Source organism: Netta rufina (genome assembly GCF_964035555.1).
Source record: "Netta rufina genome assembly, chromosome: 26".
NCBI lineage: Eukaryota > Metazoa > Chordata > Aves > Anseriformes > Anatidae > Netta > Netta rufina.
The window spans coordinates 6,085,997-6,222,868 of NC_140150.1; the positions used below are offsets into that span (position 1 = coordinate 6,085,997).

The 136,872-nt window shown below is 56.0% G+C and overlaps 6 protein-coding genes across 8 annotated transcripts in view; 5 read left to right on the top strand and 1 right to left on the bottom strand.

The window, feature by feature from the left end:
* Positions 1-6,574: 6,574 nt before the first annotated feature.
* On the top strand, positions 6,575-14,690 carry CSF1 (colony stimulating factor 1). Its single transcript, XM_084301848.1, has 9 exons — positions 6,575-6,650; positions 7,888-8,019; positions 9,759-9,821; positions 10,163-10,342; positions 10,568-10,745; positions 11,687-12,495; positions 12,793-12,848; positions 12,999-13,051; positions 13,345-14,690. The coding sequence occupies exons 1-8, from the start codon at positions 6,630-6,632 to the stop codon at positions 13,048-13,050; spliced, it is 1,491 nt and encodes a 496-aa protein (XP_084157974.1). The 5' UTR covers positions 6,575-6,629; the 3' UTR covers position 13,051; positions 13,345-14,690.
* A 3,153-nt stretch (positions 14,691-17,843) lies between these two features.
* On the top strand, positions 17,844-42,031 carry AHCYL1 (adenosylhomocysteinase like 1). The gene is made up of 17 exons (XM_084301847.1): positions 17,844-18,055; positions 30,813-30,924; positions 31,565-31,708; positions 32,554-32,654; positions 32,916-33,018; positions 33,264-33,358; positions 34,215-34,321; positions 34,404-34,520; positions 34,714-34,777; positions 36,169-36,257; positions 36,851-36,921; positions 37,301-37,395; positions 37,472-37,570; positions 38,138-38,206; positions 39,437-39,515; positions 39,946-40,066; positions 40,190-42,031. Exons 1-17 carry the CDS (start codon positions 17,948-17,950, stop codon positions 40,194-40,196), a joined length of 1,581 nt encoding a protein of 526 aa, XP_084157973.1. The 5' UTR covers positions 17,844-17,947; the 3' UTR covers positions 40,197-42,031.
* A 649-nt stretch (positions 42,032-42,680) lies between these two features.
* STRIP1 (striatin interacting protein 1) lies at positions 42,681-53,546 on the top strand. Of its 2 annotated transcripts, none has more exons than XM_084301793.1 (21): positions 42,681-42,768; positions 43,967-44,036; positions 44,328-44,402; positions 44,935-45,069; positions 45,458-45,578; positions 46,571-46,639; positions 46,864-46,970; positions 47,421-47,548; positions 48,013-48,195; positions 48,351-48,568; positions 49,165-49,230; positions 49,445-49,508; positions 49,963-50,034; positions 50,313-50,387; positions 50,600-50,697; positions 50,964-51,090; positions 51,185-51,285; positions 51,446-51,512; positions 51,812-51,916; positions 52,220-52,424; positions 52,732-53,546. In XM_084301793.1, exons 1-21 carry the CDS (start codon positions 42,718-42,720, stop codon positions 52,977-52,979), a joined length of 2,385 nt encoding a protein of 794 aa, XP_084157919.1. In that variant the 5' UTR covers positions 42,681-42,717; the 3' UTR covers positions 52,980-53,546. The 2 variants fall into 2 exon arrangements, with proteins under 2 accessions (XP_084157919.1, XP_084157918.1); XM_084301792.1 differs by lacking the exon at positions 42,681-42,768 and adding an exon at positions 42,803-42,934.
* A 2,480-nt stretch (positions 53,547-56,026) lies between these two features.
* Positions 56,027-61,813, bottom strand: ALX3 (ALX homeobox 3; the record flags this gene model as incomplete). Its single annotated transcript, XM_084301919.1, has 4 exons — positions 56,027-56,344; positions 57,104-57,166; positions 58,439-58,749; positions 61,576-61,813. 4 exons carry the CDS (start codon positions 61,811-61,813, stop codon positions 56,027-56,029), a joined length of 930 nt encoding a protein of 309 aa, XP_084158045.1.
* A 33,968-nt stretch (positions 61,814-95,781) lies between these two features.
* On the top strand, positions 95,782-106,641 carry SLC6A17 (solute carrier family 6 member 17; the record flags this gene model as incomplete). Its single annotated transcript, XM_084301735.1, has 11 exons — positions 95,782-96,067; positions 99,319-99,476; positions 99,743-99,869; positions 100,570-100,751; positions 101,845-101,955; positions 103,016-103,257; positions 103,992-104,184; positions 104,560-104,752; positions 104,947-105,106; positions 105,716-105,878; positions 106,273-106,641. 11 exons carry the CDS (start codon positions 95,782-95,784, stop codon positions 106,639-106,641), a joined length of 2,184 nt encoding a protein of 727 aa, XP_084157861.1.
* Positions 106,642-113,916: 7,275 nt separating this feature from the next.
* The window catches only part of KCNC4 (potassium voltage-gated channel subfamily C member 4), a gene marked incomplete at both ends in the record, with an annotated part of 24,860 nt that continues 1,904 nt past the window's right edge, over positions 113,917-136,872 (top strand). Inside the window, 5 exons of one of the 2 annotated variants that reach the window (XM_084302092.1) lie at positions 113,917-114,084; positions 116,034-116,780; positions 123,347-124,283; positions 125,786-125,971; positions 131,567-131,703. In XM_084302092.1, the coding sequence (XP_084158218.1) occupies positions 113,917-114,084; positions 116,034-116,780; positions 123,347-124,283; positions 125,786-125,971; positions 131,567-131,703 (2,175 nt within the window). Of the gene's footprint in view, positions 114,085-116,033; positions 116,781-123,346; positions 124,284-125,785; positions 125,972-131,566; positions 131,704-136,872 lie in introns of those variants that run through there. The other variant, XM_084302093.1, reaches the window with a different exon arrangement.

Here is a 136,872-nt window from a genome sequence, read left to right on the forward strand (position 1 = left end):
CCCACCGTGTCCCCCCTCGTGACACGGGGCATGGGCTGCCTAGTAGTGGGGCCTTGGAACTGGTGTTGCTTGTGAGGCATTTGGTTTCCCAGAGCCCAAAAGATGATTTTAATAAAAGCAAGTGGATTCCAGACCATTTCCAAGCAGAGAGTTTGGCTGGAGAATAAGGCTGGAAAGCTTTATGCAACACCCCCAACTCCCTTTCACGCAGTTGTAGTGGGTCCAAATCTCCCCTTTTCAGCCCAAAGCGACCCGTTTGACTCAGCCAGTGCTGGGGCTCAGGGCTGCGAGCCCAGCTGGGCTCGCAGCACTCGTGTGCCACAGGGGCACATGAAAGCGGGGTGGCCCCCTCGATGCCACATGGTCCCTCTGAGCATCCCAGCCAGCAAGTGCACATCAAGACCAGCTCAGAACATGTCCCTGTGGTGGAGGAGGGCTGGATCCAGGCATCGAACCACACTCTCCTGCAGCCAAGGCTCATTAGGGCCAAACCACTGGCAGGCTGCATTGGCACCCTGGTCCCCAGGTAGGGCTGGGGCTCTGGGGGCTGTCCTGGAGCCGTGCGCTGGAGGGAGGAGGCAGCTTTACTGCGAAACTGTTGAAATCACTGCTTCTAATGAAAAACAGCCTCACAGTGGCCAAACAGCTGATCCGCGGCCGGCAGGCTAAGTAATGCCTCGCATTCCTGGCAGGAGCCACTTCCTCCTGGAGGCGCGGGCTCTTTCCCTGGCGAGCAAGGCCCTTGGCATTCCCCTAGGCATGGGGCAGCCTCCAGACATTGAGGACAGCACCGGGCTGTAAAATTATGGCTTTCTGTGCCATGAAGGGGGTCAATTTGGTAGTTGAGCTGTCTGTCTGTCCATTTGCCTTTCCATCCAGATGGCCCCATCGATGTTTGTCTCCTTCTGCCTCCATCCACAATGAGGAAGATGATGGCGTTTGAGTCCCGCTGCACTCTGAAACCTCCAGCACAGACCACAGCACCCTGGGGACAGGTCATTGTCCCCCGGAGCATGACTTTGCCTGGCAGAGGAGGGAGATGCCGGAGATGTCCTTGCTTTGGGGGCCACCCCAGATGCCAAAGATGGATGTGCGCAGGGGAAGGGGCTCAGCATCTCCCGGGGATGGATCCTGCACAGGGCAGAGCTCCTGGCCCCAGAGCAGGAGGGAGGTGGGTGTGGAGCAGGCTGGGGCCGTGACTCAGCCCTTGCATGGCTCTCGCACACAGCCTGTCCCGTCCCTCTCCTCCCTCATCCCCAGCACAGCCCCGGCGGCACCTGGGGAGCCAGGGCCATGGCGGGGGCGCAGGCGGGGACGGGGCCTGTGTGTGATCAGGGCCAGTGGCTGATGTAAACAGCTCTGGCTGCAGATAAACAACCAGCCCTGCTGGGGAGGACAAGCAGCTCCTCTGTTCGCGCCCGGGGTGGCCGGGCCCAATCCAGACCCTCCCCGCACTGCCCAGGCAGCATCTCCATGGCAGAGAGTGGGGCTGGTGGAGCAGAGCACCCCTCCTGCCCCGTGTGTGGGGCTGGCACGGGGGTGCCATCCTGACAGCCTGGGGACTGTCCCCTGTGGGGTGCAGGCACCCCGCTCGAGGGTGGTGGTGGGGATTCGGCCATCTGGGTGCACACAAAGCACAGCAATTGTGTTGTCCAGCAGAGCAGCCTGAATGCAGCAGCCAGAGCTGTGTCAAAGCTCCTGCCTGGCCCTTGCGGCATCCGGGAGCCCCTGACCCCCCCGGTCTGGGTGCCGACGGTTCTCCCCCCCATGGCGCCAATGCTGGGCTTCCCTGGAGTGCTCCCAAGCCCTTTGCCCATCCATCCCCCGCTCCTGGCACGGAGATGCACTGTGTCCCGTCCCTCCCCATCTGTGCCCAGCTGCTCCCAGCACAGCCCCCGGACCCCCCCGTGGGGTGGCACCCGCCTGGCTCCAGCCGGGCTGACCGGAGGGTGCTGGGGCTGCGCCCACGCCGCACCGCAGGCAGCGGGTGGTGCCAAGCCAGCAGTGTGCAGGGCTGCGCAGGAGGTGGAGGGAGCTGGGGGCTGCCCACCCCCCCAGCACCCCAGCACCTCAGCTCTGGCTGTAGCCCTGGGCACTCATGGGTGCAGCCCCCGTGTTGCTGCATGGACCTGCATGGGGTGCAGAGCCTCCTGCTGCCACGCTGTAACCGCTGCAGCCATGGGGCTGCTGGTGGCAGCTCCTGCCCCCTCCCCCTTCCCCCCAAATCTTGATGGGTGCTGGGGCCACAGCCGAGAAGGCTTTTGCCGTGGGCTTGGCTGCATTCCTCAGCCTTGAGAGTGCCGGTGGAGGGAGGAGCGGGGCTGGAGCCTGGCGTGACTCAGCCACGGCGTGCTGGGGATGCGCTGGGGACACTTTGGGGCCATCACTTGTCTTCTGTCCCCCCTAGCCACATGGCACACACCACTGGTGTGGGGAAATGTTCCTGGATGAAAGGGATGGGATTTATCCTGCTGGCTCCTGCCCAGGGACCCCCCAACATGCTGGGGGGAGGGGGGAAGGAAATCCCCTGAGAGTCACCGTGGTTGCAAGCGGCCGGACCTTGGGTTACGATAACTATAAACAGGACTTTCTTTGCAGATGCAGCCTGACCCTGCGGTTCCCAGCCTGTCCCGCCAGCAGCCACCAAATCCCCAAAGCCCTGCACTACTGTCCTGCAGCACTGCCCTCCCATGGGGACCCCAGCACCCACCCAGGAAGGGGTGTAGGGCCCCGTGCACAGGGGGTGCACAAAGGTGTTTGGTGGGTCCTTCTGAGGAGCAGGGGGCAGAGGGTGCAGGAGGGAAGAAGGGATTTTGTGGCGCTGATTGCTGTGGGGTGATGGCTTCAGCCTTGTCCCGTCATCTTCTCGTGACACCCTCAGTCTCCAGCACTGCTGGCCACATTCCTCCGGCTCCTCAAGGACTGGTGCGGGGCATTCCCACGGGGATTTCCAGCCTGGCATGCACCTCCCTGCCCACCCCGGTCCCACAGCAACACTGGCACAGGGGCAAAGCAGAGCCTGAGAGAGAGCCTGAGCCCATGGGTGAATCAGCAGGAAAGGAACAGATGAGGAGCTCGCAGCACTTCCTTGCTGGAAATAACTTTCTCTGTAGTGTGGTGAGTGGGCAGATGTGACTTCAGCAGATTTCCAGATAAGCCGATGGAGACGTGGGCTGAGCCTGAGTGCATGTCCCATGTAGGGAGCTGGAATGGCTTTGGATGTGCTGCAGGGTTCACCCCAAGAACCTCTTGGTGTTTGCCATCCCTAAAAAGCCTGCCAGAGGGAGGCACTGGGCTGTGCTGTGCTTCTGCTCCCATCGGGGTTGGGAAGAGGGGGAATATCTGACCACACTGCACCCCTCCAGCTCCCCGCGTGGCTCGGGTTGTGCTGAGGTTTCCTGGGTGCTCCAGCCTTGGGTGCAGAGGAGGAGACGTGGCTGCAGATGGGATCTTGCTGGTGCCTGGCCCTTTGGAGCCGGGAGCATCCTGCATCCTGCCCCTTGCCTTGGGGCTGGCTGGGGCTGGGGGCCGGCAGACATGGACCACCAGCCCCCGCCAGAGCCGCAGGGACCACAGCCACCATCGGCAGCCCAGAGCTGAGCAGAGCCCAGGACAATGCCCTCAGCCCCACTGCTTCATCCTGCCTTTCTCCCCCAGGTAACAGCCCCTGGCTTGGGGATGGCTGTGGCGGAGATGCTGACAGCAGCCACCAGGCAATACCAGGGTGGTGATGGGGCCACTGGTCCCAGTTTGCAACTGGGAAGGGGCCCTTGCTCTGTTCCCCCCTTCCACAGATTTGGCATCACTAAGGAGATGCTGCTGCTGGTCACCCCTAAGCTCCTGCTGCCGTTTCTATTTCTGCCCCATGACTCAGGGATTTCGGCAGGTTTGGGAGGGGAGGAGGCATGACAGCACTTCCCTGCCAAAATAAAAGAGGCGTCTGCTTCCTCTGCTTCCCGCGCGCAGGGGGTGGATTATTAACCCGAGCGTGGCGCCGTCCGTCCAAACCCCATGTTCACCAGCGATACGACAACACTGTCCCATGACTCTGGGCTGTGACAATTATCCGGTCACTTAAAGAGGAGGCAGGGGGAGAGTGTGCAAGAGAGAAGGAGCAGCGCAGCCCTCATCGGGCGCACAAGGGCTCCAAGCATGTGCACGGGGTCCCCGTGAGTCACCCCCAGGCCGGCGTCACCCGGCCACGTCCCTTGGGTGCCCACCTCGGCTTCCTCCCACTGCCAGGCGTCGCTAAGCCTCTGACAGCTCATGGTGGAAAATGAGAACAATCTCAGCAGCGGGGGGAGGAGGGTGCTCAGGAGTGCGGCTGGCTTTTAACCCCAGCATCCTTCCTCTCCTGTCCCCACCATCCTCAGCATCGATGTTTATCTGAGCGCGGATCCTAAAGGGCACTCATGGGTGAGAAGAGAGCTTGCCTATGTGGCACCCCTGAGTGCAGATGTGATGCCCTCTGGGGGCTGTCACTGCTGTCCCCATCTCTGGATGGCTCCCAGGTCTGCCCTGACCCCAAATCCCCATCGCTCCTCATCAGTTCCCCAGCCCTGTCCCCCCTCTCTCTGGGGTTATCTCAGCTCCAAGAAAAACCCTCAGCAGCTTCTGAAACCCCGCTCACGTTTCCGGCCTCGAGGAGCTGATATTGCTGCTTCCTCGAAGCTCGGATGTGGTGGCTGTCACCGACACGTGGCCCCTTGTCACTGCACCGTTGTCACCGCTGCAGCCCAGGGCTACTGCTTACATCTAGTTGTGTTTGCAGAGTATTTTGCTTTCTGCTTCCCTGTTGGTGTGACGAACACTTTGCAAGCAAACATTTTGCCTCTTGACAACTAATTGTTTCCAGTTGCGTGCAAAACAAACAGGCAAAGAGCAGGAAAACCCCAAAAGCAGAGAGTGGGGCTTTCTGCATGCTGAGTGCCTAACACTGGTGGCTTTTGTGTCCCTGGCGGTGGCATGTCCCCAGATCTGTCCACAGATGGATCTCTGTGCACAGGAGTGCATGAACAGGTCCGTGCACTCGCGGATCCCTTCATGCACACCCTCACAAGTGGAGCTGTTCATGCACACGTGGAGCCATCCATGCACATCTGTGCACGCAGATCTGTCCTCGCATGCCCGTGCGAATGCATCCGTTCATGCATACATGGATCTGCGTGACGATGCACGCAGACCCATTCCCACACCTCCAAGCCCACTAGCTGCCTGGCACCAGCAATAGGAAAAGCAGCTGGGGGGAGCCGGAATCAGCCGAATGCCCTGGGGTCTCTCATCGTCCTCCTGTCCCGCGATGCCTCTGTTCCTGCCCTGCTCACACCTGCTGGCACTCACTGCCCTGAGCAGCATCCAGGGCACCCAGGAGCCCTGCAACCTGCACCCTGCCAGGTGCAGCGGGGGGCACCCTGTCCGAAACCCTCTGCAACCCTCTGCATGGCAGAAGTTTCTCACAAGGGCTTTTCTCCTGCAGGATTTCCTGCAGGAAAACTTCTGGCATGGATAAAAAGCAAGGCGCAAAGTCACATGTGCTGCACTGGCGTGTGTGTTTGTGTATGAGCACGTTTCTGTATCCCAGGCAGGGACTGTGTTTATATACCCCGTGTGTGCAACGGGTACGTACAGGTGTGCACACAGCTGCATGGCTACGCAGTTGTGCGTGCATGTGCATGTAGGAGTTCACGCAATTGTACACGACAAGAGTGTTTGTTCGGGCATGCACATGTGTACGCCTGTGCCTGCATGGGTGTCCATGCAGGACTGTGTCCGTGTGCAGGTGTGGGGGCTGTGCATGCATGTGAGGTGCTGTGTGTGTGTTGTATGTGCATGTGTGTGTCTGCACAGGGCTGTGCATGCGTGCTTGTGTGTGTGTGCACGTGTGTACGTATCCAGGGGTGTGCCTGTCTGCATGTGTGTATGCATACCAACACATCCCAGGGGTGTGCATGCACACGTGTGTGTTCCAAGGGGTGTGCATGTGCATACAGGTGTGTACATGCCTCAGATCCGTGCCTGGATGTGCGTGCACGCACTTCTGCACATTCCAAGTGCTGTGCGTGCACAGACACTCGTGCACATGCCAGGGCCGTGCCTGGACGCGTGTGCACGTGCGCATGTTCCGAGGGGTGTGCATTGCGTGCACACGGGCGTGCAAGCTCCAGGGCTGTGCACGCAGCTGCCTGTGTGTGTCCAAGTGTGCGCGTGCCCGGGGCGTGCCCGCGCATACGAGCGGGTGTCCAACGCCCCCCCCCCCCCATCTCCCTCCCCATTCCAAGGCCTGGACGCGCGCAAGTGTGTGCGCGTGCATGTGCCTGCGTGCGCGAGCCGCACGGGGCAGATGGGGGGGGAGATGGGCAGGGGGAGATGGGCAGGGGGATATCAAGGGGGTGGGGGGGGGATGGCGGGGCCGCCCCGCGCCCCCCGGCCCGAGCCGAGCGGGGCCGAGCGGAGCCGAGCGGGGCCGCGCCGCGCCGGGGGCTGGCCGCCCGCCAGCCCTTTCTCATAAACCACATGCTGCCGCGGCCCTATAAAGGGCAGCGCGGCGGCGGCGGCGGCTCAGCCCGGCCCCGTTCGCCGCCTCGCCCGCACCGCCCGGCCCGCGGCACCCCGGCCCCACGGCAGCCCCCATGCCCCGCCTCGGAGCCAAGGTACCCTCGCGCCCCCCCCCCCCCCGCTCCCTCCCACCCCTTAAGCTCCTCGCCGGGCTCCGGGAGACCCCCTCCCCTCTTTGCCGCCCCCCCTCCCTCCTTCTCGCTCCCCCCCCCCTCCCAGCTCCGGTCCCGTTGCCACCTGTGCGGATCCCCCCCCCGGCACGGGGCTCCTCGCGGGTGCCCCCCGCCCGCCCCGCCGTATTCCGGCCCCCGTGTCCCCGCCCGGGGCTCGCAGAGGGGACGTGGCGAGGGCCCCCCCTTGGAGACCCCCGGATCCGGCCACGTCCCCGGCGCCGGGAGGCTCCGGCCCCGTCCCTGCCCCCTGTGTCCGATTGCTTTCGCTTCCAGCCCCGTCCCGGTTCTCGCTCCCAGCCCGTCCCCGGCGGGGTGTGGCTCCATCCCCGTCCCCGGGAGGCTCGGACCCCGGCTCGGTCCCTGGCTCCGTCCCGGTCCCGGCGCGGGGTGGCTCCGTCCCAGCGCCGGTCCCGGTCCCCAGCCCCGTCCCGGCGGGGCGAGGCTCCAGCCAGCCGTGGCCGTGGCCCGCCGGTGCCCCGGGCAGCATCCGCAGTTTCACAAGCCGGGAGGATTTCTGGGCTGGCTCCCAGGGAAATTCCCCCCGGCCGCCACCCGGGCACCCTCTCGGTGCTGGGATGAGGGACACGCGTGTCCCCCCCGGGGGGGCTCTGCCCAGTCCCTGTCGCAGGGGAGTCAGCCCCGGGGGAGCCCCGCTGCCCACCAGGGTGCTCGGGCCTCCCCGCGGCTTGCAGGGAGCTGGGGGGGGAGGTTGGGGTGATGCCAGAGCCGACGCGTGGAAATAGCCCTGCGGGTGCAGACGGTGGAGGCTGGGGAGTCTGGAGGGTGGGAGAGGATTTTTGGGGGTGGGTGGCTCAGTACCCCTGCCCGCAGCTGGGGCGGAGGCATGAGAGCCACGCTGGGGAGAGGGGACGGGGCTGGATGGAGGGGGGGAGCTTGTGCCTCGGCCATTCAGCCCCTGTGCCTGCTGGCGACTGGGAAATTCCCCTCTGACCTGGTGCCTGAAAATAACAGGATGGCATGGGCACGGGTGGGAGGACGGGGGTGTCTGTCTGTGTGTGTCTGTGTGTGTCTGTGTGTGTCTGTGTGTGTCTGTGTGTGTCGTCCACTGCAAAGGTGGCTCCTCTGGGGGAGGAGGCAGGGAAGGGCGGGGGGCTCATTGGTCCAGCACTGCTCTGAGCCGTTTCTCTGCTGTGCTCAGGTGTGCCTGCTCCGCTGCACCCTGTTGTCGTCCCTCCTCCTCCTACTCATCTGCAGCATCCATGAGACAGAGCAGAACAGCTACTGCCAGCAGATCATCACGGAGAAGCACCTGGCTGAGCTAGAGGAGCTGGTGAGTGCCCTCCTGGGCCCTGCTGCAGGACAGAGGCTTGCTTGGGGCCGGGTGGGTGCCAATCAGCCCCCGCGAGCTCTTTGGCAGCTCCACGAGCAAAGTGACAGCACCCAGGAGCCAAGCATCAGTGGGCACCCGACATGAGTGGGAGCTGGGAGTGATGCACCGTCATGCCTTGAGTGAGCGTGGCTGCAGAAAAGTGCCAGTGGGAGAAACAGCTGGGAACGTGAGCTGGACGGGGGCAACGGGCACCAGCATCTGCCACAGAGAGCACGAGGCAGGGGACAGTGGGGAAGTGGCAGAGAGGACTGGGACTGTGGTGTTTTCCGGGCTGCAACGGCTGCGCAGGGGTTAAGCCAAGGAATCTGGCTGCATTCCTGAGTCCAGCTGCTTGCCTGGAAGCTGGGCTGGCAATGGGGCTGTGGGTGGGTGGCAGGCAGTGAGGGGGGCCGCTGGCCAGGCGATGGAGCCAGCCAGGCTGGTGCGATGGGTGCCTTTGCTCTGCGTGGCACATGGGCAGTGCCGGGTGCTCGCACTCTCCCCGGGGGAGACGAATCCTGGCCCCATCCCTGCTGCCGGGGCCGCATCCTGTGCTGGCCCTTGGCTCACCTCTTGAGTGGGAATTACGTGGTTGCCCGCGGATGCTCAGGGGAGGCACGGGAATCAGGGGCACGCAGGGATTTGTACGGATGCGTTTGTCGCAGATTAAATTCTGCCGTTGCGGCACTGCTGGCCTCGCAGCTAACAGGGAGCAAGAGGCAGCAGCGGTGCCACTGAATCCTGCACCGAGCTCAGCCACCACTTCTTAGCATGTAACCGCTATGTCCGGGCTCACTTTACCTCTTCCTCTTTAAGCACCAAGCTGCGGTGCCAGGAGCTGGCAGATGTTGTATTTGCAAGCTTGGCTTCCTCTGCCCAAGCTCTTCCTGCAGCCCTGTGCCCCCAGGAAGCCTTTGCTTTGCAGCCCACCGGGATCAAAAACGGGCGCGTGGCGGGGGGAGAAAGGGGATGGTGCAGGTTTGAATGAAAGCCATGGTTTCCCTGCTGGAATCGCAATCCTCTCCTCCTCTGGCCGTGCAAAGGCGTTTGCAGAGCCGGCCCTCGCTGCAGCCCCGTGGGATAATGGAGCAATTGTTTCCAGTACGGCACAGCTCTTCTGGCAGCCCGCACCCTCCCAGCCTGGGATGCGGGCCCGGAGGCGGGCTGCACGCCCTGGAGGAGGGCTTGCCTTTGGGGCGGTTGTTTGGGGGATTTTCCTCCTTTTGCATTGGGAAATGTTCATGGCACGGGGCTCTGCTCAGGTCTGGGCAGCAGCACTGCCTGCAGGATTCCAGTGTTGTGCAGAGCTGGGGATTTGTGATCTCGGTGTCATGGTCACATCCTGGCGTGCTGTGAAGTGCCCCGGTGCAGGAGGTGGCAGATGCTCTTTTGCAGCTTGGCTGCAGCACGAGCTGGGCTGGGAGGGGGGTGGGGAGGAGGAGAATGATGGATGGAGAGGGAACGGTGGGGGAGGCAGGACGTCCCTGGTACGGGGCCATCCTGGCGGGAGGAGAGATCTGGCCTTGACCTTAGGGGAGTGTCTGGAGGAGAAGAAGGGTGTGGGATCAGTGTGGGGGGGAGCAGAGCCCCCAGCACTGTGGGTCCGGGGGGTTTGTGCACACTCAGGTGGCAGGGCTGGGTCGTGCCCCCTCCTGCTGCACTGCGTGGCTGTGGGCTGACACCCCGCTCTGTCCTTGCAGGCGGACACCCAGATGCAGCATCCGGGCAGGGTCTCCTTCAAGTTCATCAATAAGATGCAGCTGGTGAGTGGCTCCTCGCCAGGTACTGGGAGATGGAAGGGGACAGGGACTGGGGCTGGCTCCCTGGGTGCTTTGGGGTGTCCATATTGGGGTGCACCCCTTTTGCCCACAGACCCCACGTCCCCTCAATCGTCCCCCTTTGCAGGAGGCAGGACAGGCCCCTTGTGGGGAACTTCATAGCCCTTCTGGTCAGGCTGTGAAGTATCAGCTCAGGCAGACTGTGGGAGCACAGGAAGGCATTTTGTGTCTCCGTGCCTCAGTTTCCCCAGGGGGGGTGGGACGATGGTGCTCCCTGTACCCATGCAGTAACCAGTCTCTCCTCCTGGGGGTCCGTGCCCTCCCAGAGTGACTCCGTCTGCTATGTGAAAGCTGCCTTTCCTCTGCTGGGCAAGATCCTAAACAGAACGGTGTTCAAGGAGAACTCTTCCAATGCCAAGAAGATGCAGATGGTGCGCAGGATGTATGACAGCATTGATGAGAACGTGGACCCCTGCATCAGGGAGGAGGATGACAAGGAGCGCATGGTATGGGGTCCTCTGCCCTTCCTGGTGGCTGCCAGACCCACAGGGGTATGGGGCTGAGTGCTTGCCTGTGGGGTGGGTGCATCCTGGAAGTGGAGCAGAGCTGGGTGGCTGTGGGGAGCCCCTAAGTGGGTCAGACCCAGCCACGGGTGCAGCACCATACCCACAGTGGGGACACCGGGCAGGATTGGGGCAAATGCTGAGTGCTGAGCCCAGCTCTTCCTCCAGCTCTCAGAGATGTGCTTCGAGGAGTTCACCACGTCCCCCTACGAGATGCTGGCACTGGTGAAGCAGTTCTTCCAGGACATCAACCTGCTGCTGCAGAGCAAGGAGACCTTCGAGAAGGACTGCAGCCAGGTGTACCGCAGCATGTGCGTGGGGCCCAGGCAGCCCAGCTCCTCGCCAGGTAAGGCACCGGGGCTCTGCCTCTGCCTGCCAAACCCAGCGCGGGCTCGCCTGCATGGGACAGCTTGAGAGCCGCGCGTGCACCTTCTGTGCACACGTGCGTGCAGCTCGTGTCTGTGGGTCTGTCTGCGTTGCTCGGCTGGTGGCCGTCCCCGTGATGTTGGTGAGCTCTGTGTCTGCGTTTGGGGAAGGGGCCAACCACCCTCTGGGGGTGGGAAAAGCTTCAGAGGGGGGGCCGCATCCTGCTGGGATGGGAAATGCAGCTGGAAACAAGGCCAGAGAGAGGCACTGAGGAGTGTCAGGAGGCAGCTCCATCGGCTCGGCTTGAGGTATCAGGCTTGGCTTCATCTCCAAAGACTGAGCATCTGGGTTGGCAAAAGAGCCAGCATGCTGCATGACCTCAGCTGAGCCCCGTTGCTGCCCTGTGCCTCAGTTTCCCCTGGGAATAGTCCTGTGGAGTAAATGCCTCCAGGCTGGGTGAGGCTCAGCCACCATGCCAAGTGTTGCCCGCTGGGGTGGAAGAGCCCCTGCTGCCGTCTGTGCTTGTGCGAGCACCCACGCTGTTGTCTGCATGCCTGTGGAGGAGATGTCTCACTGTCGTCTGTGCTGGGCTGTGCCTTGCCACCGCACCGTGGGGACCGTGGGGACGTTGAACCTGGCCAGCTCCTGTCAGCGATGCTGTGCTGTGGATAACCCGCTGCTGTCTGCTCAGGGGACCCAGTGATGGGGCTTGCTTCATCCTGCCTGGTTCCTGTCACCTCTGTCTTGCTGCCATGTCTGGCCCTGCCTGCTTCCTGCCTCCCCTTCGCTCTCCTTCCTGGGGCTGTTTGGTTCGCATGGGAACACAGGGGGCTGGGGGAGCTTCCCCTGCCTCAGATCTGCTGTCTGCCCTTCTTGGAGGCTAGTGACCCCACGGCCGTCTCTTCTCTCTGCTTCTTTCAGGTGTGGGGACAGATCCTGACTGCAATTGCCTGTCCCCTGCCCTCCCTTCTGCCACCCAGCCCTCCCTATCTTCTGCCACCCATGCCAGCAGAGAAATGGCACCCGCTAGTGCCCGGGTCCCTTTCAGCTTCCTCCATGGCACCCTCGCTGAGTTAGGCAGCAGTGCCCTGTCTCAGTCCCCCAGTAGCTTGGAGGGCAGCTCAGGGACCGATGAGTTCCCAGGAATCGAGCTCAGTGACACGGAATCAGCAGTGTCCCCCAGGATGCAGCAGACGGCTGGAGCCGGTGGCACCGCCGAAGCCCTCCTGGATCCGGCCACCACCGCTGACCCGGCAGCTGAGGACATCTCCATCCCCTCCCAAGGGATGGCGGAGGAGGGCACCGGAGCCTCTGTCCTTCCAGATCAGCCCTCCTCGCCCCAGAGGATGAGCACCAAGATGCCAGCAGCGTCCCCCAGCACTGTCTCTGTGGGCCACCGCGGGGCCAGGATCCGTCCCACGGAGACACCTGAGCCGGTCACGCAGCTCCGCTTCTCCAGAATGGCCCCGTCGGCGCGGGGCCGGGCACCGGGCAGCCTTGGGGACAGCGCGAGGGCGCGGGGCTGGGGGCTGAGTCGGCTGCGGGATCCCGAGGACGGCGGGGCCGGACCCAGCTTTGACTCGAGCTTTGTTCTGAGCGCAGAGCAACATAGGAAGGAGCCGAAAGCCAGGGAGAGCCACCGGGAGCTCCTGATATACATCATGGTGGCCAGCGTTGTGGCTGTCTTGCTGGCCATGGGCGGGCTGCTCTTCTACAAGTATAAATCCAAGGTAAGCCCATCCCTGGCTGTGAGCATCCTCATCCATCCCTGCCTCCCTTTCCCCACTCATCTCTTGGATTTCCAGTGGGGTGCTGCATGGGTTGACATGGGGACCGTGTGAACCCCCTTCCTGTCAGTGCCCCCCGTTATGGGGCAGGGAGATGCGGAGCAGGGTGGAGGGGTGTTACTGGGGAGATTTCTACCCCCTTCTCCTGGTTTTGTTCTACTGAGTGTAGGGGGTGGGAGCCTCCCCCATGGGAAGCCCCATTCCCAGGGCTCACCCCCCGTTCCCTCTCCCTCCGTGCAGGTCCTGGAGAGGCCACTGGAAGAGGGGGGCTGTGACCCTGAGGAGCCAGAGCGAAGGTGGGTGCAGGGTCACCCAGTGCCATCACAGCTCTTGGTAGAGGGCTCCAGGGAGCCCCCCCCACACACACACCCTGGCTGTGGCCCCCGCCCTGGGGACCCTGGCTGGGGCCATCCTGCCCTAATCCCCTCCTGGGCTTTTCTTTGCAGGGCACTACAGGGAGCGAGGGGGTGCCCGGAGGTGGAGATGCAGGAGCTGTGAGGTGAGTGGGGGGGGGCCAGAGGCAGGGGCTGGACCCCTCCCTGTCCCTGCAGGCGCTGACTTTGTTTTTTATTCAGCTGCTGACAGTGCTGAGCAGGGTGGGGACACACGGATGAGCAGGGCTGTGCCCTGATGCTGCTGGTGTGCAGTTTTGTAGCCTATTAATTCATTATTAGGATTTATATACATTTAAATAATATATTAAAAATGCATTTGTTATTTTTTTTCCATTTTAAAAAACATATTACTCCCCTCCTTAGCATCATGTCCCACTGACACTTCTGCTCTCCCCAGGGCCCCAGGTGGGATGTGAAGCTGCTCGGGGGACGGACGGGGATGCTCCCCGCTGTGCGAAGAAGGGCCGGTGCGTGCTGGCCCTGCTGCAGCCTCCCCCCGGCAGCGATGATGCTCACACCCCCCCCCCTCCCTAGCCCCATGGCAGAAGACTGCAAAACCACGGGCAAAGACGGAAGGGTGGGGGGGACGCACCCCGTGCGGAACCCCGGCACCTGGGAGCACATGGCTGGAAGGCGCTGGAGCATCACCAAGGGGCTCTGCGGGGCCGGCGGCAGAGGCAGGGCTGCAGTGCAAGGAGCGTGGCGCTGGCTGCGGGACAGGGACAGTGTCGGATTTGGGCTGCACTGCCTGAAGCTCGGAGAGGAATAGCTCCCCGGATCCAGCCAGGATTCGCCGCTGCCCATTGCTCCTCTCCTACCCCGGCACAGCAGGAGCTGGATGGCACCCCGTGCACCCCTCCTGCACCCCAGCTGCCGAGGAGCCATGGCCGGGACCCCCCCACCCCTCTGCCTCCCTGTGCCTGCACAGACTGCATGCCCTGAACTGCAAGGGGAGAACCCTCACACTGTGAATATTTAATGCCCCCAGGCAGGGGGTTGACGCTTGGTGCCATCCCCGTCCTGCTGCCGCTGTGGCACGTCCTACGCACCTGAGCTGGCCTTGGGAGCTGCCTGGCACCGCTTTGTGCATTAGGGTTTTATTTTAATGTGGTGGATGAATGCCTTTATCCGACAGAAGATTTTTTTGTTTTTGTTTTTTTGGGGGGGGCAGGGGGAAGAGGGCTCCTGCCTCCCTGCAAGGTTATTGCCGCGAGCTGGCCTCGCTCCAGACTGGATTTTTGCAACTGTGCTTTGGAGCAGGGGAAGGCAGCGGTGCAGGGGCTGCTTTTGCATGGGTGGGAGCTGGAGCGTCCCCCCTGGCACTGCCTTGGGGCGCACCGGCAGCACCTTGGGGTGCACCTGCACAAGCTGCCCTTGCCCCTGGGCTTCATCCTGCCCCCCTGCAGCGTTCCCCAGGCCCCGCATTGAGCGTGGCCGTGCTGCTCTTTGGATTTGAAGCATTATTTTTATACAGTGGAAGAAAATTGGAACAAACCACACTTTTTAAAGCATTACGATTAATTTTTCTATGTGTATTTATGACGGCCAAAAGGAGATGTTTCCTGGGGTGAGAGACCAGCATAAGTCAGGAGAGAAGCCCCGCAGCAGGGTGCCCAGGCTGGGTGCCCGCTGGTGTAAGCCTCCAACTTGGCAACACTTTGCACGGAGGGGGAGGCGGGGGGGGAGACAGCCTGTGGTCAGACCGGGATGGGCTCGTTTTGCCTCTTTTTTTTCTTTTTTTTTTTTATACAGTGAAATATTTTATACAAAGTCATTTAAAGAAGTCTATTTAAAGAAAAGAATAGAAAATGGCTTGTATATTTAATATTATTAATAAACACAGATGTGTAGCACTTTGCAATGGTGGGAACTGATTGGGGGGGGAGGCGGGGAGTAGGGGGATGCATCTTGGGATGGGGGTGTCCTGGCCTGGATGTCTGTGCTGATGCGGGGCACGTTCTGTGGGGTGTGGAAGGGGGACCCTGGCTCCCAGAGCAGAAGGGATGTGGGGATGGGGACAGCGATGGCTCCATGCTCATTGCAGCTGTGTATCTGTGACTTCTGCCTGTGCTGGGGGGGGGGGCATTTCAGCTGCTCTGCCTGGCCCCCTGCCCCTTGGCAGCAAGCTGGGGGCTGTCCCGCTCCCTTCCCCTGCAGGAAAGCCAGGGGAGGTGGTTTCCCGGCCCTGGGGTGCTCCAGCTGGCCCAGCACTGACCTGGGACTGGTCTAAGGAGTGAGGCTCAGATCTGCAGGGAGCCCCCTCGGGGGGGGGCTGGGGGCTGCAGGGCAAGGTCTGGCTGTGACCAAGGCATGGGGCCGGTGCTGGGGTCAGGGTATGCGCTGCCCCTGCCCTTTTCCTGTTGATGCGTGCTGGAGTTCACGGTCACGGCAGGAGGGCGGCAAGATGGATCCGGCCTTCCTGCTGCCTGGGGCATTCCACCCGCATCCCTGTGCTGCGAGTGAGGGTGCAGGGCTGGACCACCACCCCCCCCAACCCCAAAATGCATGGGAAGGAGCTGAAGCAGCTGCTAAAAGCAAACACACTTGAGGCTGCTTCCTGCGAGCACTTTGCTTGGCGAGGCAGTGCACCGCAAGCTATTTCCTTCTCCCCCCTCCAGCTGCCCGAGCCCCTGTCCTGCTGCTGCTGCACACAGACGGTTCCCCGGGGGCACACGGGGGGTTGAGGAGGGGGCTTTGCCACTGCCTGCAGCCCCATGATGGGCCTGAGTGGGGTCTGCGGCTCAGGCAGTGCGGGACTGAGCCCCTATCGCTTGCCCCTATCGCTTGCCCCTATCGCTCTCTGGGGACACGAGGCGGGGGGGGGGGCAGGATGGGGCCAGGGAGCCCTTTGTGGGCTTTGGGGCCTTGTTTGCTGACAAACAGGATTCCTCGAGGAGAGCTGACTCAGCCCTGCCCTTCCTCTCCCCAGCAGCAGCCGGGGGTTTCCCAGGTCCACATCCCCTTCCCAAGGAAGTGGGACCTATATATATCCCGCCGATCCAGGCCACAGTCATTATGGTCTCAGTGGGGGGGTGTTTAAGGTCAGAGGCTGCCTGGGCGGTGGGGAGGGGGTGGGCAGGGTGCCCGGGCTGGGAGGGCTGGGGGCAGCCAGCCCCTGCCCTGCAGGCAGCTCCAGGTGGAAGCCGGCAGCAGAGGAGAGAGTGTTAACTCTGGAGCTGAATGATGGCAGGGATGCGGCCACGCAGCAGAGCTCGGCAATGTGGTGCTGTCAGAGCAAAGATCCTGGCTGCTGGGGTGGGGGGTGAACCCCTCCCAGATTTACACCTCACCTGTACTCACCCTGACACCCCCAAACTGGCAAAAGCACAGAGAGGAGATCTGGGGGAGCAAAACCTGCTTTCAGTGCCCACTTTTGGGAACCATATAGGTAGGGGGGGAGTGGTGGAGCCATTCCCATCACTCCATGCACGTACAGGAGGGTGGAAAATAATCCTCGGGGGCTTGAAGAAGGCGGTGGGTGCCTGAGACCCTCCAAAATCTGTTTTTATTTTGTATGCCTTAAAAGCAGATGATCTGCCTCAGCAGTGTTAAAATGGGGTGGTTTGGGGGGAAAGACGCTTGGGCAGCACGTGGCTCGGCCTGGGGGCACCCTCCCTGCAGCTTGGGGGGCTCGTGACCCCATGCTAAGGGGCTCTGGGCAGCCTTGCCGCAGACTGCTGAGGGGGCAGCGCCGACCCGGGCAGCGCCGCGGGGCCGTGGTTCCCCCCATGGCCCTCAGGCGGCACGAGCCAGCCCCGGCCACCCCTGCGTCCACCCCTGTGTGATGCTCGCCGCCTCCGTCGAGAACCAGCCCGGGGCCGTTTTGTGGCCAGACAGAGTGATTTTGGTTAAAAACGTTATCTGCAGGCCCCAGCGGGTTGTTAACCAAAATGCTGATGTTGGCCCACTCTGCGTGTTGCGGGAAGGCCAACGCCGCGCCCCGGCGGGGTCAGGCCTGGAGAGGCTGTGGCTGGCGCCCGCGAGTGCAGCCGGGCCGGATCCTGGGGCCTGGGGTGCCCACAGCCCGCGGCCCCCCAGGGCAGCTGGGGACAGGCAACTGCCGCAGGGCCGGGCCCCGCGCCTGCACCCTTGGAGATCCCAGCACGGCACAGGATGCGGCCCCCCGGCACCGCCACTGAGCGGGGGGCCATGGAGCAGCGGGGGCTGGCCCTGACTGGGGCACGGGGTCCGGACCCCCTGGGCCGGGCACCCCCAGGCCCTGCTGGCCGGGGCAGGGGGTACGGGGCTGCTGCTGCTGGGCCTGCCGGGCCGGCCTGCCCCTGTGGCTTTTTCTGGTGGTTTATTTATGTACTTAAGCTATTTCCCCCTCTTGTGATTTACTTCTTTTATTTTATTTTTTTATTTTTTTAATTTTTTTTATTTTTTTAAAATTTGTGTTATTTCTATTATTATTTGTGTTACTTCTATTATTTCTATTTCTATTATTTCTATTTCTGTATTTATCTTTTTATTATTTATTATTTTTATTATTTCACTTCTTTTTATTCTTTTTATCGTAATTTCATTATTATTGTTGATGTTTTTGTTGTATTTTTTCTTTCTCTTTTTGTTGTATCTTATTGTATTTTTGTTATTTTCGCTGTTCCTTTCCTGTACTCTCACCGTTACCGTCACAGTCTCCGTGCGTTACTCTCGCTGTCCCCGTTCCTGTCCCGCCGTCCCGTCCCGCCCCCCCCAGGCTCCCCCCGCCCCCCGCCCTTTCTCTTCGTGCCGCGGTTCGCTCTCCCTCCGCTCCCCGCCGCCGCCGCCAGGGGGCGCTCCCGCGCCGCTCCCGCTCCCGCTCCTCGCCGCGCGCGGCCTCGCGTGCCCGGCGGGTGCGCGCTGACGTCAGCGCGCGCCGACGTCACGGCGTGGCAGCCCCCGGTGCCGAGCGCGGCGCCCGCAGTCCCCGCCGCAGCGCCGGCACCGGAGCCTCCGCCGCGGGATCGCGCCCCGCGCCCCGCCCCCCGCCCCCGTGCCCGGCCCCGCCCCGCCGCAGGATGTCGGTACCGGAGCCCGCCGGCGGCGAGGAGGCGAAGCAGGCCAAGGAGGCGGAGGACGCCGAGAAGTTCTCCTTCATGGCCACCGTCACCAAGGCGCCCAAGAAGGTACCGGCACCGGCACCGCGGGGCGCAGCCCGGGGGGGGGCTCCCGGCACGGCCACCGGGGGCTGCCGGGGGGCCTCGGGGCCGCGCCGCCGGCGGCCCGGTGCTGGCCGCGAGGTGCTCGGCGCCGCGCGGGGCCGCGCAGCCGGGGCACGAGGTCCCCGCGGGGCTGAGGGCCGGAGGCGGCCCCGGAGGCGCCCGGTCCCCGCGGCACGGCCCTGCGGGGGGGTCGCGGCCGCTGCTGCGGCGGAGGCAGCGCTGCCTGCCCGGGCTGGGGCCGGGACCGGCAGCTGGAGGCTGCCCCGTGCCCGGCGCGCTGTATCCGGGCTGAGGACGGAGCCCGGAGGAAGGAGCAGAGGAACGTGGAGCTGGGATCTGCCTCCTGCAGGGGGGGCCCAGCACGGCTCGAGCTCAGGGGTTGTTTTTTCCTTTTTGTTGCTGTTGTCTTCCATGAGGCTGGGAAGTTACCAGCGTGCGGCTGTGGCCAGCTGAGCTGGGAGGAAGAGCAGTCTGTGAATCCTGAAGCATCCTGCAGGGCCAAAAGACGCGCAGGAAAAAGAAATGCCCCGTGTGCCTAGGGGGGAACCATCCCAGCATCCTGAGAGACGAGGTTTGCTTGTTCCTGGGGGGTGTGGGGCAGTTTTATTTCCTTGAATTTGCTGCTGTACACGCAGGCTCCTTGCACGGTGTGAAGAGCACCCGTCCGGCTCTGCAGTTGCTGCGGCCTCTCCCAGCTGGGTGCTGATATGAAAGGCGCCCTGAGCAACACGAGGCAGTGGAGGCTGATAACATCAGCAGGCAGCGAGATCTTGGGGATCGTGCGATGCAGCTGAGGTCAAGGAACAGAATGCTTCGGGCCACTGTTCTCCTTGCCTGGCTAGTTCCTGCAAATAGAGCTCGGTAATGGCGAAGGCGTTGGCAGAAGGATAAAAGGACGGGACGGGAGAATTGCCCTCCTGAGATAAGGCACTGACTGCCTCCAGCTCAAGGCGTTTTCAGATGCCTTCAGAGCAGGATCGCAATTAAACCATTACAATGCCTTCCAGTTTTAATGCAAGTCAAAGCTGCTTATTGCAGTTCTCAGTGTGGCCTGCGAAAAAGAGGGCTGAGAGGTGATTCACCTGCGTAAAGGTGGGGGATGTCGTGCGTGGCCTCCAGGTTTTTGGGCTCCTTGAGCTTGGGGCTGCAGCTCGCATCAGATGCTTGGAGGTGGGGGGGGAGGGTGGGACTATGGCCAAGCCGAGCACAGGCTCGGTCTCCTCTGCATGACCTGCTGCTGAAGGGATTTTCAAAGAGGGGCTTTGGCTTGTTCTGGTGTTTGGGCAGTGCCAGTGTGCAGCGGGAGGGCTGGTGTGAGCCTGCCCACGTTGCTGTCCCCAGCTTGAGGCCCCTCTTGGCCTGAGGGGAGGATCTCGGGTGCAGCTGGAGCTGCATTGGCCCCATAGATGCTGTGCAGTCTGCGTCTCCCTTGCCTTTGGTAACGCTGCCCTGGGCACTGGCACGAGCCCGAGCAGCGCAGCACACCCAGAGGATTGCTGACGTATTTTTTCCCCTCTTGTCATTGAGTTGTTTAAGGTGAAAAAATGAAACAGCAGGAGGTAAGAGATTAAAAGATTAAATATGATCAACTCTGGATTTAAGTTGGAGCCGCAGCAGTAGAGGTGAACAGAGCTGTAGCCTTTATGCAGAAATGCGTCTGGTTTTCCTCCAAGATCTGGGGTTGCCTGGCTCCACTGAAACTCCTTTTTTGCTACTGTTTATGGGAAATTGGTCTGTCAGCAAGATACCACCAGCTTTGGTCAGAGTGAGGCGGTTCCTTGGTGGGGAGTGGTTTAAAGGCAGAGGTGAGTGATGTTCAGCCTTGTACTTTTTTCAATGTGTGCCTTGATGTTGCAGGGGGATTCTGGGGACACTGAGGCTTGTGTCTTGCCCAGGTTAAGTGAAAACGGGCATGGGGGTGAAGGAGAGCTGAAGGGTAGGGTGTGCTCTTCCAAAGCTCCGTGTGTGCCTGGGCATCTGCTCTTCTCCACCCTGGGGACCCACAGGTGCCCTTGGCAGCGGTTTCTTTTCCAGTCTGCATCAGCTGCTCGGCAGAGCCTTATACTCCTGGCCGTGCTGCGCTGTGGGTGCCCTTGAGCCTGGGGGACGTGGCGCTGTCCTTGGGGACTGGTGGCAGAGCAGGGGATGGCTCTGTAAGCCCTGTCCCTGTTCGTGTCTTCACCTGATCCGTGCCGTGTCCTTGTTGCGCGGGCTCGGGTGCCCACACAGGCTGCGTGCCCTTTGCGTGCCTCCCTCCTGTGCAGCCCGCTCCTTCACAGGCGGGTGCTGGCGGACAGACAGACAGACGCTGTCCCTCTCTGCAGACAGGTCTGCTTATTCATGCAGCTGGAGCGTGAAATGGGCTGCGGCCTCGGACTTGCCCTCGGGGAGGTGAGAGCCGCACGGCAGCCCTGCACCCCGAGCAGCCGGCGAGCCCGTTGCTGGCCCGCTGGGGTCGGTGTGGTGTCCCTGCGGATGCTGGTGCCGGAGGAGTCCTGCGGAGGCTGCGCGGCAGGGGATGCTAACGCACAGCGCCGCAGCTTTGCAGTGGTGCTGAGCCGGAGCCGCGCGGGGGTGGCAGGCGGTGGGAGCAGGGGACGGAGCTGCCGGTGCCTGCAGTCCCCTGGCAGGGCCGACGGCTGTCCCCCGAGCATCCTCTCTGCTGTGGCTTTTTGAGGTCGCCTGCGGGGCTGCTCTCCTGCTGTTGAGTTCTGCCTGACCTTGCTGCAGTTTGCTGCTTTCTGCGCAGCCCCTTCCCAAGGCTGGGTTTTCTGCCGGTCCTGACTTGTCTCTGGTCCCTGTTGTCCTGCCGGGGCCAGGTGCTCACAAATTCGCCTTCCCCCTCGGTGTGCAGGGGGGATAGGGCTGCCCTTGTGTGTATTGACACTGCTCCTGGAGTCACTTGTTTTTCCTCTTTAATTTCATCCCTTAGACTGACTGCTTGTAAATCTTTGTCTGCCTTTGTGAGCTTGTCCATGGCTCTGGCCACCACCTCCTTTGCTGGCTGTTTAACCAGACGTGGTGTGCTTGATTGTGTTTGCTTCCTTGCCCAAACCATCTTTTGGTTTCTCATCACCTTCTCCCAGCAGGTTTTCCTTCCCATCTAGATGACAAGGCTGGGATGCTGCTGGAGGGCTGCTGCTCTGCAGAGACCCCTGCGGTGGATCTGGCCTTTTTCAGGGTGTAGGGAGGCAGTGAACACGCTGGGTTAGAGGGCTTGGGGCTGATCTGGCTGGATCCCTGGCGAGTGCAAGCCACGTGGGTGTTAGGAACTGAGGTGATTTACTTGGCGGTTGTTCAGGGCTGGCAGCAGGCAGGTCACCGGTGGTGCTTTATTAAATGACAGAATCTTTAATTATTTCTGATAGAAGTTGCTCTTTACATGTATGTCCTTTTCATCGCCCTGACTTTTTGGAGAGTCTCAGTGATGTATGTAAAGGAGGCCTCTGCTTGTGACCCAGCACTTCTGCAGGGTCAGAAAGTGCTTAATTAATTAATATTGAACTGAAGAGCAGGAAGAAGGGAGAATTCCTGGGCTCTGACACAAACCATCTTCAAAGTGATGTGTCAGGGTGAAGCACCTGAAGCATCTCAAAAAGTGTCTGTGATTCTGTGAAAACAGACAAGTTTTGCTCATCTGTTCTCCCCCTCCTTCAGCACATGAGGTGGGTTGTTTCCGCGCTGCTGGAGGTGGAAAAGGAGGTGCATGTCCCTTCGCAGCACCATCCAAAAGCAGCTCCTGTCCATTGATGGTGCAGGTGTCGGGGCAGTGTGCCTGAATGGCACTGAGTCTCCTGGCCCCTCTGGGAGCCTCCTTCCCTTCCCTCTGGACCCTGGGAAGCCTGCTGGCGGCAGGAGGGTGCTGCTTTCCTTTGGCCTCACCCCAAATGTGCAGTTGCCTTGTGGAAGGACTTGCCTGCGCCGGTACTTTCTTTGGGACCTCATCCTTTTTTGCTGCGCAGATGCCGGAGCCTGCTCTCGTGCTCCCTGCTGGGCCTGGGGTCTTGCTCTGGAAAGCAGCTCCTTGAGGCCAGCCTGGAGGTGCCCTTGCAGATAAGCAGCCGGCTCAGCACAGGGCTGTGAGCTGAGGACCCTGCCCAGATTGTTCCTCCCAGGAGCCAGCACGTTCCTTGTCCCAGGTGTTTGAGCAGTGCTTAGTCAAAGAGATTTGCTCGTATCTGGCCGGGCCTTTTATCATCAGCAGTTTCCTGCGGGCAGTGCTGCTGTTTGCAGAGGGCTTTGCTGCGCTTCCTGCTCAGCCCTTGGACTGGGGCTGCTTATCTGGGGGCTCTGACCCGCGTCCACCCAGCAGGTCGTGGTGACGGTGGAGGCGGCTGGCCCTGAGCCCCTGCCGCTCCCGTGGGGCGCAGACCGCAGAGGACCTTGCACCAGGGCTACAGCAGCACGCGGCCTCCCCTTCCCAATGAGCGTGGGGACAGTGGCTGGGGGCTGCTGGGGGGGGCTCTTGGAGTCCCGCGGAGCGAGGTGGTTGAGGACCGGGGCGGGAGGTGGGAGCTGGAGCCGTTCGTGCCTTTGGGAGGCCACCCTGGTTGCCCTGTCGCGTTGGGCTGCTTGAACTCTGAATTTTAATTACACTCGGGGATCAATACGGTGGCCTTGGTAACGAGCTTATTGCTGCTGCAGAATCTGTTTACTTCAGGTTGGTGACAGCCAAAGAACTTTGGTGGCCGAGGACATGATGTTCCCGCAAGTCAATCAGGGCGCGTTGTAATGCGGGTGAGGCTCCCCAGCCCTCGGCAGAGGGGACGGCTGCTCCTTGGCTGCTCCTTGGCTGCTCCTGGAGCCCGCTGGCAGGGCCCGCGGGTGCTGCTCAGCTTTGCGGGCTGGGCTTTGGGTGGATGCTGGTTTACGAGCGGGGTGCGGGCGCAGGGAACGGCTCCTTGCAGCCTCTGCAGGGAGAGGGAAGGTAGGCGGCGTGGAAAGGAGTCTCCTCGGGGCTTTGCCTCGCTGAAACTTCCTGATGGCCTGCGGTGTGAGGATCAACCTGTGCCTGCTGTTTTCTCTCTTCTCCTTCACCTCCCTGCAGGGAGCCCTGAATATTACAGTTTTGCACCATGGGGAGAGGCTTGTGTGGAACCTGGGCAACTTCTGGAGTGAAAACATCTGGCTTGGAGCTGTCTGTCTCCTGCAGGCAGTGCAGCCTGTGTCTCCGTACGTTTCAGTTCCTTCTACAAATACTCTCTGCACTTGCTGTCCCCTCAAGGAGAGCCAGTTCACTTCTTAGCCCTCCTGCAGCCTTTAACTTAATGGAATGAATCCTGTTTGCAGGAGGCTGTTGTCTCTGCCCTGGCATGGTGGGTTGGTGTCCGGGAGGGTGACGTGCGTCCGTCCTGGTAGCGAGCCCTGAGCAGCAAACTGCCTGTGCTGAAGCCTGGTGTTCCTCTCCTGCCTTGCAGCCCCTCCAACCAGATGCAGCAAAACACAGGACTTCTCTAAGGCTGAAAGAGTCCGTGTGAGTGAGAGGCAGCTGTAGGTGACGCATCCATGGAAATACCATTGCGAGGGGCCGGTGGGCAGTTGGCCAGGGCAGGGAACACGAGGAAATGGAAGAGCTTGTTGTTACATTTCCATCTGCATGGCTATTTCCCGACTTGCTGAGATGTGCTGCAAACGGGCCGCGTCTGTTTTGATGCTGATCCTGCCAGGCATTTTTCTCTAGAGCCAAGGCACAGGGATGGAACACCTTTTAAGTGTGGCTGGAGTCAAGGTGGGGTGGTGTTTGCCATATTCATCTCTTGAAAGAGCACAAAAGGTCTTGAAATACTGGGACTCTGCAGGCCAGTTCTGGGGAAGAAATGGGGGCAGATGGGACACTCACTGTGCAGGGAACCAGGGCTGAACAGGCTGGTTTGCTCCCCAAGCACACGTGATGATGCCTTAGGGTTAGGGAGAGGTTTGGGGTTTTCTTGTGTTTGGCTGCTGGCTGTGGCTAACCCTCGCTCTGGCCTGTGCAGTGGGGCTGGACTCAGAGCGCTTCCTCATGTTCCCGTGGTCTTGTCCAGCTGTGACTGTAGACGAGTTTGATTTAATTCAAAAATCAGAGTTAATTACTGTTACACAAACAAGTTTCTGTGGCCTTCAAGCTCTAAAGTGGCCAGACACCCCCTTGGGGCTGGTAGTCCTCCATCTGCCTGCCAGCCCCTGTGGATGACTTAACCCAGCAGGGGGTCTCCAGTTAATACCAGTGACCTTACTGCCTGTACCTGTGGTTTGCCACAGGGGCACAGCTGGGGCGTTGCTGCAGATGTGCTGCTAGGCGGTAAGGCTGTGATGTCTTTACACCCCACAGCCAGCTCTGAGCGAGAAGCCCGTTGAAGACTTCTCCCAGGGTGTGCTTTCCCTGTTTCCAAGCCTTATCTGTCCTCTGCATCCCTTGCTATCTCTGCTGTGTGAGCTAATTAGCTGACCCAGCAAGCAGAGCTGATTGCTTTTTGCACTGTGGAAGGTGATGCTTTCCTGCCCGGGTAGCCACAGCCCCACGCTGCACCATGCTGGTTTTCTAGGGTTAACCTCTGAAACACCATGGGCGTTCACTGCCCTTAAAGATTGTGGGTATCTGACCTGTGCTATCCCTCCGCGTTACAGCGGGAGCGATCCTTTGCCTCGATTCCTGGAGTCCAAGGACCAGGTGCCTTATCTGCTGGGGGAGAGCTCCTGGCTCCTGCTGGAGGGAGCACACCTTTGACCTCAAGGCGTTTATAAGGCAGCAATTACTCCCAGTTACTCTTTAACAGTTGGACACTTAAAATTGCATTTACTTTATTTAATCCTGTGTTCTGTTTATTTTTCCCTTAACTAGCAGTCACAGTGATTCCTGTGATGGCTGAAATCTTGTGGCGGTTTCCAGCCTATTAACCTTTGGAATGGACCCATTTTGTTCCCGGTGTTTCTTTTCTACTGAGCGCTGGGTCTCGTGTGAAAGTTCTTAATTTTCCTCTTGTACTCATGGAAACTTTTTTTTTTCTTCCCAGTGCTTTACCCAGCCATCCCTCATCTGCCAGTGAAGGATGGAGGCTGGTATTAGGGCTTGGCTGGTTTACTTTGCCAGGACCTCAGTGCCCTTTATTTCCTTGTCGGGAACGGTGTGAAGGTTTCCAGACAGAGGCCTGGCTGCGGTTCCTGCTCAGGGAGTTGGCTCTGCCTTGCCAGTAGAAAAACCTGCCCCGTGAGCCCTCCTGGAGCCAAAGGCACAGATTGGAGTGGCACTGAACGTGGCGATGATCCCACTTGGGTCTGCAAAGTCGAGTGGCACCCTTGGGTGGTGAATCTGCCCAGCAGCTCTTGGTGTCAGTGCATTGAAGCCCTTTGAGATGCCCTCTAAGGTTTGAGCTGGGGAGCTGTCATGTCCCCGAGGAGTTGCAGGTGAAGTCCTCTGGTTGTGGAGGCCGTGCCTGGAGCTGAAGCAGGTCCTGCTCATGGACATCATGCCTGTAGCCCGTGCTGTGCCCCTGCTTGCTCTCCCTTGGTGCTCTTCCAGGTGTGGGGAGGTTCGGAAGATGCTGATGTTGATGCTGGGCTGTTCTCTCCTGTGTCCCTGGCTGGCTGTGTGTGGGCAGCAGGCGATGATGGCTGAAGCCCTGGGCACTGCTAACGCACCTGCTGTCTGGGTCTGCCCTGCCTCCTGCTCTGGCTGGGTGCCTCTTGCTGCCAAACTGATCGGAGCTGGCAGTCGGGTTGTGCCATGAGCTTGGCCACAGCCTCCTGTGAACTCGTGCTGTCCCTTGTCTGCTAGCCTTGCGCTGGCTCGCTTGGCCAGAGCTGGGAGGAGGTGAAATGGGCTGCTGGTACGAATCGTGGAGCCAGATGCACCTCTGAAGCCCTTCTGAAAGCCTCCACTTGCTGGAGGTTTGGGGCAAGGGATGGTGAGAGGTTGAGGTGGAAGCTGCTTGCTGGCTCTGACGTCCCCATCCAAGTGCCTGATTTTTTCCTCTTTCCATCAGTCCTTGCAGGATGCTGCAGACTAGAAATGCCCCCTGGGGCTGGATAACCCTTACAGGGTAGGAACCTGAAAACACCTGTAGCTGCCTTAACGGTTTCTACCACAAAACCATGTGTGTCCCGTTGGGTCCTGAGCAGGATCCGTGTCCCCTGCGTGCGGGGGGCTGCGGCCAGCCCACAGTGGGTCCATGCCCCTCGTCTAGATGCTACTGCCCTTTGGGAGGCCACAGGAACGGGGCTGGGCTAACCCAGCCTGCAAGTAGGGCAGAGTGGGTCTGAGGACAGCGGCAGCGCTGCCTGCTCGGGGCTGCTGCCAGCGATTGTGGCAGGAGGCTGCGGGTCACTTCGGGGAGGGCTGTTTGCTCCCCATTAGGACATTTTGGTCCTCTCCAGACCCTGTGGTTGCAGGAGCGGAGCCCAGAAGAGTGCCGTCCCCTCTCTGGGGAGGTGGCCCAGGCAAACCTGCTGCTCTGCTCTTCTTATTGACCTAGAAAAGAAGAAAAGCCTCAAGCTGTTTTTTTTTTTTTTCCCTCCTCTCCCTGTTGGCTGCTGTGTAGCTGAAGAGACATCAGCCCCTGGGGTGCTTTTTCCCTTTCTTCCTGCTGCATTGACTGAACGTGATGACTTGCTTCTGAAAATAAGTGAATTTAAACAATTGCTGTTTAGAAATGTCCAAGCTCACCAGCACGGCAGGACTCGGCTCTGCATGAGAAAACAGTCGTGGCTTCCCTGGGGGAAACCGTGCTGGGGGAATGGACTTTCTGCAGACAACGAACCCTCAGCAGTAGCCTGGGTGTTTGAAGCTTCCCATCTCCAAGCCTTCAGAACTCAAAAAGCTGCTGATAAAGTCTGTGTGCCTTAGCAGTAGCTGAGTGTAAGTGGTTTTAGGTGGTTTGCTGCTTTCTCATCATGTTTGGAGCTCAGAGCCTGTTCTTGTCCCCATTGTGTTCCTGCAGGGCAGAAGTGCCTGCAAGGGCACCTTCCTGTCCCAGTGTGGCTGCACCATCGCTCACCTTGTCTGTAAGGAGAGGGGGAAAAAAGGGGTAAACCCGGTGGCTCCCTTCCCTGGGGTATGGGGGGAGCCTGGCGCCGCTCCCCAGCACGTGTCTGTTCCCTGTGGAGCCCGTGCCTGGGAGAACCAGGTCAGCGCCTGGCCTGGAGCTGGTTGATGCCTTTTCAAACCCACGTTCTCCTTCCACCGCCCAAGGCTGTGCAAGGCACAACCAAGCCGGAGGGGTCCCTGCCCCTGAAAACAAGTGGCCGCTGTTGGAAGTCGTCGGTCGGCGTGGGGATGGGTGCGGATGTGCCAGGTTTTGCAAGGGGAGAAAATGTACTTCAGCCTTGGCGGGGGTGACTGAGAGCTGGCAGCATTCAGCACTGCTGGGCTCAGATTTGGCCAGCTGGTGTCGGATCCTACAGGGCTTCTCCCTGAAACCCTGCTGTACCAAGCGAGGAGCTTGGTGCAGGGCTTGGTGCCCATTGGGACCCCGTTCCTGTCTCCTGCTGCCCAGCCCGAGTGGGGAAGCGATGCTGACCTGCTGTGGAAAACACACGGGCTCTGTTCTGGGGCGTACTGTGCAGAGAAATCAGTGCTCTGTTGCTTTGTCTCCTTGGTCGTGAATTGCTGGGCCGAAAAATATTTTCCTTGCTCTCAACCATTGTGCTCCACCCGGCTGGAAAAGCCGCTTCCAGCAGGACGGAGGCTGGGACGCGGTTTGTGAGCGTGCCCCCTGCAGCCAGGCATGGAGCCCCTCGCTCCTGCTCCCCTCCTGCCCCTGCCAGCCCGGCGTTGTGCGGCTGCCTCCGCAGCCCCCGGCCATTCGTTCAAACTCCTGGGACATCCACGGGATTACGAGATTTTCTCCTTTGCTTTAATGCAGCTAGAGAGTCTGGCACGTGGAAGGTAACGCGCTTCGCCTGGCCACAGTGCCTGCTGTCCCCCCTCATCTGCCTCTCGGCAGGTTGCCGAGGCTGCGTTAATTTGCTGGGTTTGGAGGAGGTCTGAGGTGCAAATGGTGCCTTAGATTTGGGAGCTGCTTGCGATGTTTGGTGATAATTTTAGACAGGGCAGATTTTGTTAAGCTGCAGAGTTGAGATGAGCCCTGGTAAAGCCACGGCAGGGATTACTGTGGTTAATTCGGCGCTTGGTTTCCTTAGCAGTGATTTTTATTCTTCCCTGGATTCTGACTGGTTCCAGAACTGCGTGCTTCCCCCAGAGTGGGGCTGTGCCCTGGAGCTGGCTCAGCGTCCGCGGCCAGTCCCTAAGGAGGGACCAGAGTCTGGAGGGGACGGCGGGACGCGGTGACAGGTAGATCTCGCCTGTCGTGGCAGCACGGGCAGAGCACTTCCATGTCCAGCCCCACCTCCTTCCCATCATGGCCCAAATGTGCTTTCCTCCAAGAAGCCATCCAGGCCACACAGATGCTGTGCCCCGGCCTGGGGGTCCGATGTCGTGGATGCTGTAGGCAGGGACAGATGTGTGTCTGTGACCTGGGCTGCAGCAGTGAAGCCTGGGTTATCTGTTGGTTTGTTTCTTTTACCTCCTAGGTTCACACCTTTCCTGGAAATGTTTTTCTGAGATGGAGAAAATTCCTCAGCTAACACTTTAAGCTGTTTTAATGCCAGCAGCTGTTTTATGGGACATGTTTACACCCTCTGGCTTGATGAGCTGCCAGAGGAAGAGTTGGGGAGGACAGGGTGGAAATCTTGCTGTGCTGATGTTGCTGCTCTGTTTTCGCCCTGGAAATGCCCACCAGCAATTTGCCGATGCAGAGTTGACGCAGGCCTTTCTCCGGCTCTCTGGTGGAAGATTGACCCAAGCGACAGACGTTGGAACAGAGTCCAGCAATGCCATTCCTTGGTTGGGGACCTGCACAACAGCTCCAGCCCCGAGGACACTGCTGCTACCTGCCTGACGCCACTTGCTGGAAGCGTTCCTGTACCTCTTATCTCCTGGCATCCTGCAGCTAGGATGCCCTCAGGTTCCTCCCTCTGTGCTGAGCAGCCTAAAAGGATTGCAAAAACAAACCTGCAAATTCCATTTAGCATTCTTTTTCCTTCCACTAATGCAAATTCATGCAATTTGTGTCTGAATCACACGGCGTCTGCTGGGAAGGCTGGTCTGGGCAGCAGATGCCAGGCTGTTATGTACCCAGTGCAGAGTTGCTGGCTGAAAACCTTTTAGCAGCAGCACCCACAGAAATGCCTGGGATGCTTGCCTGGGAGCGCTGAGGGACTTGGCCTGCGGAAAGGGTGTCTTCAGCCTGTCTTTGGAGGAGATGCTGGGTTTGTGTCCTTCACCCGCGTATCCTTCTGCTAGCTTGGACTGTGCAGTGGGCTTCGCGTCCCTGCTTCCCCTCCTGAGCAGAATACCAATGCTGCTTTTGGCTCCTCAGCTGCCTTTCTCCAGAAGCTGTCTCCATTTTACAGCCCAAATAGCCGTAACAGCACAGCAGCCGCCCCGTCTCAGGCTCTGCAGATTCTTCCTTTCTGGGACAGATGGTCTCAACTAAATGGCTTCATTCTTCTCCCCATGAAGACTGTTTGCCGCATCAAAGCTTTTGGGGAGCTTTTGGGGTTATTGTGACATGGAAAACCCCTCCTTGAGGCCACTGTGGCTTGTCTCTTTCCATCATCTTGATCTCTTCAGGACTCTTCTCGAGGTCTCCTGGGTCCGTAGGGATGCTTTGTTAATCCCACTCCCTGTGATGATGTTTCATCCCTGTTAAGTGGCAAAATTAAATCCTGCAGCAACATGATCAGAGGGAAGAGACCATGCTGGGGGTCTTGGTCAGCAGGGTGGGGGTCTCCTGCCTGGCAGCATGCCTGGGGGGTGGGCATCAGCCTCTATTCCTAATTCCCTTTAATCTCTGCTGTCTTTCTCTTGCAGAAGCAGCAATAGGGCTTTTGCTGCCTGATCAGACGGCATGTCAGCAGCAGCAGAGCAGTTTGGGGCTGTTTTTCCACTGCTTTGATGAGCCAGCTGTAGGTGCTGGAGCCTCGAGTTGCCTCTGGCTGAGCTAGGAAGGAAGGGTGGCTGATTTAGGACTTCTTTTACAATGGAAACATCTGTAACACACAGGAGATTGAAAGTCAATGCAATGTCAACTGCTTTTTGTTGAAATGTTCTCTCGTTAGGTTTTCCCCCTGCTTTTAGTGTTGCTTTTGGAAGAATGTGCCATGTTTTTAACCTGCGGGATGCCCTGCTCCTGAGAAGGAGCCCAGAAGCACCAGGGATCTACTTTTCTAACAGGACCACCCCAGCTTTCTTGCCGCTGCTGCATTTTCAGGCAGGACCAGGTGGACCTGATTCGGGCAGGGGCTGCTGGAGCCTGGGCTCCTCTGAGCTGCGTGGGGACCTCTGCCTGCCCAGTGCATGTCTGGAGGGTTGCACAGTACTTGTGTTGTGTGGGCAGTCAGACCTTTCCTGGAGGAGTGTTGTGAGTCAGAGAAGGGCTGAAGGGGATGTTTCCAGGCCTGCTGAGTGCCTTTTGTTTTGTTTTTTTTTTCGTTAACTTCAGGTGTTAGGCGTCAAATTGGCTTTAACCTTCCGGTGGCAGAGCTGACTGGGCTGAGGAGGTTCAATTTTGGGCATCTGTTCATAGCCACAGATCTGTTCCTTGATCCATTTGGTACTGCTCATTTCTGTGTCTAGAGCAGTCAGGGTGGACTGAAGGGAGCCCTGGGCTCATATAGCCTGGATGATGGCATGCCATGAGGAGCACCTGCTGACTTAGAACTTCTCTTCCTTTGCCTATCTCAGCAAATCCAGTTTGCAGATGACATGCAGGAGTTCAGCAAGTTCCCGACCAAGACTGGCCGCCGGTCCCTGTCCCGTTCCATCTCACAGTCTTCCACAGACAGCTACAGCTCTGGTAGGTTCTGGGCTCCTCGTGCCTGCGCAGCTGTCTCCTAGGTCTGGTGTCAGGGCCACATGCTGCTTGTACCAGGTGTTGGGATGCTCCATGCTGCTGGGTGGTACTCAGATGTGGAGGCTTTCTCAGGCTTTCTGAAGTTCAGACATTGATTTTTTTTTTTTCTTCCTTTCCTTTTCTCTTGGTCTTTCTCTAGCAAAAGCTTTTTTTTTTTTTTTTTTTTTTTTTCCTTCCCTACGTGTTGAGCGCTGGGTTTTGTAGAAATCTAGAAATCCAGCCTGCAGAAGATGTTGGGGAAGGGATTATACTATTTGATTGCCTCCTCTCTGGCTATGTGGACTTCATCCATATTCCACAAAGCTGGGTTTTAACTTACCTGCCTTTGAGAGGTTTGTATTTTGGTAAACCAGCCTTATTCACTCTCATAGTTAAACTTCAGTGCATCACTTAGCTCTGGGTTATTTTAGAGAATGAGAGTGCAAAATCCCTATGGGCATTGGCTTTCCTTGTGAAACTTGTAGTTAGAGCCATTGGCATGTGTGTGCATGAAAGCCGGAAAGCAAAACAGAACAGAAACCTGCCCAAAGGGTGGGTTGGAAAAGGGTCCCTGGGGTGACGTGCGCTCCTCTGTTGGCTTTAGCTGCCTCCTACACAGACAGCTCTGATGATGAGGTGTCCCCCCGTGAGAAGCAGCAAACCAACTCCAAAGGCAGCAGCAATTTCTGTGTGAAGAACATCAAGCAGGCAGAGTTTGGACGCCGGGAGATTGAGATCGCCGAGCAGGGTAAGGGAGTGTGGGATGTGAGGGGTTTGTGGGGCTTGTGGCCGGGTCCTATGCCCACTGGGGGCAGGAACTGAGACGAGGTGATTCCCAAAATTCTCATTATGGCCTTGGATAGCTTGATTGCACTGTCTCCCACCCCCACCCCCAAATCAGCAGATGATGTGGAGAAGAGCTAGACGCAGTAGCAAGCATTAACAACGTGTTGCATCCATCTTCTAATGACAGCGAGGGCTCTTGTAGGGTTTAATGTCCTAGTGGCTCTGGATGGGAAACCTCAGTGGGCAAGGATCTTGCAACGCCTTCAGAGACACTAAAACTGACTGCCCCAACCCCCTCCCTTGGGGCTTGCGGGAAGCCGAGTTACCATTTCCCGCAGGGCTGATTGGGTAACTTTGCTTTCAGGCTCCTTTTAGACACATGCTACAAAGCCAGAGAAGGGGAAGACAATACAGGCACATTTAGAGCAGCTCTTTTGAGATGTGGCAGCACTGTTTATGTCTTTATGTGCTTTTCCTCGGTGTAATTCTGCTGCAAGGCTGGTGACTCCGTAGCTGGGGCATATTGGTTACCTGCCATGGGCAGTGCCTGCTCTTTGTTATGTGGCTGGGAGGATGCTGTGTCCTGAATGGCTCTGTCAAATGATGGGTGATGATTGTGTCTTGATCCCAGTTTGGACAGAGCAGTTAGACCGGGGATGGGGAGTTTTCTCACTGGCTGTATGACAACTACAGGAAGAACTGTGGGGATGGATGTGTCCTGTGAGACCACTGAGAGGGGAGCAGGTCTGGCAGAAAGGAAGTCCTCCAGAGTAAGCCATCATTAAAACCCCTCTTTTCCTTTTGCAGATATGTCTGCTCTGATTTCACTCAGGAAGCGAGCTCAAGGGGAGAAGCCTTTGGCTGGAGCTAAAATTGTAGGCTGTACACACATTACAGCACAGACTGCGGTGAGTGGCTGCTTGTTGGGGGCAACTGGGGTGGGAGAGACGAGCTTTTCCCTGGAGAGGAAAGTCTCTGAAGTCTCCTAGCCTTGAGGAATTGGTGGAGGCACCTTCACTTTTCTGGTAACCTCTCAGAGAGGTTCTGCTGCCTACATTTTCCCAGGGCGATGTTTGCTGAAGCCGGTCCTTGGTCAGTTCCTGGCTGCCCATAGCACAAGGCTGTGCTCGGGCTGTGCTGGTGCTGTGGCTCACCCCGCTGTCTCGCAGGTGCTGATCGAGACCCTGTGTGCGCTGGGAGCGCAGTGCCGCTGGTCTGCCTGTAACATCTATTCCACCCAGAACGAGGTGGCGGCCGCCTTGGCAGAAGCAGGTGAGTACAGCTGAGCCTGGGTGAGCGGAGTCCCTTCCAGTCCCTCTCCTGGCTCTGTGGCCTTGTTCTAGGAAAGGGTTGGACCAAATATCTTTTAGGGAGGGATAAGCAGGTCTGCTGTTGGTGTGGGCTGGGATTTGATCCCTGCGTGGCCCTCCTGTCTGTGGCTTTCCCAAGCTGGCCAAGCAGAAGAGAGCTCTGCCAAACTCAGCGGGTGCCAAGGATACTCCTCTTTCTCCTTCTAGGTGTTGCTGTGTTTGCCTGGAAAGGGGAGTCAGAGGATGACTTCTGGTGGTGCATTGACCGCTGTGTTAACGTAGAAGGCTGGCAGGCCAACATGGTAATGAGCCTTCTTCCAGCCCTTCCTCTGTGGAGCGGTCACTGGGGACTCCTCACCCTTCCCTTCCTGGGGCTGTTCCTAGGAGTGTGCTGGGGCTGCCTTGGCACCTGCTGGTGTTGCAAATGCCTTCGAGACCCTGCTAAAGCAAGCGTCCTGCAGAACGGCAGCTGGAGCTGGGCTGGGGGCCACCGTGAGGGTTACGGGAGCTGTGGAGGCAGTGTCCAGAGTTGTATAGCCCAATGGCGTGGGAGCATCTCCTGCCACAGCTGCCAATGAGCTGAGAAATCACAGGACCTCTTTCCCCGAAGGGGCAGCCCCATGGGAGCTGCCCCAGCTGCTGCTGTCTTGACACAGATCCCATCTGCAGGGGTCTTTGAGGGAGACCTTTCCCTTGCTGAGAGCCAGTGATGCCACTTGCTGCCTTGGCTTGGGGTCTGTGATGACTAGTCATGCGAGAGCATGTGGGACAGGGCTGTGACAGCTCCTGTAGCCTTTCCTCTTGGCTGTTTGCTTTTGGAGCACGAATGTTGTATCTTCCTTCTAATCTCAGACTGTTTAGTTAGTGCTGTCTGTGGTCGTGTTTCCAGGCTGCAGAACAATAGCAGGGGCAGAGGCAGAAAACCCTGCTAGGGTTCATCAGCTCCACACAGTGGGTAAGAAATCCTCCCTTCCAGAGGAGACCCTGAATCACTGGCATCTAGGAGAACCTGGTAGTCCTGGTCCCCAGTCTTCAAACAGCCCGTCCCCAGGCCCAAATAGCCTTCCATCAGTGCCTGGAGATCCTTTCCATCTCTATCCCCATCCTGTCCCAGTGGAAAGACTGACTGCCCCATGCTCTTACTTGCCTGTTCTGTAGATTCTGGATGATGGTGGGGACCTGACCCATTGGGTTTATAAGAAGTACCCCAACATATTCAAGAAGATTCGAGGGATCGTGGAGGAGAGTGTGACTGGTGTGCACAGGTAGGAGGTTTGGGAAGGCTGATCTGAAGATCTCTTATCCAATTGCTGCTTTCTGCTCTGACCTGGCTCTGTCCTCTTCCAGGCTGTACCAGCTCTCCAAGGCTGGGAAGCTCTGTGTCCCAGCCATGAACGTGAATGACTCTGTCACCAAACAGAAATTTGACAACCTGTATTGCTGCCGGGAATCCATCCTGGATGGGTGAGTCCATCTCTTTTCCCCATCCCCACTTCAGCTCTTAATGGTGGATTTGGCTCTGGTTGCTCTTGAGTGGAGACTGCGCTCTTTGCTGCTTCGCCCTCACTGTGTGTTTGCAGGATTTGGTTTTGGGGCTCCTTGCTGTCAGCGGTGTGCGCCTGACTAATCCCAACACAGGTCTCTCTCTGTCCCCCAGCCTGAAGAGGACCACAGATGTGATGTTTGGAGGGAAGCAAGTGGTGGTTTGTGGCTATGGGGAGGTGAGTTTCATAAGCTGTGAGTCAGCCTCCTGCCCAGCTATCCTTCCCCCAGGCTGTCTCCTGCTCCTTCCCTGCTCAAAGGCCACTCACCTTTGCTTGATATAGGAGATCAGATCGGGTGAGCCATTATGGGGGAAATCATGCTAGAGCCTACTGGGAGGCTGGAGAACAAGCATCAGATTTCCCAGCTTGCCTGTAGATTAGCTGGGCTGTAAATATGACGGCTGCTGGGAGCGCTGGCCTGAATTATAACTACCCATGGGTGCACCCATCTGCTATCCCTGGACCAAGTTCAGCATCCAGCCTGGCTGTCACTCTGCCTGTGACAGAGGAGGTGGAGGGGCGGGCTGCATCTTGCTGGTCGATAACGTTCTGGCAGGGGGGAATCATACCGCAAACTTGTAAATGATTCTGCCCTGGCAGAGCACGGAGCCAGGAGCTGACACCTTCCCTCCATCTGTGCGCTGTCTGTGTGGGTGTTTATCTTCCTGCGCTGCAAAGGCCTGGCAGTAGCTGCAAATGCTCTTCCCGACAGGAACATGCTTACTAATTTATTTAGACACCAGTGGAACCCAGCTCTGCTTGACCAAGAGGTTGCACTGGCTCTTGCCCAGGCCCTCTGTGGTGCTGTGTGCTTCTCTAGCTGTGTTTTGTGCTGGGAGTTGTCATCTCTGGGGCCTGTCCTGAGTTTTACTGGATTTCTGCACATCAAGGGAGCCTTTCCACCCTCAACGGTTTTCCCTTTGGATGTGGGTTGGAGTCCCAGTTTGTCCTTCCTGGCTATTTTCAGTAAGTGAGGTTGGAGCTGGGTGATAAGTGAGGGTGTCTCTGGAGACGTTCCTTACAGCACTGAGCTGGCCCAAAAACAGGGCTGAGCATGGCCATGCGGAGACTAGCCAGCTGTTCGTGTGGGTAAGTGGCATGGAGACCAGGGTTTTGCTGGGATGTCCTGTGTAATTCTGTAGTGGACAGAGAGGGCTAGAGTTGGAGATGCTTTAAAAGGAGCTCTGCTCTCCCACATGCTGATGTGGGAAGCATGGGAAGGAGGATTTGTCCCCCCCATCAGTGCAGAACAGCTCTGAATGTCAAAGCCCTTTGGTTTAGGGGCAACTGCGGGAAGTACACACTAATCCATGCTCTGCTGACTGGGAGTGTGGTGGTTTTAGAAGCTCCTGGTGGCTGTGCTGGGGGACAGGTGTCCACGAACAGGGAGCTGGGCACATGGTACCCAGCAAATGGGGCTTCTGCCTTGCTGAGCTGCTCCTGGCATTAAGCAGAAGGGCAGCTGTAGTGTTGCCCAGCCTGGGATGTACTCTGGCTGTTTTGGGGAAGGGATTTCTGCACTCAGTGTGTCCTGCATTTGGCTTCATGCTGGTGCTTTGCCTCTGCAGGTCGGCAAGGGATGCTGTGCTGCTCTGAAAGCCCTGGGAGCGATCGTCTACGTCACGGAGATTGACCCCATCTGTGCTCTCCAAGCCTGGTGAGATGTTAAACGTAGCTTGTGAGCACCTCTTCCTTCTGCTCTCTGGCCTCCTTTAAAGTCTGACAGAGGCTAAACAGAGACAGGAGAATCTGTGGCTAATCTCGGAGAGTGTACATCTTTTTGGGGTGTGATGGGGAAGTACTGGGGTGTTTTCAGGACTGGTTCAGTGGTGGGATATCAGCTGCTAGGTACCTGCCTAGCTGGCTTGGGAAGACTGCTTAAGGGTTCCTGCAGGGCTGACTGAGTGTTTCATACATCCTCCAGCTCTTACAGCATTTGTGAGAGCAGGTTTCATGCCGGATCCTTTGCACAGCCCTTCCTCTTGCATCTGGCATCTCTGGGGGTGTGGAAAGGTAGCCTGGCTGCTGTCGTGAGTGATTCAGAGCTGCTCCATCAGTGTCTGGACACCTAACTGGGCAACCTGCTGTAGGGAACCTGTTTTGGCAGGGGGATTGGACCCGATGATCTCGTGAGGTCCCTTCCAACCCCTACAATTCTGTGTGTGATAGCACTAAGACCCCTTCTGGCCTAAGGCAGAGGGGGACCAGGCTTCTCCTCCTCATCGTGGTTCCAATCTCTTTTTTTGCCAGCATGGATGGGTTTCGTGTGGTGAAGCTGAGTGAAGTAATCCGTCAGGTCGACGTTGTCATCACCTGCACAGGTAGGGATGGAGAAGGTCCTGGGTGACCCTTGAAGCAGGCTGAGAAGGAACAGTTGTTCCCAAGCCGGTGTCTCAAGGGCCCTGGGGCTGTTTGGGGTGGAGGACAGTTTGTTGCCACATGTTGCTGATTCTACACCAGCAATAGCTACTCTGTGGGGAGAGTTTTTTCTCTTAACCCCCAGTTTGCTGTTTGATTGTGCTCTTCCCCAGCCCCTGGGATGAGGATATGTTTTTCTGTGGCCAGCCGGGAGGGTGCTTGTCCTGGTTGATGTCCAGTTGATGTTGTCTCAAGCTGGGCTTCTCAGACCCAAGTGCAGGGAAGGAGAAATTTGAGAGTTTATATTGCCCTTGCCTTGGGTTCATCTGTGCCCTGCCGCAGGAAACAAGAATGTTGTGACCAGAGAACACCTGGATCGGATGAAAAACAGCTGCATTGTGTGCAACATGGGCCACTCCAACACGGAAATCGATGTGGTGAGTGTGCCTACTGGCTGTGTCCGCCCTGTGGTCCTCCCACAGTGACTCCAGCCTCTTCCTCCTGCCCCTGCAGACCAGCCTGCGGACCCCTGAGCTGACCTGGGAGCGGGTGCGCTCACAAGTGGACCACGTCATCTGGCCGGATGGGAAGCGGGTGGTGCTGCTGGCCGAGGTGCGCTGAGAGCTGTGCTGCCACATTGCTTTGGGCATCTGCAGTGATTTCCAGGCGGGTCAGAGTTTGAAACAGTCTTAACCAGATAGAAAGGTGCTGGGATCCTTGGAACTTAGGAGGAGGTTCAGAGCGCAGGAAAGGGTTACTTGATTTTATTTTTTTTCTTGAGGTAAGGGAAGTATTGTGTACCACATGCAGCCATAGAGTATCTGGTTTATTCTTTTGAGCCAGGAGCCATTTCTGAGAGCCAAACACCGTCTGCATCTGGCTTTGACAAGGTTTCCCACGCAGCAAACTGGCTGGGTGTCTCCTCTTGCCTCTCAAGCTCTCCTGGCACTAGGAGGGGCTCCGTTTTTAGGGACTGCAAAATCTCCCTGCACCAAATCTGAGGGGTAGGGTGGAAACTAAGACAGAGTCTGGGCAGCCTGGTCATGTGCATGGCCCTTGAATTATTGCCCTGTGGTTGTCCCCTGGCCCAGGGAGAGGGTAGAGGTGAATCATATCTCAGGTGATTCAATTTGCCTTGGAGGCAAGTTCAGCTCTCGGCACCCTTCTGCTGTCTCCTAGGGCCGTCTTCTCAACTTGAGCTGCTCCACGGTTCCCACCTTTGTCCTCTCCATCACAGCCACCACTCAGGTCTGTACACTGTGGGGCTGAGGGGTGTGAGCGGTGGCGTGTGCCCTGAGGGTCTTGTAAGAGCCTTGGGGTGGGGGCGGTTTGGAAGAAGCTGGGAACCCGCAGTGCTTGGGGTTGTGCTGGCGCCACAGATGTGGTAGGCACCACCTCTTGGCTGGAATGTGGCTAATGATGGCGTGAACTTACTGCTTTGGTTACAGCTGGGAGATAACTTTTAAATGAGTCAGGCTTTGTTCTGGCAAAGTTCCTGTTGTACCATAAGCAACTGGAGAGCTCCCTGAGCACAGGTTTAAGCTTACTTCTAAGCAAGGCTTTGTTTTGTCTTTGGAGTTCTGCTTTCTGTATGACAACAACAAAAACACATAACTGGAGTGACTCTTGGAGATCTGGGAGTCAGTGGTTAAATGCTTTTGAGCATCATCACCGTCTCAGCTGGGCGGACATGGCTTGTATCCTGCAGTTTGCCCTGACTCCACCTTTCCAAAGAAAACGATGATTGAATTTGGCTCTGCTCTGTGATCTGTGCTCAGCGCTGGCCACATGAGCAGCATGGTGCCGCAGGCAGCCGAGGACAGCACAGCCTTTATTCTGCAAGTGGTGGGAGGAAATTGTGGGGCTGCAAACACAAGGGGGGGGACCAACATCTGGGCAAAAATCACCGCTGTGATCAAGGGGATCATGCTAATTGTGGGGAATCTTCTTTTCCTCACACTTGTCTGTGTAAAGTGGTGGGGACAGGGGCTTTGTTTTGGACCTCATTCTCAGCTGCATGAACTGACCCTCAGGAAGATACAGTTTTATTTCTGTCAAAGGAGAGGCTGTGGTTTTTGGAGCAATGCTGCCAGCTTAAAATGAGCAATTCCTTTATTTTCAAGTGATGCAGCAGCCTTACGGTTTAAGGGAGTTATAGCTGCTCCCCTTTCCTTCATCCTTGTGTTCTGGATTTCCCTTGGGCATTAAGCCCTGTGCTGCACACAGGCTGGGTGGCACCTCATCTCTGACCTTTCTGGTCCTCCCCTGGTGGTGGTGGGATCCTGGAACCTGGACAGGGATTCACCTTTGGGTAGAAGTACCTCCTTCAGGGCATTTTGGAAATGGTCACTCCCCTCTCTCAGGCTTCCAAACCTGATCTCGACTGCTGGGAGCTTTGTGCTGGTTGCAGGTGTTCAGTGCTGCCTGGCTGGTGGCTGTCCCTGACTGTCCCCGGTCTGTCCCCTGTGATCTCTGCAGGCTCTGGCTCTGATTGAGCTTTACAATGCTCCCGAGGGCCGCTACAAGCAGGACGTGTACCTGCTGCCGAAGAAGATGGGTGAGTGAAGAAACTGCTTGCTGTGTCCAGAGCTGCTTTATGCACTGACTTGTCCCCTGACTGATGGGGGGCAGCAGTTTTGGATATAAGGAGAAATTCAGATCTGGGTGGGACAAATCTTCCAGCTAGAGGATGAGTTCAGGGAAGCAGCAGCAATCTTGAAACACTTGCACCTTGTCCTCTTTATTTTCTTTAATGCTCTGTGGTGTGTCAGGTGTCCCTCATCCTGAAGCCTTCCTGCTTGGAGGCTTTCATGTGCCTTTTGGTGCACATCCTGCCCTCCTCGGCACCAGGGCTTGGGCTCAGCTCTGCCACTGGGTTGCCTGATGGTGAATTAGCGGTACTAAATGGCAAGGACAGCCCAACTAGACCACTGTGTGTTCCCCTGCCCTGCTGTGGTGTGATGAGTTCACTTCCCTCTCCTTCCCAGACGAGTACGTTGCCAGCTTGCACCTGCCTTCGTTTGATGCCCACCTGACGGAACTGACGGATGATCAGGCAAAATACCTGGGACTCAACAAAAACGGGCCTTTCAAACCCAACTACTACAGGTCAGTGCTGGCTGGATGTTGCTGGGGACATCGCTTTCCACTGGGAGCTCTGTGACCCCTCTGCAGATGGGAGCTGTGTCCCCAGGTGCTCATGGCCTCACTGTCACCTCCCTTCTCTTCTAGATACTGATGGACCATACCTATGAAGGACCAGACCACACAAGGCAACATGAGAGATTATTTTTAAAAATCATTTTTTTGACCTACTTTTTTTTTTTTTAAACCAACAAAGAAACCTGTTTTTACTTTTATCAGTGTGATTTTAAGGTCACCTTTTTTTTTTTTTTTTTTTTTTTCCTCTTGAGTTTTCACCCTTTTATGTGATCACATCTCTGTCTGATCTTGGCAGACAACCTGGGATTTGCTTCCTGCTTTGATGTGGCTGAAGCCGCTGGTGGCTCCCAGCCCTGGTTCCCTTTCCTGTTGTGTAAAGGGCAATTAATTCCTGCAGTGGTGGTTGTTTTTTTTTTTGTTTTTTTTTTTTTTTGACCTTTCCAGCCCATGTTAGTCTTGTCCAGGATATCTGCAGATATGGAGATGCTGTTCTACATTATCTTACATTTTCTTTCTTTGTGTGGATTATCTGCAACTTCTAAATTGCCTTAAAGAGCCCAGTTTTAGCTGCTAGATCTATGCTCCTAGCTCTGCTTGGGAGCAGAGTGGCGCCTGCTGGCCACCTCGTGAATAGGTGACTGTCCCCACCCGGCCAGGGTCCGTGTGCGGAGGTGGCTGCTGGCCTGGGTTTGGCTGGCTGGGTACGGGGAGTTCACTGTTCCAGGGTGCTAATCTGAATTTGGATGGGGGTCACTCACCCAGCATTATCCTCATCTCTCCTAGTGTGTTTTTTTGTTTGTTTGTTTTTGTTTTTTAGCCAAACTGCACCTTAATTGAGTTTAAAACTTTTTTTCCCCCTCTTTCTCCTTTTTGATTCTTAAAAAGATGTATTAAAGAGGGGAAAAGCACTGGGGGTGCATCTGGCTGCAGAGTTTGGGTACTTGCTGCATCAGAGCGGCCCCATCTCCCAGCAAGAAGTGAGGGTGGTTTTTAATGGTGTCTGGGTTTTTCAGGGGGGCATTTCACTTTTGTTTCAAATGGATGCAGAGATGAACCTTCCCCCTGTCCCAGCCTGGGCTCCCCTTTGCTGCCCCATCCCTCGAGCTGGGCTTTCTCAGCTGCCTCCCCTGCCCTCTTATAGTGTTTCAGCTGCTCTCATTGCCTTGTTCTTTCCTTTCCTATCCTTGCTGGTGACAAATACTTCTCTTTTCCATCTCTTGCAGCTAGCCCCAGGACAGGGAAAAGTCCTTGCAACCCAGTGAGGTTTCTCTTAGCTTTTATTCCCCCCCCCCCAATGCCTCTTTCTTCACCTGGCGAAGGCCAGAGCACAGCGGAAAGGACCCTAGCCCTGGGTTCTCTTGTTCCCTTGCTGCCTGTGCAGCCTGCGTCGCCTGGTACACGGATGTGAGATGCTGTGGTACCCACGAGAGGGCTGCTCTTGCTGCCCTGTCCCCAGGGACAGGGGATGCTGTTTTAGCGCTGGGTTGTGGGCGCTGCTGATAGCGGAGGGTGTAATGCTCCTTTTCTCTTGGTGGGGACTGGAGGATGATGCAACCCTGAACGGTGTGGCTTTGATCACCCTCTTGTCCCCACCTTCTCCTTTGATTATCCCTCTGCTGAGCTGCACTTGCCCAGCAGCTACGTGGGGAGCCCTCTGCTCTCCCTCAAACTCCGCAGGGGCCTGGGGCTTGGGTCTCTGGGGGCCTGGGCTGGGCCCCCTGCCCTGGGAGCACAGCGTCCCCCTCTGTGCCACCCCTGTCGGGCGTCAAACCCGGGAGTAGGGCCTCCAGCTCTGTATAAGCCATGTTGTGCGGGGCAGCCGGGGTGGTGGTGGCAGCGTCGGGCTGGGAGAGAGAGGTTTATTTTGTATATGAATGATTTTTAATGAATGCAATATTAATCCTTGCAGTTGAGCAATAAATCATTAAAGTCTAATTAAACTATTAGGAAAAAGAAAGTACTCCTCCTGTGGGCTGTTTGTTTGAAGACCACTCGCATGCACCCCCTGGGGGTTGCATCTGAGCCCCGTGTGTGGTGGGGGCTCTGCCTGGCACCAGCTCGGGGCCGCGCCCAGCCCCCGGGGAGCTCCTCCAGCGCCCTAGCATTTGGGGTCTGAGCCTCCCTGACCCCACTGAGGGGGACTCTGATCTTCTCTGAGCCCCTCTTGGCCCTCTGAGAGGCTGAGAGTTCTATGGGGCCTCTCTGCTGGCAGCTCGTCCCCCTCTAATTGGGATCTAAGCCCCCCCAGTCCCCTCGGTTTGAAGGTTCGCTGCTTCAAGGCCCCTCATTTTGGGGTCCGTCCCCAGCACCGCCCCTTCTTGCCACTCCCAACATGGCGGCTCGAAGCCGTCGAACCGCGGGCGGAAGTGCCGCTCACAGCATGGCTGCGGGCCGCGCCGGGGCTCCGGGGGCTGTGCCACACCTAACATGGCGGCTCGGGGGCGGAGCTCGGTGCCGGCCGGGTACCGCGCCGGACGTGGCCGCTGGGGGCGGGCGACTCCGAGCGGTGACGCGGCCGCCGCGGCGGGGCGGCGGGACGGGCGGGCGGAGCCATGGCGCAGCCGCCCGAGCGGCCGGAGCCCGGCGCCACTCCCAACATGGCGGCGGCGCTGCCCCGGCTCTCCCTGCCGCTCCCGCGAGAAGGGGGGGTGAGTCCTCGCGAGAGCTCGGCGCGCGCGGCGGAGGGCGGCCGACATGGAGCCGGGCGGCGGCGGCGGCGCGGGGCCGCTCCCGGGCAACAACAAGGCCCGCGGCGGGGCGGCGCCGGCCGGGAAGGGCCGCGACCTGGGCCGCCCGCCGCGCAAGGACTCCGAGGTCAGCGCCGCCGCCGCCGGGCCCGGCTCTGCGGGGGGCGGGCGGAGGCCTTCCCGGGAGGGGCGGGGCCCGGCCGGTGCCGGTCCCGGTGCTCCCGGTGCGGCGCCCGGTCCGGTTCCGTCTCCACTCTCCCCCGGCCTGGGCCCCGCCGCTTGGTTCTGGTGCCGCCCCTCCCGGCCCCGCGGCGGGCACGGCTCGGCTCGGTTCAGCCCCGCGGGGCCGGGCCCGGCCCCGCCAGCCCTTGTCCGTTTGCTCTGGGCTCGCAGCGCCCCGGTGCCGGCACCCCGCGGGCGCTCGGTGCGGGCCCGGTCCGGGCGAGAGGTGACGGAGCCCTGCGAGGGGTCCCCGGGCTGTGAGGGGCCTCCGGGCCGGGGCCGAGGCCGGGGCGCTGCCTCGTCCCCCGGCCCTCCCGGTGTGTCCCCAGAGCGTCCCGGCCCCGAGGGCTCCGGAGCTGCCCTGGCGGGGGCAGGGGAAGCACCCCCAGGAGCGGGAGCCCCGCGGCTGGGCAGGGTTCACTGGGGCTCGGCTCCGATGGGCCGCTCGGAGCAGACTTCAGTCCCCGGAGGCCTCCCGCGGGTGTTTTCCCAGCCCCACCAAAGAAGCTCGGGTTGTTTCTTCACATCTGTTGACATCTGTCTGTCGCTGGGGGAATCGTCGAAGTTTTCTTAAATCTGTGCAAAAAGGGTGAACAGCTCAGTCTCGTCTAACCCACGCCTTTCCCAAGGTTGAGCACGCCCTGCCTCCTGCTTTGTGTTTGGGTGTTTTGGGGCTCCTGGACTGTTCTGGAGGTGGTGCAGTGGCGGGGGCTGCCTAGCAGTGAAGCGCAGCCCAGCTCAATGCGGCAGCAGGGCTGGGGAGAGCTCTGCTGGGGGTTGCCTTGGTAACGTTTATGCAGCTGCGGGTAAATTTGTTATTTCTTAAACAGAAGATATAGTCCTGGATCTGCAGGAGGATGAGGTGAATCGTGATTGTCTTGGGGATGTTGATTTTACTGAAAAATGCTGTAATTGAACTGATTTTTTCTACTTTTAGGGCTACTCTGAGTCCCCAGACCTGGAGTTTGAATATGCAGATACTGATAAATGGGCAGCAGAGCTCTCTGGTAAGGGACTCATCCTGATGAATCAATTAATCAGCCATGATTTTCTTTCCTGGTAGTGGTTAAAGGAATTCTGTCGACTCCAACGTTTTTGTTATTGTCTTTGAATACCTCACTGGCATTAAAAGGGATGTGATATCATGTAATGATTTTTTTTTTTTTTTTTTTGCCATACACTGGGTTTATTTTTTGCATTTCCCTCATTGTAAATAGCAATTAACTTGTCAGGGTTGGAGCTTTCTCTGATGGCTTGGTGCAGGTTGTGAAGATTTTCTCCCTGTGTTCTTTTGACAGAGCTGTACAGCTACACGGAAGGGCCAGAGTTCCTGCTCAACCGCAAGTGCTTTGAGGAGGACTTCAGGATCCATGGTAAGACCTTTCCCTTGGAGCGCTCGCCCTGCTGGGAGTGGGATGGGGATCTTGTGGAAGAGATGCAGGGGTTGCTGCACTAATGCTGTGTCAGAGAGCTTGAGCAGGCAGTGGCAGTCTTCATGTGTTTTGTATTGCAGACCTCATTAGCACGTGTGGGCTGGCCCTGGTGCACAGCTCACTGTGTCCAGCATGATCAGCATTTGCTGGTGTTAATGACCAAGGAGATTTGTCGGTGCCAGGACAGCTGTGCTGGAACATACTGGCAGCAGCAAGAGCATCCAGCTCATTTTCCATCAGTTGCTAGTGGCAGTGTAGATGGATGGGATTCATCCATCCATGTGACGGGAGACAGGAGACAGTCCCTCTGCCCTGGTCACGCATGCGTGGCCATTATTCCCAGTGATGTCTAGTTTGCTGGCCAGCCCTGTTTTCCTTCAAGCTGAATCCTTTTGAGCTCTTCCTGCGATGTTTGTGCCCAGTGCAGACAGAGGTGCTGCATGCCCTCAGCCTGTCTGCTTTGGCTTTCCAGTGCGGGACAAGAAGTGGACGGAACTGGACAAGAACCAGCATCGCACCCATGCCATGCGGCTGCTCGACGGGCTGGAGGTCACTGCACGGGAGAAGCGGCTGAGGGTTGCCCGAGCAATCCTTTACGTTGCCCAAGGTACATCCTGACACTGGGCTGGCGGCCTTTACCCTGTTCCTAAATCTGGGTAAAGGGTTGGAAGCTATTGATTTAAAATATTTTGAAGAGTTTATTTTTCATTGCATCTTTGATTCTACTTGGGATGCCTTGAACAAAGCTAATTCTTGAGGGAACTAGACAGTTTGTAGGAACTTTGTCCAAAACTTAGAAGTATTCTATGTGCTATGCTTGCTCTGCCTGATTTGGACTCTTGTTACCCACAAGAGAGCAGTTCTGTCCCTCTGCATCTGACTTTTGGCATTAAATTTAAGAAAGTGTTTGTCGTTCCCTCTGCAAAGCGTTCTGGCTGCATGGAAGGGCCTTGGGGTCCCTGCAGAGGTGGGATTCAGTGAGGGTGTCATTGCAGGCACGTTTGGGGAGTGCGGCTCTGAGGCTGAGGTGCAGGCGTGGATGAGGTATAACATCTTCCTGTTGCTGGAAGTGGGGACGTTCAATGCTCTGGTAGAGCTGCTGAACATGGAGATTGAGTGAGTACTGTGGGCAGACACTTAAGAAGTGGCTCTGGAGCTCTTCCCTGGGTGTTTTTTTTCACAGAATCACAGAATGTTAGGGATTGGAAGGGAAAGATCATCTAGTCCAATCCCCCTTCCAGAGCACAAACACCTAGATCAGGTCACACAGGAACGTGTCCAGGTGGGTTTTGAATGTCTCCCGAGAAGGAGACTCCACAACCCCCCTGGGCAGCCTGTTCTGGTGTTCTGTCACCTTCACTGTGAAAAAGTTTTGTCTCATATTTAAGCGGAACCTCCTGTGTTCCAGCTTGCACCCGCTGCCCCTTGTCCTATCATTAGATGTCACCGAGAAGAGCCTGGCTCCATCCTCCTGACACTCACCCTTTCCATATTTATAAACATTAATGAGGTCACCCCTCAGGCTCCTCTTCTCCAAGCCAAAGATACCCAACTCCCCCAGCCTTTCCTTGTGAGGGAGATGCTCCACTTCCTTAATCATCCTTGTGGCTCTGCGCTGGACTCTAAAGCAGTTCCCTGTTCTTGAACCGAGGGGCCCAGATGCAGTATTCCAGATGCAGTCTCACCAAGGCACAGTAGAGGGGGAGGAGAACCTCTTTTTGACCTACTAACCACACTCCTTCTGATACACCCCAGGATGCCATTGGCCTTCTTGGCCACAAGGGCACAGTGCTGGCTCATGGTCATTGTGTGTTGTCCCAGCCCCATTCCTGGTCTATCCCTAATGTGATTCCTGCAGCCTCTGGAGTGATACGCATTGTTTTGGGTCATGTCATGTAGAATTAAATGGGATCAATGCAGAAATTCACCAAGAGCTGTGTTGTCTGGCAGTGAATGAAACAGCTGTGTTCCTCCTTTCTTGTTGATGGGGGGGGGGCTTGTTGCAGCAATACCTATTCCAGGGTTCCAGGGTTTGGCTCTGGTGTGTGGGTTGCTCGTGGCAGAATTAAAATGTCCCCAAACTCACCGAGGATGTTTTCCCTCCGCAGTAACAGCGCAGCTTGTAGCAGTGCTGTGAGGAAGCCTGCAATCTCCCTGGCTGACAGTACGGACCTGAGGTATGGAGCAGGGTTTGGAGGAGAGGCGGACAAGAGTTTCTGGCTTGCTTTGCTTTGCTTTTTTTCCTCTGCGCCTGAGCCCAAACTCCTTGGTGTGGAGTGGTTGAATGGAAGGCAAGCTGTGGTTGTGGCAAATGAAGCCTTCCCCCAGAGCACTGGCTGCTGGCAGCCTCCTTAACCCGCCTCAACCTCTGGTGATTAGCCCAATCTTCTGCTCTTTGCAGGGTACTGCTGAACATCATGTACCTGATCGTGGAGACAGTCCGGCAGGAGGCTGAGGGGGACAAGACCGAGTGGAAGAGCATGCGACAGACCTTCCGAGCAGAGCTAGGTGAGGACTCCACACTTGTTGGGGAGGATGGGATGGGGGTTCCTGGGGCTGAAGAGCAAGAGGGCAAGATCGGGTTTGGCTCCAGGCCCCAGGTAGCAGGGCTCTGAGTTGGTTTCTGCTAGGCTGAACCTTGCTGGATGGGGTGAAGGAGGGGAGCAGAGGAGGCCAGCCAGCCAGCCTTTTTTGCAACCTGTGCGCGCACTCCCTGGGGAATGAAATTGAATATTTGGGCTGTCATTTCCTCTAAAAACAGCGTTAAGAAATTATGGAGGGTGCAAGGCCATGGAAAAGCAAAGAGGAGCTGCCTGGGGTGAAATGAGGACCTCGGAGATGGGGGTGAGAGCCTGTCAGAGCCACGGGAGGTGCAGGGGCCAGTGTTGCCAGTGTGCAGGAGGATGGGTGAGCACAGGGTGTGAGGAGGGCCTGGCTATCGCTGCTCTCTGGTTCCAGGAGCCCCTCTGTACAACAACGAGCCCTTCTCTGTAATGCTCTTCGGGATGGTGACTAAATTCTGCAGTGGCCACGCTCCGCACTTCCCCATGAAGAAGGTGCTGCTCTTGCTCTGGAAGACTGTGCTGGTAAGGGAAAGGACACTGGGCGTGCCAGTGTGCATCTTGCAGTTTTATGTTTACCAGAGGAAGGAAGTTCTGCCCTCAGAGCTGTCTGTAATTGCTCCATCCTTTCCTTTCTGGCATTTAGCCAAGTAGATGTGTGCCCGATTAAAAACCTCTCAGGTTTCGCCCCATAAGGGAGCATTGGATGTTGGTCTCTGGAGTTGGATTTCAAGGATGGACCCAATTAAGGCCCTTAGCCAGGGTTCCAAGTAAAGAAAAAGGTCCAGATACCTCAGCTGCAGCTGCACGAACACCCTCCCATCCCTGCTGTATTTCACAATGACAAAAGCAGTGTGGAGACGGACAGATCTTGTTTTAGACTATGGGGAAGGATTTGGGACTCCCAGAGAGCAGATTTGGGAGGGTGGGTGGAGAAGCCCCCAGTGCAATGTACCCCTCTGTTCATGTTGCCATGGTCTCCTTTGCAGTGCACCCTAGGGGGCTTTGAGGAGCTCCAGAGTATGAAAGCAGAGAAGCGAGAGGTCCTGGGCCTCCCACCGCTCCCAGAGGACAGCATTAAAGTCATCCGCAATATGAGAGCTGCCTCCCCACCAGCGTCAGCCTCCGATCTTATTGAGCAGCAGCAGAAGCGAGGCCGGCGGGAGCACAAGGTGAGTCCAGAACTGGGGCCAGCGGTGTTAATCAGGAGAAAGCTGGGGTCAGGACACTGATCTTGGAGCAGTTTGTGCCCTGGGTATTTCCCTGCCTGACAGTAAGCAGTAGGACAGAACCCACCTTCCTGCTCTTTTTTTTTTTTTTTCTCCAGGCCCTGATTAAACAGGATAACCTCGATGCCTTCAATGAGCGGGACCCTTACAAAGCTGATGACTCTCGTGAGGAAGAGGAGGAGAATGATGATGACAACAGCCTGGAGGGAGAGACCTTTCCCCTTGAACGTGATGAGGTGATGCCTCCGCCCACCCAGCATCCCCCAAGTGACCGCATTGCCTGCCCCAAGGGGCTGCCCTGGGCCCCCAAGGTCCGGTGAGTCTGGGGGGCTGATCCTGGGCTGGGCTGCAGGGAAAGCTGGAGCTGCTCAAGTAAAATAGAGGCTGTTACATTTTGTGACTTCAGCAGGGGTGTGTGGAAGATGTTGGAGATGGGGAGGTCAATCAGGCGGTCACTTCAGTGGCTATCGGTCAGTGGGATGACACCCACTGTTCCCTTTATTTGGCCACGAGGCCAAATATTTATTCCTGATGTCCCATGCTTGGGGGCTGTGGTGTATCACAGAATGGTTAAGAATGGAAGGGACTTCTGGAGGTCGTCTGGTCAAACCCATCTGCTCAAGCAGGGTTACGTAGATGAGGTTGCTCAGGACCATGCCCAGGTGGCTTTTGAAGATCTTCAAGGAGGAGACTCCACAACCTCTCTGGACGAGCTGTACCGGTGTTGTCACCTGTGCAGTACAGAAGTACTTCCTGATGTTTAGATGGAACCTCTTGTTCCAGTTTGTGTCCATTGCCTCTTGTCCTGGCACTGGGCACCACTGAGAAGAACCTGGCTCTGTGTCCCCAGCTGCAAGGGGGATTTAGGCTGATGGGAAGATGCGACTCTTCTTCTTGTCCCTTTTGCTGCAGAGAGAAGGACATCGAGATGTTCCTGGAGTCCAGCCGCAGCAAGTTCATCGGCTACACTCTGGGCAGGTAGGTTCCTGCAGAGCCATCCTGGGGAACTGTTGGTGTGGGGGTGCTGTGGCAGAGGCTGCTAGTGTGGGGGCTGCTGCTACCCTCCAACTGGCAAGCTCAGGGCTTCTCTGCTGCCAGCTCCTCTGGGTGGTGGTCCCTGACCTGCCCATGGGGTGGGTGGCTCATGATTGCTCCTGTCTGCAACCAGCCCAGCTTTTTCCCTTCTCTCCAGTGACACCAACACAGTGGTGGGGTTACCCAGGCCCATCCATGAAAGCATCCGAACCCTGAAGCAGGTGAGTACGTTGATGGATTCCTCCAGTTCTTGCCTTTGTGTGGGTCCCCCTCCCCCTGCACTGATCACAGGTCGGGGCCAGTGCTGTGTTTTCCTGACCTCTCCCCACCTTGCTCAGTCCTGTGAGATGAGAGACCTCAAGTTTTCATCTCTTCCCTGGTTTCCCAGGCTGGCCAAGCCTCTTTCCTCACTGGCTTCATCCTTTTCTTACTGGGGTTGTCCCAGAGGTGAGACCAGCAGCCACCGTCCCCCTGCCTCCCTTCCCATCAGTGTTGGGTCGCCAGTAGGATAGGAGTAACAAAGGTTCCTGGAGGGACTAAAAAAGATGAGAGGACAGAGCGGGAAATGCAGTAATGCTGGGGCAGTGTCAGGATGTGCTGCAGAGCAGGCAGGGAGTGATGACATTGGTGGGGGACTCTGGCCCTCGGTGTGAACCCTCTTCTTTCTGTCTGCAGCACAAGTACACGTCAATCGCAGAGGTGCAAGTGCACATGGAGGATGAGTACCTGCGCTCCCCGCTCTCTGGGGTGAGTGTGGGGTGGGGATGGGATGAGGCTCCAGAGTTGGAGCTGTGGGCATGTGGTTCTGCCTGGTCTTTCAGCAGTCGGGAGGGCTGGGTTTGCTCTGCAGGTCGTTAGGGAAGGAGGAGCAATTTCTCCAGGGACAGAGAGTGGGGTATGCGAGGGGACTTGGGCAGGAGCCGGGGGTATCCTACCCTCAGGGTCAGAACACCCAGGGCTGAAACAGACCCTTTGCACTGGTGGCTGCTCCTGGTGTGAGGTTTTCTGATCTCTCCTGGCACCAGGGGGAAGAAGAAGTAGAGCAAGTTCCTGCAGAGATCCTGTACCAGGGCCTCCTGCCGAGTCTGCCGCAGTACATGGTGAGCACTGTGGGTCTCCTCGGCTCTGCTCCATCCTCCTGGAGCCGATCTGGGAGCCTCTCGCCTCTGCTGTTCTGTCCTTTTCTAGTCATGTCCCCACGTTTTCTTCCCTCTGAACATATGTGTCACTGTCCCTCTGTTGTCTGGTGGGGAAGGGTGGCTTGTGGCTGGTTTCCCCCACCCCCTTTTCCATCTCTCTCTTTTCTCCCCAGATTGCTCTCCTGAAGATCCTCCTTGCTGCAGCTCCGACATCCAAAGCTAAGACAGACTCTATCAACATCCTGGCAGATGTCTTACCAGAGGAGATGCCGTGAGTGACCGTGGAGGGCAAGTGGAGGTGCTCAGTTGTAATGGGGAGGGAAGGAAGAAGGGTTTGGAGCCGGGCAGGATCGTGGGGGCTGTGACTGTGCTGAGGCTTCCTGGGCAATCTGACCGTTGAGTGGTGTAGCAGAACCTGACTGCATTCCCTGCTTGATAGCCCAGGGAATGGCAAGACTGCACACAGACACTTCTGGGGCAGCCTCTGGGGCTGGTAGGGTGCAGGCACTGCCCCAAGGATTCCTCTGTGTGCCCCAGGACCACAGTGCTGCAGAGCATGAAGTTGGGAGTGGATGTCAATCGGCACAAGGAGATCATCGTCAAAGCCATTTCTGCTGTCTTGCTCCTTCTGCTCAAGCACTTCAAACTGAATCACATCTACCAGGTGAGCTGGGCCAGGGTCTGGCCACCAAGCTTCTGGGATGGGCAGCACCCAGGATGGGTCTGCATTCACCTGCCAACTTGGCCTTTCTCCGTAGTTTGAGTACATGGCCCAGCATCTGGTCTTTGCCAACTGTATCCCACTCATCCTGAAGTTTTTCAACCAGAACATCATGTCCTACATCACTGCCAAGAACAGGTAGTGGAGGAGGGTATGGGAAAGGGGGTTCTGCTTGCTTTCTCCCTCTCTGGCCAGGGCTTGGGTGCAGGCAGGCCCAGTTGTGGGACTGCATTGCCCCACAGCCCTGCATGGGGTATGATCCATGGGAGCAGCGTGACACCCTCCCTCCTTTCTGCAGCATTTCTGTCCTGGACTACCCATACTGTGTGGTGCACGAGCTGCCGGAGCTGACAGCGGAGAGTCTGGTACGCTGCTCCCTTCTCTTCGGGCTCCCAGTGACCTGCAGTGCTTTCCAGAGGGGTTTGTGGGCGCAGGGAGACAGCAGCGCTCCAGCACCCAGACCTGGCACCCTCAACACTTCTGTGCTCTGCCTCTGGCACTGCTGAGGGTTCTGTGGGTACCCTTGGGCTGGCAGGCATCTCCTGGCTGCTTGCTGTGCCGTGCCTCTTTGGGCAATGGTCCTGGGGCCAGCACAGCCTCTCCGTTTCATATCTGCATCCCTGCTTCCATTTCATGCTTTACTTCTGTCTCTGCTTTCCTGCAGGAGGCAGGAGACAACAACCAGTTTTGCTGGAGGAACCTTTTCTCCTGCATAAACCTCCTGCGCATCCTGAATAAGCTGACCAAGTGGAAGCACTCCCGCACTATGGTGAGGGCTGGGGACCCCTCGGGCTCAGCCCAGGCAGGCTAAATTGGGTGAGAGGATGGTGGGTACCTTGGGGTGCCCCTCAGGCTACACCCCAGAACTTGCTGGAGAGTGGGAGAGCAATGGGGGTGCCTGCAGAGTGATGGGAGGTGGGTGGGGAGTGGGAGGCTTCTGGGGAGGGTGCGTGCATGCTGCACGGAAGGTTTGTGTGTGTGCCTGGGCTGGAGGAGGGGGCTGGCACCTGTACAGCAGGGGGCACCCGGGTGTCCCCAGCTGTGCCACCACCTGGCCCTGGCTGTTCCTCAGATGCTGGTGGTGTTCAAGTCTGCGCCCATCCTGAAGCGGGCACTGAAGGTGAAGCAAGCCATGATGCAGCTCTACGTGCTGAAGTTGCTTAAGGTGCAGACCAAGTACCTGGGTCGGCAGTGGAGGAAGAGCAACATGAAGACCATGTCAGCTATCTACCAGAAAGTGCGGCACCGTCTCAATGACGACTGGGCTTATGGCAACGGTATGTCTGCTGCAGCTGCCACAGTGTCCTGTTACCCTCAGTCCTTCCACTCCATGCAGAGATGTGTTTGTGCCAGAGCTGACCCTTTGCTTAGGGCTTTTGCAGCCCCTAGGTCTGGGAGGATTTGGGGTGATGGCATTGTGGGGAAGGAGCTGGCAGTGGCCAGCAGTGTTGGAAATGTTGGTGGCTGCCTGCTCTGTGCCTATGCATTCTGCTCTTTGTAAGAATTTGAAAAATCTCATCCTGGGGGATGTTGGTTGCCTGAAGTGCCCCGGCTCTCCTCTGACACTCTCTTCCCTCTGCCCAGACCTGGATGCCCGGCCCTGGGATTTCCAGGCAGAGGAGTGTGCCCTGCGTGCCAGCATTGAGCGCTTCAACTCACGCCGCTATGACCGGGCGCACAGCAACCCTGACTTCCTGCCTGTGGACAACTGCCTGCAGAGCGTGCTGGGCCAGCGCGTGGAGCTGCCTGAGGATTTCCAGGTCAACTACGACCTGTGGCTGGAGAGAGAGGTCTTCTCCCGGCCCATCTCCTGGGAGGAGCTGCTGCAGTGATGGCCTCGCAGCGAGGATAGTGGGGAAGCAGGAGGTGTCTGGGGACAGGCTGGAGGCTGGGGGGTGAAGCCGCAGGTGTGTGGCTTTAGCAGGGTCTGTGGGTGCCTGGCCCCCTGCGGCAGGGCTGGGAGGGATCCGGGATGCCATCGTGCCCCTCTGCCTTCTCCCAGGCTTTGTCATCCTCAATCCTGTGCTGGGGGTGAAGGCTTTGAAAAGAGGCCACAGTTCCCTGGGTGTCTCCTGTTAGATGGAGGACACTGTGCCCCTGCTCCAGCCTTTCAGATGTGGTACTGCCATCGCCCTGCCACCTCATCGCCCTCTCACCAGCCAGGGCCGAGGAGGGAGAGCAGTTAGTGGAGCAAATCGAGGGGAGGTGATGCTGTGGGACACAGGGCTACTGTGGCAGGAAAACCATAGCTGTGTCCCCCCACCAGACCCTGCTGGGGGACACAGCAAGGGGGCCAGGGGCGCTGGGAACATGGTGACAGGGCCGAGGGGCTGGGGTGGGCTGGAGGCTGCAGTCTTCCCTTGCCCCGCTGGGTGGGGTGGATGAGCTGTACATATATATATATAATCGCGATACCTCTGAGCTGAGTGTGTCTAATCTCTGTCTGCGTCCTCATCCTTTGGCCCCAGGGGAACAGCCATGGGTGAAGACAGTGGTGGGGCTGAGCTGGTGCACAGGTTCGTGGTCTTGTGTTTCCCATCCTTGTCCCCACGTGGTCCTCAGGTCACACACTTAAGGCGGTCCAGATCTGTTGGCCTAGGGGGTGATCATCCCCCTGTCCTCTGCTCTGGTGAGGCTGCACCTCGAGTGCTGTGTTCAGCTTTGGGCCCCTCACTACAAGAAGCACATCAAGGCCCTGGAGCGTGTCCAGAGCGGGGCTACGAGGCTGGTGAAGGGCCTGGGACACAAGTCCTGTGAGGAGTGGCTGAGGGCACTGGGGGTGTTTGGGCTGGAGGAGGCTCAGGGCAGAGCTCATTGCTCTCTGCAGCCCCCTGAGAGCTGTGGGGAGCTGGGGGTCGGCCTCTGCTCGCAGATAACCAGGGACAGGAGCAGAGGGAACGGCCTGGAGTTGTGCCAGGGGAGGTTGAGGTGGGCAATGAGGAGCCATTTCTGCTCAGACAGAGTGGGCAGGCGTTGGGACGGGTTGCCCAGGGAGGTGGGGGAGTCCCCGTCCCTGGGGGGGCTCCAGGAGAGGTTGGGGCTGGTGCTTGGGGACATGGTTCAGTGGGTGCTGGTAGTGGGGGGACAGTTGGACCAGGTGATCTTGGAGGTATTTTCCAACCTTAACGATTCTGTGATTCAGTGGAGGAGCTGGAGACCAAAACCATCCCTAGAGCCTGGTCACAACAGAGCTCCCCTTTGTGCCTTGCCATGCCTCAGTTTCCCTGACCAAGGGGTAGCAGCAGCTGTGGGTAGCTTGGGTTGGTGAATCCCAAAAGATTCACCCCTGATTTCAGCGAGAGGCAAGACAGGGGCAGAGGCTGAACCCATGGTGCTCCTGCTGGGTGTCCTGTGGCACAAACCATCCCCAGTGCTGCACCCTGCCCTTGTTCCCTGCTGAGCGGTATGGATGGGGGGGGTGATGTGATGTGTTTGTTTGCAAAGCTGAACTGCTGAGGGCTGCTTCCCTCCTGCTGGGGTGCGGGCAGCCCCCGGCACCCACCTTGTGCCTGCTCCGCTCCCGGGGCAGGAGCCAACGCCCGAGCAGCCGAGGTGTGAGCGAGCTGTGTCTCCATCATGCCTCTCCGAAATGTTCCCCAGCTGTGCGGGTGATCACAGACCGTGGCTTTTACAGCATGGCCCCAGCCATAAATAACTTATTAAAAGTGTGTTTTATTGTTTATAAATGAGTAACAAAATCCCTGCAGATGGCAGGGGCTGCAGGAAGTGGGGGTGCAGTATGGGGCCCCTGGGGGTTGTCCACCTGCCGTGGCCATGGTGCTCCTGGGGTACTGAGAGTGTTGGAGGGTTTTGCATGGAAACCTTGGGTTATTTTTTGCCCCAGATTGGGCTGGTCAGTGAGGCTGGGCCCTTCCTGAGCGCCTCCACTTTCCTTCCCCAGCACGGGCATGCAGCAGAACTGGCAGCAAAGGGGGAGGGCTATTTTGGATATTATTATTTATTTTTTTTTGCACAAGGGGGTATAACAGCATCTTTTAAAGATGGGGTCAGCAGGAGCAAGAAGAGACCTGTTCTTGGCTTGATTTGGGCAATTTGGCCATGGTGATGGGGTCTTTACTGTCTGGAAAGTAAGCTTGGATGCACTGCCTTGAAGAGGTGTTTGGGGGTGCTTTGCAGTTTGCTCCAGGACCCCCCCGTCACAGAGCAAATGAAGCACATCAGCTGCATGGGGAAATTCAGTCGTGTCCCCCCCCTCCCGATGCCTGAGACCACTCCAAAAATTGGACACCCCCCCCACCCGAAGTGACCATTTCTTCCCAGGACAGCTGCAGCTGGGGCACCCAGACTGGGAGGGAGGGAGGGGAGGGAGGAAGGGGGGAGCTCTGCGCTGGTTTAGGGGCCACGTGTCCAAGCTGTGGAAGAGAGCACCTCAGTTCCCCAGGAAGAAGGGAATGGTGCCCCAAAACCACCCAGCTCCCACTGCCATGCGGGTCTCCCATCCCTGTCCCCATGGTCACCTTCCCTGGGGGCTGCAGCCTCAGAGTATTCTCAGGGTTTTCTGGAGCTGATTTCCAGGGTCCCAGCACCAGCCCCCGTGGCAGAGGCAGTGACAGCTGGGTCCCCACCAGCCACTTGCTGCTTCTCTGTGTCTGCGGGGAGGGGGCAGAGAGGTGCCAGGGTGGGCTGTGTTTCGGGGGTACCCTTTTGCTGCCCCCCGACAGCACGATGGAGAGGGCTGGGCTGGGGGAAGCTGGCAGTGATCGGGGTGAATGGGAGACAAGGGTGACCCCGCTGCCCCGCTCCCACCCCCCAGTGCCGAGCGGTGCTGTGTGCCTCGGGAGGGAGGAAGCAGGCAGGGAGGACGTGTCCCGGGGCTGTGGGGGGCTCAGGCGAGTGGTCCATGTCCCGTTGGGGTGGGTTACGTGGTCCAGCCCAGCAGGCTGCCCGGCTCCTTGGCTTTCATCCGCAGCGTCACCAGGGCGGGCGATTTGTAGTCGTTCTCTGGAGGGGGCTCGAAGGGGTGGCCACTGAGGGTCGGGGGGAGGCCGTGCAGGGAATAGAGACTGTTGATGCCGGGGGGGTGGCTGGGAGAGGTGGGGATGCCCATGAAGCTGGCCATGTTGCTGTGAGCGTGGGGGTACGGAGACACGCACGGGGATGGGATGCTCTCGGGGGCCACGAGGCAAGGCCCTGTTGGGCTCCCAGGGCCAGAGCTCGGCCACAGGTTGCTCTGCAGCTGAAAAAAGGAACAGGAATCCCGAAGTGAAGCGGGGGAGAGGCTGGGTATGCACAGATGAGGGTCGGGACCACATCGCCCCCCCAGCTCTTGAATCCCCCTTGCCCCCAGCGAGCGAGCAATGCAAGGGCTGCCGTTGCTTTACTTTAATTGCTTGGGGGAGCTAATCCTGACAGAAATCCGTGCAGAACGCTGCCCTGCAGGGTGTGCAGTTTGTAGTGCTGCTGACCCCCCTGTCACCTCCCCAGCCCTGTTCCCTTGTGGTGCTGTAGCCCCTACACCAAGCAGGGCAGTCACGGGAGAGTATGGAGGATGTGTACAAAGCTGCTTTTTAAACTATTTTTATGCTTTTCAGTGTTTGAAAATAAGGCAGTTTTGCAGAAAAGGGAGGGATGAAATGCTGATGGATTTATAGGACGATGAGGAAGAGGAGGGAGACCCTGGGTGACCATGCACCATCAGGGGATGCTGACGGGAATGATGGATCACCAGCCCTGCAAAAGGGGTTTCCTTGCATGGGGGGGAACCCAACACCTTCCCGGAGGGGTACGTTCCCAGGGGAGATGGCAGGGCCATGAAGCAGCCTCTTCCTGCCCTAGCAGAACGTGATGCTGCATCTTCGCTGTTCTCCCGTGGGGGCCAGGTGCCTTGCAAGGGGAGTGGACACAACCACACAGCTCGTGGCAGAGGCAAAAGCTGGGCAATGTGGGTTACCGATGGGGGTAGTGGGGTGCTGTGGGCAGCTATAGGGTTTCTCACCTCCTGGATTTTCCCATAGCGTTCCCGTTTCCGCCACTTGGCCCGTCGGTTCTGGAACCAGACCTGGGGGGCAGAGGAGGGGCTGAGGTGTGGAAACCTCTGCCTGTCCCGGCAGGAAGAGTAGCCTGTGGTGCCCCCCCATCGTCCCCTTCCCCTGCCAAGGCTGCTGATTCTCTCCATGGTGGGGAATGGAGAAAATTCCCTCATGTGCAGCTCTGGACAGCCTCCAGCTCCCCAGACGTTTTCTCTAGCAAAAGAACAGAAATGGCGCATCTCTCTTGGAAAAGAAGCAGTCCTGCTCCACGTGTGGTGATTTTCTCTGCCTTGTGATTCTGGGCTTCATTTACCCCAGGTTTTGCTGCAGGAGGCTCTTCAGGACAAGACACCCCACCCCACACCCCCTCTGTGCTGCTGGGAGTGTACAGGTACAGCAACATGTCCCGGAGAGCAGGACGTGGTGCTGGGATTCCTGCCACACAGCTCTCAATGCTACTGTTAATTTCAGCCAAATCCACCCCAAATCAGGGCTTGCAGCTCTCTCAGAGGCCATGGCAGGCACGGCAAGGCTGGGTATGTGCTGGCTTGGGGTGTGTGTCCCCTGCCCCTGCCTTGTCCACAGCCCCTGCCCCATGCTGGGGGCAGTACCCAGAGCTCGGTGGCTCGGGGCAGTCAGTGCTCAGCCTCATGCCATGTGCCCCCAGCCTCGTGCCCTGCTCTGTTCCCCCCACCCTGCCTGCACTGCTCTCTACACCAGGCCCCCCCTCCAAGTCTCCTCCGCCAGCACGGAGCATCACACCGTGTGGAAACGCCTCTGGAAAAGCCTGCTGGCCTGCTGCTAGTATGGTGCCGGCAGAGCTGGGGCACGGAGGGAGGGCCTCACCCTACCCCACAACACAAAACTGGGGTCCTGGGATGGGATCCCCAGCCCCATCCAGGCTGCACCCTGGGGACTTGGGCTGGGTGTGGGGATGCTCCATCACTGCTCATCTGGGGTTGGGATGGGAGGGAGGCTAGGGGGGTGTTTGGTGGGGCACAGGGTACAAGGAGGCTGGGGGGTGCTGGCAGCAGCCTCCCAAAATTTAACTTCTGCTGTCCCTTGGAGGGGACAAAGGAAGAGGTGAAGTGAGGCAGCTGGCACTTGGCACCACTGTGGTGGTGGGTGCAGCGAGCACCAGGGCTGGGATTTCCTCCCTGGGGCTTGGCGCAATCCTCCAGGAAGCAACAGCTTCTCACTCAGCATCACCTCCACAAGCTCTGCTGCGCAGGAGAGGAAAGTGTCCTCCAGCCCTGCCTGGCACAACCCCTTAGCAAGATGCCGAGAGCCCCGAGCCATACCTGCACCCTGGCCTCGGTCAGGTCCGTCCGCAGCGCCAGCTGCTCACGAGAGTAGACGTCGGGGTAGTGCGTCTTCTGGAAAACCTTCTCCAGCTCCTCCAGCTGGAAAGTGCTGAAGGTTGTCCTGTTCCTCCGCTTCTTGCTCTTGCTTCTGCCCAGCGGCAGGGACTCGGGCAGCGGGGGAGCTGGGTGCTCCCGCAGGCTGCCCAGGGGTGCTGCCAGCATGCAGCCCAGCTGTCCCGGGGCTTTGCTGGGGGCTCGGCAGGCTGCGGGCACCACCTGGTACTCGCCTTTGCATCCCTTCTCACCACCTGGGAGGGGAGAGCCACAAGGCGGGTTGGTTAACGCAAGGAGTCCCCTGTCCCTGCGGGGAGAGGATGAAAACTGCATTTTGGGTGCATTCCCCATTACCCCATGAGATGTGTGGGTGCAGCTCCAGGGGAAAGGGGCTCCGTCTGGGTCAAAGTCATGGCAGGGAGCGTGGAGGGCAAAGCCCTTGCTCTGGGGGAGCGGGGAGCTGGCTCCCCGAGGGTGCCGGGGAAAAGCTTGGTGGGTGCTCGGCACCACAGGACCCGCACTTGGGGCGCCTCTCAGGAGCTGCTCTGATGGGTACAGGGTGTGTGGTGGGGCAGAGGCAGGCGAGTGAGGGTTCACCTTCCTGGCCGAGCTTTGCTCAGCTCTCCCTGCTCCCTTCCTGCACAGGCTGCTGCCTCCTCCCGGGGCAGAGCCATTGGAGCTACAGAGCCTGGGCCACATCCAGAGTCCTATGGCTCAACTCAGTTCAAGGGGGGACAGGCACAGTGCACCCCAAAAAGCCTCTGCCTGCTGCTGGTACTACATTTCCTTCAGCCGTAACTCTCAGGAAACAATTCAAAAAGGAGTAAAAAACAAACAAACAAAAAAAAACACCCTCTGCTCCTTTCCCCTCCCTCCTGCACGACAGGAGCCAGAGCAGTAAGTTGGGGTTCCCCCCCTCCCCGCATTGCTGCTTGGCCTGTGGGGAGTCTCACAGAATGGACTCCAGGAGCTAAACCCCTGCCAGTGTTTCAGAGGCACCACGATTGCCTTTGTCCCCCAAGGGAGGGGTGCTTGTCCCCATGGAGGGACATGAAGAGCTCAGAGAGTCTGAGCGGCTCTGGCCAGGATCTGGTGCTGTGGGGTCCCCTGAGGAGCAGAACCGGTGAAGGGGACCTGGTCCCCCAGCAGTTGCAGGGGATACACAAGGGCTTTACCCAGACAGGAGATGAACTGAAATCCATTCTTTTGCCCCCACCCAACTACCACTTCCAGGGACTTGGGCTGGCAGCAGGTAGAGGCCAGAAGCCCTCCTGGTGGGCTCAGCCCTGGAGATGGGCAGGATGCGGCCCACCGCTGGGTGCTGGGCACAGCGCAGCGCCTGGGGCCGGCGAGGGGGAAATCGCCTCCTTGGGGACAGATCCTCCTTCCTGGCCCGTTACCGTCACATCTCAGCGGAGTGGGGTCCCTGCACACCCTCGTGAGGCTCTGTGCTCCCCCGCAACCAGCCCCCGGAGCGGCCTTTTCTGGACTTTCCTTTTTGATTTTTGGTTGTTTCATAATTAAGGCAATTTGGGGGTTACTGCACACAGACAAGAGTCGAGGTGCATCTGCTTTGAATTAACGGGAAAATGTTATCTTGGGGCGGGGTTTTGGGGGGGGCGACTGCTCCCCTTCCCTCTCGGTACCGACCTGTGTCCATGCCCCGGCGGCGGGTAACGGTGAAGGGATGAGGCCGAGCTGCCGCTTCCTCCCGGCTTTGTCTTTCAAAGGGCTCGGCCGGGCTGAGCCCGGACTAGAGCTGGGCCAGGAGGTTTAGTGATAAAAAATAAGCCCCACCAAGGAGCAGAGCGAAGGTGAAAAAAAAAAAAGAAAAAAAAAAAGCAACTGAAAATCAGGAAAAACAAAGTAAAAAAATCCGCTGCACAAACCAGTCTGATAAATGCGTCGGGTCTGGGGTTTTTCCCCTTTCCAAAGGCACCGCATTTCCAAGCATCCAGCGGGTTCCAGCATTGGAGACAAATAAATAAATGGCCAAAAAGGAGAAGGCAGGAAGGGAGCAGGATACAGGCGTGTAGCTAAATAAACAGAGTCGCAGGGGGACAAAGAGGATGGGAAAAAGGGAAGATACAGATACCCCCCAAACCAACACCCCCTGACCAATTTTGCGGCGCTGGGGAAGCCAGCAGCTGGGGAACAGCTGCACGATTATTGGGTGAACCGGGAGGGGAAAGGAGCACTCAGAGGGATCATTAGTGAAGGGACGGGGCACGGGAAGGGCTCCCGGGAACTGGGGGAGAGAACGCGGCTGCCGGCACCCGGAGCAGGTAAGCGCGGCCCCAGTATGGCCCGGCCCGAGGGGTGGCAGTGGGGGTTCCCCGTGCCCCATGGCTTTCTCTACCTGTTGTGCCGAGCCCCACCTGGTTCCCATTACACTGCGGTGCTGCCTTTTTTTTCTTTTTTCCTTTTTTTCCTTTTTTTTGGGGGTTCTATTAAAGCGAACGGGGACATAAAAGGCCCGCGGGACGGGATGAACCGGAGCCCTCGGTGGTCTCCGACGGCCTCGTCCGGGAGGGAAAGAGCGAGGAGAGGAGCGGGCCCGGGGCGCTGCCCGGCCGGCGGAGATCGGGAAACGACGAGGAGCGCCCCGGGGGAAGCGCCGCGTCCTGCCCGAGCCTGGCGGCGGCCCCGAGCCGGGACCCCCCGGGACCCCGCCGCTCCCGGCCCAGGAGCTGCCGTCGGGCGCCGGGCGCTGCCGGTGAGGCCCGGCCCGGGCGGCGGCCGGACGCATCCCCCCCGAGGGACGGGGCCGCTTTTCCATCCCCGGAGCTTGAACTCACCCCGCTCCCGGCCCCGCCGCTCTGGCCGGGATCCCCGCTCCCCTCGGGCTTGCCGGGGTCGAGGCCGCCCGACCGTGGCGATCTGTGCTCTAACAGGGCCATGTCGCGACAGCGGGAGCGTGTCGGCGATAAGGGGGCCCGGAGGCACTGAGGCCAGCCCGCCCGGCGCATCCCCGGGGCCGACGGCAGAATCGGGCTCCGTGCAGGGGCAGAAAGGAGGAAAGAAAAGGGCTGGGGGAGTACCGGCCCCGGCTCCCACCTCCACCCCGCAGCTCCCGGTACCTGCAGCCCCGGCCGGGTAGAAGGGCTTCCCACTGATGGCCACGGCGAGGGGCCCCGGGCTGGTGGCACCCAGGTACCGGGGCTCTGCCTTGTCCGGCGGGCAGTGGGGGCTGAGCGGCGGCGGGTGCCGGGGGGGTCCTGGCAGCCCGGCCACGAAGGGGCCGGGGGTCCGCGGTGGCCCCGGGGGGGGCCCGGCCCGGCGGCCGGTGGGGAAGGCCGGGCAGCCCCTCGCCTCCATGCTGCAGGTTGGAGGGGCCGGGGCGGCCGCGGGGAGCGGATTTTGTGCGGGGCTGGGGGGGGGGGGGTTGGGGCTGGAAGGGAGGGCTCGCCCAGCACCCCCAGCACACTCACACCCACCCACCCCAGCCCACTGCACCGCTTGGGTCACGTGCGCCCTCCCACCCGCTCCGTTAACCCTCTAATCCCGGTGCCCCCCAAGCCCGGGACGCCCCGATCCCCCTTCCATGGCTGTGGGCACAAACCCACTCCGTGCCCGGGCAGGGGCTGCGGGGGTCTGCTCCTCCCTGCTTGCTGCTCCCCGGGGTCTTCGGGCTACAGGAAGCGCCCAGGGCCCTTCCTTGATTCAAAGCCTCAACCCCAGCCCCTGGGAGCAGCTCAAAGTCCCAGGCAGGGGGATAAACCTCTGCCCTCAGTCTTTCAGACACCCATTGGGTTTTTTCCCCTTTGCAGGCCGCGTGAGGCTGTCTGCGGCCTTTCCCTCCTTGGGGCTGTGGCTGAGGCCTGGGCAGGCTGGGTCAGGGAAGATGCTGACCCCGAGGCACGGCACCGGGGCAGGCAGGGCTCTGCTGAGGCCAGACCCACGGCTCCATGTCCTCTGCGTCTGTGTCTGCCCTCGGAGCAGCCCCGCAGGGCTGAGTGCCGCCGTGCCCCCAGCTCAGTTTCGCAGAGCTCCCAGCTCCCTTCTCTGCTGCGGGGATGGCAAGGCGAGGGGCCAGGGTTTGCCTGGGTTCGCTCCTCTTCCATCCTCTCTTTCCTCCCTTTCTGCTCCTCTGCATCCATCTGCATCAGAGCCAGTTCAGCTGCATCCTGGCGCCCCAGAGTTTGGATTTGGGGGCTGGGGGCAGGTTTTATACAGCTTTGGGGGTGGTTAAGTGCAAAGTGATCGGGTCAGGTTTGGCGATTCAAAGGCTGGGTGTTACAGCAGGGAAGATCAATGTCAAAGAGAGGGAAGATTAGGTAACAGATGCAGAGAAACGCACGGATAGCAAAGCTGCAGGATGATGTTTTCCATTTGCTGTTTTCCCATATGCATGGCACACAGCACAGCTTTCTGCTAATCCTGGGACATTGCTCTGTGCTAGGATCTCAAAAACAAACAAATAAACAAACAAAAAATAATCTGTGGGTATCGGGATGAACTGCTTTGGAGTAGCGAAAATAGGTGGAGAAGAACCAGGTGGGTCACAGACATGATAAACAGCCAAACAACAGCACAACACTGACAAATAATGTTGTACATCGTGCTATTGCTTTTATTGGTGGTGCTGAGGCAGTATAGGTGTGCTTTGTTAGCCTGTGGCACAAATCTGAAATCAAAAGGCAATCTTGCTTTGAAGATTATGATAAAAACATAATGTAATCCCCATGTCTCATCCGCAGCTGCAGGATTGATGCGATGGTGTCAGGTTGTCGCAAAGCCCCGTGTTATCGCAGGAACACCAGGTCCGCAGTGTGTGCTGTAAATCACGGCTGGGTATTCCAGCCCCCAGGGAGGGAAGCTGAAAAACAAGGAAAGCAGTTGTGGGGCTGCGATGCAGGGCTCTAGTTTGTTCTGGTGGTGTTCCCTCCTTACCCTCCCCCCCCCCCAAATGCCTGTGACGGCTCTGTCCACATCCTGCTCTGCACACAGTGCTGCCCAACACTTTCCCTTCGCAGCAGCTGGAGCTGCCGCGAGTTTCCCCGTTAGACTGTCCTCAGCTTGCTGCATGTTGTAAATTATTGCTAAATAGGGACTTTAAGTCCTCTGGCATGTGACAAGTCATTAAGTGTTATTAAACATAGCATAACTCCTGTAAAGGCTTATTAGTTTCAAAGAACCTCTCCCAGTTTTACTGCTGGCATTTAGAGACTTTTAATAGCAGAGGGATGAGTCTATCCATGTGTGCTGCTGGTGTGGAGTGGGGGCAGCAGGGACAGGCTTCTGCCTGGGGATGTTCTGTCCTTCTGGGCTGGATCCATGGCAGGGGCCCTCCTGGGCAGGTGGAAGGCTCCTGGGAGGTGCTTGGTCTAAAGCTAGCAGGGATTTGGAGGATCTGGGTGCTGAAGGCAGTGGTAGGGGGAGAGGTTTGTGAGCTCTTTTGGGTATTTGTTGTGCAGATGGCAGTCTGTGGAGGTACTGGTGGATTTTGTCTCATCAACCCAGCCAGTAGGGCTGACCCAGGACTCCTGGGGTCTCCTGGGTCCACCACCACCCCTCTGTCCTGGGCTTTCTTGTCTGTGGAGCCAGACTGCGGTGCCTCATCCTCCTGGTTTGGGGCACAGATGGGGTGGGTGCTTTGAGATCAGGGGAAAGGCTGCAGGGGAGGGCAATGTAGTGGTCTGCTTGTGGCCCTCCTTGTGGCCTGGGGCTCTGCACTGTGCACGGGTGTTGGGACAGGACTGAGCAGGAGAGGGAGGTCACCATGGGGCTCATGGGGTTCATTTGTCACAAACCAGAGTATTTGTGGAAGAAGGATGACTGTGACCCTTCAGGAAGAAACTGTTCACACTGTCCTAGCATCCAAATGACACCTCTGCAAGGAGACATGCCACTGGTTCTGCTCTTGGATGGAAAAGTCCTTTTGTGTCCCAGTTTTATCTATTTACACATGTGCTACCAAATGAACCATGGCAAAAGATCTGCAAAGTGCAGCAGGAGGACTCCAGTGGGATGCTTGGAGTGAAAACATTTTTTGTTTTCGGTTTCTCTCTTGCTGGCTCAGAAGAGGATTTTTTCCCTCTTTGCATCCCATTGGCTTTCCCAACCATCTTAAGCCATCTCAGAGAGCTGCCTTGCCTCCCTGGAGATCACAAGATGTCACTGAAATGCTCGGCAGGAGTCCGGGAGGGTTTGCATAGCTCTGTGGTTTGTAAGAATATCCCTGCACAGCCAAGACTTTGTAAAGCTACCAAGAGCCTTGGAAAAGCTTGCACGGCATGGAGCAATCCCTACTGCGCAGGACCAGGAATGTGTTCTCTCCCTCTCACCCTTCCTGCCTCCTGCAGGATTTGGGGTCCCTGCCTCAAAACAAATGCTGGGATGTGACAAGGTGCTGGGCTGCACCAGCCTCATGTCCAACCTCCACCGGGGCATACCCAGTGCCCAAATCACCCCAGACTTCCAGGGTTCAGCAGATGGAGGTCACAGGAGGCAAGGGCCAGCCTGAGCCTCTTGGCAGCCCTCAGCCAGAGCCAATTCCACTTTCTGCCCCTCTCTGCAGTGCTGAGAGCAAGCAAAGGGCAAGCAGAGCATCAGGCAGTGCTGAGGGGGGGGGGGAGCAGCAGCCTCACTTTGACCAATGGGCTTTGTCTCAGGATTATTTTTTTTTTAATTTTTTTTTTCCTGAGAAATCTGCAGTTTGGGAAGAAAGCACTTCCTGGGAGCCTGCTGAGAAACAGCCATGACTTCATCTGCAAAGCACAGGGGAGCTCAGCTCAGTGTGTCTCTGCGCGTCGGCTTCAGGGCTAGGGCAGGGCTGGGTGCAGGGGTGACTGCCCTCCTGATGCCACTGGGGCACCAAAGCCCAGCCTGTGGCATCCCCGGCTGTGCTGGGCAATTGCAGACTGAGCCTGGAGCAGGGCTTGGAGGCTGTTGCTCAGCTCTGATTCACCTCTCCATGTCTGCTGTGTGCGGACAAAAGGAGGTGGGATGTGCCACAGGCCTCTGCCTGTTGTGGCAAGGACGTGTTGTGGGGAATCCCAAGAGGTTATTCCCCCAACCAAGGAAGACGTGAGACTTGGCCATACTGGCTGCCTGCATCCCTAGTCAGGGCTCCTCCAGATGCTGCGCCCCAGGGCAGGAACCTTCTCCTGGTCCCCAGCGGGGATTCACCCTGGCTGGGCTCAGTCTGGTCTGGTGCGGGGCTGGGGCACATCCCTGCCTCTCACCCTCTGGGACACGGGGAGTGACCTCAGCCCAGGGGGAGCAGCTGGGCATGTACGTTTGCCCCGAGAACTGTGACAGAGTGCGGCCAGGCAGGGCTCTGCTCTGTTCAGGGCTCATTGCGCTCCTCCCCATCCTTTCTGTTGGGTTGTATGGCAAAGGGCTTTGCCTCTGTTCGGGTGGTTGTTTCATTATGGATCTCATTTTGCTTTGTTTGGGTCAGCAGTAGCATGGGGCAGGGGCATTTTCCATATTCCCAGGCAGCCTGATGCCAGCCTTGAGCAGCAAAGGAAGCCGTTTCTTTGCTCACATTTTTTCCTAAAGCTGCAGCAGTACCATGGGTTCAACCCTCAGCCTTTGCCTGTCTGCATGTCCCTCTTTTCCTCACAAATACGCCAGAAAATCCCCCAATTTCTGTTGCCTGATTCACTGAAGAGCTTTGTCTCCAGCCAAAGTTCGATCTTGCTCAGGAATGTGTGTGGTGATGGCAGGAAAATGACTTTATTAATTCACCTGGGGAAATCTTCCTTGCTGCTTGCGATCCTGGTTTGCGTTAGGCTGAGTGGGAGACAGAGCCCCTCGGCCTGACCCTGCCGGAAATCCATCGGTTCCACCAAGCCGGAGCCAGATTTGCTGCTTAATGAGGCTGGCGAAGTAGAAAATGGTCCTGTTCCCAGGTCTCACAAAGGAAAAGCACAGACACAAACGTATCCCCGCATGTAGTAACAATGCACAAAGGCAACGGCAGCCTCCGTGCCACACACGCACTTTACACAAATACCTATATACACATGCGTATTTATAGCCATCCAGATATATGCACAGATCATTCAGTTGCATGAAAATATGTATTACAGACATGCACACAGCACAGGGCATTTCTATATCAGTGTGTGTTACCAACACATGGACAGCAAAATCGTGCAAGCATGCATCTAGATTGCGGAGACACAGATGAGCGTGTGGCAGTTGCACCCGCACAACAGCAGAAATATCTACATTTGTACAAACATATTGTGATCATATTTCCTATATAATCCAGCCCTGCTTGGCTGGATTACAGCTCTGTTGAAATAGCTAAGGAGTGATATCTGTGTGCTGCAATAGCACATGTATGCCCTCAGCACTGGCAATGGGGCGAACTTTTCAGGCAAATTGTGGCTTTGTTGAGAGTACAGCTCTGGGCAAGTTTTTCAGCATCGTTACCGAAATCTCTAAATTATTGTGTAGTCCGGCAGCGGCTTGAGTTCTTACTCCAGAGCAACATTCAGTGTCAAAGCGTGCCTTAAATTAATGATAGCAATAACAATCAAGGCAACAAAACCCATGAAAATGAACGGCATGGCTGTGAATGGGATTAAGGATTAAACGCGGCTCGAAAGCCAAGCTGAACTGCTTTTGTTTTCGTTTGCATTTCACGGAGATAGACTGAGGGGAAGAAAAAAGCAGCGGCTTGACTCAGAGCAGTGTAAAATCTAGCCATTTTCTGTAGTTGCCAAATAAAAACAAAACAAAACAAAAAACAAAAACAAACAAAAAATCAGAAGTGTTTACAAAGTGCTTCGGTGATGCTGTGGCCTTTAGAGGAGCTGCAGGAGTGAATCAGTTTAATTCCCCGGGCTCAGTGTGGCCGGGCTGCTTTAAACGTGCACAGGATCTGGCTCTGTCTTTGCAAGCGAGAACCCGGGGTGGATTCACGCCGGCTGGTTGGGTTTCCCTGGCTGCTGAGTTAGCCGGGCAGTTGACTGGTGTCTGTAAACTCGGTTTTATGCCGGAGCAGAGCCTCTCTCCGCAGGGACACCGTCCCCTCCGTCCGCCCCCGGCCGAGCGGCTGCAGTCCCGGGCTGGCAGCGCCGTGCCGGCTGCTCCGTGCTGTAAGAAGAGATTTGTACTTTGTGCACCAGACACGCGGGAGATTTCCAGGTTGCCTCGGACAGTGCTTGGGGGTGCCAAGTTCAGGCTTGATTTTTCTCAAAGCTGCTCCGTAAAAATACATATAAAATTAATAAATAAATAAATAAATAAATATAAAAAAAATTAAATTAAATTAAAAAGCAAAATGAAGCCTGGAAGTGGCGGCAGCCAGGGTTTAGGGGAGATGCTGGGCTCGACATGCTCTGGTTGGGTTTGGGGCATTAATCCTGTTGAAAGTCATGGAAATAGTACTCTCAATTCCTAAATTCTGACAGCATTTGCAAAATCAGGAATGCATCTAGGGATTAAATGGAATTTATTCCAGATTGACTCTGCTGGGAAGTGGCCAGACTGTGGCAGGATTCAAGAATACTGATTTTTACTTCTAATTTTAGCATATTACTGTTATACAACATAAGTTAGAAATAATAACACTAAACAAGCAGTATCACTTAGAGTTAATAAATATGTAACTGGGAGCTGGATCCGGCCCTGATCTAATGCAGCAGTTGGTTAAATGGGTCTAAATCAGAGTAACTCCATGTCAGGGCTCTTGCAGATTTCAGCTGCCTGTTTGGCTACATGTCCCTCCGGGGGTTTATTCCCCTTTGTGGAGAGCTGGGCTCACCCGATTGCAGTTATTTTGCATTTATAAAGGGTGACTGTAGGCAGAATTGAGCCCTTACCTGGAAAGTCACCCTAAAAATAGTGCAAATGAAAAAAAAAAAAAAAAAAAAAAAGGAAAAAAAGGAAAAAGGAAAAAGGGAGATGGTGTTGGGGAGAGATTTTTTTTTTTTTTTTGCACTGTCTGTGCAGTGAGAAAGGGCTGAACTGACTCTGATGCCAGGACAGACCAGGAATAAACCTGAGCCCTTCCAGAAATCAGCTTTGTAGGAGCAAATGCACTTGGCTTGAACTTCTCCTGCATGCTCGGTGTTCGGGGAGCAGCTCCCAAACTGCACCATGAAGCACCCCCTGATCTACACCCAGAGCCAGATTCACGCCGTGCCGGGATGCTCCCCCCTTGGTGGCTCTGTCAAGCTCTCTGGGGAGAACCCCAACCCCCCCAGGGTTTCGCCAGCCATTCATGGAGCTTGGCCGGACAAAGCTCTTCTCCTCCCCATGGGACTGATGGATTTATTCGTCTCATCCCCTAATGAGCCACTTCCAGAGCCCAGTAAATTATACGCACCAGGACGGATGAAACCTTGCTCCATAAATCAGATCTGAGGCTGACAAGTGCTCCCTGCATCATTATCCTGGTGAGTGGCGTTTCGGAGATCCCAGGTATCGCCGCCTGCCTTGCAAATCCCAATAAATCTGGGAGTAATCACTCCCGACAGAGAGCCAGAAAAGCACCGGAAAACATTTTCTTTCCTTAAAAAGTAAGTGGAAAATTTATTGCAGGGAAAGGAAAAGCCCACAACAAACAGGGATGCGAGGAACCCTTGGGGGCCAGGTTGGCATTGCCTTGTGGTTACTAAGGCAGATCTGGAGCAGCCCCTAGAAATAAGGGGAGAATTTTTGGGGGGGAGAAAACAAAAGGAAAAATCCAGCTATGTGTCTCCAACCATGTCCCGAAAGGACAAGAAAATCTAAGCAGAGCCAATGTGCCGCAGTCTGCTGCCTTCTGGTTTGTGTTTAGCCTTTGGAAAAAATACCCCCTTGCAAACCTCCCCCTTCCTTAAGGGGAAGATTTATTTTATGAACTGGCCGACACCTGAAAGCAATCGTTTTTTGGTGTGTGTGGGGGGGTGGAGAGAGGGGGGAGCGGGAGGGAGCCATCCCCGGGGGCTCAGCGGGGAGCCTGGGCAGAGCCGTATTTTCTCGCCGCTGTCGCTCCCACTTAGGTGTGAGCCCCGCTGCCGGCTGGGATCTGCTGGGACAGACAGACGGACGCGGTGTGGAGTGAGCGGCTGCACGGCGCGTGGTGCTGCATGCACACAGGAGCCTCTGTCTCTCAGCATCTCAAGCTGCAGTTCAGCAGGGGGTGCAGAGGTTCCCCTTTCAGACAGGGAAACTGAGGCACGGGGCACCAGCATGGGTCATTTGCTGTATTAAGGGTAGAAGACACCCCACCATCCCTCCATCTGGTGTCTTCCTGATGGGTTGGTGGTGCTGGGCTGCGCTTACAGCCCGAGGAAGCTGGGGACTGAGGCTGGCCTTGAGGAGCCTTGCAGAGTCCCATCTTCATGCAGATGCAGCGGGGGTGATGATGCTGGGGTCTCTTCTTCCCCTCCTCGTCCTGTGCTTTCTGTTTGCACGCTCTGCAAAGGGTGAGTGCTTTTCCAGCAGGCACGTCGGCAGGCATTTAATGCTTCTGTCATCCAATTGTGCATGTCAGGACTTCAAGAGAGTGGGATGGTGGTGAGCCCTGTACCTGTCAGGGTAAATGAAAGGTGACAACACCAAGTGAACACCAGATGGGCTGTCAAGGCTTCGTGCTTCCCACCCCTGTTGCACTGCCTGCCTGCCCTGGCTCCCAGTCCCAAGCCACTGCCTGATTTAAGGTGAGCGAGGACCCACTTGGGTGGGAACGGGAAGGAGCTGGGAGACAGCTGGGAGCAGGCAAAGGGGAAATCCTAGTGCCCCATGGCTCAGAGTTGGGTTGGGTTGGGTTGTCTCCAAGCTGCTACAGGCTGGGATGGCTGGAGAGAGGAGGATGAGATCTGAGAATGAGGCAGAATTGGGTAAGACCTGAGCCCTGGAGGGGTCCAGCACCCAAACCACATCCATGTCAATGATGGGAACCAAACCAAACCAATCCAAACCAAACTCAACCCAATTCAGTAGTGCTGGGAGGGATATGGGGCAGGTTCATGGAGCTGAGTGGCTACCACCACCACCAGTGGGGCCAACCCCATGGTTGTGTTGCTCCAATCCACTTTGAGAAATGGTACCTGAACCATCACACCCCAGTGCCCTTAATTCTCCTGTGGAAGGGACAATGGGGGCATGCTGGGGTGGTGGGGAGGGTTGCCTTCCCCTCTGTTGCTTTGTCTGTAGGACTGGGGATAGGGCATAGTTCCTGTCTCCTGGGTTTCTTCCCACCTTCTGTCATCGGTGCCTCATCTCCGGACCCCCAGTGCCTCGGTGCTCTGTCCTCGGCATGACCTCTCCTACCCGACCCAGACAGCAAAAGGTTTCCTTCTCGCTCGGCCAACTCTGATAAGGGGAACCAGAAACAGCTTTGACCTTTCAACTGCAAATCTCCCTGAGAGGAGCTGCAAGCTGTTCCATGCCTCAAACGTCCCTTGATAGGAAACAAAACCACACCATTGAACTTTTAATCAGTTTCACCCCCCAGAATTCTCAGGCACCCAAGGAAAGCTCAGCTGGATATCACTGGGAGGTTGTGTCCCTGCTGAGGAACCAGGCCAGCATGTACAACTCATATGAGCAGTGTCCTGGGTTAACCACTTGTTTGGCATATTGGGCTTGTGCTCCCTCCTTCCTTCCCTGTGACTTCCAGTTCAGCCTTGAGATTTCAGCAGATGCACGATGCAAATCTCCTTCCTTGCTCATTCTCTTAGCCCAAAGCTGCATGGGCCAGCTCGCAGCCTGTAACAGAGGTGTGTGTTGCTCTCCAGGCTGTTGCAGCTATAGGAAGGTGATGGCTGGAGGTGTTGGAGCTCATTAATTGCTCTAAGAAAGCTAATTGGCATCAACACAACAGCGGGAGATGTGGCGGCGCTGAGGCCAGCAGAGCTGCTTCATTTCCATGCCTTGAGCTTCTCTTTCTCCTTGTGTTGGGTGTTTATCAAGAACAGCACCCATGCATGAAACAGGGGGCTGCCTGGGTGATGGAGTCTGAGCGTCCCGCAGAATCAGGCCCTAAACACCAGCAGGCACCCTGTATTTCCCCTGATATTAAACCTACATTTTCCCTGCTGTTGTTTAACCGCATTAATGGGATCTGAACTGGTTCAAAGCCTTTGGAGCAGCAGGGGGGGAAGCTCAGAGCAATAAGCGGAGGCGACCCCTGCCAAATTGGAGTAAAAGATGTCTTCCTCCGATTCCTGAAAAAACCCACAGCATTTTCACATTAAAACTCCGAGCCCAGAGTAGTTGGGGAGGAAGAAACCATGAGGATCAGCCCTTAGCTCTTTACCTGAGGGAGCATGGATAATGGTCCAGCAGCTGATCCTGTGAGTTAGTGGAAAGGATGCTCTGGGAGGTATCACCAGGGCTGGGGTTTGGAGAACCAGGGTCCCAGGATGTACAGTCTGTGGGAAAGTCCTCAGTTCCAGGTAATCCGAGGAAAAGTTAATGTTTTAGGGGACTGGGTCATAGTAAAAATTATGATGGGATCTGATTACTACATTCCTTGTTCAGTGATAAAATGAGATCAGCAGAATAAGGCTGTGTTTGGGGAAATGCATTGATTTATTGTTGGCTTTTTTGACGTTGCTTCTTCTCAGTCATAGAATCATAGAATCATAGAATATGCTGGGGTCTTGGGGACAATGTTTGTAGGGGCGGAGGGTCTCAGAGCACCATGGGGCTCATGCACCCTACACTTTGCTGCTCAGGTGACCACCTTCTTTGAGTCTAAAGCTGCCCACTGGTGTAATGCGGGGCCCAGCACACCCCTTGCTGCTCTCAGGCTGATGGAGTTACCCTGTCAGCAGGATCCAGGCTGCACCAGCAGGTCCCCTTGGCTCCCCTCCTTCCTTCCCTTCTCCCGAGGGCATGTGTGACCCAGGAACACCTGTGACCTGGGGGCTGGTGCTGCCCTGTCCCCAGGACAGGCTTTAATGGGTCCCACCTGGCTCCCAGGCGCAGTGTGCTGGGCTCTCTCCTCCAATGAACTGAATTCAATAACTTCACCCAGGGCAGGGGCTCAGTGTGGCTTCCCTCAGCATTAACCCTGCTTCCTCTGCACATGGAGGAGTCACGGCTATTAGCTGGGACTGCCAGCACCAAAGGGGATGCAGAATGTCCCTCTCTGTGCCTCTGCCCTGGAAAATGCAGCCTTATACCCCAGGGAGCTGAGCTGAGGCTGCCTCATCCTCACCACCCAACCCAAACCATGCATGGGGACCTGGTGATCCCACCAGAGGATAAAATTGCACAGGGAGGTTAATTTGCAGCAGGGAACAATGACATTGCTGCACCTTTCTTTGCTATCCAGCTTTCTGTAGTGCTGCTTGATTTGCTCCCATCCTCTCTACATCACTGCCAATCCTGACAAGAGCAGGGCACCAAGAGAGGAGTCTCAGGGGGTTTAGCAGCATCTGCCCCATCCCCTGCCCTGTGAAGCATCCCACAGTCCCTGGCACAGAGGCAGTGCTGGTAAGCTGTGTGCAGGAACACTTTTCCTCAGAGGGGGGCATGGAGCTTCTTGACCCCCCCTGTCCTGGCTTGCAGTAATCTCATTAACTCATTTAATTCAAACGGGGCAGCCTGCGGCAGTGTGTGACACACTAACCCTGTTGAGGCCGTGATGTCTTGTGGGCTGAAATCCTTCCTTTCATTGATTCCAGCAGGGACATCCCTGAGCTCTTGCCTGCGCGTGGAGGATTAATTCCCCCCTGCCCATTAATGTGAACATTTCTGGGTGAGAGCGCGGCAGACTTTTACTCACCACCCAAGGCAGTGATTTATTCTCGGAAGGAGCAGAGTTGGATCTAGCTCCAAAGTGTGTGTGTGGGGGGGCAAATAGCAGCAGAAATACCCTCCCTGGATGGGAATGGGGCAGAAAGAGCATTTGCTATGGGAAGAAAAATGCAGCTAGTCTGCAGGACATTGTCCATTCCATAGGTGCAGGAGCAACATGAAATCCATCACCCCACATCCCACCACCCCTTTGTTTGGACATCTCTGCTCGACAGACCTGGTGTTCCCCCCTTGCCTGTGGTGAGCATGGGGCAGCTCTGCGGGACATGCTGAGCAGCCACCTGTGGGATGATGCCTTTTTCCAGGAGACCAGCTGAATCACACCCACTGCTGGCTCCAGCTTCTGCCAGCCATGCAGGAATGTGCAGGAGCACCTGGAGGCAGAGCCTGTGTTTGTTGTTTCAATAAATACGGAGCAGACAGGCCTGGTGTGGGGGAAGTTCCTCTACTCTTCCTCCTCCTCCTCTTCCTCCTCCAAGAGGATCAATCCCTTCTGAGTGGCTGTCAGTCACTGTCATCCACTGTCCTGAGTCAGGGTGACTGACAGCAGGTGGAGGAGGTTGGCTCTTGTTAACTTGCTTCTGTCTGCTCTTTTCTTGGTGTAGGGTAAGGGTTGAGGGCTGAGTGCTGCTCCCGGGGTAACAGTGCATGGGGCTAGGCTCCCTGCAAACACCTCTGCTTCCTTCTTGTTGTAGAAGAGGATGAGGAGGGGTCTGTGCCATGCTGGCTGCAGCAGGCTGTTGACTCTCTCTGTGTCCAATCCCTAGATTGTCCCAGGTCTCATGTACCTGCCCCATTTAATGTACCCTTCCCAGCACCTGCATGGTGATGTAAGAAAACAGGAGGTGAGTGCTGTGCCCTCCCCAAATGAACAATTCCCAGGATAAATCCTAACTACCCCACTTGGGTGCACCCCGATGTGTTCTATCCAGCCCATAGGGTTGGTGCCCCAAAGGGGCCTGGGCTCTGTGCCTGTCCCAGCAGCAGCAGGGACAATGGATGACTTTGGTCTGAAGGCTTCAGCCTCCAAATGTTTTGTGGACTCCCATGGCCTCCCATCAGCACCAATTTCCTGCAGGCCCCCATGATAAGAGGCTGATCCTCAGTCATGGAAATTCGATGCCCTAGTGTCAGGGAATGAAATCCTGAGGGACTGTGGAAACACAGCTGAGAATGAGCAGATCTTGCTGCTTCCCCTCGTCCCCTCTGCGAAAGAAACGAGTGGCTGGAGGATGTGTATGGTCTTAGTGCCGCTCCCCAGCACTGAGGCTGGAGTGCGTTGCCCTGATTTCTGCTGGTGGAGCCATTCTCAGTGTGGTTAAAAGCTGCTGGACACGAAAGCATCCAGGAAATAACTGGCTATTCATTGTAGTTTAACTTAATCCTTTTTTTAGGCTTTGCTGTGGTCCCTTTACCTCGCCTCTGAAGACCCAGGGACTCATGGGTCCCACTTGCTCCCTGGTGAGATTTGAGACAAGAATTGCAGACAAAGGCTGTGTTTTTCCTGTCCCTCTTCACCTCCCATCATCCCATCTGGGGTCTGGCCTGATCATGTTTGAAAGGAGGGAGCAAGCCCTAAAATCTCTTCCCTAAACTGCCCACATTGGGTGGGTGGTCAGTGCTGTGGGTTTTTCCAGATGAAGATGCTGGCTGGATACTGGATTTATGGGCTCGGAGACAATGTCTCACAGCCCGGCATCTTGGTGCTTTCTGCACAGAGTGAACCAGAGGAGCTGAGCAACTCTGGCTTATTTGCTCCCATCCTTCATCAGCCCTGTGCTGGAGCCCAGGTTATGCCCATTCCCTGACTTCACCTCCATCCCCATATCCCAGTGCTGCAGCGTCCTGTGCCTGCACTGTGACAGCTCTCTGCTCTGCCAAGTCCTTGGTCCTCCAGCTGGTCTTGAATTTGAGGAGAATTTCTCCCCTTTCAGCTACTCCTGTGCATTTTAACCATGTTTTTCAGTCTCCAGCTGCACCTCCCAGACCTGACCACAGCAGAAAGAAACCATCTTCAGGTTTTGCTGCTTCTTTCCCAAGCAGGTATTGATTCAGCTCTGTGCCTGCCCCATCACAGCTGCTGGTCCTGGAGAGTGGAAGGAAGGTGTGAGGCTTAGGCAGGAAAAACAGCTCTGAAAGTCTGGCTGGCATGGTCTGATGTGGATTGAGCCTCCTGTGTGATGCATTGTTAAACCAGAGCTGTTACATGCCCAGAAATTACACTGATTTAATGGAACTGGTTTCTAGATTGGTTTGTACCGTGTGCCAGACACGATTGAAATAAACTGATTTCCTTAAGGGGTTCCACGCCTGGGAGGTCAGCTGGGAGCGCTGGTGTCGGCTGCTCTGCTGCTGCTGGGTGTTTGCCTGTGCTGCATGGTCCTTTTGTACCCCAGAGGGGTGTGGGCGCAGGACGGGGGGCAGCAGCACCAGGCAGCTTTTCTTGCCTGCCCGACTTAGAGTTCGTGCAACGTGGGGCCCCATCCCCACTGCGAGGGGACAGCTGGGGTCTGCACGAGGACCCGGTAGGCTATTTGTGGGACCGAGTGGGGAATTTGGGACCTGCATCCTCTTCATGCCTGGGCTCAGAAACGTGGGCAGTGCACGTGAGCGCAGAGCCGAGACTGTTTCAGGAGCAATCCCAGCTCAGCAGCCAAAATCCTCCTTTTCCCACCCAAATAAAGCCTCAGCCAGGAAAGGGGCCGTTTCCAGGGCAACGCAGATGCCTGGCTGCTTCGCTTTGCCGCGATCCGCGCCCCCCACCCCCGCCGTCTCCCCCCTCCGCTGCGGCAGCGGGCCCCGGGCTCGGCTCCGGGCTCGGCTCCGGGCTCGGCTCCGGGCGGAGATGCGGCACCGCCACCTAGCGACAGGGGGCCGGGAGCTGCGGGGCCACCCCCTGCCCTGCGGGAGCTGGGGCTTTTGTCCCCGCTGGAGGGGAGGCTGCTTTCTCTTTGCTGCAAGAACGGAGGTTTCCCTCCTGCCCCCAAGCCGCAGTACCGGCTCCGGAGGGCACCTGGCTGTGTAAAGTTGGAGAAACTGGAGGGGAAATGCTTTCTCCAGTCCTGCCCGTCCGGAGGGCGAGTGCGTGGTGCTGTGGCTTTATGGATCTATGGGTCAGGGTGTTAAAACCCTGCCTTTTCCAAAGGAGCTGGCGGGGACGAGCTGTCTGTGCACCCCAATTCCCACCAGGGGTTTGGACATGCCACAGCCTCCTGAAGTGTCTCTCCACCTTCCCTCATCAGCACAGGGAAAGTATTTAGTGCCTTTAATGTAATTAACACATTGCAATCCCAAACTGCTAGCAGCTGCCCAGCCCTGTAATTCATCCTTCCACCCAGCCATTAATACCTCCCTCTGGGCAATCATAAAGCAGCCCTGACCTGGCAGAAAAATGCTGCGAAACCAAGCCCTGTGCCTAGGGAAAAGGAAGAAATGGGGCAGCAGACCTGTATACGTTAAAATAATTAACGCACTATGATGCCAAACCACTGGTAGCTGCCTAGCTCTGTAATTCATCCTTCCACCCAGCTGTCAAAGTTAAGAGACCATCTTTTGGTGCACACGTGTGTGCAAACGTGCATGTGCTGCCTGCATCCCCCTGTGCCAAGGGAAGCTTGTTCTGTGGCACTGGGGTTGTCAGTGGTTCCTTGCTGCTGTGCTGTCCCTGTCCCCCCTTTTTGGAGGTGATTTCCCTTCCAGCATCATCTCACTGGATGTGTCTCGCTCCTCAGTTTTGCTACCCTGAGTTATGGCAGTCGCAGCATGATTATACGCCTCTGTTCTGTAATTACCTTTGCTCACAGTAATTGTGTAATTGGAAGAGGCAATTACCTGGTGAAATGAGATAGGAAGAGGGGCTGACTTGGTGTCCCAGCATTTGTGGGATGGTGTCCTGGCCACATCCTGCTCACACTCTTTCTAGTCACCCTGTAACGCTCAATCCTGACCTGTGGGGTTTGTTCCAGTAGCAGCGGCTCCCCCCTGACCGTGGCCTCTCCCTCCAGTTGCCTCCTTACCGGCTTTCCTGTAGCATTACCTATTGTGGGGTCACAGAGCATCCTGCCCTGGCTCCCCGCTGCCTGTCCTCCTGTGATGGTGTCCCCAGCCTTGGGCAGACCCTGCTCACCACAGTCCATGCAAATAAACATCCCCTGGGCTGCTGCGGGACAGATGGCAAAGTACTTGGGGGATGGACGGGGCAGGGAGGGGAGTGCCAGGATTTGCTCCAAGATTAAAGCTCTGACTTCTTTCAGCGGCTGTTTTTCCTCGTTATTGCTCTAAGCTGATTGTGTTAAGCCACTTGGTAAGTGATCACTTTTGATGTATCTTCCCACTTTTCTCAAATCCCCTCTGCTGCCCTCAACCTATTGCCTCTGCCCACGCCCCCAGGACCACCTGGGGCTTTTGGCTTTGGTGGTTTTACCCTGTGGTGCTTGAGCTCAGAGCCCAAGCACCCACACAGAGGCTGGAGAGAGTCAGCCCAGGCCAGCACACAGTGCTGCAGCTTGCTCTAGTCTTGGGGCTAAATATGAAGCTCACCCAAGGAGGGAAATGAAAGCCCAGGTGTGGTGTGTTTCCTCTGCAGCAGTGCTGAGCCTGGGTGCAAAACCTCCGGCGAGGGGTGTGTGGCTCTGAGTGCCTCGGCAAGCAGCCACCACTGCAGCCTGGGGTGCTTTGGGTTGTTCAAGACAAGATGGGTGCAATTTTGGGGGTGAAAGACTTGGTGGCACTCACTGGGGTGCGTGCTGATCCCCTGGGTACCACCCTGGTCCCTGCTGCCCAGCATGCCCCTCTGAGGAGTGGGGCTGCCTTCATGGCAAACTCTTTTCCCTCTGAACTCCTAAACGCCAGCAGTTTTGTAGGATAAAGGTAAGCCTTGCTATGAGACAACAAAGGGCAGTCAGCACTCCCAGCGTGGAGGCACTGGGACAATTGTCTTCCCCATGGGATCCTGCTGCAAAAGCCCACAGTGCCTGGAGCTGCAGCTGGAGCACCCGGGTCCCTGCGGCACCAGCAGCTGGCGATTGAAGGCACACATCAGGCTCATCTGGTCTGCATTAGAGGTGTGCATCGTGCAGGCACTGGCGAAAGATTTGGGTCCCTCAGGGAGCCTGGGGACCTGCGAGGACAGCCCTGAGGGAGGTGATGCCTGGCCTCCTAAATCACTGCTGGCCACAAAGCCAATGGGAGCGCAAATGCTGCACCATGTGAGTAGATTCCTGTGGTGTGGCCAATGGGCAGCTTGCTTTTTGCATATGTGATGAAGGAATAATTAACAGCTGGGTTTTCCCTCCCATGCTGATCCCCCAAATGAGGGATAAAACGGCTGTGCAGAATACAATGGCTTGTTGTTATCCTTTTGTTATGGTAGGGCCAAGACAAAGACCTTGTGGGTCCCTTATGAGGGTGGGGTCCCCCCCAGAGGCACCCAGGGTGGGCTGCAGCATGGCAGGGGTTGGTGGCCTTAGCCACCAGCATAATACTGGCCCCATGATGGGGGGCTCTGTTCTAGTGAGACAAATCCCATAGGGAGGAGGACAGGGGCTGCCCAAATTGTGGCTGGAGAGTTTTGTGTGTGCTCTTGCTGGCTGATGTGGGAGCTGTGGGAACCCCCAGGGCCAGGGTGAGGGGCTGAGGTGGGGACAGGCAGGAAGGCAGCTCTGGAGAGGGTGAGGGGAGCATTGGGAGGTGCAAATGCTTTCAAAGAAGCTGCTTGAGGAGGTGGGGAGCAATTATAGCACAGAACAGAACTTGGCAGCCCCAGGTGTGTGTCCCCTGTCCAGGCTTGTGTGCTTGAATTGAGGCATCATTAACAAGCCCCCAAGGTTTTTTTTTAATACCCCAAGGGACTACTTGGGGTATTAAAGCGACTACTGCCTCGTGGTGTAAAGCATCCCAGCTTCTCCAAGCAGATTTTCCTTCCCCTGGACAGCTCCAGGCTGGCTTTGAGCCTCAGGAATCAGTTGCAGAAGGTCTCTGACCCCTGTGGGTGCTTCGGTAGAGGAGCACTGGCTGGCCCTGTCCTAGGCACAGATGCCACCTCCATCTGTCTGTCCCAGGCTGGGTCCCATCCTGTCCCATCCCACGTGTCCCCTGAGGGCTGGGCTGGTGCTGGGGACAGGCTCCCATGTGGCAGCTCCCACAGCAAAGCTGAGGCAAGCAGAGCTGAAACGAGCCCAAGGAATTGGAAGTGCCCGCAGCAGATGGTTGGTGCAGTCTGTCTCCCTGCCGCCGCCTCCTCATTCTTCCCTTTCCCCAGCCTCTCCCCCAGCTCGTCTTATTCTTGTTTTTGCTGACTTCCTCCCAATGACTTTCCAGACCTTCCTCAAGGTGGGACCCCACCATCCCCTGCACACCAGCCCCTATTTCCAGCCCAAAGGGAGGCTCAGTGTGCAAAGCCGAAGGCTCATCCGCTGAGCTTGGGTGCTTGGAAGAGGAAAGTCCTCATCTTCATGGGGAAATTAAGGCGTGATAGGGTCTGGGACCTTCTGGATTCCCCTTGACAGAGCTGGGCACAGAGCCCTGGTGTCTGGGGACACCCTGGCCCCAGGGTGTTGCCAGTTGCCCCCTTTCCCAGCTGCAGAGAGTCTGTGCCATTAGCTCCAGCTTTGAGCATCTTGAAGGGGCTGTAAATTCTAGGTAATGAAGAGAAGGGGAGGTTAAAATGTCCATAAAATCATCCTCAGCAAATGTCTCCCATCAGGTCCAGGATCCTTCTGCATCCTGCTGCCCTCCCGTTGATTTGCAGCCCCCCTCCCCACCTCCTCCTCTGCCCAGGGGTGAGACGTGCAGGTGTTGCAGCCAAAACTGGGCCACAAGTACTCACCTCCGATGCCGATGGGGCTTGAAAGGCTTTGCAATCCCTGTGCCAGCCCCCTCCCAGACACGAACATCCCCCGACCTCCCCTGGGGACCCCCATGTGGCTGCATTCCTCTCCGGTCCCTTTCTCAGAGGCGGTGGCCATGTCAGTCAGCAGAGGTTGAGCCCTGCAGCGGAGACGATGGGATTTGTCCCGGCTCAGAAAGATTCATTGTTTTTTAGGGTTGATTTCTCTGTTTGTTTGTCTCTTCCCCCCTCCGGGGTCTCTTTCGTGTTGCCAGTTTTGTTGTGCATCCAAAGCTCCCCTCGGGTGGCAGTGTTTGGGCCTGACCTGGACAATGCAGCGCGCTGCTGTCTTGGCAGTGGCCCTGCGTGCTGACAGCCATGGGGCAGCGGGGGGGATGGGACGGGGACTGGCAGGCGGTTGGGCCTGGATGAGCTCCTGCATGGAGGCAGAGGATGCCCTCGGAGGTCTCTGGGTTGCTGGGTTTGAGGCGCATTCCTAGGGGTGGCATGGGGCACAGACACTGTCCCCGGGCTGCACCCATCGGGCAGGGGACCTCTGCACTATGCAGCTGGCACAGAAAGCTCTGGGAACTGGGGAGAAGAAGGAGAAGTGAGAAACACAGGGGGAGCAGGGAGGTATGAAGCCAGAGCCCACATCACGGCCAGCCGTGCTACAGCCAGGGTTGCATCCCATCATGCTGCATAGCCGGCACATCTCCCTGCAGCTGAGCTGCCTGCTGCTGTCACCCCCATCCCAGTGAGGAGGTTTGGGAAATAAAATCCCCCTCTCCCTGCTCCTTGCAAAGCTGGAGCACACACAGCCATGCTGCAGGGTGCTCATGACATGAGCCTGCATCTTTGGCTGGGGCAGTGTGGCCGTGCTGGACCTGCACAGCTCAGCCCAGGGGTGTTACCCAGGCAAAAGTGCTCCTGAAATCTCTCCTAAGCCCCTGATTCCTCTTTCTTGCCCTGCTGCAGCTGGTCTGGGTCCGTGCCGCAACCAGCCCTGTTGTGCTGCTCTATGAGAGAGAAGAATCGACCCTGGGGGGGTTAATGAGGGGAAGATGCCTTTGCTTGTGCCAACTATAGAGGGGCAGCCCGGCTCTCCCTGATGGGCGCGGGCTCCTCTGCACCGAGGCGGGGAGCAGCGGCCCCGCAGGCAACTGTCTCGCTGGGTGGATGGGAGCCACTGTATGAAAGGGCTGGCGATGGGAGCTCAGCAGGGAGAGTATGGGATGGCATCCAGACTCCTCTCTCCAGCAGTGTTTCACATACCTTGGGGCCTGTGCTGTCCTTAAAGCACAGTGAAACCCCGTGCGCGGGGAGCTCGGAGGGTTGGGGGACACGAAGGAGGAGAGGCTTGCCCAAACCCGCTTGTCTTCATGTGGATGATCATTTCCAGCTGCGGCACTGGGATGGGTTTTTTTATCAGCTGCTTTAGTCCTCTCAGTGACCTCTCCCAACCCCAAGACCTCCTGCTTTTCCCCCTCCACCAGTCCCTCACAACTCTGCCATACCTTGGATGGGGTGTGAGATGTCCCGCCACGGGTGAGATGGAGAAGTGCCCATCTGGGTTTATGGCCAAGAGATTGAGAGATAAATCAGGGTGTGCCTGGGGTCTGGGATAAGGAAATAGCCCCTCAGCCAGATGTTTTGGGCCTTCACATTACTGTACCAGCCCACTTCTTTGGGGCAGGGATGCCAAGGTAGGCAGTGGGTAACCCCAAGCTGGGATGGATGCTCCTGACTTTAGGCACCCCTGAGGAAGGACACAGAGGCACTCGTGTGACTGGTGTTGGCACTGAGATCCAGTGGGATTTGTTAACACAGAGCTGCAGGTAAAAATTCTCAGGAGGAAAAATAGCTCTGATCTTTGCCCTGTGCTGCTCTCCATCATTCATGGTGCTACCCAAACAGCACAGGTGGGAGGTGACCTGCAGTTCAGATGATGATTATCTCCAGAGGCTGTTTCTGGGACAAGACGTGCAAGTGAAAAGCTCAGCGTGTACCTGCACTGCAGTGCTTTGAAAGGTGTACCAGCTGCTGGAACAATGCAATGGCCACACTGCTCCATCCCTGCTTGCCTCCACATCCTCGGATGACCATATCCTGCTCCCATCCAGGATGGGAGGCGGTCAGGGACTTTCCCTCTTGCTCCTTGGCAGGGCAGGACACAGCTCATTTGGGGCTGGGGCCAGTCTAGGAGGGTGGCTGGGATGGAGGGAATGGGATTTGGCTCCTCATGGGGCTTGTTGGGGTGTGGGGAGGATGTTTCACTTGTACCCAGCTCTGAAAACAAGGCTGGAGCAGGGTACACCCAACACCACCAGGGTGTGGTAGCCCCATCTCCTGAAGCTTCCCCATTCACCCTTTGGGGCCAATGGACTGTTCCTGCCATGAGTCTGAGTGCTAGGTGAACAGGCCACCTCAGCCTTTGTTTTTCCACATTTCCTTGTTCTCCCAAGAGATTAAATATCACCTCTTTCCTCCCCATCTCTGCTCAGCTGCTGAAGGGTGACCTGGCTGTGCAACATGCAGAAAACAGAGGGTCGGTGTGTCGGTGATGCTGCAGGAAGAGCCCAAGTGGGGGAAGCTGAAGGTGAGATTTGGGGGCCATTTTTTCTAGAAACATATAGAAAGCAGTATCCTGGGGAGATGGGGAAGAAGGCATGACGTCAAAGGCAGCGCTTAAAATACACCCAGGGCAAAATCACACGACAGCTGGTGCGACACGAGCTGGTGGGCTCCAGGCACGGAGCCCTGCGGGAACCTGCAGGATGCGGTGGGAAACGTCTGAAGCTGGCAGCTCTGCTTTCACCACTCCCTGGGTCCCCCCATGACCCAGGAGTGGCTGTGCCAGGCTGGGGACAGTGGGGAGGGACACCAGTGGCTCCCCACCAGCCACGGCATCACAGCCCCAGGCAGTTCCTGGGTGACTTCTGGTGACAGCAGCTACTGGTGGGGACTAGATGGGTGGCATCTGGCTGCTGCTCGTTAGCTGGGAGGGGAGGGTGCCAGGGGCCAAGCCGCTGGGGCTTGTTTCCCTGGGGGGAATGAGGTCCAGCTGGATGGTGGTGGTGCAGGGGTTGTGCTCAGGGCATTCTTTTTTTTCCCCCAGGGGATGCACACTGGGGTGTAAACCCCGCACTTCTGGGCAATTTTAGCTCTGCATGGCAGGCAGGTTGCATGGTTGAAATGAGTGTAGGAGGAATGAGACACATTGTGGTCTTTGCAGCATTGGGCACAGCCATGGCAAATGCCCTCCCCTCTGGGCTGTGTCCTCTCACACCGTGTCCTTTGGTATTTGGGAAGGGGACGCGCCCCCTCTCAAAGGAGCCAGCCCAAAGGCAGGCTGAGGTCTCTGTTCCCTTGGGGATTCAACCCGCAGCGTCCTTGCTGGGAGATCTGAGGCTGAGCAGCCCTTTGAAGGGATTTGTTTTCATTTCCAAGGACAAAAAGTCCAAGGACCCTGTGTGTCCTGGAGCCACAAGCACTGCTGAGACTGTCCCAGATCCCCTGAGTGGCCTCTGAGCTGGATCTGGCCATGAGGGAGGGCTTGTGCGAGGGACAATGCTGGGTACCTCCCCATAAACCCACCTGTGGGGCTAGCTGGGACCTGCCCCACTGCAAATCCATCAGAGACACACTGCTGGGGCAACTGGAGGACTGGGGTGGAAAGCAGCAGCAGCAGCAGCAGAGCTCCAGAAGAAGCCCCCCAAACCCTGCCAAATCCCAGCTACAATCCCAGGCCCCTCTTTAACTGACCACCAAAACCACCTGGGAGATGAGCCCGATGCTCCAAGGTGGTGGGAAACTGCAGCTCCCCACCCCCCGTCTGCTGCCGACAACGCACCGCTGACGGGCCCAGCACTCACAAATTCCCCTCCGTTGCACAATGCAAACTCAGCCGCATCTGATCCGATGGCGGCTAAGCATGTGAAGAAAATTAAGACCAGAAAGCAGGAGCAGCAGCACTTTAAAGAGTGTTGTCCTGCTGCTAGGAGCATTCGCCCAGGGGCAGCGAGACATGGTTCTCATTCCTGTGCCTGTGCTGGTGTTTATTATTTTTCCTTCCATTGTGCAGTCCCCTTTATTCCCTGCATGCCTTTCCCCTGGGGCTGAGTGAATCAGCGTGCTTTCCTTCTTCCACTCAGCCATAGCTTATTGCCTTTCTCCCCCCCTGGCCCCCTTCCCCCTTTTTTTTTCCAGACATGATCTACAGGCCAAAAAGAGTCAGTCCAGCTCCCCAGCAATCTGCAGCCCTGGGGAAAAATGGCCAACAGGTGAGCACAAAGTGGCAGGGGAAAGTTTTATTGAGATCACTAATAAATGGCATTTATTTCTTCTAAAGGTCATTTTTTCTGCCATGTTTCTTGATGTTTCCAGCTGGGGCTGCCTGGCACTCATCCCTTGTATAGGGACACAACACCCTGCAGGGTCAGCAGCCTGCTTTTGGATGGCGAAAGTGTGAGGTCTGGGTGTGGGAGCCCTGGAAGTGCCACCATGCCTGTGCTGGCCCAGGTGTGACAGTCACTGGCCCAAATGTGCCCCCCTGCCCAGGGATGGGCAGGGACAAACCCAAGGGGAAATGTCACCTGCTACTGCCGGGGCTGCGCTGGCCCTGCCATAATGACGCTTGGACAAATCCCAGCTATGCCTGGCACCTCTGATGCATTCTTTTACATTCTAACATCTCCAATTCCTGTAGTAGAGGAACTCGTAGTTTTGTAAGAGGTGTTTGAGCCTCTCCATGAGAGGTGAAGGATAGATCTCAGCTGTGGCACCTGGAACCTGGAGTAAGTCCCTTCAGTCTACAGTGTTACTAGGAAGGCTGCGTTTTGCAAAGTGAGTTGGGATCCTTGGGTGGAAAATGCCACGCAGGAGCTTGAAATTCCTCTGCTCTGAGCCAGGACGGGTGCTCCTTTCCAGGCTCCATCCCTTTCCCTCTGTGTTAGCAGTGCTGGACTATGAATGAGCCATGACAGGCTGTGGCTTTGCAGGCAAATACATATTTAGAAACTGGAGGGCATTTTCCCCTTAGATTATTATCACTTGAACATAGGTTGGCTTGACAGCTTAGGTGGAAAACCATCTTCTGAGTATACCGACAGCTCCACACTCACTTGCCCCACTAATCCACTCTGTATGCACTCTGCTTTGGGCAAAAACTGCCATGCTGGCAGCACCCTTGTGGTGCTCCAAACTCCTGGGGCTAATGTGGGAGGGAGTCACTCATCCCTGTGCTCCCTGCAGATGTCTGTCTGTCCATGCTCAGCTGTCAGCCCTCCCTTCCCATAGCTCTGCCTGTGCATTTTGCAGGTGCTCCTGCCTGCCTGCAGCACGCACCCGCCACGGTGGTTTGGAAATGCGGGCTGTGCTGCATTCCTGGTGGGGAGGGCTGCTCGGTCGTCACATGCTCCTGTTAAACCTCCTGTATTTTTCCTCCCCTGAATCTGCAACTTTCATCCTTTAAAGCAGCTTGGCGGTGCCTCCCCTGTGCCAGGCCCCCTCCCCTGGGCCAGTCTTATGAATGAATGGTTGGTGGCCCTGTGATGCCATTGCCATGGTGACAGATGGCAGCTGAAAATGCAGGGATCAGGGTCACATGAGAGCAGCGGTAAATTCAGGCAGTTATTTATAGGCTGCTGCTCAAGTGTTTATGGAAATGCGTCTATCTTGGACTGCGATATCAGCCCTTCACTGGCTCTCCGGGGCACTGCTCTTCCAGGAGAGACATTACTCATGCACATGCTCCGCTTTCATCCAGCCTGTCCCATCGCCCATGCTGGCTGCTTGGGCTGGCGGCGGAAAAGTACAGGGCTTTGGGTTTTTTTCTGAGTCTGAGTCTCTGGATCAGCCTCCGCCTGGTCCCTGCTGTTATGAAAGGTGAGACAAACACAGCCGGAGCCAGAGCTTCTTGCCTCTGCCTGTGGCATCTTCTGCTCTCATCATTGGCAGCGTCCACAGTGTGACAGCTTGGGCAGCATCATGTGGCTTGGAAATAAGTCAAATTTTTACTTGATTTGGTCCTGAGTGTGCTCATGAGTCCACATTCAGCCTGGCCTGGTCATTATTATTATTTTTTTTATATAGTTTTGATCCAGCTGGGGAACCTTTCTTTGCCTCAGTTTACCAACCAGCAATTCATTTTGGTGGTTGTGTAGCCAGCTAAAGGGATTTCTTTAAATCCTCAGGCATGGGTTTATCCCACCTTGAGGTGTCATCGAACCTTCCGTGATCCTGGCTCAAGCCTCACTCCTGTGTCATGCTAAGATGTGCAAGGTCAGGGAGCTGAATGGCTGGTGCAGAGCCCCTTAGAGTTGCTTGATTTTCCTTTGCCTAAAACCTTCTGAAGATCATCTGATCTGCCTCTGTTCAGCCTCTGGCTGTGCAGAGCTGCAGCTGCTGGTGCAAGTGGCCCTGGGCTTGGCCGCTCCCCTTCCCCAGCCCTGCCAAGCAAAGCCAGCACCCATTGCCCCATGAAGGCGGAAACAAATCCCCATTGTCTGCAGTCAGGAAGGTTCCTTCTCACCGGCAGACAGTGGGACCTTTCTTCCCATTGCCAGGCTCTTCCCAGCAAGTGTGATGAACTGTGGTACAGCTGCACGGGTGTGGCTGTCACCTGGCACCCAGATGGGACCCTGATGGCTTTGGGGTTCCCCGATAGGTAGAGAGCTGAAAGCCTGGTGGCCAGGCTGGGGGACCATCCTGACCTGGTGGCACTGTCTCAGCCATTGCCTGTCCCCTGCATGTCCCCATAGGAGGGGGCTCATGGTGTCATCCAGACATGCAGAAGCCACACTGCCGTTGGCGTGGCACCTTCAGCTCCAACCTCCTCACCTCCGCCAAGGTGCACCAGCCCTTGTGAGAAGTGCAGGGACATTGCAGCGAGCAGGCACTGGGGATTCTGCACGGTAGTAAAACACCAGCAAAAACCAAGTCCCCTTCTGCCTTGCTCCTGCCCGGGATGGGTAAGGGTGCAGATCTAATGAGGTATATGGTCTTGCTTCTCCTGGGGGACAGAAGGAAGAGTTATAACCATTGCTCTCAGGAGCTGGATCTCTGTGCAGGTGCTGGCTGAGCTCCCAAGTACTTGGGAGGATTGATCATTTTGTGCCTAATAGGCTGGAAAGGGAAATGGGTCCAGAGGCCAGAAAAGTGTATAACCACTGAAATCCAGGGGCTGGAGGGAGCATGTCTTGGGGCTGGAGGTCTGAATCCTCCATGTTTTTTCTCTCTTCCAAATGTGTTTTTCCTTCTGCCAGGGTTTCTCACAGACTCCAGGAGATGGATACTGGTACCAGTACCCCTGCACCAGAAACACGCTAGTTGGAGAAAAGTGTTTAGGCTACACCACTGGGGTTTGGATGGGCTGAATTTGGGTCTTCAGGATTTCCCATAGACCTTAATCATTTCCATCATGTGCTGAACAAGCAATAAACTCTACTGAATACTCCTTTTCCCCACCAGTAAACCAACCTAACAGCCCTCTGGTCTTCCTGATGAACCCAATTAGATGCTTTCTGATGGCAGGTCTCTCCGCAGCACTGAATAAAGGATGAGGGCTGATGGCCAGAGGTGTGTCTGGGCTTTCTGTTTGACATGCTACAGCATCGAAGCAGCCTAAAGTACTGTGTTAAATTAAGCCTGTGAAAGAAGCTGGGTTTGAAGTTTGGTTGTCCCAAAGAGCTGGTTGGGCGCATGTATCTATGTCTTCATCCTAATAAAATACCTGGAGTCACTATATCCCACCATGGATAGTTGGGAGATGGACTGGGAGAATTGGATCACTGGGTGGGACCCTTCTGTTTGCAGAATTTCATTCTCAGCATTAAAGGTGGACTAATAAGTGCTGCTGCCTCATCCCCAAATGTGGCTTAGCCCCCAGCTCAGCCCTGCTCCAGCCTGTGCTGCTCCTGGGAAGGGCTCTGGGGTGAGAGGCAGTCAGTTTAGCTGGAGAAGATGTGGTGTCCTCTGAGCCCAGCTCTGGCTCTGTGGCCCCTGAGTGCCACTGGGCTTTGAGTGAGCCCTGAGCATTGCTGCCTTCCACAGACGGGCTCCAGATGAGCACCTGAGTTATGGGGAGCAGAATTCGGGTCCTGACCACTCCTCCTGCCATTCCTCCCTGCGTGGTCTGAGGCAAAGCAACGACTCCCACGCACCAAGTTCTCCTAGGAGGAGAGGGCTGACCAAAACCCACCTCCCACCCCAAAGTGGTGCCCGGGTCAGAGTCACAGCACTGTGCCCCCATCCTCAGGGCAGAGACACGGCGGCGACCGGGAGAGCACCGGCGGGACTGCTCCTCTCGGCATTACAACGGAGGTCGTGCCTTTCCTTGCAGCACCAAGGTGGGCAGAAGTGAACCCGCCTCTCCTGCCGGGACCCGGTGCTCTCTTTTTCTTTTTTACGCAAGAGCCCCCTCGGAGAGGTGGGGGGGCCGGCCCGCCACCCCGGCTTTGACGTGCAGCCATGGTGACTCAAGCCTGCGTCAGGGGCTGCGTGTCCCTCATTATTTATTTATTTTAGTGTGCTTTTTTTTTTTTTTAATTATTTTTTTTTTCCCGAGCCGAGCGGAGTTGCCTCCCCTCGAGCGAAGGGGAAGCGGGGCCGAGCCGAGCCGAGCGCGCATCCGCGGGGCGGCGGCGGGGGGAGGCCGGCAGCAGCCCGGTGCCGCGCAGCTTCCCTCGGCCGTGGGGTGCGGAGGCAGCGGCGGCGGCGGCTCCCAAGGTGGCCTCGCAGGTGTCCGGTCCTGCCGCCGCCCGGGCGGGGGGGGGACCCCGGTGATTTTCTCCGGGCCCCCCCGGTCAATCTGTGCCGGGAATTCGCTCCGCTTCCCGCCGCGCCGGGTCGGTTTCAGCCGCAGCGCAGAGGTAAGGATGCTCCCCCCTGGGCCCCGCTGCTCGTCGGCTGGCTGCTTTAATTCCCCACCTCCAACCCTCTCCAGCTGTCGGGGTTTTTTTAGGGGGAAGGTGCCCAGGGAGAAGCTGGGGGGGATGCCTGAGCCTGGAGGCATCAAGCATGGCCCTGCGGCTGCTGGCATCGAGGGTTGGGGGGGAACCGTTAGAGGCAAGCTGGGGAAGCGGGGGGGGTAACCCCGGTGCCGGGGGGTGGCACCAGCCACCTGCTGTGGGTTGTTGGGGGGCTTATTCCCCCCCAAGCCACTGCCTGAGGGTGGGTAGAAATGCCGCTTCCAGGCTGACCTTGACAATAACATTGGGAGAAGAGAAAGCATTTGGCTGCAATGAATATTTAATTCCCAGCCACCAAAGTGTTGGGGCTTTATTTACCCTCTTTTTTTTTTTTTTTTTTTTTTTTTTTTTTAGTACTTTCTGAATCTGGATGGATTCTTTTGGGGCAGAAAAATGAGGGTTGGGGTCCTGGTTTCATGCAATTCTCTATATTGGGTGTGGGGAGTCCTTATTTGCTTCTCTGCATTTATTGCATTGCTGATGCCCAAAGGTGTGTGCTTTGGGCTGGCATCTCGACCAGGTGCAGATTTGCATAATTCTGGGAATGTGGGGCTTAAATCAGCCAAGAAATCTGGTCCCATCTCTTTGTAAAGGACACAGAAAATGAAATTGTTCTGCTTCTTGGATCCTGCCTTGTGTCAGAGGCAACTGAGGTTTGAATCCATCAGGAGCTGATGCAACTATTTCTGGTTTTGGTAGGAAAAAACCTGAGATGCCAGGCAGCTGAGCTATTCTCGGGAGGGTGCAGAGTTTCTTGTGAATCTCTCTCTAGAGGTGTTGGGACTAGGTCAGGGAAGCTGGATGGTGGCTTGATTGGAGCTCAGCTGCTCAGAAGTGAAATAAAATTTGGGTCTGTCTGTCCTCCAGGATAAATTGGAGAGATGGCTTCACATAAATCAATAGGAACAAATGGGTTTGGTTTAAATCTAGAGTGACTGGAGTGCCACTTCAGGCTTGCACAGAGCAGGGAATCTGGAGTCAGAGCAGAGCCAAGCCAGGTGAGAGTCACGAGGATTAAATTTACCCCAGATCAGGCGCTGACCTACGCACATCCAGACTAAACCATTGCCTTGGGTGGAGGGGCTCAGATTTTACCCCATCCTGTGTTGCATTTGGATTTGTTTGTTTACAAACATGGATGCTTCATGAACTACAGAGCAGAGTCTGCAGAGGGATTTGGATGGTGCCCATTTGCTGCCTTTCAGAATAAACCTGGGCTGCTTTTGGGTTCAGTCACTGACCTTCAGCCAGATTGGGTGAGTTAAGAGGGATCACTGAGAGCTAACTGGAAAAAGATCATCTTGTGAGCCTAGTGGAGCCCTGAAGGAATCATATGACGGTTGGCTTTGATATGGTGTCACACTGCTGCAGCTGATGTGTGTTTTCATGATACCAAATGAGACATGAAAGGAGACCAAATCTGATGAATCAATGGGCTCATACACTTCCTGACAAACAAGGCGCTGAGGCTCCCCCTCCTCCGGTGTTGTTGTGTCTGTCTCATGACCCATCTGCAAAACTGCCCTTTCTGAGGGTTTCCGGCATCCACTGAAGAAAAGAGTGGCACCAGAACCACAGCCTGCCATTGCTGGTAAGAGACCAGAGCTGGGGGCTGTAGGAAACGCATCCACCTCCAGGATGAGCAGGTGGCAAGTGGTGGCTGGGCTATGGTAGCCACCCTTCTGCATGCCTTTAAGGGAGCTGGGGACTATTTATAACATCTGGACACTCTGGCTGTCGAACGGCACTTGGGTAGGTGTAAGACAGAAGCGGAGGCAGCTCTGATTCATCAGCGAATGTGAATCGATCCTGTGTCATGGTGCTAAAGTGGGTCTGAACGTTTGCACAGGAAGGACGGCGCAGAGTATCCCGCTCCTCTGGCAGGGAAGTTCCTGGTGTGTGCTGCTGAGCTGCTTACAAACGTCTGCCAGGGCTGGAAGCCTGCTTTCCTGCAAATCTCCTCGCATGTGTGTGGTGCTCGGCTACCCTGTGCTGTTGTGTGTGCTCACACTGTCCCTGTCTGAATTTTGCACCTCTTCACATGTGGGTGCGAGGGGTGAGCACTGTGGGACCCTGTGATGTGGGACTGTGAGCAGTGTGGATGGGTGTGACTGAGTCACCGTGTGTTGTCTCTGTGGGGTGGCAAGAGCCTGGCGCTAATTAGCAGTGATTGTTTAAGGAAGAGGAGAGAGGGAGCAGCCCTAATGAGTCCAGATGGCAAAAACCTTCCCTGTGGAGCCAGTGAGGATGAGCAGGGGAGAGGAAGATCCGAGCTGGAGCTCTGAATTTCCTGGTTTGTAAGCAAGCCTCGGCTCTGAATAGCTTTAAGATGGAGGCAGTTCTTCCTGGCCTCTCCTCATGGCAGGAGATTTGCTTGAAGGAGACTGCAGAAGGGCCGCTGGAGAAGGGCTGGGGAGGTCAGAGCTGAGGTGTCTCTCTATGGGGCAAAAGTCTCTTCCTGGGGCTTTGCAGTGGAGTTTAGATGTTGCCTGGAGGGTCCTGCCCCTGGTTTCTTGCAGCCAAGGGGCTCCACAGGCCCGCACTGCAATGCCTCACAAGAGAAGCAGTTTGCAGAGGTGATCCTGCTCCCAGCTGGGCTGCACTCACAGCCTTGGGCAGTGGCATGGGGCAGGCGGGGTCCTGGAGCTACTTTTCTTGTGGTTTGACCTCAAAGCTGGGACATGCACCCCGAGTTCCTTCCCTTTGCTGCTTGGCTTTGCAGGGTACAGAGGGAAGATGGGAGAGGTGTCCGCTCTGTCCTTCCACATCTCCTTCCTGGGCTCGCTGGCTCCCCGGGTGACCTTGGATCCATCCCTTCCCTGCTTCAGCCTCTCCATCTGCATAAAAAAGCCCAGCCCTTGGTGCAAGGTTTCCCTGTCCCTGTGCATGTCTGTGAGGATGGGGAGCTGCAAACAGAGGCTCAGATCTCACAGCCTGAACCAGAGAATGGCATTTCACCTCCTGCAATTCCTCTGTGCCCTGGACCCTTTGCTCTCCCTTTTCCTAGCTCTGATCTTGCTGGAGCAAGCTGGACCTTCCTGGGTCTGGATCTCCAGAGGCTGGGAGCATCATCTCCTCTCCTTTAGGAGCTGCTGGGGTCTTGCATGGGAGCAGCAGAAGGAGCAAAGGCGGTGGGGTAGGGAATGACCAGCAGAGTTCCCATGGTTTAAATGTTATTTTGAATTCACCAAATCCAAGTCTGTTTTTTTCTTCTTCCCGTCTCTCCCCCCACCCCCTGCTCCCTCCTTCACTTTCCTCTTTATGGACCCAAATGGGGCATAAGTGCAGAATTTGGACACAGGAGCTGATCCGTCTCTGGAAGAGGAGAAACCTTCCCTGGTGCCCACCCTCCAGACCCAGAGCACAGCTGCTGCTGGTGCCTGCTCTACGTGGAGGCTGCTGTAAATCCACTTTTCCTCCCTGCCTGCATCTGCATTCCCTGGCCTAACTGAAAGATCCACTGACGTGATTCCAACCTACATTATTGCTCCCCCAGCCACCTCCCTGAGAAAGCAAGGATGGGCCGAGGCAGGACACGCGGCTCAGAGCTCCCTTCCCTGCTAAAGCATGCAGGAATGTGGGGAGCTGCTGGCAGCACTGGGGGATACACAGCACTGAGCTCCCAAACAGTGGCATTCCCACAGTGGGGGCTTCCATCTCCATCTGGGAACAATGGGAGCTTCCTGATGGTGCCAGACACCTGGGTGTAGCAGAACAGGAGCCTCTCCTTCCGTGCCTGCATGGGGTGAAAACTGCTCATTCCACAGCCACCTATGGCCGTGTGCACTCAACCTGATGCTCCTGGGTTGCTAGAGCAAAGGGACATGGTGGATGAAGCGTGTAAAAGTGAGAATCATCTTCAAGGAGGGTCCTGTCGATGCTAAAGGGTGGGAGGTGCAGGAGGTAGGTAATCCCAGAGACAACCCAGTGATGCTCTCGCCTTGTGGCTCCCCCTGGGATGTTGGCAACTGCTCCCAAGTCATTTTTCAGGCACTAGTGCTGACCCCAGAACAAACTGGTACCTTGCCCAGCCCCTCTCTGTGCACCCACATTGGGGACATCAGCGCGGGTTGTGTCTGAGAGAGGCACCTGGTCCTGCAGTGCAGGGGGGCTCTTGCAGCTGGGGTCTCTGGAAGGCTCCAGTCTTCCATCTAAAGAAGGGAAAATGCACATTTAAGAAAATTGAGGTCATAGGGGCTTTGTAAACAAGCTGAATTTCCATCTTCCAGTGGCGAGGGGTTTCTATCTTTCTTAAGCTCAGAAAGCTCCTGGTTGTCAGCTGATCTGCCTCATCTTTCTTGCATCATAGTTATTATTTTGGGAAACTATTTTTATTTATTATTAAATTCCTCATTCAATCAAATAAATGTGCAGAGATACCTTTTTTCAGATGGATTTGAACTGCACTTTCCAATCTGAGGGGTGCAGGTCTTGGGCCTGATGTAAAATCCTGAGAAAATTAATAGAAAGGGCCCTGTTGTCCCCTGGATTGGGTCCTGGTGCCATGCGAGGCGGCTGGTTCTTACCCTAGACCCAGGAGAAAAGCTCAGCACCCATTTTGGTCCCCAAATCATTTGGGAATATTGCTCGTTCAAGGAACTGAGAGCCTTTGTGGCTTTGGAGGTGCTTGGAGCCTCCTTTTCCAGGAGCACCGTGTCCTGGTGCCCCATGACTCCTAAGGATAACACTGACCCGAAGCGAGAAGGGGAGAGGCAGAGACCCAGAGAGGTGCTGGAGGTTTGCCCTGTCCCCATCATGCTGGCCTGGCTTCACGCTCTCTTCCTGGAGCTGGGCATCTCCCAGGCTTTGCTCTAGGGGGTTGAGTTGTCTCAGGAGAGCCACGGGGTGCTGAGCTTTGGGACTTGGCCAGCAGATCATAGGCTTTCAGTCCCTAATGAAAGAAGAGACTTTAGCCCCCAAGGCTAAGTCCTACTCAGGGCTGAGTCACCCTTGGAAGGAGCTGAGCAGACAGGGAGCAGCAAACTACCCATAGGCAGTTCAACTGGGTGCCTAAATTCAAGGTCCACATTCATCTGCACAGAATCTGATCCAAAATCAATGGAAATCCCGGTGATTTCCTGGCTGCTGGATGAGACCTTCTCTGCCCTCTGTTCCTGGTACCAGCAGCTGCCAGCCCATGGCCAGGGGCTGAGGATGCTCTGTCACGGGCAGCTGCGTGAGGTAATTGCTGCTGCCGAGCTGTGAACAGTTTACGTGAATGGTTCTTGTTAGGAAATTAAACATTGCTGGACCAGGCTGGAAAGAATAATTCAATCGGCTTCTCCGGAGGAGCTGATCCAGCCAAGGCGGTGGAGCCGATGCTGTTGCCTGGCAACGGATGCAGCTTTCAGCTGAAAATAGCTTTTGTAATAGGAACGGGGCCTGGCAGATGGGGAACTTTCTTCAGGGTGAGAAAGCAGCAAGGTGAGGGTGAGGTTTCCTGCTGTGGCTGATGCTTCGCTCCCCTCTGGCACCAGGACTGCTGGCTGGGGATCAGTTTTGCTGCCTGGCCTGAACCCCTGCTCTGAAAGGGCTCAGGATTGTGAGATTTGCTTGGAGCTGAATCAAAAAGTTGGGTGCTTCTGCAAAGGGAAGAAGAGATGGGGACAGCTGAGGGAAAACATGTGGGGGGTCTTCTTCCTGCTCGCCGGGATGGAGAGCATGAGGTCTGTCCCATATTGCCCATCCCAGTGGAGATCAGGTGCCTGTGCTGACCCCAGGGATGGATTGTTTGTGCAGTGTCACCTTCAGGATGCCATATGGGTGCTGCACCAGCCTTGAGTTACATGAGAAAGCCACTGGTGAGGGTGAAATGACCCCATGGCCAGCTTGGGGCAGGATGGGTCCCTGGGCACAACACTATTGCTTTTCCAGGGACTGGTGACCATCCTGAGGTCCCTAGAAAGTTGAGATGGTCAAGAGAGAAAAAGAGCAAGCATGACCCTTTGGAAGAATCGTCTCAAGACTTGAGATTTCTTGTGGGTTTTCTCCATCTTCTCTCCAGCTGGTGAAGCTCCATGGTCCCAGCTGGGGCAGAAACACCCAGTCTGGCCCCAGTTCTTCCAGTATGGTTAAGAAGGGCAGTACTTGGTGTTTTTCTGGGTTGGGGAACAGCATAGACCTCCCTGATGCCTCATAGCTTTTCAAAGGGGATGAACGCTGTGGGGCTAAGCTGGGCCATGGGCACTCTCTGAAATGCCTGGTGTCGGGGTTACTCATGCAGTCAGAGTCATCCCTGGTGCAAACACGTGGGCTGTGTTTGCCAATGCACCCCTCCTCACCTCCTACTTGTCCCGGCACTGGCAGCAACCCCACACTCACCCCACGCTCCCCTCTGTGGGTCCAAAAATAAACACACCTGTGCCTGTCCCAGTCCAGCACCCACAGGGGCTGATGCAGGAGTTTTGGGAATGAGGAGTGGGGTTGTTAGAGGATAAAAGGTGTCTCTGTCACCTGCCACCATCACCCTGCACCTGGGGAAGGTCCCTCCAGAGGGTCTAGGAAGCTCTTCTCTGTGAATGAAGAACCAGGGCAGTGCTCCCTGTTAGCAACCCCCAGCCAGGGATGCTAACCCCAGCTAAATGGGGGTGATGGAGACCCTGCTGTGCCTTGGGGCAAAATCACCTCTTTCTCTGTTGACCTCTTCCCTGTGCAGGTCCTGCTGATGAAGAGGAGGTGAGCCCTGAGCTGTAGCTTGCACAGGTGTGTGCCCTGTGGGACATTTGCCTTCTCCTCTTGCCCCATCCTGCCCCCCAGGGCCACACAGAGCCGTCCCAATGCCGAAGAACAGCAAGGTGACACAGCGGGAGCACAGCAATGAGCATGTCACTGAGTCGGTGGCCGACCTGCTGGCTCATGAGGAGCCTGTGGACTACAAACGCAGTGTGCTCAATGTGACGGGGGAGGCTTGGGACAAGCAGAAGGACGGGGAGGAGGAGCTGGATGCGGAGAACCGGCCGGCGTGGAACAGCAAGCTGCAGTACATTCTGGCACAGATTGGCTACTCCGTGGGGCTAGGCAACGTCTGGCGCTTCCCCTACCTGTGCCAGAAGAATGGAGGAGGTGAGAGATGAGGCAGGGATGGGCTCAGGTCCTGTGTGGGTTTAGGTATGGTCCTGCCTCCATCAGGGTGCAGATTGCTGGGCAAGGAGGGAGCAATGTGGTTTGTTTTGGCTCTGAAGGAGGAAAGGGGCAGCTGGAAGAGCTGGAAGAGCCTGGTGTGGGTGCTGCTCACTGCAGTGTGTATTGGTGCAGTGATGCAGGAACCCCCAGGGTAGCGTCTTCTGAAAGGATGCTCACCCTCCTGCCTCGAGGACAAGACAAGTCCCAGGCCAGGAGCCAGGATTTCTCACTACATCCCTGATTCCTGCTGGGGCAATTTGGAAGCTAGTGAGAAAAAAAGAAGAGAGCATCCCTCTGTTTCCCTGTCCAAAATCTGCATTGCGTAGGCTCCTGTCCCTCCCCAAATTCAACTTCCAGCCAGCTCAGGAGCAGACAGGTCTCCTCCAGCTGTGCTGAGACCCAGTACTGCTCGTGTCACTGATGGGAGGGTGGGTTGCTTGTCCATAATCCAGATCCCACCCCGAGGCCTCTCCACCGCAGCACCGACCTTTGCAGTGATGGGAAGCATCCCCTGCAGAGCAGCATTTAACAGGGCCAGGATCAGCCCAGCTTTCTGCTTTGCTTTCGCCTCATGCTCACCATATTCCTGGCACTGCATCGCTCAATGTGCCCCCAGCCCCAGCAAGCCTGCAGTGCCCTCAATAATTAAAACATCTCTGGTGTCATCTTTGTGATGAGTCAGCCTCCCAGGTTGACCCATGCTGTCAGGGCGGCCCACACCCCTCGCCAACCTGTCCTGGCTGGGGCACTGTGGCTGTGGCCAGCCCCTGCCCCTCTGCATGTCTCCAGCACCTGGTTCCTGTGGCGAGGGGACACTCACAGCTCCCAGTGGCCTGCTTTGTTTCCATGCAGAAGGTGCATGTCTGGGTTTTGGTGCAGTGTGGCTTTGCGTAATGCAGCTGTGGTATTGCAAAGCTTGGGGGGGGGGGGGGGGGGGGGGGGGGGGGGAGGAGGGCTTTTGCACATTGTCTCAGGTTGCAGCACTCATCTGCAGGTGTGCAGGGCTTGAGTCTTGAATGCATGCACTGGCTGCATTGCACATGCTGGCACACATGCATCTCTTGCAGCAGGATGGGTTTGTGCGTGGCCCAAGGAGGTTGGAGGCTGAGCCTGGGGTGAATGCAGGGCTGGGATAGATTGATGGAGCACTGCTGCCTTGGGTAGAGAGCTCTCACATCTGTTATTTCCTGGTTTTCTTGATTAAATGGGATCAGGACCCAGCTTGGGGCAGGTGGTTATAAACTAGGCTTCTCTTAACCCCTCCATGCTTCAGTTTCCACATTGCCACAACAGCCAGTAATTACCTGTAATTAGTGCAAGGAATGAAATTCTCTAATCTTACTCTGAGGGTCTCTGGCATCCTGGGGTTTTAGCCTTGTCCACCTCAAGTGCTGGCAAATGGGAGGGGCTCCCAGGCTGGGATGATTCCTGATCAGAATCACCTAGCAGAGCCAGGGCTGAATTTGCTGACGGTGTTTGGGGAGCATTAAGCAGCTGCTTTTTAGTCAAAAGGCCACATGAGATGTGATGTCAGGATGGGGAATTGTACCTCTGACAGCTGTGAGACCTGCTGTGGTGGAGATGGGTGTGCTGGGTTTGAACCTTACAGCTTGGCCACATCCTACTCTGGGACATAGGGGCACAAAGCCAGACAGATACCAGGGCAAGCAGCAGCTTCTAGGAGATCCTTGCTACAGTATAATGCCTTCCTGCAGCAGGTCTCCAGACAGGCTTTACAGGCTGCCTCCATATTTTATGATGGGGAAACTGAGGCACAGAGCTAGGAACTGGCTTGAGCAGCAGAATGCTGAACTCTCCTGAACCCCACATTAGTCCCCTCAGCTTTTTGGACAAGTGGCACCATCTTGCCTGTCCCCTGGTGTGGATGCTGCTTTTCTGCGTTTTCTCCCCACTACATTTACCCTCTTGGCCCCCAGGTGACATTCCTACTGGGTAGGGAGCCTGGTGCCAGGCAGACAGATGCAGGAGCTGGGCAGTGATGGACAGACTACTTCTGGGCTGCTGAGGTGGTGGCAGTGGCTGTTTTCTCTCCCACTCCCCTTACAGGTGTCTGTGGGGGAGAGTGGCTGTGTGCTGGCAGCAAGATGGGTTGGAGCCAAATTCTCAGGACTTGGCGTGCTGGGAGCCACTGCAGGCTGGTGATGATGCATGGGCATGGTGCCCATCTTCCCAGGGGTCACAGCAGGAAAATCTCTGATGTTGGAGAAATTTGCCTCCAAACTTGTCCATCTCTTTCTTGCTCTGTCTGCTGATGGGTTGAGGTGCAGATGCACAGGAGGGTGTTGCAAAGATGGGAAGCTCGTGCTTGTTCCCAGGGTCCAGCTCCACGCTGCACTCTGCCTTTGCTTTCACCCTCCTAATCACCCTGGGTGGCTGCATCTTGATTTACCTCCCCACTGTGTTTCTAACGTCCATCCCTAACTCGCTGTGAGGGCACTCGTCCTGTGAACAGAGCATGCTGCAGCCTCGTGGCAGTATCGTGGGTTGAACTGCTTTGCAGGGCTGCTGCTTGGTGGAGCATCAGCACCAGGTCCTGCCCTGGCCCAGGGCTGATGCCTGTCACCAGGGAGTAAATCCAGCCAGGAGCTTGCCCACAGTGCCCGGGCTCCAGCATGTGCTTTGTGGCCACGTGCTCCAAGCCCCATCCCGCAGCCCCCGGCAGCAGGCTGGAGTAATTCATCAGCCAGGCGCTGCAGCGTGAGTCATCGCATCCTTTACAGCCATTTGGTTATGCTTCATGAACTGCTAATTTCTCTCTGGTCTCCTCAATTAGGCAGAGATTAACTGCCTTTCTATTTTGAGCTATTTCTACCCCTACCAGAGGACTTCGCTTTGCAGGGTGGCATGTGGCGTGGCCAGTGTTGCTGCGGGGCTGTTGTAGTGCAGGGGGTTCAGTTGTGCTCAGGTGTGTGTGCAGGCAGGACCCATTGGTTTCCTGGTGTGTCCTGAGGTCTGCACGGGTGTGGTGTGCTGTAGGGGTGTATCCTGCATGTACCCACATTGTCAGGGATGTTGCACGCTTCCCTTCCGTGCATGTGTATTTTTTAGTGCAAATGAATGGACCAGACAGAGCCTGTCTGAGCTCTGCCTGTCCCTCCCTGTCTGTCTGTGCTTGGCTGCACGGGAGCAGGCAGAGACGAGTCCATGATGAGCTTTCTCCCCCCTGCCAGGTGCCTACCTGGTCCCGTACCTGGTCCTACTCATCATCATTGGGCTCCCCTTGTTCTTCCTGGAGCTGGCGGTGGGGCAGCGGATCCGCCGGGGCAGCATCGGTGTCTGGAATTACATCTGTCCCCGCCTTGGGGGCATTGGCTATGCCAGCTGCCTGGTAAGTGCACCCATGGGCCCCTTCCAGCCCCCACCTCAGGGTGTGTGGGACACTTAGCAATCTGCAAAGTGGAGGGTGGGCTGGAGGAGCCCAGTGTGGGCATTTGAGGGGTGGATGGCAGCTTTTCCAGCTCCATCCGTGGGTCCGGGGCTGGTTTGGGTACAAGCCTGTCCCTGCTCCCCTTCCGTCACTGCCCCACGGGAAGTGGGGTAGAGACTGTGTCACTGCCTTGCGACTTCACACCGTGTCCTCCTTATTCCCCCCAGGTCTGTTTTTTTGTCGGTCTCTATTACAATGTCATCATCGGCTGGAGCATCTTTTACTTCTTCAAGTCCTTCCAGTACCCTCTTCCCTGGAGCGAGTGCCCCATCACCAGGAATGGCTCGGTGGCTGGTGAGGATGGGGGAGGTGCAGCTGGGAGGGAACAGTTCCTGGGGAGGGGGGGCTGCAGGACACTGGAGACCCCCGATGTCTGCATCTATTGGAGGCTGGGGACACTGGAGCCTGGGGAGTCTCCTGGGAGCGTGGATTGGATGGGAGAAGGTGCCACTGGGTCCTCTGCAGTCCAGGTGCCTTGTCCCTATGGAGATATTTCCTCAGGTCAGACAAGTCCTGGCCACGTTTTCAGACAGATTCTTTCCCCATGGCTGGGGTTTGATGCCTGTTCAAGGACCCAGAGTTTGGGTCTCTAGGCTGCCTTGGTGCCTGGGACCAGGATCCGACCTGGGCTGTGCAGGAAACTGAGCTGGGCTTGTCTGGCTGCTTTGTCAGTGCCTGACTGAGACTGGTGGAACTAGTGGTGCTCAGTAGTATCTGAGCATCTCCTTGGGACAATCTGGGAAATTTTATAGTAAATGCAAATGTCTTCAACTGTATTTAACATCTTGTTTTTGACATGACAATGGCTTTATGTCCTGTTCCCTTTTTCCTGCTAAAAATCAGCGCTGTTATCCTGTCCCTCAGTTCCCAAGGATGCCTACCTTCCCTAGCCAGCTCCTGCAGGTCTTTGACATTAATTTATGTTCATCCCCTAAAAGACAATGGATGACTCTCCCCCAGCTCCTCACTCTCTGGTACCTCTGTTCATTTGCAGTTGTGGAGGCTGAATGTGAGAGGAGCTCAGCCACCACCTACTTCTGGTACCGGGAGGCCCTGGACATCTCCAACTCCATCTCAGAGAGTGGGGGACTCAACTGGAAGATGACCCTGTGCCTGCTGGTGGCCTGGAGTCTTGTTGGCTTGGCCATGATCAAAGGCATCCAGTCCTCAGGGAAGGTGGGTATCTGCAGTCCATCCTCCAGACCAGGCTTTTTGTATGACATGAAGGCAGAAACCTCCAGGTCCACACTCTCCTGCCCTGCTCTGGGGTGTCTGTGTTCTTTGGGATGATCACACTTGCTCCAGAGCTGGGGACATCTCCTGGGGGCCCAGAATGAGATCAGAGAGGGTCACAGGGGAGGGGTTTCATCCAGCACATCTGCAGCAATGCCACCACAAGCCAGCCAAAGCACCTGTCCCAGTCCCTGTGTTTGGGGGCTGTCAGATGTCCAGACCATCCAAATGGATGCTCTGAGCAGCATGAGCCTTGTAACTGAAAGAGATGTGGAAGATCTGAATAAGGCAGAAGCTCCTTCACCTGCAGATCCCAAAGGCAGCTTCACCCGTAGGACTTAGGTACAGGAGCAGAGCCTTCCTCCATGGAGGAAGCACTGGGGCTGCACACCAGAAGCAGGGCTGGGAGGAGCAGGAATATTTGGGAGAGGGATGCTGAGACCTTGCTGGAGTTGTTGATGTATGAAGGAAGGCTGTGAAAGCAGTGGGGTCAGGTGCAGAAGGGTATGGTTCCCCCAGGACCCTCAAACATCCTCATCTCCAGATGTGCTCTGCAAAACATCTGGCACATTAGCAGGTAGCACAGGGCAAGGAGACTGCTGCCTGCAGCACTGAGAGCTGTGGGATGGGAATATGGCACAGGAGTGGGGCCGGGGCAGCACATCCCCCCTGCTGAGGGTGAAGCCCCAACCACATCTGCTCTGCCTGCAGCTCTGGGCTGATGCTGGGGAAGAGAGTGGGGTGGGAAGGCAGAGCTGGCCTTCCCTAGGGCTTGCCAGACACTGGCAGTTGTGTTCCAGGGATTTTCTGAGCCAGTGCTGACACCTTTGCAGCCTCAGCAAATTTTCCTTCTCTCTCCTAAGTGTGCCCAAGCACTTTGCAGGTCCACCCAGGCTTCAGCATTTGTAATGTCCTGCCTTGGGCCATGTCCCCTCTTTTCACCCCTTTTGTGCTGTACTGTTGATGGACGGGGAGGGAGCTGACCCCGGGGGGCAGTAAATGAGGTTGTGCCCACGCTGCATCCCTCTTGCCCCAGGTGATGTATTTCAGCTCACTCTTCCCCTACGTGGTGCTGGTTTGCTTCCTGGTGCGGGGACTTCTGCTGCGTGGGGCGGTGGATGGGATCATGCACATGTTCACACCCAAGGTAAGAACCCCATGCCCAGGTTCTCCTCCAGGCTGATCACACCAGCTTGGTTTGGAGGGGGGAGGTTTAGCTGCCGCAGAGGCTGCAGTCACTTCCCTGTACCCCACAGCACACCCTCACTGTGCCCATGTGCTCTGGTGCAAGCAAGCGTTCTGTCCTCACATCTGAGGCTGGGTAACAGCTGCCTGCAGAGGGCTTCTTTACCCAGTGCTCAGCCCTTCACACACACATCATTTCACAGAACCCCACTTTTCCTCTATGATCCACACCTCAAAAAATAGAGCATCAATCCCAGATGACCTCGCAGGTCCCAATAAATCAGCCAGGAGTTTTTAGCAACACCCTGAATACAGCCAGGACTCGCAGACTGCCGTCCTAGTGCTGCTTTGAGCCTTGGCATTGCTCCTGTTGCCTTCAGGTGTCCAGAAACAGGGTGGGCAAGAGGGGTCCCTTAGGTGATGTATTTAAGTACTCTATGAGACGATACTGTCTGGCAGCAAAATATCCACCAATCTTATGCAATTAACCAGCTAATTAATTAATTAAGCAGAGATGTAGATGAATCAGCTGAGCCAGGGAGGCTGCTACAAGATATTAATTGTGAACTCTTGATGAACAGTGCTTGGAGGCCTCCAGCCTGCATCAGGGCAAGGGAGATGATGTCCAGGGGATGGGCAGCTACCAAACCCCCAGCCCAGCCACTGGGTTCCAAACACTCCAGGCAATGGAGGTGGGCAATGGCAGGGGCAGGATGCGGCCCCATTGCTGTGCAGCATGTGGCTCCCTTGGTGGGGGAACTGGGATACCAGGTGGTCTGTGGTCCAAATCTTTGCTTGCCCTTCTCCATGTCTCAGTGTCCTCCTGTGCAGGAAAGAGAAAAAGGACCTCCACATGCTGTGTAATGCAGAACCTGATTGTGGCAGCACAACGCCAGCCCATGGCTGCTCCAGAGCCAGCCCTGGCTGCAGGCACAGCAGTCTTTTAGTTTAGCTCTGGCTCCATGAGGATGAGTTCTGGCACCACCAAATCACCTATTTTCTTCTTCTGTGTCCCCACCAAGCTGGACAAAATGCTGGACCCCCAGGTGTGGCGGGAGGCAGCCACGCAGGTTTTCTTTGCCTTGGGCCTGGGCTTTGGGGGGGTCATCGCCTTCTCCAGCTACAACAAGCAGGACAACAACTGCCACTTTGATGCCACGCTTGTCTCCTTCATCAACTTCTTCACTTCTGTCCTGGCCACCCTGGTTGTGTTTGCCGTGCTGGGCTTCAAGGCCAACATCATGAACGAGAAATGTGTGGTGGAGTAGGTGGATTTGCTTTCTGTCTCTCTGGGGTGGGGAAGTCTGTGCTCCTGCCGGTTGGGGTGGGTCTGAGGCAATGGAGTAAGTGATCTAGAATTGGGTAATGTTGTGTTTTGGTGGACCCAACTTTGACCCAGGTCAAGGTCTGGATCTCCAGAGATGTCCTATTGTAGCTGAGAGCATGAATTCTTCTAGCTTCATGAGGGAGTTGGGCATTTAGCTCCTCCAGCCTAAAGTTCAGCCATGAGGCAGGCTGTTAGTCTGCACATTACTGGTGAGCCCATGACTGATCGCATCACCTGGGTTTCCCTGAGTTTCTACTTGTGGTTGGGTCTCCTTGTCTGCGACTAAAGAGCTACTGTGCTGTACCCCAAAAACAGCTGGAGGAAGGTGAATTTGTGCACCTCGTGTTATTGTTGGACAGTGAGCTGCATCCATAAAAATCCTGACTGTGACAAAGCAGAAGAGAAGCCACAACAACATGTGGCTAAGCAGAGGCTGCAGAGAGCCTGTACCCTGGTAGGGTCCCGGTTGCATCCTCTGTCATGTGGCCTAATGCAATATCTGCTTGTGCAAATTGCTAAGAGGCTGGACAGCATGTCACAGCTGGGACCTGGGCAATGTGACCCAGGCAGGTTTATCCTGCCTGATGCAAAGGACTCACATGGTCAGGCGCTGTCCTCCTTCCCAGGAGGAAGGGGACATCTCCGGGTGACTGGGCTCTGCTCTCCCTTAGGAACGCTGAGAAGATCTTGGGCTACCTGAATACCAACGTGCTAAGCCATGACCTCATCCCTCCCCACGTGAACTTCTCCCACCTCACAGCCAAGGACTACAATGAGATGTACAGGGTGATCATGACAGTGAAAGAGGGGCACTTCAAAGAACTGGGCTTGGATGCCTGCCTGCTGGAGGACGAACTCGACAAGGTACCGGGTGGCATTCCTAATAGGAGAAGCAGATCACCATGTCCATTGCCAGTCCCAGGTCGGAGCTACTTTATTTGGGTAGCTCCTGGCACTTGGATCTGGAGAAACTGTTTTTATAGACCCTCCATAGGGATGGGAATTCCCTTTCTCTGTGGTCTTCCCAGTGCACAGGGATCTTTCCTGGGGTGCAGAAATGGTCTGCCCATAGTGAGTCTGACAGCCACATCATCACTTCCAGGCTGGGGTGCAGGAGTGGATTTTTGTTTCCTTCAGGAGTTGTTCAGTGGGACAAGAGAGACCTAAGGCCTGCAGGGGCATGCAGGCTTTGTCTCTGACATGCTGCTTCTCTCCTTTTGGCCTCTCTCCCCCAAACAGTCAGTGCAAGGAACTGGGCTGGCCTTCATCGCCTTCACGGAAGCCATGACCCACTTTCCGGCCTCACCATTTTGGTCTGTCATGTTCTTCTTGATGCTGATAAACTTGGGGCTGGGCAGCATGATTGGGACCATGTCAGGCATCACTACGCCCATCATCGACACCTTCAAGGTGCGGAAGGAAGTGTTCACAGGTGAGGTCTTCTGCATCCTCCTGGGGAAGGGGTGGAGGTTCCCCAGTGCTCTGGGGGTCATTCCAGAAGAGCGTGGATATGGTGGAGGTGTACCAGGTCCTGTTAACAGAGGGAATGGACCACCTGGTTCCACAAGAGAAGGCCTTGCTTCCCCCTTGGGTGCTCTGCTGACCATACCTGTTTGCTCCCTGCAGTCGGCTGCTGCATCTTCGCCTTTGTGGTCGGCCTGATCTTTGTGCAGCGCTCTGGGAATTACTTTGTCACCATGTTTGATGATTACTCAGCCACGCTGCCACTCACGGTTGTAGTGATCCTGGAGAACATCGCTGTGGCCTGGATATATGGCACCAAGAAGTAAGGCTTTTGCACAGGGAAAAGAATATCTGTGCTATAACTCCTGGCTAAAAACAAACAAACAAACAAACAAACAAACAAAAAACAACCAACCAAACAAAATACACCACCAAACCTACCTTCCAGCTCTTTCCTGTGGGACTTTTTTTCCCAGGAGGCAAGCTCTGATTGAACAAATACCCCGATGGCAATTACCTTATAGAGGAGGGATGTCTCATGTCTGTTCACTGCTGTCTAGGATCAGTCCTCTGCCTGTCCCTAGGTGTAACACAGCCCCAGGAACACATCCTTCTAGCGGGTATCTAACTTTGGTTATGGTGCTCTCTTACTTGTTAGTATGCTTTTGTCTGAGGCTCCGGGTCACTCCCAAGGGCACCTTGTCTGCCCCAGTGCTGGCTGGAGCAAGGGAGGCTCAGACTTATGTCAGGAAGCCTTTTCCTTGAGAGGTTCCCAAGCAGTGCTACCAGTTTGAAGGACACTGAGACACTTGCCTGGATCAGCTGGGCTCTTGAGGCTCTACCTTGAGCATAACCCACAACAGGGTCTCCTGGGAGGAAGTTTCTCTTTTGAAAGTGGGAACAGTGTGGTTCCATCTCTTTCCCTTGGCAGGTTCATGCAGGAACTGACAGAAATGTTGGGTTTCCGGCCCTATCAGTTCTACTACTACACCTGGAAGTACGTCTCTCCCATCTGCATGGCCGTTCTCATGACTGCCAGTATCATCCAGCTGGGAGTCAGCCCCCCGGGCTACAGCGCCTGGATCAGAGAGGAGGTGAGCACAGCCCCGGCCCCTGCTGCTGCCCCCACCCGGGCCTGGGCTGAGCAGGGAGGAGATGAGGGCTGCAGACCACCCTGCTCTTCCCTCCTCTGCTCGTCTCTCCTCCTGCTGCTGGATGTCCTGTCTGAGACTGCAAGTCTTGAGTTCTGACCACGGGCTGAAGTTTGACCTTTGGGTTTTGGCTCGGTTCCACAGCTACCCTCTGTGTGCAGGACCATGCACTTTTTCCTGTTTTTAACTTTCTTTCTGCTAGTTTCATGTAATACCCCTCAAGATAAAGTCTGGCAGAAGGCAGCAGGGACTGCCTAGCACATAGGATATATTGTACCTGATATGCATCACCTTTGCTGTAACAATCCCTTGACACAGACCTCTCTCTCTCTTTCAGGCTGCAGAGAAGTTCCTTTTTTACCCAACCTGGGCCATGGCTATTCTTATCTCTCTGATTATCCTGGCATCCCTCCCTCTGCCTCTGGTCTTCATCCTCCGGCAGTTCCACCTAGTGTCGGATGGCTCCAACACACTTTCGGTCACCTACAAGAAGGGCCGGATGATGAAGGACATCTCCAACTTGGAAGACAACGATGAGACCCGCTTCATCCTGAGCAAAGTGCCCAGTGAGACCCCGTCCCCCATGCCCACACATCGTTCCTACCTGGGTCCAGGGAGCAATTCCCCCATGGAAATGAGCAGTGCCCCCAATGGACGATACGGGAGTGGGTACTTAATGGCCAGCACCCCTGAATCTGAACTGTGACTGTTGCCTGCCAACCACCCCCACCGGGAGAGGAGGTCACTGGGGAGTGGATCCTGGCTTTCCAGGCAATGGGAAAAACTAATAAAGACAAGACAAAGAAGAAAACCCTCTTAAAATCGTAACCCAAAGCAGCCATTTCCAAGATGACATCAGGAAGAATGGATTGCGGGAGGGGCAGGACTCCTCTGACAACCCTGGGCTGAATGGCGGGACCTCCAGGGCTTGCCTTCAGGGAAGGGAGGAGGAAAAAGTGGTGATGCAGGACCTCTCTGAGGGTCCTTCTCTTGCAGCCCAAATCCGAAGCAAAGAACCTCTCTTTCTAAACAGTTGATGGTTGGAAAAAGGACCTGGTGTCAGGTGGAAAGCCAAGCACGCTTCCTCCTGCAGCCCAGTGCTCTGCCCTCCTTGTCCATTGTTCTTCAGCCGGGAGGAGCCACGGCCTTATTCCAACGAGCACAATTAACCATCGATGTTCATAGCACAAAAGGGTGCTGTTGTTGTTGCCATCGTTGTTGTATCTCCTGTAGTTTTTATAGCTGTGGACACACCCAGATAACCCCAATATTTTGACCAGGGTTTGCAGGGAGCAGTGTGGGGCTGGCTGAGTCATTGTGGTGTGTGGGACTGCAGCTGGTGGATCCTTGGTGTCTGTTTTGTTACTACCAGCATGGTGATGGTGTCTGCAGGTTGTTCTGAGACATGGAGATATCATGTCCATGAGACAACGTGGACAGCATGCTCTGTGGTTGGGCAGTTATTGTGCTGAGAGGCAGCAGGACCTCTGAAGTGAGTGATTTTGGATGTGTGAGCATGTGTGAGGTCTGAACCAGGGTTACAGTGATAGGTGTCAGGAGCATTCTCCTGGAATGACTCCTGACATGTGGGATGCTCTGCTGAGCCAAAATCCCTGGCGTGGGATCGTCTCCTGTTGCCACTTTAGATGTCCCAGTGGGACAAGCAGAGCTGTGGGGCATCCAGTCCTACCACAGTCCTGGTGTAGCTCTCAGGAAACCACCCCCCTAACTTACCTCCCTTGCACCCACCATCTGAGGTGAGCTGGGCAGTGATTATCTCTGGACATGTCTTCACCTCTGAGAGCATCGAGCCGGTGCCTGCATTGCCTTGCTGCTGCACCTGTGCAGGGGCTCTCCAGCCTTTGGAAGGGGGTAACCAGCTTTTTGGGACAGCAGATGGAGGACATGTCCTCTGAGCTGCGATGACCAGAAGTTGGTGCCGGGTCCCAATGTCCCTGCTAGCTCTTGATCCAGGCTGGTGAGCTCCTGTTAGAGCCCAGGAGCCTCTATCATGCCCATCCATGTTATGGGGACCAGATGAAGGTGATGCTATGTTTTTTCTCCCCAAGCTGTCTAGGAAAGTTTGGGGCCTCCCAGCTCAGAGTTTTTCCCACTGGGACTGATGTTTTTTTCCCTGAATCATATATAAGCCAAGCATTTCTGTCAAGGGCACCAGTATTATGTGGCCTTTTCCTCCTTTCCTGGTGGGTGCAGGGGAGAAGCAGCCTGCTTGATGCCCTCTCTCCCTCTCAGCACATTGCTACAGTCTCAAAAGCTGAGGGAGCTCCTTAGCTTCAGTTCTGCTAGGCTTAGATGATGTGTGGTAGTATTTCAAGTTAGTTTGAAGGCCAAGTTCATGGTTGCTTGTTCATGAGCCCTTCTCTCCTCCACTTTCCTATCAATAGATTTTCTTCCACCTTGATTCTCCTTTTGGCTGAGAGTCAAAGGCAGACAGTATCTGGCCCATTTGCCACATCCTTGACTCCTCCTGGCACCCTAGGATGTACAATGTCCCCCACAGTGACATTTCTCTTGTGGGTTGTAATCCTTTATTTATAGTCCTTCTCCTTTTTGTTATGAGCTCAGCTGGTGACTTGGGGGCTCTGTCTGGGAGATTAGCACAGGACCTTTGTGAGCCATTTTTTCAGGTGGAAATGGAGGCATGGATTGAACCAAAGCAGCTCAGTCTTTGCTGATAGCTCTGAGAAGCACCATCCCCAGGATCAACCATGCCCTCATCTCTTGTCCAATCTCTTCACCATCCTCTCTGCTGTGACTTTGGTCTTTCTCTCCTCCTGCCCCTACAGAGGAACACAGAAATATCCCCACTGCACCACCTCTGAATGGGAGAAGCACAAAACCTATGCATTTCTCCCCAACACCAGGCAAGATGTTCCCTCCCGTCTCTTATTTCTCCCTCTGTCCCTGATTTCCTCCTCATGACCAGCAGAACAAAGGATGAACCAAATCATTGCAAAATGTCACCTTCCGATGCAAGTCAGACTCGCACCCCTAAGCCCAGGGGATTCCCACTGCAGCTCCCATGGAGTTACTGGGGCAGGACACCTCCCGCAGCCAACACATGTGGTTCCATCTGTTCCCATGGCACAATGCTCCTCAAACCCTGGGGGGAAGGATCCGGCCCTCCATCTCTCCCATCACTGTTCCCAAACCAGCCAGGAAGGCATTTGCCTTCCTCCCCTCTTCTTGCAGCGCCAATAAGAGGCAAAGTCAATAAGAAGGTAACAAAAAGCTATATTATATATATATATATATATAAAATGTATACAGAGAGAGGAGATGGAATAATAACCTAGAGATTCTCTATTTCTATTGTATATTTATTCTGTAAATGTCACTGTAAATGATGTTAAATGACAAAATGTATTCCAAAGTGGCCCATGACCTATTTTCATTCCCAGTGCTGTACAGATCAGTTCTCACTGTATATCAGACATATTTTTACCTTTCCATTTCTTGTGCGTGGTGGGTGGCCATCCCTCCCCCCATGCCCCTCCCCAGCCTCAAGGGGTCCCCTAGCATGGGGAGACCACAGAGAGGAGGAGGGGGGAGGAAGCCTTTCTTTTTATCTGTGGAAGTACTGTATTTCTGTGTGGTATTTGCTTGGTGTTAGGCACAGGGGTCTGTGGGGGGTAAGTTGTAGGTGATCCGTGTCGTGGCCGTGTGAGCGTGTGCATGTTCGTCCATAGATGCTGTGTGGGGGGGTGTGCGCGTGTACGTGTGTGCGTATGTGTTTTGTTTGGGGTCACTTCTTGCTGTTCTTGGCCACTTTTGAAGCCTGCGGTGGGGCTTTCTCCCACCTGCCAGGGCAGGCTCTCTCCTCCACGCACCTTCTTGGGGTCCCAGGGCTGTGGATAAGGACAAATCTGGTGACTTTTAGCCCTGGCAACCACTTTTATTTTCTTTTTCCCCCTCAGAGGCACAGGGAATAGCTGCTAGTTGTGAGCACAGACACTTTCCAGTTTTCATCCAGGCAGTCAGAGCAGGAGGGGGGAACCGCTGCCGATATTCCTGCCCCCTCCTCTTGCTCCCTGCCTGGTTCCCAGCCTGGATCCTGCTGCTTGGAAGGGGATGGTGTCCTCAACAGGAGATGCTGGCTGAATCAGGAGGGGTTGAAGTCCTGAATGAGGAGAGAGGCTTACCCTCCTGCCCCTACACAGACCCTGGCAGCTCACATTAAAGCCCAGCTCCTCCTGGGAGCTGCTCCCGCTGCCACACTCCTGCCCCTGTCCTCCCCTGAGCCTGGGTCTCGCCAGCAGGAATGGGGCACAGGTGGCAGGGCTGGGTGGCCTCGGTGGCACTGCCAGCCCCAGGGGACATGGCCCAGCCTGGACAGAGACATGGCAGCACACGGGTTGTGGCCACTTCCCCTGTGGGTAAGCACAAGGCTGGCAAAGCACTTCTGTACAGGTAAAAGCACAGATCTGGTAGAAACTTGTCCCATGTATCCTCGTAGCCAGTGTATTTAACATACGTGCCGTGCTGGCCGGACTCATTGGCAGTCGAGAGAAACCCTGTAAGAGCTGTAATGGAGTCTGATTAAAAGTTTCTTCTTACCAAGTCTCTTTGCATGTTTCCTTTCTTGGGGTGGGCTTTGGGGTCTCTCTGAGGTTTGAGGTTGCAAAGAGCTAAAGCAACGGGCTCCAAGGCTGCCAGCACCCATGGACATAGATGTCTCTGTCCTTCCCTGTCCTGTCCAGCCACCCATATCGTCCTTCTGTCTCCCCTTCTCCTCTTTGATCCCCTTCCTGTGCCTCCATCAGCCCCTGCAAGGAGCCCACTGTGGGCATGGCTGCCCACAGGCTCTCCAGGAGCATCACAGAGGTGATCTTCCATACTGGACCAGCTCAACCAGTACACACTAGCATTATGGGGCACATACACTGGTAAGACATGTGTTCCTCTTCCAATGCCCTGCTAACACTGCTGAGGTCTCATTCAGAGCACTGCGGGTGCTGGGAGTCTGGAGAGCCACCTTGGAGAAGGACTGGAGCTTTCCAGCAGACCCAAATAACTTCAGCTGCTGGATATCAGCTTAGTAACAAGCTTGGTGGGAAGCTTCCCTTCGCTTCCCTTCTCTTGCATCTTTTGTAGCTTCTTTGGCTTCCCCAGGTCTGATACCAGGGAGCAAGGAGGGAGGTAAAAGAATAGAGGTGAGTTGGGACCAGCTGAGATGTGCCAGCAGTGGGGATGCCATTGGGGTACTTTGCTGCTGTGAACTGTGAGCATCCCCTCTGTGGTGGCAGCTGCATAGGAGCAGGTCAGGTTTTCTGAGCATCTCCAGTGCTGCATTGTCTGGAGATGTAGGTGCAGCATTGGGGTGAGGACCTGCACTGGGGGCTGGAGGAGCAACACTGCCCATGGCGGAGGCAGGAGGAGGCACACAGGTCCCTCCAGGACCAGGCTCTGGGGCAGCACATCCTGCAGGGCAATGGCCAGTACAATGGGACACAGAGGATAGCTCTGGCCCCAGCACAGCCCCATCTGTGGGATCAGGGATGGAAATGCTCCCAGCTCCTCCCCAGCCTCAGAGACTTCCCCAGTGAGGCAGAGCAGAGAGGGATGAAGGAGTAGGGGTGCAGAGCCCATCAAATCCAGCTCAGGGTGATGTCTGAGGCCCTGCGGTACCCACTTGTGGCTGCTCACTGCTGTGCTGAGCTGTCAGGCCTCAGCCTGAACCTGTGCTCACTCTGCAGTGTGTGCTGCCTGATTACTAACTTGGAAGAGGCTCAGACCTGGGACGCAGGGAGGTGACACATTGCCACTGCTGGACTGTGTGTGAGCAGTGGCTGGCTGGCACAAGGGCCTTGTCCCCAGGCCACCCCACAGTGTAGAAAGGGGGTCATTTTGATTTATCCCCTTCTCTCTCAGGCAGGGAAATATTGCAGCTATCTGCAAAAGCAAACCCAGAAGAAAAAAAAAAAAAGAAAAAAGAAAAAAAAAAAAAAAAAACAGCAGCAAAGATGATGCATCTTTGGGATTGCAGTTACTGCATGGGCTGAGTGAGCTGCTGCCATGGAAAAGCCCCAGGCCGGGAGGGTGAGAGCAGGGCAGGCTTCAGCTGTGTTCACTCTGAGGAGTCCCAGGGCTGAAAGTGGGTTGTGGGGGGATATGGGGGCAGAAACATCCAGCTTCTGGTGCAGGGGCTCCACGCAAAACCTGCCTGAAACAAACGGCAAAGGGTGATTCTGGCCCACATGGGGCTGGAAAAAAGCCCTGGAGAAACAAAGCAAATTTAAGCCACATGTGTGATTTAAAAAAACACTATTACAGATTCCCTGTGACAGTGAGGCACAGAGCCTGGCAGGAGGCAAAGGATGGTACCACTGGATCAGGGGGTGATTTCTGGGTGTCTCACTTCAAAACATCCCTGGACTGGAGTGTGGACATGGGGTGGGTACAGACACAGTGCAGGGGTGCCCGTGTGAAGGAGTAGAGTCTCACCGTGGGTCTCTGAGCGGTGCTGGAAGAAATCCACAGCTGTGATCCCAGCTCTTGCAGACAGGGAAACCGAGGCACGGCACGCGGCCAGGAGCTGCTCGCAGCCATCCAAACGGCAGACAAAGGCGACTGGAGCACCTCTGCTGCTCCCGCTCCAGCCCCAGCCTCCTCCAGCCCCGAAATTGCTTTGGCGGAGCAAAATTGCATCAGCGACGCCACGGATGGAGCCAGATTCGCCGCCGGCCCCAGCCGCCCTCCGCCGCCCGCTTTCCCTGCGCGGCAGCCCCGCCAGGTGGCACTTGTGTCACAGCGGCGCGGGGACCGGGGGGCGGGACTGGGGCTGGAAACGAGCCGTGTCCCCTCCGCGGCAGAGGTGGCGTGGGGACGGGGAGGCAAACTCGGGGTGTGCAACCTGCTCTCCCAAGGGAGCGCAGCCCCGCTGTCCGTGCCCGGCCGGCGAGGAGCAAGTTTAGCTGAAAAATTCACCCCAACAGAGGAGCACGGCAGAGACGTGCCTTGCTCACAGCCTGCAAGAGGTTCTCTGCGAAAACCCGCTTCTGAGAGAGCATCTTGAAAGGTTGTGTGGGCTCACACCCTGGGGTGCAGTGGGTGCTGCCGCCTCCTGCCCAGAAGCTGGCCTGCCCCACCAAAAGCATGAAGGGAAAAGGGCAGAGACCTTGGGGCAAGTAGGCTGCTGTCAACATGTTTTTCTAGTAATAGAACCCTAGTCTTGAAGTACATGGTGTGGTTGGTTTGTCCATCTCTACCCCAAAGCTGGATTGTCTCCCTAAACTAAGATGCAGTTCCCCTGCCTCCTCTGTCCCTCCGTGGGCAGAGATGCCACATGTTCCCAGCATCTCCCTGTCCTCTCCTTCAGGTCATGCAGCCCTCCAAGCACTCCACAGGCTGTCATGCCACTCTCTGTGTGCCAAGCTGGGGATGTGCCCCTTTCACTGGGCTGTGGGCCCTATGACAGTGCAGAGACCAGTGGGGGGAACCTGGGAACCCCATACCTCATCCTTGGGACCCACCCAAGGGCTCTGGCTTTTCAGGTTGCAGCTGATCCTCCATGAAATCTTCCAGATCCTACTGATCCATCCCTTACCCGGAGGTTGTCTGTCAGCCTTGCAGTGGGGACGAAGGAGGTCCCTGCAGAAGTGACTCCCTCTCTCTCCGAAAAGACCCTTATTCATCAAGCTCTTGCTATTTTTTTTCTCTCTCTCTCTCTCCTTTTTTTTTTTTTTTTCCATGGACATTAAAAATCTGAAGGCATATTTAGAGAGCAGACAGCTTTGGGCGGGTGTTGCTGGCTAAAAGATCCTTTCCTTCCCCAGATACAACCCATTTGTCTGCCTGGCCACCCCCTCCCGCCCCAGGAGTGGCTGTGCTTGGGTGCACGGTGATCTGTTGGGATGAAAGTCGCTGTATAAAATATTAGCATCAGGTCGCAGCATTCCTTCCTCCTGGCCAAACTCACATTACTGATGATGAGGAGCTGAGCTGTGATGCCTGGCCAGTGATGCAAGGCTCGATTTTTCCAGCACGGCTTTCCCTTGGGCTCCGTGCTCCCCTGCTGGTGCAGCCCCCGGTGGTTTGGGTGTGGAGCCGTGCCAGCCTCCACCCGCTCAGGATTCGGCCCTGGAAGCTGTCGAGTTGCAGCTACAGTTGGAGCAGGGCTTTCTTGGTGGTAAGATTTTAAGCGCGGCTCTGATGTCTCTGATGTCTCTCATGCCTTTTGGGTGGAGTGTCTGCCCCAGCACCCCTGGCAGGGGGGTGATCATGTCACAGAGGGGACAAATCCATGCAGGGGGTGGGGGTGGGAGGCTCAGGACCCCGTGGGGACCCTCTGCAGAGCCCAGGAAGGTGCAGATTGGTGCGGGAGTGGGGCAGCATTCCCCACTCGCTGTCCCCTCACTCTGCACTGAGGACTTCCTTACCCAGGTGCTGACCCATTGCTAAGGTGTATCCCCCTCCCTCCGTCCCCGTCCCCCCCGTCCCCCCCCCCAGTAACAAACCTGTGTTGGGCTCTGATCCCATTTATAACCCCAAAGCATACACCTGCAACCCCCTCCGCCTCCCTCCCCCCCAACACCAGCAGTGCCCGTGCTGGAGTAAACAGCGCTGACAGGATTGGGTCCCTGGGGTCTTTGCCTTGGTGACAAGCTTGTCCCTCTTCACGTCCTCCCCAGTCCCAGGAGGAGCTGAGCTTCACCATCCCCCGGGGGTGGAAGAGCCCCCAGCGAGGGGGCTTAGGGGAAGGGCCAGGGGCTGGGGTGGGGGATGCCCTGCGTCCTGCGCTGTGCCCAGTCCCAGCACCCATGGGCACAGCTCCGGGGAAGGGACGAATTTCATGCGGGAGCCGATGCAGGGCAGAGGGATGCTCGGGGAGGGGGTTGTGGGAGGGAAGGGCCGGGGCTGACTGGTGCTGCCGGGCTCCCCGTCAACCGCCGATCCGCACCTAGGGTCGGTCTCTGCTGACCTCTCGGTGAGCGAGGGATTGTGAGCCAGGGAGGGATGGGATCTGCTCGAGCCTCTGCCAAGAGCTGGCTCCAGATCCGCAGGCAGCTCTGGGCTGCATTTCCCCTCCGGCGCGAAGCAGAGCTGGGGTGTCCGGGGCTCCCTCCGCACTGACACAGAGCCCCCCGAGCCTCGCTGCGCACCGCGCCCCGCGGGGAGGTGAGCCGGAGGTTGGGGGGCTGCCGCGGGGGGTGGAGGGGGGAGTGGAAGGGATGGAGGGATGGACGGACGGACCGACGGACGGATGGGTGTGATGGTGGGGTGGATGGCTGGGAGGATGGAGGGAGGGATGCGGGGATGGAGGAGCGTGGCGGGGAGGGAGGGAAGGAAAGAGGGCAGCAGCGGGGGGTGCCGGCGGCAGCGGGGGGCCGTGGGGCCGGGCGCTGGGGCGGGGGGGTCCCCGGCCCCCCGGCGGGGCGGCGCCGGCTCCTGTAACCCCGCCGCTCTCTCCCAGCCCTATAAAAGCCCCGGGCGGCGGCGCTTCCCCGCCGAGCCCCGGAGCAGCCCTCGCCGCCTCCCCGGCCGAGCCGAGCCGGGCGGCAGCCTCCGGGGCGCAACAGGCCCCCCCGGGCCGGCCACGCGGGAGCAGCACCCCCCCCCCCCTCCCCGCCGCCGCAGCCCCCTCTGAAGGGCAGGGCCCCGCTTGGAGGTGTGGGGGGGAGCATCCATTCTCCCCCCGCCGCCTCCACCGGGAATCGGGGAGGGGCCCCTGCCCCTCGGCCCGGGGGGACGGAGGGAGCGCGGAGCCGCCGGAGAGGGAGGGGAGGGCGGCGGGGCCCCCCCGCGGCTGGCACTGCAGGTACCGGGGACTGCCCCCCCTCCGCCGGCCTTGGCGGTATCCTCCTTCCCGGCCTGGCCTCCCCGGCACTGCCCGCAGCTCCCCCCCCGCGCCCCTCCCTTCTCCACTTGTTGCTGCCCGGCGGGGCTGGGCTGCCTGCGGGCGGAGGGCGGTTTTATTCCGGGAGGGTGGTTTTGGAGGGGGTGGAGGTTGCAGCCTCCGCTGCCGGCCTCCGGCAGCCAGCGGTATCCGGCTCGGCTCCAGCCTGCTCCCCCTCGCCCGGCACTGGGGCTGGCGGAGGCCGGAGCGAAGGCTGAGCCCCCCCCTTTTCCCCTCCCCAGTCCCATCTCTGCTCCCCTCGCCCGCCTCCGCCGACCCCCAGCTCCTCGCCCCGAGGAAGAGTGCGCGAAGCGTGCGCCTCCCATCCACCGAAATCTATGATCAGCTCGGTGTGTGTCTCCTCCTACCGTGGACGCAAGTCGGGGAACAAACCACCTTCCAAAACATGCCTGAAGGAAGAGATGGGCAAAGGGGAAGACTCGGACAAGATCACCATCAATGTAGGGGGCACCCGGCATGAGACCTACAAAAGCACCCTGCGGACTTTGCCGGGCACCCGTCTGGCCTGGCTCGCTGACCCTGATGCCCAGAGCAACTTTGACTTTGATGGTAAAAGCAATGAATTCTTCTTTGACCGCCACCCTGGGATCTTCTCCTACGTGCTCAACTACTACCGCACTGGCAAGCTGCACTGCCCGGCTGACATCTGCGGGCCTCTCTTCGAGGAGGAGCTGACCTACTGGGGCATTGACGAGACCGACGTGGAGCCCTGCTGCTGGATGACCTACCGCCAACACCGCGATGCTGAAGAGGCCCTGGACATCTTCGAGAGTCCTGAGCCCGGTGGAGGGGCTGGTGGAGAGGAGCCTGAAGAGGAAGGGGGTAGGGAGATGGCCCTTCAACGCCTGGGCATGGAGGACAGGCTGCCAGGGGCGGCAGGGGCTGCCGGAGGGGGTGGCTGCTGTCGGAATTGGCAGCCCAGGATGTGGGCACTCTTTGAGGATCCCTATTCATCCAAGGCAGCAAGGGTAAGCTCCCGAAAAGTGCTGGCGGATGGGGATGGGGTCGTGCTGGTGATACCTTCATCTCCCCATCTCCGTGGGTGAGATGGACTCTCCACTGGGTGTCCCCTTACTGACATGGGGCATGTTGGACATCTCCCATCTTATGGGAAGCCTCTTCTGTCATCTCCCTGTCCCCTCCCAACTCACTGCACATGGGCTGAGACTGGTGGCCACTTTCACACCCTTGGGTGCTGCCAGGCATCTCCTGGCCTGTCATGGAGGTGAGGGATTGTCTGTGAGAGCCTTTGGCAGGGCTGAGCCCTGGTGGAGTTTTAGGATGATCTAGGACAGGCAGGACTGTCTAGTTTCCTCTTCCTTGTATGTGTACACACATCAAAAACAGTGTTTAATTACACAGGACAGGGCCTATGCCCTGGCACGTGTGTCAGCGGGTAGGGAAATACTAAAATTGGGTCCCATTGAAGCAAATGGGATCCTCACATTTGTTCCCAAAGAGCTCGTATCCCTCTTCAGGCCCAAAAGATGCCCTCCCCATCCCTGCCAACACCCTTGTCCCTGCACCCATGTCCACCACCATCACCACGTTGATGCAGCCCACATGCAACATATGGTCCCCATCAGCATATTGAGCACAGGCTCACAGCTGTGGTTCTCACACAGAAACACACATTCACACACCCCTCTCAGAATCACATAATCACAGAATGGTTTGGGTTGGAAGGGACCTTAAAGACAATCTAGTTCCAGCCCCCCTGCCATGGGCAGGGACACTTCGCCCTAGACCAGGTTGCTCAAAGCCTCATCCAATGTGGCCTTCCAGGGATGGGGCATCCACAGCTTCTCAGGGCAACCTGTTCCAGTGCCTCACCAGCCTCATAGTAAAGGACTTCTTTCTATCCAATCTAAACCTTCCCTCTTTCAGTTTAAAGCTATTACCCCTTGTCCTATCCTTACACCCCCTGACAAAGAGTCGCTCCCCAGCTTTTCCGTAGCCCTCTTTAAGTAGTGGAAGGCCACTGTAAGGTCTCCCTGGAGCCTTCCCTTCTCCAAGCTGAACAACCCCAACTCTCTCAGTCTGTCTTCATAACAAAAGTGCTCCAGGCTCTGATCATCCTCATGGGCCTCCTCTGGACTTGTTCTAATAGGTCCATGTCTTTCTTGTGCTGGGGACCCCAGAGCTGAACACAGGGCTCCAAGTGGGGTCTCACAAGAGCAGAGCAGAGGGGACAATCCTCTCCATCACCATGCTTGCCATGCTGCTTTTGGTGCAGCCCAGGGTACGGTTGGCTTTTTGGGCTGCAGGTGCCCATTGCTGGCTCGTGTTCAGTTTTTCATCCACCAGTACCCCCAGGGCCTTCTCTTCAAGGATGTTCTCTTTCTACTCATGTGTATTTGTGCTGTATTTGTGCTTGGGATTGCCCCGACCCAGGTGCAGGCCCTTGCGCTTGGCCTTGTTGAACCTCATGAGGTTTGCCCAGGCCCACCTCTCAGTCCTGTCCAGGTCTCTCTGGATGGCATCCCTTCCCTCCAGTGTGTTGACCACACCATGCAGCTCGGTCTCCTCAGCAAACTTGCCAAGGGTGCACTCAATGCCACTGTCCATGTCGCTGACAAAGATGCCAAACAGCGCTGGTCCCAGTACTGACTGCTGGGGAACACAATTCATCACTGGTCTCCACCTGGACATCAAGCTGTTGACTGCAACTCTTTGAGTGCGACCACCCAGCCAGTTCCTTACCCACTGAATGGTCCTGCCATCAAATCCGTATTTCTCAGCTTTAGAGACAATGATACTATGGGGGACAGTGTCAAGTGCTTTGCACAAGTCCAGGTAGGTGATGTCAGCTGCTCTTCCGCTATCCACCGATGCTATGACCCCGTCATAGAATGCCACCAGATATGTGAGGCACATTCTGCCCTTAGTGAAGCCACGTTGGCCATCACCAGTCACCTCCTTACTTTCCATGTGCCTTTGCAGAGTTTCCAGGAGGATCTTCTCCATGACCTTGCCAGACACAGAGGTGAGACTGACTGCCTGTAGTTCTCTTAGTTCCCTGGGTCTCCCTTTTTTCCCTTTTTAAAAATGGCAGTGATATTCTCCCTCTTCCAGTCACTGGGAGCTTCATTGGACTGCCATGACTTCTCAGATATTATGGACAGTGGTTTAGCAACTTCATCCACCAGTTCCCTCGGGACTTGCAGATGTATCTCATCAGGTCCCATGGACCTGTGCACCTTCAGGTTCCTCGGATGCTCTTGCACCTGATCTTCCCCTACAGTGGGTGGTTCTTCACTCTCCCAGTCCCTGCCTTTGGATTCTGTGACTTGGGTGGTGTGAGTCTTCATCCACGCACATCTCTGGGGACTCAGTACAGCATGTACGCACACTGTGAGCACATGCAGGTGCCAACACCCACCTCATGACCCCTTTGCAGATGCAGACAGTCCCTATCCATAGACACCAATGTGCCTGGGACGTGTTCCCCATAACCAGGAGCGTCTTTGGGCTCCCAGCCTAGCCACTATCTTGCATGGGTGTCTCCTTTCGCAGATACTCTTAGATCATCCCCAAAGTGCTGCCCACTGACCCTCAGACACCTGCCCACGCAGTTCCAGAGCCATCCATGCACATCCCCCCAGCTTTGAAATCTGCCATGCACGCACACATACATGCAGGCATTTGGGATCTAAATGAATTCTGGATGCCTTTAGAGGTGTAAAAAACCATCAATGGTAAGAAATCCTGCAGGCATTTCACACCCACCAGCAGCTCAAAGGGCAGGGGGTCGGTTTCTCAAGGAGGTGTTTTTGCAGCTAACGTAAGAACAACACATGCACACACACAAAAATGTTTGGGCAGCAAGAGCTTTACTCGTTTTAAAAGGGGTACCTGATCCTTTCTCCATCTTCAAGTGCTCGTTGCCTCTGAGAGATGTTCTGAGTGTTTAAATGCTTCAAATAGAACACAGAACAAAGCAATACAAGCAAACAAACAAACAAAAAACAATCAAGAAAAATAATTCAATTCAGATTTTTCATGTTATTTTTCATGCGCGCTGAGGCTGCTGTCAGAAAGGCATTCGCTAAACAGAAGCGGCGGGAGTGCGTCGGAGGCAGCAGGGAGGGCTGTGATGTGAGCTCTGACTGGGGAGATAATGGTGGGATGGAGTGGGACCAGGCTGCACTGGGAGCTCCCTGCTTCCTTCTTTTTTGCCTCTCTTGGATAAGGGCTCAGCTTAGCACTGCTGTGGGGATGGCCACCTTCAAGTTGCTCCAGCAGTGATTCTCTCAGGTTCTCCTGGGTCATATTTTCCATGCTGAGATATCAGTGTGGTTTTGCAACAGCTTAGGAAAAATGCTTTGGCAGAAGCAGAAACTGAAGCACATGGAGGTGCACCTGACCCAATTGTCAACAACCTGTCTAGTGCACCCAGTTATTGAGTGCAGTGGTGGACTATGGTGTCACTGGTTTGGTGTCACTGTGTGGCACAAGGATGCTCTGAGACCCATGAGCACCTCTGCAGGTGCAGCGTCCAATGAGCCACCCCATTTGGGAGTGGCTGAAGTGGGACTTTTTTCTGCTACCCCATTTCAGAGTTTCTCTGCTCTCTTTCAGAGGGGAAGCAGAGGGTCAGTGCTGACCATCAGCATTTGGCCTGGGGATGCGCTGGACCCTCCCCAGGGCAGCTTTGGAGTAGTAGATTCTGTGGGTGCTTGTTCCTGGAGCAGCCGGTCTGGTGCATCTTGCCAAACCTTAGCATCAGCAGGAAGGAGAGCCGTCCCAGGCTCTCCTTTGTGTGCATAAAAACCCTCCCTAGATCTTGTGACAGCAGTGACTAAGAGTCTCAGGGTTAATTTTCTCTGGTCCTTGCTCCTCCCCAACCCCAGAGCAGCCCCTCTGGCCCTGACTTGGTTGGCTTGTGTCTATTTCCATCTTCCCCTCTTTCCAGCATCTCTATCCCTGCACCTCCAGACCTGGCAACTGCATGAGCGTGTGGTTAGAAATTTTCCCCCCACATTTTGAACTGCTCTTCCTTGTAGTGCCATTGCCCATGGGTTCATTGCCTGCTTTATCTAATCCAGTCTCAGAGGTGCCAGTGAAAATATGGTGTCTGGTGTAGTTGCCATCCCAGCTCAGTGTAAAACTCTGTTGTTCTGCATTGGAAGCTACTCTGCTTCTGGTGTTTGGTCTGCTTCCAAGTTCAGCTCATGTGTAGCTCCTATTTTTTTTTTTCCCTTTGCAGCTAAACCTGACCTCACGTCCATTGGAAATTCCAGGCCAACCTGTAGGGTCATGTTTTTTGGGAACAACCACCCCAAACTGTACAGACTATGTCGAACCACCATTCAGATCAGCAGCAGATTCTGGAGAACTTGTTTGGTGGGACTTCTAGTGCTGTATTGGTTACTGCTAGGTATAGACATGGATTTTATGTTATTTTAAAGACATTTTTCGGAGCAAGACAGAGGTTAGAGCTGATGTAAGATGTCTCAGGTCAGATCTTCAGCTGACGCAAAACTGGGGCAGCACTGTCAGCTTTGGAGGGGGAACAGTGGTTGGCACTGGCTGTGAACGTGACTGCTATTTTTAGAGAATGCTGTTGCACCTGGGGCTAAATCAGCTCTCACCTCCACAGTTCACACAGCAGGGCTGTTTCATTGCTTGAGTGTTTGCTCATCTGGGGGAGTGGCAGCAGGGTCTTGCTATCTTCCTTGGTAATTTTGTTTTTCCTACTTTGCTTTGAGCCTAAGCTTTTAATCTTTATGTGTCCTTGAGATTACCCTTATGGGCAAACTCTGGAATGTTACTCAGGACCCAGATGAAAATTAGATTATTTTGGCCATGCCACCACCTGTGTAGACACTCTTGTCTGGTTAAAATGGCCTCAGTTTAAGATCCCACTTTGGTTGGATTTGCTTCCCCAGTTGTGCAGGGTTGGGTGCAGCTGGCTGGCAAGAGAGGCCTCACAGCGTATGGTCCAGCATGCTTTGATCTGGGGGGTACAAAGCATCTCAGCCCATCCCTGGGCAGGTGTCCATCATGGGGTGGGGGAGAATCATCTTCCAGAGAGTTCTCCCTCAATTAGAGTCTGGCTTAAACTTCACACCTCACTTCTGGAGGAATGATTCTCCTACACTGGACCCACACAGGCTTACCTTTGGGGACACCCTGTGAGGATACTCTCACGTTACTGCCAGTGTCTGGGGCTGTTTTTTTCTCCAGCGTGACTCAGGCTGTCTCCACTGCTTATTCACTCCAGCCGAGGACCTGGGTTGTCGTCTCCAGCAGGCTTGTGACACGGCTGCCTGCTGAACGCAGCCGGACAGCTGGTCTGATGGCAAAATGAGCCGCGAAGTTCTGTGAGCAGCAGGTCAAATCCTGCCCAGTGTGTCCAGGCTGTGTTAGCAGCAAGGATCTGCTCCTGAGAAGCCAAAGCAACTGTGCTTTTGTGCTGGAGGGAGGTAGAAGGAAGGTTTTTCTGCTCAAGTGGCTTTTTTCAGGGGCTCTTGCAAACAGATGCTCTGGGGAATGGACTCATCATGAGCTCATCCTGTTGGGGAGGAGAGGGCTGAGCAAGGATCGATAGGGGGGACGACAGTGTTTTCTGTGACACAGTTGCATGCTGCTGGCCCCTCCTAGCTCACACCTGAGGTGAAGTGGCATCATGACGTGGGGAGGAGACGAAGGTCTCTCATGTTAGAGAGGGGGAAGCAATGGGAGCCACCTGTGTGTCACTGGGTTTGAGCATAAGTGCAATGCTGGGCTGAGCTCTGCCAACTGCTCTCCATGTCCTGCCCTCCCACTTCTTGGGGCTGCTTGTGAGAAAAACACCTAGCACTGACTCACTACTCAGGGAGTATTGAGGGGGCAAAAGGACATACATCTCTGGTCCATGCCGAGACCACACATTAGGTTCATAGAATCTAAAGAACATCCTGGTTTGAAAGGGACCTACAAGGATATCTCAGCTGGGGGATTTTGGATGAGTGTGGGGGAAAGCTCTTCGAATTAGTCCTCTGAAAGTTGCCTTTCACGTGTGTTTCTTTTCATGTGCTCAAGTGGAGGCTTGCTCCAAACACAGGCTGCTGCAGGTCTCCTTTCATTCCCATACCTGTCATCTCCAACACATCTCCAGCCACAACTGGAGCCTAGTGCACCTTCCTGCGTCCATATCACAGCTCTTAGAGAAAGGTCCTGGACCAATGACCCCAGACTCTGAGGTTTGCTCACAACTGATGGGAGAGGTCCAGGGGATGCTCCCCATTCTCCATTCTTGGTCTTGAGGAAGCAGGGACTGAGTGGATGGCAAGCAGCACAGCTCCTGGGGTGTTTGGAGCCTCATTTTTGTCAGATGAGGCCTTCTCCCATCCCTGTTGATGCTGTTCACTTGCAAGGATTAGAAGAGATGTGCCAAACACAGGTGACAGCAGAAGTGTGCCTCAGCCTGTCCTGCAGTTACCATCATCATGGTACATAAAATTACTGCTCTCCCCCACCAGTTGACCCAAATCTTTCTACATATTCCCAGGAAGTTCAGCTAATGGCCCGTGTGATTTAACTTTTGCAGGTAGTTGCTTTTGCCTCTCTCTTCTTCATCCTGGTCTCCATCACAACCTTCTGCCTGGAGACACACGAGGCCTTCAACATCAATGTCAACGTGACGGAGACCCTCGTGGTTGGCAACACCACGACAGTCCTGCTAACGCATAAAGTGGAGACGGAGCCCATCCTCACCTACATTGAAGGGGTCTGCGTCCTGTGGTTCACCCTCGAGTTTTTGGTTCGGATCATCTGCTGTCCAGATAAGCTTCTCTTCATTAAAAACCTGCTCAACATCATTGACTTTGTGGCCATATTGCCCTTCTATCTGGAGGTAGGTCTTAGTGGCCTGTCCTCCAAAGCTGCCCGGGATGTGCTGGGCTTCCTGCGGGTGGTCCGTTTCGTTCGGATCCTCCGGATCTTCAAGCTGACACGGCACTTTGTGGGCCTCCGGGTGCTGGGCCACACGCTCCGGGCTAGCACCAATGAATTCCTGCTCCTCATCATCTTCCTTGCCTTGGGGGTCTTGATTTTTGCCACCATGATCTACTATGCTGAGCGAATCGGAGCTAAGACATCCGACTCCAGTGGGAGTGACCCGACTCACTTTAAGAACATCCCCATTGGGTTCTGGTGGGCTGTGGTCACGATGACAACGCTGGGCTATGGTGATATGTACCCCAAGACCTGGTCGGGCATGGTGGTGGGGGCTCTCTGTGCATTGGCTGGGGTGCTCACCATTGCAATGCCTGTGCCCGTCATTGTCAATAACTTTGGGATGTACTATTCCCTGGCCATGGCCAAGCAGAAGCTGCCAAAGAAGAAGAAAAAGCATATACCCCGTCCGGCCCCACTGGACTCCCCTACCTACTGCAAATCCGAGGAGAACTCCCCCCGCAACAGCACCCAGAGTGACACCTGCCCCTTGGCAGTAGAGGAAGGGGTGGCTGAGCGGAAACGGTCAGGTGAGACCCCAAAGGTTGGGCAGAGGGAGTGGGAGACCTCTGGGAGCCCCCAAGGCTATGTCTATGTTCCCCTGTGTCCCAGAGTCCCTGGAGATTTCCCCATTGCAGGATGTGGCTCCTGGCTCTTGGGGCGATGAGCTCGTGGTGCAGAATGGGCCAGGACACCTGGGTACTGGGGGCTGTGTTGGTGGACCAGGATGCTGAAGATCAGGACCCTCCACCTAAGGTGGGCATAGCCCCAGGGGAAGGGCCATATTCTGCTCTCCAGAAATGCACTAAGCCCCCTTGGTGTGATTCAGGGTGTCCCTACCTTGTTCAGCTTGACAGAGATTGGACCATTGGCTCAATTCCCATCCAAGTTTGGCAAAGTCCTTGGGATAGATTTTTTTTTTTTTATTATTATTATTTTTTACCTCCCACGACTGTAAATTAGGGCCAGCTTCACCAAAATGGATAAAATCATAGACATACCCTGGGGCCTAACCTCACCTTCTCATTCATCTTCTAGCAGATAATGGCATTCCTGCATGGCAAGCCCAGTGCTGCTCAGGAAGGAGCAAAATCAGCCTCTGTGCATTTTTTCTTTGTTCTCATGTATGGAGATGAAGTCTGGGGCTTTTCCAGTCTTTTTTCTTTGGAGAGAGCTCAGAGCCCTGTTGTGGGCAACATTGCTTGGGCTGAGCTTGGGGGATCGAAGGAACCTCTCCATGGTGTCTCTGCTTGCTGTGGAGGCTGCTTTGCCCTTCTCACCTGTTTGCTGCCCCAGAGCAGCCAGCTTTGCAGCAAGTAAAGGGGAGGGACCATGAGAGGGCTGTGTCCTACACAGTGTTCACTAAGTCACATACCTGGCCATCTGCCTAGCACTGGCTTTTCACCTGTGAGGACACAGGGAGATCCCAATGCCCTGTATGGGTGCTTTCCCTTATAAATGTCCTCTCCAAGTGCCTGTACAGCCCATCTGCCCCAAGAGACCCATCAATGGGGAGAAGCAGGAGGAGCTATTCTGCAGGAGCAGATCAACCCTATCCCTCTAACCCTACACTGATTCAGGAGCTTGAGACAGGTCCTCACCAGGTGCAGCATCTCAGCTAACAAACCACAGTCACATGACATAAATTAGCACTTCACCACCACCCAGAACAGCCCCAATCTCAACTGGTGTGAATTTAGAAAAGCTAATTCCCACCAACTGTGGGAATGGTTTTCAAAGACCAGGGACGTTTCTTCCCTGGCTAGCCCTGCTTGGCTTTGTGCAGGGTATATAACCCTCATCAGGAGCAAGAGATGCTATTTGCTGCTTGGGATTAAAATTCAGCATGGTCCTTCTTCCCTAGTTAGCACATCCAGTTGGGACATGCCTGAAGTTTTGGGAGCTGCTGTAGGCTTTCTGCAATCTGGTCTTCTGCATCCTTGCGTGGTCTAATCAACCCCCTCTGTCCACCCTGAGCGTGTCATCCCATGGGTTTATCAGCTGCTGATTATTGTATGCCACCCTCTTGCAGACTCCAAGCAGAACGGTGAGGCCAATGTAGTGCTGTCGGATGAGGAGCAGCCGCTGTCACCATCTGATGAAGAGAAGCGGCCCATGCGGCGCTCTAGCACCCGGGATAAGAACAAGAAATCCTCCACGTGTTTCCTCCTGGCCACGGGTGACTTCTCCTGTGCAGCGGATGGAGGCATCCAGAAAGGTATGGCTGGTGCTGGAGGTGTGGGCTGGGGAGGGCCAAATGGAGGAGGGAAGTGGAGGTTTACTGCATCTGTCCAAGACTGTGGTTCATCTCCATTTGCCCAGCTGGCTGTTGCTCTCTGCTCCCTCCAAAGCCACTTGCCTTCCTGCCTTTTCATCTGCTTCATCCCTGTCCACTACATCTCTCTGTGCTAGCTCTATCCTTCTTGTTTTCTCTTCCCCCAAGTCCTCCTCCCTTGGCTGCCACCATCAGGGATCTGTGACCTCATGCTGGTCACACTGCCCTCCTTGGGGACAGTCCTGTCCCTTTGCTGCCCAGTGCTCTGGCTCTTCTTGTCTCTCTAACTCTGCTCCCTGGTCCTCACCCACCCATCTCAGGGTGGTGTTGAGAGGATACTTCTCCTGACATCATGGCTGAGGAAGGTCAAAAGATTTTCAGTAAGCAGAAGAGCCCACAGGCTTTTCTTTTTCTCTCCCTCTCTGATGTCTTTTGGTGGGTTTGAGCGTGGGGAACTGCGATGTGTCAACTGCTGCCTTGCCAAAAGCACCAGGTTGCCAGAAAGCCTGTCTCCTCCAGGTTTGGAAAGTGAGCTTTGTGAAGTGTTGAGGTTTTCTATAGGAAACTGTGGGGGAGACTAGTCAGGAAAACATAAAATTCTTCTACATGTGACAAAATGACCGCTATCTTCAGTTGTGAACCTTCACACTGCCCTCCAGCCTTTGGAGTCCCCCTCCCAGCACCCCAGCCCCTGGGAGGATGCACCCACTGCCCACCTTGAGCTGCAGAATCTGTCTGCACTCTCAGTTGCTAGGTTAATTCTTAGGACATAGCTCAGTTCTGCAGTTTTCTTGCTCATTTGTACATCCAAGGTGACGTGGGAAGATGTAGCTGCAGTCTGACCTACTTCTGCCTCCTTGGCACCAACTAATCCCAGTTACTCCCAGTAAGTAGTCCTAGCTACTGGGATCAGCGCAAGTGACCTGGGACCAGGCAGGAGAAAAGATGATGCCCTGTATTTCTGAGCTGTGCACTGAGGCCTCTTGGCTCGAGGTGTTGGTGCTTTAGAGACCCCCACGGGTTTGCTGCTTTAGTGTTGCTTGGGATGGTAAAGACTGGATGGGTTTAGGATGTAGGAAGGATATTGGTTTTGGGTCTGTGACCTCTAGTCTAGGTGCTTTGGTCCATCTCATGCCCCTGGCATCTCTTACGTGGGAGTCACCTGCTCTGAGGTGCAAGGCAGCCCAGCTTGACCCAGGCTTCCCTGGGCCAGGCTCTCTTGCAGTCCTGGAGTTGAGGGTAGGCATCTGGGGGCAATCACAGTTATTACGTGAGCAAATTGGTTGTGTTCTGTGAAATCAACAATTCCCTTTGGTGTTCCTGCTCAACCTTCTCCCTTAAAAAGAGGAGGGAGAAAAAAAAGCCTTGTTCATCTTTGGGCAAGAGAGTATTATACAGATATTTGCTTGAAATACTTCTTGTGTTTCCTGGAAGTACCATTTTCTGTAAAGTAGTTCTTTTAATATTTGCTGATGAGCAGAGGTGAGGGGGCTGTAGTCCTGCCTTGGATCTGGGGAGGACACTGAGCTGGAATGGATGGGAGAGAAGAATGACAGCCCATGCTGATCTTCATCTTTACAAGATGCTCAAGTCAGGCAATTCTTCAGCTGAAGCATTTTATCTTTGTCCCCCTGAAACCAAGGGAACTACAGGAGATCTAACTGCTGAGGATCCAGTGCTGCTCTTGCTGGGCTCCCAAATAACATTACTGGGTTGTAGAAGGCCAGATTTTTATTTTATTTCTCCATGCATGGTGGCATCTACAGATATTCAAAAAGGCACTGTAGTAATCTTTCTTGGGTTGTTCTGGTGTCCTTCCTGCAAACATCAGAGTGCTACATACGGTTAAGAACATGTACGTGGCTCACTCACCAGATCATTTCAGCAAGGTAGGGGATGAAAAGTGGCTCTGGTGTTTAGAGGAGCCCAAGCAATGTGTGAGACCTTTTGGGAAGAGAAAACCTCAATATCTACATCCTGTTTGTGCCACTGGGGATGGATAGATGGGACACTGCCCCGGGAGGTCCAACCTGATGTCTTCACCAGTGAAATGCTCTGGTGTCATCAGGGTTAAGGGTGGGCAGCGATGGTCTGAGTGGCAGAGCATCCTCCTGTGCTCCTGCCCAAAGGAGCTGGGCGCTGCATAGGCGCCTCTTCCCTCAGTCCTGATTTATCGCCTGCTGAGGCTGTTTGTTCTGCTACTGGGATGTTGGCAGCTCTACAAATTGAGATGAGTTTGGTTCTGAGCCCGATTTGCTGATGGCCATCTGTCAGATCCTGGGACAGGTACCGATGTCTGTACAAGCTGTGGAAATCAGGAGACGGGGTTGCTTCAGGAATATGCTGCAGATCTTGGCATCCGTCATGGTTTAAGCCTGATGCCAGTGGTTGGTTTCTCTGGGGCAGCTTGAAGAGAAGAGTTATTCCTGCCCACTACCCATTGGACATGGGCCCTGGAGAGGATTGGGCTGTACTGCAGCATGGCACCTGCACCATGGCATGTTCTCTTGTCCCTGTTGCTGCTCATAGTGGTGTCACCTTGCTCCCCTGCTGCTGGAGTCTGCTTCACGCTGGCTTATCTCCCTCCAGCAGTCAGAGCCTGCTCAACAGTTCCTCCAAATGCATTCTGCTGGGACACAAAGACTGGCATGGGTCTGTCTTGGCATGTGAGCACCTGCCCTTTGCCTGCATGCAGGCATATGAAGGCAGGATGAGTCCAGCACACCCCTGGCCAGCAGCAAGCAAGATGGGTTAAGATGGTCTAGCAAAAGCAAGACAGTGATTGAAACCAGAGCGGACTTTCTAGAGAAGCTACAGGGAATGGGGTTAAATGTAGGGAAGGGGATGTACCCTTCTGGTCAGTCAGGTCTTCCAGCACCTCTCTTCAACAGCACCCAGCATTGTAAAGCAGCAGGTCTTTAGCTTGGCTGCCTGAGCCCAGTGCATCATGCAGCTGATTTTACTCTGTTGTTTGCTATTAGTGCAGAGTTGTGACCATCATGTGGATGGCACAGTGTGGGATCAAGTGCAGGAATGCTCATGTGAGCATCTGCCAGCAATGCTTAGCTGGGAAGGAGCAGGGACAAACCCACGTTTGCATGGGGACATGCGTGCAAGTATGTGCAACCAGCAGGCGAGCGCCAGGCTGCCGTTATAAACACATACACGTTTTTGGGCAATGCCACCCGCTTTCATTGCCCCATCTCCATCTGCTGCCAGCTCAAAGCATGTGCGGGTGTGCACGTGTGCTCATGCTCCGCAAATGTTCCCAAAATGGGGAGCACAGCACTGCCAGCCCCCCGGACACAGGCTGCCCTGCCACTGTTTGTGAGATGCCTCCATGCAGCTCCTTGGCAACAAACCTGTTTTTAAAGCAATCCTGGTGACCTCCATTAGCACCTACTCGAGTTGCTGGGATACCAGCTCTGCTAATGAACTGCACCGGTAGCAATTAGAAGAGTATGGCCCTTGGGCGCTTTGCAGCTTGACTTCTTAGTGGCAACTGGCCTGGAGCTTGGTGGAAAGCCATGACAGCCTTCAGGGCTGAGGAACATCATCCTGAGCTTGTTCTCAGGTGCTTGTGCATGGCTCTGGGTGTGCCAGGGAGGCCCTGGAGTGATCAGGCATCTTTATGAGGTGTGGCCCCAAACTGTGATGCTTAAGACTTAATCAAAACTGGCAGCATGATTTGCCCTGTAAGCCCTCTCTGCCTCTGTTGTTTGGGCGATAGGTCCATCACCTATCCCGAGCTTTTGGTGACTGGCTGCAGCCAGGTATGATCACTTCCCAGGGGCGTTTCTCAGCATAGAAAGCAGGCAGAGAAATGCATGAGCAGCTCAGAGAGCCTTACCACTTCTGGGAAAAGAGCAAGGTTTGCTGAAGGATGAGCCCAGTGCCGTGGTTAGGGGGGTGTTTTGAGGCAAGCGGGCTCTGCATTGCCTGCTTGTTGTAGGTGGGACACATCCCTTGCTTGTCATGAGGCTCTCCCCAGCCCAGGGCCATGCTCGCTTTCCCCCCTGGTGTGCTGCGTGGATTCAGACCAGTGGCTTCATGCCAAAACATAAATAAGGAAATTGCTCTTCTGTTTGGAGACTGCTCCTGCTCCCACTGCAGGAACTACAAAAGCTTTGCAGGAGTCAGCAACAGGTTTAGGCAGGTGGCTCTTGGTCCCCTGCCCCTTCCCTGCTGCTGGGGAACTTTCAGATGTGAAAGCCCCCCCGGTGTTCTGTAGCCTTTCAGTACTGTGCTCGTGCCAGCACCCTCCTCAGGGGTGCTTGCAGGGAGAAAGCCGCAGCGTCTCTGTTGTGTGCAGCCAGCCCTGAGCCAAGCCCAGAACACCTGTCATGGGTGCCTCTGCACCAATGCAGAACCCAGGGACTTGCTGTCAACCCCCTGAGAGATGGGGGAATGGTTTGGGAGCTTGGAACTGCTGAAGGGGTCATCCGTTGCTTTGTTTTTCTGCTGTCAGGGTGCTGTCCCCCACTGCTCCTGCCTGGAGAGCACAGCAGCAAGCGCTGCGGGGCGGTTTGGCTCCTGATGACCACGAGCATCCTCAGCTTTCCTCGCTTTGGCAGCAGAGCTGGCCCTGTGAGATGCAGCAGTCCAGAGAACAGATCTTTGGGCTCACGTGGAACATCTTTAAACAGGACTTCTGTTTGGATCTAAAAATCCATTTTTCAGTGCAAATACTTATTTTCTTTCCCAAAGAAAAGTGACTTTTGACCTGGAAGAACATTTGTTCTGGCTGTTGCTTTTCATTATAAGCTTGAGCAATTTCTGGCTTTTTGGGGGAGTGTGAAGGGTTTCCATGCTTAAAGAAATAGAAATACTTGCTCTTCAGTGCAATTTCTCATGGAAAATCTCAAGCATTTCTACCTGCTTCTCTGCATACAGAAAGGTCTCAGCAGCAGCTTGCTGCTGCAGTGGGCTTAAAAACCAGAGCCGGGGCAATAACTCCTTCCAAATCTCACATTTGTTTGAATTTTGCTGTTTCCTTGTTTGCTTCAGCCCACAAAATCCCCAGACTCATGCCTCATTCAGAGAGATCTGGAAAACAAAGCTTGACCTCCCCCCTGGACCAATGTTGGGATTACTTGTTGCCCTAACATCAGTGCTGGTGGATGTTTGGCCACTGGTCCAGGAGCACGGACCCTTCCTGACCTAGCTCTTGGGTAGCTCCTGCCTTGAAAACTGGGGTGGCCATGGGGTGGGGGTGGGAGGAAAGGGGCCAGGGGAGGCAGGGCCCCTCGGGCTGGGTTTCTGGCAGGGAAGCCCTGAGCTGACTGGGGTGCATACTCCTCTCCAGTCCTGGATCTGGCCAGCCCCCCTCGACTGTATAGGGATCCAAGGGGAGTGGAGTGGAGCTCTGAAACCTGTTAGGATCTGCAGAGACTGGCTATGCTCAAAGGACCAACAGTGCCCTTTTTGGATTTTTTAGGGGGTTGAAGTCAGGTGAGGGGCTGGGTGATGCCTCCCCTGGCGCTCTGTGCTCCTCCCTCCCCACCTCTAACCTCACCTCTGTCCATTTTCTTCACAAAGGCTATGGAAAATCCCGGAGCCTAAGCAGCATAGATGGTGTGGCAGGATCCACGGTGGGGTTGGCTCCCCTTGCGTCGCGCTACAGCTCTCCCTGTCCTCTGCGGCGCCCTTGCTCTCCTGTCCCCTCCATCCTCTAAACGCCACCTGGATCCTGCTTTGTTGTGTCAGCCACGTGCTCCCTGTGTTGCTCTGTCCCCTCCCCACCCCGTGACGCCATGTCCCCGGCAGTGCCCGTGCCCAGAGGAGATCCGAGCTGGGACGTCCCCATCGCTGAGAAGTGGGCTCTGACCTCCAGCCGAGCGCCGCAGCTGTGCTCCCCCTGCCCCTTTGCAGGATGTGTCATGTCTCCATTGACCTCGTCGTCTCGTGTCCATGTGTTTGGGACAGTTTCCAGGGGGGTCGGAGGGCTGCTCAGTGGTTCTATTTCCCTGGAAACTTTATTCATGCTAAATAAATTGGGCTAAGGGCATGCAATCCTCTTCGGTGTCAAGCCCTCCTTCCCGTGGGCTGTTTGTGCTGGGCAAAGGAGGCTGAAAATGCAAGAAGGACATGTTGACTCATAAAATTATATATCATTGTGGTGGAAAATGGCTGAGTTGATATCATTTTAGGTTTTCTTTTAAATCAGCCTTGAATTTCTGGAGGCAACAGATGAATAAATCTCTATTCCCTGCCCAGCAGCAGTTCCCATCTTGTTTTGTGCTTTTCTCTGCCTAAATCACACTCTCTGCTTCCCTGCTTGTGTCTGCTTCTTTGTCTGACCTTGGGGATGGTCCCAGGCCAGTACTGAGTAGTTCTGCAGTCCTAAATACCAGCCTGAGGTCCTATGGAGGTGGGAGGTTGCAGGGCCCTGGGATGGGTATGGGGAGCATGTGGAGGCTGGGATAAAGGATCAGTAAAATATGTTGATGAATGTTCTATAAAGAGCTGGGAGATGATGGGGAGGCAAATGTGTGTCCGTTGGAGCAACTGGAAAAGCTGCTGCTGTTGAGCAGTGGGGAAGTGGAAGAGTTGAGACAAAATGGGGCCCGAATGGATGGGGGAGTTGTCTTCTGAGATTGGTCCAGGGTGGTGGGGCAGAGCAATCCCACGTCTGATGGGATGGGAGCTGGATGTGACCCGGGTCCTCCCCCATCCTGGGAGGGTGATGTCTAAGTGCTGAACTCCTTGTTGTGCACTGCTGTTTTTTTGCTCATGTAAATCAATTTTTAGGATTTTGAATGATCTCGGATGTCCTCCTGATCTAGAACAAAACCTGCAGTCCCCTGAATTTTGGCTTGTTTCTTGCTTGGCTGCTCCAGCTCTGCCTCCTCAGAGGTGGCTGGGTCCTGGGTGACTGGAAATAGAGCAGTTCAGTGCTGGCAGCCCTGGCCCCAACCCTCATCCCAGCACACTCATCCTTTTTCCTTACTCTGAGCAAGTCCAGCTTGGGGTAACTGGAACCTGGGGGCTTTCAGCCAGAGGATGGGGACCAAAGTTTAGCCTTGACTATGTTTAAAAACAAACAAACAAAAAACCACAAAAGTTTACATGGATCAAGCTTGTTTCCTTTATCACAGCCAAGGCAGTGCTCATCGGATGATGCAGAGTGAAGATCCCCATGGTGCAAGGCTGCTTCCTGAAGTATTTTGGCAGATGCTGCGGCCAGGATGTTTCTGCTCCTTCCTGGGCTCCCTGTGCCTTAATTTCCCTCTGTGTAGAGAAGGGACTAACAATGAGAGCATCCTGCAGTAACTCTTGTTGCCACCACAGTGTAAGAGATGCTACACAAGGAGAAAGTTTAAATGCTTCACCCTGTTTCACAGAATCACAGAATTGAAGGGGTTGGAAGGGACCTCAAAAGATTGTTGGGTCCAACCCCCTTGCCAAAGCAGGCTCCTTAGAGCAGGCTGCCCAGGTAGGCATCCTAGACGGGCCTTAAACGTCTCCAGAGAAGGAGACTCCACAACCTCCCTGGGCAGCCTGTCCCAGTGCTCCATCACCCTCACTGTGAAGAAATTCTTTTGCATGTTGGTGTGGGACTTCCTGTGCTCTATCTTGTGACCGTTACTCCTTGTCCTGTCCCCACAAACCACTGAAAAGAGGTGGGCCAAATCCCTCTGTCTCCCACGCCTCAGGTATTTATACACACTGATGAGATCCCCTCTCAGTCTTCTCCAGGCTGAACAGACCCAGGTCTCTCAGCCTTTCCTCATAGGGAAGATGCTCCAGGCCTCGTATCATCTTTGTGGTCCTCTGCTGGACTCTTCCCAGGAGATTCCTGTCTTTCTTGTACCAGGGAGCCCAGAACTGGACACAGTACTCTAGGTGAGGCCTGACCAGGGCAGAATAGAGGGGGAAAATCACCTCCCTTGAGCTTTGTTATTTTCCTTTCCATCAAGTTGGATGAGCTGACAGGAGGAGCCAGTCAATGTGTCCCCCTTCATTTGGGAAGAAAGCAGACCCCTGTGAAGCTGACAAGAAAACCTCACCTTTTATTTTGTTTTCCTTCTTCCTTCTTGCCTTCTTCTGCCCCAGCCTCATCAGCAGATTAGGGAGATTCAAAGGAGGGAAGAAGAAAAGAGGGGGAAAAGCTCAGCTCAGTGCTGAGCCGCTCCCTGGGAGACTGAAGGCAGGACCAGGCAGCAAACAGACCTGGTGCTGGAGTTTAAGGGTGAATGCTATCCCCTGCTGTCCACCCCAGGGTGTCCCATAGGGTTCCTGCTGTGGTGAGCTACCTCTCACCGGCAGTACATGGGCTCGTCGTATATGGTTTATGTAGCTGTGCTCATTGAATTCCTATAATTAAAGTGCATTCATGCACCCAACAATTCAGGTAACTCCACAGGTTTATGAGTCATGCAAAAGGCACGTAAGATGCTGCATCCACCCCTTGGAGTGGGCTCCTGTACTTGGAGCAGGAGCAGCTGAAATTTCCTGAGTCTGTGTGAGACAGAAGGTGACCCTCCATGCCTTCCCTGGTCTCTGAATCATAAATGATAAATGGGTAAGTCCAAGGTCACATGCTGACTTTGGAGATGAGCCAGGCCCCAGAAACCAGCCCTGCATCATGCAGAAAAGCTTTGGGTTTGGAGGCACTTGCAAGCAGGACATTAACCCCACACCAGGTACAGCCACAGGTCCAGCGTGGAAAACCCTCAGTGGACCATGAGATTTCTCCCTGGTTTCATATTAGAGCTGACATGGAGCTGTGCTTCATAATTTTTAGATTTGGCATTATGCAACTCAGTGGAAAGCATGACTAATGTGCAAAAGCTCCTCTAAAACAACAGAGCCCCGAATGGGAGACAGAGGCATTTCTGTGGGAGGCACCAAACTGTTGAAAAACCCACTGCATCTTCTCTCTCTTCCCCCCCCCCGCCTTCCTCTGAATAAGTGATTTGGAGGATGCAGGAGGGGGAAAAGGATGTTATTTTTAGGAGGGGTTTCAGAGGGCTTGGGGGGTAAGTTAGCAGGGGTTAATCCCTCTGATAACGTAAGAGAAGCTGTAGCAGCTCAGGAGAGCAGACTGCTAAACCTCTCTGTAGCTCAGAGTCTTATCTCAAACAGTGGCCAAAATTGGCTGCCTGGAGAATAGGATAAGAATAGAGCAAGCGAATACGATACTTCCCCCGAATATCCTCCCAGCCACTTATCTATGTTTAGGGATCTGGAGAAGAGTGCACGTTCCAGCTAAGGCAAAACGCACTGGGAGAAAGCAAGGTTGTTTGATTTATTCTTGACGAACTGAATAAATCAATAGGAGTACAGCTGCCTCTGCCCAAGTCCTAAAACAGCATTTAAAAAATAAACCAGTGTGCAGTGATTGAGCTTGCTGCTGCCCTCGTGGCCCAGAAGGCAGAGCTTTGGCGTGTTTTGAGGATGTGGCTGGTGCTGCAGATGCGATGTTTGCTCCCATCAGAACTGCTGTCCCCATCCCAGCAGGACGCTGTGCTTGAGCACAAGCACCCAGTTTGGTGTGAAGCACTGCAAGCCCCTGCCATGGGCACCACATGCACAGGGCTCTCACCTGTAGGGCACGGCACCAGGGAAAGCTTTTGTGCCCCATGCTCCTCTCCCCATTGCAGGTACAGGTGATGCTCAGTACTGAGCATGGGATCAGAGATGCCTCTTCCTCCCTGCATAGCTCCTGGCTGTTGTTTGGAGTCTTTGCATCCATCTGTCCTGTATCCATGTGTATGTCTGTCTGCTGAGACCAGCAAAACAGCTGTGCTAGGGGCAAAAGCAGCTCATTCTTTGGAACCAGGGAGCTTTGGGGCAATTCACCCTCCCCTCCCCCCCCCCCTTCCTTCCCCTCCCATCATTCAAGACTTGCCTCCTGCTCCTCTCTTTTGCCTGAGGTCCCACATCACCGTCCTGTGCTGCACAGAGGCTGTGGTGAAAGCCCGGGTTGCGTGCAAAGTATTAATTGTTATTGTTGCAACAACTGCTCTGTTTCTCGGGAGATGCCTGAAAGAGCTGAGAAAATAGAAAGGCCTGTCTGTCAGCTGGGCAGGAGGTTAAGAAGTCAAGAGAGTAATTGCTCTACCCAGAAGCAGCCTGTTTCTGACTTCCCCAGCACTGCCAGGAAAAATCCTCAGTGCTTATTTGATGACAATAAAATTAAAAAAAAAAAAAAAGCAACGCTATTCCTTGCCCATGCTGACGAGGAATGCGGAGAGCAGAGGCAGATGCAAAATAAGATGTAGTTGAGCTTAAAAATAGGAGCCTCCAAGCTCCCAGTCTGTTACTTTGTTACCTCCGCTCAGGCAATTGATTCTTGTTAGAAGAATAGTGGTGGCTTCTGGTCCCTGCCAGCAGGCGATGGCCACAGTCCTGCCCCAGTGGGGAGGCTCAGATCAGTGCCGGGCTCACCTGAGAACTTGGGTGCTTCTTCAGGCAGTGGCAGTGCTCAGTGATGACCCCACAGGGACATTCTTGGGGCTGTCCTGATTGCGTGGATGATATCTGAGGTGGCTTTCCAAAAGAACAGCCTGTTAGGCAGCAGCTCCCTGCCCCTTGTAGCAGGGTGGCTGCAGGCTTTTGCTCCATCTTCATGAAAGCCCTGGCTGGTGGAGATGGGCACTGCATTGCAGGAGGGGCAGATGTTCACTGGGAGGCGTTTCATGGCAGCTTCATGGGGACCAGGGTCCTCTGCCCACTCTACAAATCCCCCCCCCGCCACCCCACTGCAGTGGCAAAAAGAAGAGGGACCTGCAAAATGGTGCAGGTTGGAGGCAAGAGCCTTCAAAGGCACTTGGGGGCCCAAGTGGAGCTGTCCCAGTGCTGCCCATTGCACTGGTGGCCACACCAGCTCCTCTGTGGGA

What these genes read in the sequence shown, in the direction of transcription:
- CSF1 (XM_084301848.1), top strand. Translation starts at nt 6,630, where the DNA reads ATGCCCCGCCTCGGAGCCAAG. An exon ending in AGGATGACAAGGAGCGCATG is followed by an intron (nt 10,343 to 10,567) that starts GTATGGGGTCCT and finishes CTCTTCCTCCAG; the next exon opens with CTCTCAGAGATGTGCTTCGA. An exon ending in CCTGAGGAGCCAGAGCGAAG is followed by an intron (nt 12,849 to 12,998) that starts GTGGGTGCAGGG and finishes TTTTCTTTGCAG; the next exon opens with GGCACTACAGGGAGCGAGGG.
- AHCYL1 (XM_084301847.1), top strand. Translation starts at nt 17,948, where the DNA reads ATGTCGGTACCGGAGCCCGCCGGCGGCGAGGAGGCGAAGCAGGCCAAG. An exon ending in ACATTACAGCACAGACTGCG is followed by an intron (nt 32,655 to 32,915) that starts GTGAGTGGCTGC and finishes GCTGTCTCGCAG; the next exon opens with GTGCTGATCGAGACCCTGTG. An exon ending in CCATCACAGCCACCACTCAG is followed by an intron (nt 38,207 to 39,436) that starts GTCTGTACACTG and finishes TGATCTCTGCAG; the next exon opens with GCTCTGGCTCTGATTGAGCT.
- STRIP1 (XM_084301792.1), top strand. Translation starts at nt 42,815, where the DNA reads ATGGAGCCGGGCGGCGGCGGCGGCGCGGGGCCGCTCCCGGGCAACAAC. An exon ending in GCATCCGAACCCTGAAGCAG is followed by an intron (nt 49,509 to 49,962) that starts GTGAGTACGTTG and finishes TTCTGTCTGCAG; the next exon opens with CACAAGTACACGTCAATCGC. An exon ending in TACATCACTGCCAAGAACAG is followed by an intron (nt 51,286 to 51,445) that starts GTAGTGGAGGAG and finishes TCCTTTCTGCAG; the next exon opens with CATTTCTGTCCTGGACTACC.